The following is a 133,290-nucleotide window of genomic DNA, read 5'->3' on the forward strand; positions in this document are numbered from 1 at the left end:
CATGTTTTCCTCACTTGTTTAACCTGTCATCTTCCAGAGCTTATCACAATCGATAGTAGACCTGTGTGCTGAGGCCTCGTAGCTCATTTTTCAGAAACTACGTTCGTTAATTTGCATCAGTGAACTTGTATTTGATTGGACAGCGACATTTACAGCTAGAGAACTTTCCACAAAAACAAGGGAAGAAAGTCGTGTTAGTGCTTTAGGAGTAGATTGACAGATTTATCATCACAAATTCTCAATTTAAAACCCAAGCCTGACAACTGTGAACTGAAAGCAGTTTTTGCACCTCATTACAAGATTTGTTGGAGAGAAAGGTCACAACAGTGTTTTAAAAAATATTGCATGAAACAACCACTGCACTTGGAACAGGCTCTTAAAAGTATAACTAATATTGTTTACTGTTTTGAAAAAATAATAAAGATTAATGTGCCTGGGTTATTTATCAGTCCAAAAATAGTAAGTTGTCTCAGATCATGATACAAATCTGCAGAGCAGGCTGACATGAAATCTTCTCCCTTAATTGTTCTAGTGGCACCACATTCATGCAGAATGAACATGGTGGAGTAGGGCCAGGCCAGGCCAGACTGACGCCCCTCTCTTCAACTCTTTCTTTTCTCTCTCACTCAAAATGTCATTTTTCTTTGTAATGAAAAACCTTTCATGTTCAAAAAGCAACTTATTCTACTATACCATCAAAGCTATCTTGTGTGAAAACAGCAAGCATCAGATGAGTGTTATAATAGAGATGAAAGAATAAATACAAAGCAAAAAATTGCAAATGTTGGAAGCACAAATAGGTCAGTCAGCATCCATGGAGAGAACGACCCCGGGATTGCTTCTAACCCCTCCTCTTTTTCCTTTCTTACTTCTATCTCACCCTACACACTCTTCATGACAAACTGCTGCTGCATTCAGCAGTCACTCATCTCCCTTTGCTCGCCCTTCATATTAACAGCTAACCCTGTCCCTCTTTCATTTCAGGTCCCAACAGGAGAATAATCGATCAGCATTTTCATGGATCCACAATGCTTTCAGGATAAAGGAGCCAGGCTTGTTTATATTATGGAGTACAGCCAACAGAGGGAGACCCATGGGTTTGTAGTAAGCTGCACTTATGAGTTGTAAAAGCTTTGGTCAAACAAAACCCACACAACTCCAGTTTATATTGGCAGTATAAAACCACTGTTGAGGTAATACTAGGCAAACCTACAGAGTATACAATAAGAACATTTTCCCTCGGTCCTTGGCAGTATGATGTGCCCTCTAGACTCCAAGTACAAACAGTTTGTTCAACCAGTGTTAATTACCCACAGCAATGTTGATGGTTTAGAAATCAGCAGATCAAAGCCAGTACACATGCTGGCTTGATCCAAGAATCCATGTGAGATATTATTAGGGCAAGCAAGGATCAATAAGCCTAAAAGTTCTAAACAACAGCTTTGTGTTCTCTCTGTGCTTATGTTTTATGTTTACTTCTAATTTTTCATTGAAAATATGTGTACAGTAATTAGAAGATGGTGGGCTAGATTTTCCTCTCTGGAACTGCAGCTGCAGACAGTTTGCATCCATTCATCTAGTGCCAAACTGACATCAATGAATTTCCCAGGGTATTCTATTTGTTCATGGGATGTGGGCATCGCTGGCAAGGTCAGCATTTATTGCCCATCCCTAGTTGCCCTTGAGAAAGTGGTGGTGAGCTGCCTTCTTGAACTGCTGCAGTCCTTGTGGTGAAGGTACTCCCACAGTGCTGTTAGTAAGGGAGTTCCAGGATTTTGACCCAGTGATGAGGAAGGGACGGCGATATAATTCCAAGTCAGGATGGTGCGTGACTTGGAGAGGAACTTGGAGGTGGCGGTGTTCCTATGCGCTTGCTGCCCTTGTTCTTCTAGGTGGTAGAGGTCACGGGTTTGGGAGGTGCTGCCGAAGAAGCCTTGGTGAGTTGTTGCAGTGCATCTTGTAGATGTTACACACTGCAGCCACGGTATGCCAGTGGTGGAGGGAGTGAATGTTTAAGGTGATGGATGGGGTGCCAATCAAGTGGGCTGCTTTGTCTTGTATAGTGTTGAGCTTTTTGAGTGTTGTTGGAGCTGCACTTAACCAGGCAAGTGGAGAGTTTTCCCTCACACTCCTGACATGTGTCTTGTAGATGGTGGAAAGACTCTGGGGAGTCAGGAGGTAAGACACTCGCTGCAGAATACCTAGTCTGTGACTTGCTCTTATAGCCACAGTATTTATGTGGCTGGTCCAGTTAAGTTTCTAGTCAATGGTGACCCCAAGGATGTTGATGGTGGGGGTTTCGGTGATGGTAATGAAGTTGGATGTCAAGGGACAGTGGTGAGACGGTGATCAGTCTTATTTAAATAATTTTAGCAGGTTTCCTGCCAGAATCAGGGTGCCCACATCAGGAAAAGGTGGAAAATTGCTGCTGCCAGCCTTGGGTTTCATTGTGGATAGCTTCCTCTGGAGTAGCTGAAGGCAAGGTTTTGTTCAAAAAAACAAAATCCATATCCTGGGCTTAGTGGGTGCAGGGTTATATTATATTGTGTGACATTTCACCATTAATATATCATTTGAATACATCCACCCATACTTAGTCAGACATATTCACCAGCCACTCTAACTTTCAGCGTAATATCCTGATACCCAGGCACAAAATCTATGTTGGTGCTTCTTACACCTCAAAGAAGCAGGGAAGCTGGCCCCCCACAGAAGCTCATTCCAGTTGGAGGATTACCTTTCATGCTTTGATGGTCCCAAATTTACAAGACTAAGCTGGTGTCACAGTGTTTCACTATGGGGAAGCATAGCTTGCAAAACTGAGCACATAGACTATCCTGCCCAATTCTCAGCGCACTCCATTTTGCTGCAAAGAACATTGCTAGGTTTTTAGAGGCTGCACTGGTAACCAGCACAAGCCTTATTAAGCCGATCAAAAGTTTTTAAATTAGTCACACATTGCAATAAGCACCTTTCTTGCCCCCTTCTTTTCTATGTGGTGCTAGCCCATGCTTTATCTGCCGTTTAGTTGGTACATTATTTTTTTTTGCTGTATTGCATTGTACAGCTTTTATTTCTTACAATATTCTTGCTTTCAGCTGCTATTTCACTTTCAGCAACAGAAGTGGGAAAGGTGGGAATTCCTTTGGGAGTTCCAATGGCAATCCTAGATTTGGAGAAGAACACCGCTTGAGGGATCAAGAAAGATAGGTTAAGTATGCACTTATCCTTACTCCAGAACCGCCAATTACTGTCCCAGACAGTCCTTACAGAACATGCCAGAGGAGGCCTGTCTTTGATGCCTCTGCTTCATAAAGGATGCTGCACATAGCAATGTGGAGGTTGAGCTACAGACAACTTATACCATAGTGATGGTCACTAGTCCATTAAACTTTTATGCCATTGGATCCTTCCAAGCCACCACCAACGACACATGACAAATCAGTCAGTTGGCAGTCCACAGATGCATAAAGCAAGTGACAGAGGTCTTGTTTGCAAGAGACAACACACTCATCACTTTCAATGTGGAAAGGAAAAGCCAGCTTGACAAAGTGAACGTTGCCTGGTTGACAGGGTTCATAAGGGTGTAGAGCATCATAAATGGCACTCACATGGCCATCTGGTCAGCAGCTCCCTGCTCCTCCTCTGCCAGCATCTGGTATCAATTGAAAATGAAGGCATACAATGTTGCCAAGATTGGTGGGAGGCCAGAGGATTGGGAAATTTTTAAAAACCAACAAAGGATAACTAAAAAAAAATAAAGAAAGAGAAGATGAATTATGAGAGTAAACTGGCAAGAAATATTAAAACAGAAAGTAAGAGCTTCGACAGGTATATAAAAGGGAAGAGAGTAGCTAAAGTAAACATTGGTCCCTTAGAGGATGAGAATGGGGAATTAATAATGGGGAACGGGGAAATGGCAAATATTGAACAAATATTTTTATCTGTCTTCACGGTAGAAGACACTAACAACATCCCAATAATGGACAATCAAGGGACCACATGGAGGGGGAACTAAAGACAATCACTATCACGAAGGAAAAAGTACTTGGTAAAATAATGGGACTAAAAGACGACAAGTCCCCTGGACCAGATGGCCTGCATCCCAGGGTCATAAAAGAAGTGGCTGCAGAGATAGTGGATGCATTGGTTGCAATATACCAAAATTCCCTGGACTCTGGAGAGGTCCCAGCGGATTGGAAAACTGCAAATGTAACACCCCTATTTAAGAAAGGAGGGAGACAGAAAGCAGGAAACTATAGACCAGTTAGCCTAACATCTGTCGTTGGGAAAATGCTGGATTCCTTTATTAAGGAAGCAGTAGCAGGGCATTTGGAAAATCATAATGCAGTCAAGCAGAGTCAGCATGGTTTTATGAAAGGGAAATCACGTTTAAAAAATTTACTGGAGTTCTTTGAGGATGTAACGAGCAGGGTGGATAAGTGTGAGCTAGTGAATGTGGTGTATTTGGATTTCCAGAAGGCATTCGATAAGGTGCCACATAAAAGGTTACTGCATAAGATAAGAGCTCACAGAGTTGGGGGTAATATATTAGCATGGATAGAGAATTGGCTAACTAACAGAAAGCAGAGAGTCGGGATAAATGGATCACTTTCCGGTTGGCAAACGGTAACTAGTGGGGTGCTACAGGGATCGGTGCTGGGGCCTCAACTATTTATAATCTACATTAATGACTTGGATGAAGGGACCGAGTGTAATGTAGCCAAGTTTGCGGATGATACAAAGATGGGTGGGAAAGCAAGTTGTGCAGAGGACTCAAAGAATCTGCAAAGGGATATAGACAGGCTAAGTGAGTGGGCAAACATTTGGCAGATGGAGTATAATGTGGGAAAGTGCGAGGTTATCCACTTTGGCAGGAAAATTAAAAAAGCAAATTATTATTTAAATGGAGAGAGATTACAAAATGCTATAGTTCAGAGGGACCTGGGGGTCCTTGTGCATGAATCACAAAAAGTTGGCATGCAGGTGCAGCAAGTAATCAAAAAGGCAAATGGAATGTTGGTCTTTATTGCAAGGGGGTTGGAGTATAAAAGCAGGGGAGTCCTGCTACAACTGTACAGAGCAGTGGTGAGATCACACCTTGAGTACTGCGTACAGTTTTGGTCTCCTTATTTAAGGAAGGATATACTTGCATTGGAGGTAGTTCAGAGATGATTCACACGGTTGATTCCTGAGATGAGGGTGTTGACTTATGAAGAAAGTTTGAACAGGTTAGGCCTATACTCATTGGAATTTAGAAGAATGAGAGGTGATCTTATTGAAACATATAAGATACTGAGGGGGCTCGACAAGGTAGATGCAGAGAGGATGTTTCCCCTCGTGGGGAAATCTAGAATTCGGGAGCGTAGTTTCAGAATAAAGGGTCGCCCTTTTAGAACTGAGATGAGGAGGAATTTCTTCTCTCAGAGGGTCGTAAATCTGTGGAATTCTCTGCCCCAGAGAGCCGTGGAGGCTGGGTCATTAAATACATTTAAGGTGGAGATAGACAGATTTCTTACAAGATAAGGGAGTGAAGGGTTATGGGGAGCGGGCAGGGAAGTGGCTTTGAGCCCAAGATCAGCCATGATCTTATTGAATGGCGGAGCAGGCTTGAGGGGCCAAGTGGCCTATTCCTGCTCCTATTTCTAATGTTCTTATGTTCTTATCACTTGTTCTTTACAAAGGATTACATAGGATATACAGCACAGAAACAGGCCATTCGGCCCAACCAGTCCATGCCGGTGTTTATCCTCCACTCGAGCCTCCTCCCGTCTTTCCTCATCTAACCCTATCAGCATAACCCTCTATTCCCTTCTCCCTCATATGCTTATCTAACCACCCCTTAAATGCATCTATACTATTCCCTTCACCATTCTCTGGGTAAAGAATTTTCTGCTGAATTCCCTATTTGATTTTTTGGTGACTATCTTATATTGATGGCTTCTAATTTTGCTCATCCCCACAAGTGAAAACATTCTCTCTGTATCTACTCTATCAAAACCTTTCATGATTTTAAAGACCTCTATTAGGTCACCCCTCAACCTTCTCTTTTCAAGAGAAAAGATACCCAGCCTGTTCATCCTTTCCTGATAGGTGTACCCTCGCATTTCTGGTATCATCCTTGTAAATCTTCTCTGCACCCTCTCCAATGCCTCTATATCCTTTTTATAATATGGTGACCAGAATTGCACACAGTACTCCAATTGTGGTCTAACCAAGGTTCGATAAATGTTTAACATAACTACACTACTTTTCAATTCTATCCCCTAGAAATAAACCCGAGTGCTTGGTTTGCTTTTTTTATGGCCTTGTTAACCTGTGTCGATACTTTTCGTGATTTGTGTATTTGTTCTCCTGGATCCCTTTGTTCCTCTACCCCATTTAGATTCTTATTTTCCAAGAAATATGTGACCTCGCTATTTTTCTTACCAAAATGTAATACCTCACATTTATGTGTTGAATTTCATTTGCCAATTATATACCCATTCTGCAAGTTTATTAATGTCTTCTTGTAATTTGTTGCAGTCCTCCTCAGTGTTGACTATCCCCCCCCCAATTTGGTGTCATCTGCAAATTTAGAAATTGTGTTTTTGATTCCAAAGTCTAAATCATTAAATTGTGAACAACAGTGGTCCCAGCACTGATCCTTGTGGAACACCACTTTCCACCTTCTGCCACTCTGAATAGCTACCCTTCATCCCTACTCTCTGCTTTCTGTCATGAAGCCAGCTAGCTATCCATTCTGCTACTTATCACCTGATACTGCATTCCCCGACCTTATTCATTCGTCTATTATGTGGTACCTTAACGAAGGCCTATTGAAAATATAGATAAATTACATCTACTGCATTACCCTTGTCTACTCTCTCTGTTACCTCTTCAAAAAATTCAATTAGGTTGGTCAAGCAAGACTTTTCCTTTTGAAATCCATGCTGACTTTATTATTATATTTTTTGTTTCTAGATGTTCTTCTATTTTCTCCTTTTGTAGGGATTCCATTATTTTTCCTACCACCGATGTTAAGCTGACTGGCCTATAGTTCCCTGGACATATTTTATCTCCCTTCTTAAATATAGGTATTACGTTAGCTATCTGCCAGTCCTCTGGCATTACACCTTTTTCTAACGAATTACTAAATATGTATAGTAATGCCTCTGCTATTTCTTCTTTAGAATCTTTTAAAATGCGCAAATGTAATCCGTCCAGACCAGGGGTTTTATCCTCTTTGAGTTTCATTAGTTTATTTAGTATATCTCCTTGTTTTATTTTAAATGCAGTTAACTCATTACTAATCTCATCATCCGATGTTATCTCCACCTGTTCTATCTCCCTAGTAAATACTGAAGCAAAGTAATTATTTAATATCTCTGCCATCTCTCTATTGCTGCCTGTGGTATTATCCTCTCCACCCCTTAGTGACCCTATTCCCATCCTGACCTTCCTTTTTTTATTTATGTGCCTGTAAAATATTTTACTATTGCGTTTTATGTTCCTTGGTAATTTAATTTCATTGTTCCTCTTTGCCTTCCTAATTGTTTTTTTGACTTCTCTCCTAATCCCTTCATATTCTCCCTTATCATGCTCTCCCCTGCTGTCCATGTACTTAATGTATGCCTCTTTCCATACCCTCAATTTTTCCCTTATGGCTTTATTCATCCACAGTGTCTCATCAGTGTTTAGCTTGTTCTTGTTTAGTAGTGGACTATATTTTTCCTGGACTCTGTTGAACATACATTTTAAATATTTCCCATTGCTGTTCTACATCATTGTTTGCCAATACTGTTGACCATTTCATTTTCCCAAGTTCTATTCTCAGCCCCTCAAAATCAGCTTTTCTCCAAATCTATTACCATGGTCTTTGTCATATCTAGTCCTTCTCAATTATTATCTTAAAACGTATTATATTATGGTCACTATTGCCTAGATGTTCCCCTACTTTTACTTCTCTTATCTGCTCTGGTTCATTCCCCATTACTAGATCCAATAGCGAATCCTCCCTTGGTGGGCTTTTTACATATTGGGTTAGAAACAAGTCCAGCACACATTGTAGGAACTCCATTAGCTTATCCTTTTTACCTACCTCTTCTGTCCAATTAATATCTGTGTAGTTGAAATCCCCCATGATTATTATTCTATGTTTTTTACTCATTTCCCTAATTTGACTGCATATTTCTTCCTACACCTTCCTTCCACTATTAGGTGGTCTGTTGACTACCCCATTAATGTGATTAATCCTTTATTATCTTTTATCTCTAGCCACATGGATTCTATTTCTGTCTAGCTGATAGCTGTGTCACTTATTTCCACTGCCATTATGTTATCCTTAATAAGTACAGCTACTCCACCTCCCCTTTTCCCCTCTCTCACTTTTCTAAATATGTTATACCCTGCAATGTTTAATTCCCAGTCCTGATTTTTCTGTAGCCATGACTCAGTAATCCCTACTCTGTCTCGTTCCTCGAAATGCATGATTGCCTCCAGCTCCCCTGTTTTATTATGGACACTGTGTGCATTGCTGTACAGACAGATTAACTCATTTTTAATAGCAGTTCCTCTCACTTTATTTTTAACTATCCTTTTAAACTCCTGTTCTATAACTCTATTTATTCCCTGGCCATCAATGTCCTCCCTTACTTTACTCTTTCCTATGCTCTCCTTTCCTGTTTTATTTATATTTAGGCTGATTTCATTTCTTGTAGATCCCTCCCCCTGTCTTACTAGTTTAAAGTCATTGCCAACTCCCTATTTACCCTTTCCGCTAGGACACGGGTCCCATCCCAGTTCAGGTGGAGTCAATCCCATTGGTACAGCTCCTTCCTGTCCCAGTACTGGTACCAGTGTCCCATGAAAAGGAACCCCTCCTTCCCACACCAGCCCTTTAGCCACATGTTAATTCTCCTGATCTGTCTGTTTCTATGCCAATTTGCACGTGGCTCAGGCAATAATCCAGAGATTATTACCCTCAGGGTCCTGCTTTTTAATTTCACTCCTAACTCCTGATACTCCTTCAGCAGGACCTCCTTCCTGTTCCTACCTAAGTCATTTGTTCCGACATGGACCACAGCAACTGGGTTTACCCCCTCCCTTTCCAAATTCCTCTCCAGCTGTCTCGAGATGTCCCTTACCCTGGCACAGGGAAGGCAACACACCCTTCGGGGTTCTTGGCTGCAGAGGAGGCTATCTATCCCCCTAATTATAGAATCCCCTATCACTACCACATTTCTATTCTGCTCTTCCCCCCCTTGGACAGACTTCTGAGCCATGGTGCCTTGGTTTGCATTATGGCTGTCCTCCCCGCAGTCTTTCTTCTTGGCCTCACAGGTAGCGAGTACATCATACTTGTTGGACCTCAGCTTTGCACTTTATCTCAACTGGTGTTACCTCATCACGCTAACAAACTGCATCCTTCAGGATGTGCCTAACTGAGCTGGTGCTTGCAAACTTCGGTGAGAGGGATGCAAGGTGCTGTGTGGTGCTGTCTTGACCACTGACAGCTGACAGGTTGCTTTTCCAGGTCTGCAATGATTGAAAGGGACAAATGTTAGAATGCTGGCTTCCCAACACACCTTCAAACAGAGCATTGCTGCATTGTCTGTCAAAAACCTGTATGTTTGAGGGACAGGTGCTTAATCTACCTATCGCTCATCCTCCCCAAATACCAACACGATGTCAAAACAGCTACTGACCAGGCCCAGCAGTGTGGTGTGTGTTTGTATAGATTACTAATTGTTGTGAGAATAGCAGATAATGTGTAGGTCTTTCACAGACATTCACAACAGTATTTCACTGACTGAGTTTCTTTCTGCCTATGGGAATAAATGGACTCACTAATTTTTATGAAGCTGTATCATTTTAGATCCTACCATCTAATCAAAAGGCAAAAAAGGATCTTGGTCTGACCTATGTCTCTCAGTGAATCATCTTTGAAAGAGCAATCCAATTAGTCCCACTCCCCTGCTCTTTACCCATAGCCCTGCAAATTTCTCCTTTTCAAGTAGATATTCAAATCCATTTTGAAAGTTACAACTAAATCTGCTTCCATCACCCTTTCAGGCAATGCATTCCAGATCACAACAACCTGTTGCATAAACAATTTTCTCCTCATCTGCCCCCTGGCTTTTTTGCCAATTACCTTAAATCTGTGTCCTCTGGTTATCGACCGTCCTGCCACTGGAAACAGTTTCTCCCTATCTACTCTATCAAAATACCTCATAATTTTGAACACCTCTGTTAAATCTCCCCTTCATCTCCTTATTCTAAGGAGAAAAATCCCAGCTTCTCTACTCTACCTACCTGAGCTCCCTCATCCCTGGTATGCCTGTTTTTTATCAGCTGTAACAGTTGCGTGGGCAGTTGTTGGGCAAATAGCCCAGCTCTGCACAAGCAATACTGAGTTTCCATGCGGTTCGGATGATCTGTTAAGGCGTAGCTTGACAGATCGCATGGTCCGGATTTCGTGCATGCGCAAGCACTTGTGAAAATCCGGAACTTCCAGGGCCTTTCAAATGGATTATGACGGCGTACTCTGAGAGTACACCATTACGGAGGCCGCAATTTCAGCCCCAGTATTCAGTGTTTCTTCCAACCAGACATGTTTTAATCCAATTCAACATGTTACCATCAATCCCATGAACCTGAACCTTATTTAGTCTTTCATGTGAGATACGCCAATCCCCTTCACCATACCAGGAGCAGCCAGTGCAAAGCAAGGTAATCGATATTCAAGCTCTCAATTAGGTGCCATCTCCTTGTGATCCCACTATAAGACAACGCCAACCCGTCAGATGGCTGTGTAGATGCACATTAATCATCAGTCATTAAGACTCATGGCAAACCCCAAATCATGCCAACCATAGACAATGACTTCCTTCTAATCCCACGACAAAAAGATGTTGCCTGCTCAGCCAAACATTGGGGTAACCAATGATAACCCTTGCAACTACCAATGGTACACTGCCCCAAGGATTAAGGTCCACCACTACCCAGACCAGGACAATTATGAACATTTGCAGGTATGCAGGAGGGCGAAGGAAGAATGGGTTCATGAAGGACGGGGAGAGTGACCAGAAAACTGAAAACAATATAGCCAAACAAGGCACTCAAATCAAGTAACAACCAGTCTATGTAATGAGTCATGCAATTATAATGAGGGAATATCATCCAAAAGATGCAGAACATAAGGATTTAACACAGGGTCAATACTAACTGTAAAATACTAACTAAATTCTGACCTTCAGATTGGGCACGATGGGCCAGATGTTCCTCTTTTATGTTTGGGCATTTAATAATAGCCTGGGCGGAGCATGTACCCAGAATTTCCTTGGAGCTGCTCCTGTTCTGCTGCTGTAACTATACCGGATATACAGTGGAAACCCTATTTACGCCCGTAAATGGGGATTCCGCCGCACTTCTGGCAAAGTTATGGCGGCCGAGTGGGAGCAGTTCCGAGGGATTTCCGGGCCATAGAGAAAACTCAGGCGGGGAGGATCACATGCCCTAAGGGAGCTGCCCAGTGTTTCTACCTGGGTGTATAATAGCAATGTGTGTGAGTGTGTAACAGAATCTTTTAGGGGGAGCCCTGGCAAGAAAATCGGATTCAATCATCTGGATAGAGCTATGTACTGCAAACTTGGGTAAATCAGTTCAGCTGCTCGGAGTTGTAGGTTATAATCCTATAAATTACTGTTGGTGATATTAATAGATGAATACTTACTGCATTCATGTGACAGTCCTTGTCAACTATTTTAGTGGAGAAATAAACTTAACACCTGCATTAAAATAATAACAGAAAGAGGAATGTCATCTGAATGCGTTTAGCGTTCATTTGTTAATATCAGCAGTATTTATAGACTATACAATACTTATTTGAGGCTGTTTAAAAACACCGGATAGAATTTTCACGGGGGTTCCCCGATCTCTGGCCGTCACTTTGGCATTTACGCCATTTCTCCGGAGCTGCCACTGATCCTCTGTCATAGTAACGGTGGGAAATCAAAAGGACCCACTCAGAAATACTAGGCAACTAATACAATTGACTTATGGAAGTGTAGGTGTGCCAAATGTCAGAAAGAACAAAATCACTCCAACAAGAAATGTGATGTGGTCAGATTCTGATTTATGGGAAATATGATAGGCCAATTTACCTTGACTTTTAACATGGCAGAAATTTTTCCATCATCAGTGCTAAGAAAGCAGTATTAGAATTCATTTTCTCAGCTTTGAACATAATCTGTAGCACATGTGCTGGAGGAATGATATGTGCACTCATCCTCTCTTCCAGTGCTGACTTGCTCCATCCTGTGAGGATGTCTGTGCCAGATTGTCTGAAATGTTGTGACTTTTTATCTTCACCCTTGTCAGGGCATTACTGAGTGATGGGACATGTTGTGAATGGCCTATTCTGTATGAGAAGAACTTGGTGTCAATATCATCCAGAATTTAATGGCTGGCAACCATTCCCTGGGGGATGTGGGATACTGAGATCTGCACAACCCCCGCCCATGCCAGCTGCCCTCTTATGCAGATATCAACTCCAGGGCTATTTATGCTTTGTCAAAAATAGATAACATTTTTTCAACGTGCCTAGTGCCAACTGTCTCCTGAAGGAGTGTAGTTTAACCTTTTGTTACCTTATCAGGAAAAAAGTGTACCCAGAGCCCACTCTATTGAGGTGAATCTTTCATCTTTTAATTCAAAATATTTCATTTTCAGTAGATTGAAAACATATCCAGAGACACAAACATTTTTTTACTATCTGGATATTTAGTTAGAAAAACAGGTTGTCATGTGGTTCATTTGCCTTAAAGAAATGCTGCTGACAGCATGGGTGGCAGCATTGTATGTTCAATGAGGTGGTCCCAAAACACTTACAACCGCCTAAACAGATGGTTTCTCTGGTGCCTTCAGCAGCAGCACAGGCTCCAGTGGTGACTTCCTCCATTTATTCTTGCTGTAGACAGTTTCTCAACACTCAGCCCATCGGTACAGGCTAGTATCGTGGTTCTGTGATCACTAGCCTGTGCAGTGGGACGTTAACCCGAGGCCCCGTCTGCTCTCTCAGGTGGACGTAAATGATACCATGGCACTATTTCGAAGAAGAGCAGGGGAGTTCTCCTTGGTGCCCTGGCCAAAACTTATCTCTCAACCATCATCACTAAAAAGTAAATTATCTGGTCATTATCACATTGCTGTTTGTGGGACCTTGCTCTGCGCAAATTGGCTGCCGCCTTTCCTACATTACAACAGTGATTACACTTAATTGGCTGTAAAGCACTTTGGGAAGTCCTGAGAAAGTGAAAGGCGCTATATGAATACAAGTCTTTCTTTCAGTCATAGGGAACAGAAATTAAGTTGTGAATCTGTTGCTGTCAAATCTGCCCCCAATGTAAGTGGCGCCAAAGCAAACAGGATAGCTTCTACTTGAAGTAGTTGTGTTATATAAATCATTCTCCCCAATTCCCCCCACCCCCCGCAAAAACGAAATCTGTAGTTGATTGATGAAAACCTGTCAGTAATCTGCACTGTACAATGTAACGGAGAGACATTGCAAACAGTATTCTGCACTGTACAATGTAATGGAGAGACCTCCTTTTTTGGTAACATTCTTGATATCAGCAATATTTTTCAGAATGTCCTTACTTTCCTTCTGGTTGGGAACATTGCATTGATTCTCTTGGTCACCTCCTTCCAGGCACAAAGTCAGAAGGCCTCGACAGTGGTATAACCTGTCAACCCAAAGATGACCTGCTCATGAGCCAGCACAGCATTCACCAGTACAGAGCAATCAGTAAACAAAGGGCTTGTCTTTTTATAGTGCCCTTTCACATCCTCAGAATGTCCCAATGTACCCAACAACTTTTGAATTGCAGTCATTGTTGTTTTGTAAGTAAATCCAACAGCCAAATCCCACAAACTGTAAATGAGTTAAACCACTAGATGAAGGCCCCTTAAATCAATTCATCCTGATATAAGTGCCAAGATGTGCCCACGCTAAACCTCTGCAACTGGCCCTGCTAAGGTTTCAATAATTAATATTGGGACGCAGGTGCTCCTGCCCGAAGGGTGTATCTTGAGTGTCCACACACCAAAGAAGCTGAAAATTGTGGCCAAAGAGTGTCAGTTTGCAGAAGGGTTTTAACCGCCACCCTCCCCACCCCCTTCCCCACGAAGCAGAAGACTACTATCCACAGCAGATCTCTTGCTAAGGGACTGCTTTGAAATATTTTTTTCTTCAGGGAAACCCAGCTTTCACGCCTCCCCCCGCCCCCGGCCTGGTGAGTCCCACTTCCACTGGTTGTCAGTGAGATACACTTGGGTCTCATCAGACGTACCTCCGCTGATCTTAAGCTAGCTACTTTTGAGGACCAGAAATGCAGGAATTCCCAATGTGTAAGGCGTTCCCACCCTCCAGCCCCAGCCTTGTTTTGGTTAGGCAAATGCTCTACCCTGAAAACCCCAATTGGATACCCCAATGTTAGGCCGGGTCCTGGCGTATCCATGTCCTGTGCTCATCTGCAGCCCTTCCGGTGAATTCCCATCAAAGATATTTCAGGAGTATACCAAACTGGACGTGGGTTTGCGAGACTAAATCTGTTTTGGTGGTGTTGGCTAAGGGAGAAATGTTGGCTTTTGGGAGCACTCCCTGCTCTTCTTCAAATAGTACCATGGCATCTTTCATGTCCATATGAACAGGCAAATAGATGGACCCTTGGTTTAAAGTTTCATCCATAAAATGGCACTGAAATGTCAGCTTAGATTATATGTTCAAGTCATGCAGTGAGGCTTAAACCCACAACCTTCTGACTCGAAGCGAGTACCAAGATAGCACTCACACTTTTCTTTGGTGTCAAACTTCCATAATAGTTCCCAAACCTCCTCTTCACAGTTGATTTACCATAACAGCAGCTTTTATGTAAATTATTAGAGCTCTTAAAGTGCCATAATAGGTGTCAAATAGCTTGCCTCGTCACTAATGACTTTCATCTTTAGTGTTGCTTAACCTCAGAAGATTGTTAATATTTTTAGCAAAGTTCAACTAAGGAAACATGCCTGTATACTATCGCCTCTGTTAGACATCTTTTTACAATCTATTAACTTCAAGTCCAGTCCTTAGTCAATAATTCAGAAGATATATTTCACATCAGTGCTGATTGAGGTCGTGCCAGTTTTGACTCCAACACATGAGTCAAGGATCAGCAAGGAAGAGCCAGCACCCTTCGAAGAACCAAGATCTGGATTTCTTCAAGTTGGGAGCTGCCAGAATGCGCAGAGATTTTTGGCCCCATAAAAAGCTGTGCCACAATTTTTGACTGGAATACTTTTAAAGACCCTAAATTAAGTTATAATGTTCTTTTTCTAACTTCATGTAAGTTCCAAGACAGGATAGGGTGGAAATTACACCCCAAAAAATAATTTTGCACCCTCAAACCTTAAATTGCCCCAGGAGCTACCATTCACTGATCTTGCAAGAGCTGCTGCATAAAATGTTTCTCTTCTGTGTGCTTGCCTCTCAAGTTTACACTTACTACAATAGACAAGCATTTTATTTAATAGCCACTGTAACCCCAACAGTTGACTGTGAAATAACAACATCCATTTTCAAATTATCTACTCAAGGTGGATGAGAAAATTCTCTCTCTAATTCTATGCTGGAACCTTACTAAACATAAAGCCAGAGCTTAGGAGGCGTCTTATTCTTATAGAAGCAGATTTTAAATCTCTCCTATTTGTATATTATATCCATTCAGAACACATTGGCTGGAAATTTCCTTGCAGCTGGTCCTGTTAAGGCACTCAACTTTGCCAGAAGTGCAGTGGAAATCCAGAAATTCAATGAACTGAATATATAAAAAGCTATGCCAGCATCCTCACATAGGGAGCCACGGTGGAGCTGCACAGAATCTTAGGCGTGGGGAGCCTGGGCCTGGGATTTTCAAGCAGTAAGGGGGAGATGGGCAGGGGAGATGCACCATAGTGGCATGGGTACCTGATGACCCCATGCAAATTAGATGCCCTCCCCACAAATTCTGGCAGGCACGATGCCAACACAACTGTCAGGACCACAGCCCACAGATTTTCAGGGCCAATGTAATTTGTTAAATAAGTTTTGTTGCATCTTTATTATAGGGGCTCAAAGGAGCCAAACCAGTAACAAAAAATGGGTGATTCAACTTCTGCTTACCTTTGAATCTTACAGCACAGAAGGAGGCCATTCAGCTCATCACGCCTGTGCCGACTCTTTGAAAGAGCTAGCCCTGCAAATTTTTCCTTTTCAGGTATATATCAATTCCCTTTTGAAAGTTACTATTGAATCTGCTTCCACCAACCTTTCAGGCAGTGCATTCCAAATCATAACAACTCACTGCGTCATTTTTTTTTGCCTATATCCCCTCTGGTTCTTTTGCCAATGATCTTAAATCTATGTTCTCTGGTCACCGACCCACTCGCCAGTAGAAACAGTTTCTCTTTATTTACTCTAATGAAACTCCTCATAATTTTGAATACCTCTATTAAATCTCCCGTTAACCTTCTCTTCTCTAAGGAGAATAAATGCCAGCTTCTGATGAACAATAATAAACAGTGCCACTGTAGACTATTTTGGATCAAAAAGGTCCTTGTTTGGTGGGTTCTATTTATTCTGAGTTCTCTGAGATATGGAGTTCCTGGCATTAACTGCTGGTAGACTCCAAAATCAAGTTTGCAGATGAACTAGCTTGGCTGCCGTCAGCTGCCTTCCTCCTACATCGGTGTCTGCTCTCCAAGCAGATACCTTATAAATGGCTCTTTATTGTATAGTTCTAAGAATAAAAAGTGACAGAATTTTAAAGAATGGAAAGTCCTAAATGTTAGCAATAATTAATTAACCCCTTGCTAAATACAACCTGGGGGCCGCTGCACAATTTAGAACTCGAGGCATTGTTGTGAATGATATTTTTTGCGAGGAGACAAACCCTCCTCCCCACCGGTTTCTTCTGATGTCTTTAAACAGCACATCAACTGTGATATACTCCTCAGGCTGTAATCAACTCTGGTCTGAAGTGGCTGCTGATAGATATGGAAGAACAACCCAGTGATCACTTTCCCACTGATCTTGCCTCCTACTGGTGATGAAGCAGTTGGCTATTGACATTGGGATTCAGTAGTCTTCGGGATTGCAGCCCTCGAAGCCATGTTCTTCCACTTTTAATCACAAGATAATTATTGATGTCCCCTCATTCTTGATTCCCCCACCAGAGGAAATAGTTTCTCTGTATCTACCCCTATCAAATTCTTTAACATTTTGAACACCTCGATTAGATCACCCCTCAATCTTCTTTACTCAAGCCAATTCCATTCCACCGCCCCTCCTAATTTGGTATCATCTGCAAATTTGACCACTTTGATTATAGTTTCTGAATTCAGGCCATTTATATAAATTTGAAACAGTAGTGGTCCCAGAGCTGAGCCCTGAGGCTACCCACTCAGTACTTGCCCCCAAATTAATATAACTCCTCGAACAAGTACTCATTATTTCCTAACCTTCAACTAGTTTCTTATCTATGCCCAGGGTTTACCCTGAAACTCCACAGCTTTGAGTTTAATTAATAGCCTTTCATTTGGAACTATTGGAAGCCAAGATACACCACATCATAGGGCTCACCACAGTCCACTTGGGTTGTCCCTTCTTCAAAGAAGTCGAGGATGTTGGTCAGACAGCATCTTCCTCTGCTGAATCCATACTGACTGCCACTTACTAGATTGTTATTGTACAGATGGTCCTCAAATTTACTGATAATTCCATTATTTACATTTATTTTGGATGCCGAGGTTAGGAAATGCTCTATATAAATGCAAGTCTTTCTTTCCTTGATAGAAATAAAGGTTCTAAATTGGGGGAAGGCCAATTTTAATAGGATAAGGCAGGATCTGGCCAAAATGGACTGGGATCAACTACTTGTAGGAAAATCCACATCGGAGCAATGGGAGGCTTTCAGAAGGGAGATTGAGATCATACAATGGCAACATGTTCCCGTAAAGGTCAAGGGTGGTTCCAAAAACCACAGGGAACCTTGGATGTCAGGGGATATACGAGAATGGATTAGGAAAAAAAAGAGGGCTTTTGGCAGATACAAAAGGCTAAAGACGGAGGAAGCCCTAGAGGAGTACAAAAAGTGCAGGGGGATACTTAAAAAAGAAATTAGGAGATCAAGGAGGGGCCATGAAATAACACTGGCGAGCAAAATAAAGGAAAATCCTAAGATGTTTTATAAGTATATTAAGGGTAAGAGGATAACTAGGGAAAAAATAGGGCCCATTAGGGACAAAAGTGGCAATCTGTGTGTGGAGCCGGAAGATGTAGGAGGGGTTCTAAATGAATTTTTTGCATCTGTTTTCACTATGGAGAAGGACGATGTAGACATAGAAATAGGGCGGGGGGACTGTGATATGCTCGAACATATTAACATCGATAGGGAGGAGGTATTGGCGGTTTTAGCTGGCCTAAAAATGGATAAATCCCCAGGCCCGGATGTAATGTATCCCAGGCTGCTGTGTGAGGCAAAGGAAGAGATTGCGGGGGCTCTAACACATATATTCAGGACCTCTCTGGCCACAGGGGATGTGCCAGAGGACTGGAGAACCGCTAATGTAGTACCATTATTCAAGAAGGGAAGTAGGGAAAAACCAGGAAACTACAGGCCAGTGAGCCTAACATCAGTGGTAGGTAAATTATTGGAAAAAATTCTGAGGGACAAAATTTGTCTCCACTTGGAGAGGCAAGGATTAATCAGGAATAGTCAACATGGCTTTGTCAAGGGAAGATCATGTCTGACTAATTTGATTGAATTTTTTGAGGGGGTGACTAGGTGTGTGGATGAGGGTAACGCAGTGGATGTGGTATACATGGATTTCAGTAAGGCCTTCGATAAAGTCCCGCACAGGAGACTGGTCAAGAAGGTAAGAGCCCATGGAATCCAGGGTGCCTTGGCACATTGGATACAAAACTGGCTTAGTGGCAGAAGGCAGAGGGTGATGGTCGAAGGTTGTTTTTGTGACTGGAAGCCTGTGGCCAGTGGGGTACCACAGGGATCGGTGCTGGGTCCCTTGCTGTTTGTGGTCTACATTAATGACTTGGATAAGAACATAAGAACATAAGAAATAGGAGCAAGAGTAGGCCAATCGGCCCCTCGAGCCTGCTCCACCATTCAATAAGATCATGGCTGATCTGATCCTAACCTCAAATCTTCTATCACTCTGCATCCACCCGAACCCATGTGATCTCCCGGGAGAGGCGAAAAACCAGATAAAGACCCAATGGCCAATTTGGGAGAAAAAAATCTGGGAAATTCCTCTCCGACCCATCTAGGCGATCGAAATTCTTCCAGGAGATCACTCTGTCCCTATATTTTCTACAGTACTTACCTTCTGTAAAGGCGATCTCCACCCCAGCCAGGAACAGGAATAAAACCATCTCCTGAAATCTAACAGAATTAGAACACAGTAGGAGCAGAACAAGGCTACACGGCCCCTGGGCCCGCTCCACTACCCACAGGGCCATGACCATTCCGAACCCAGACTCATGTCCAATTTCCTGCCCGCTCCCCGTAACCCTTTATTCCCTTTACTTCTAGGAAACTATCTATTTTTGTTTTAAATTTATTTAATGATGTAGCTTCCACAGCTTTCTGGGGCAGCAAATTCCACAAACCTACCACCCTCTGAGTGAAGAAGTTTCTCCTCATCTCAGTTTTGAATGAGCAGCCCCTTATTTTAAGATTATGCCCCCTAGTTCTAGTTTCACCCATCATTGGGAACATCCTCACCGCATCCACCCGATCAAGCCCCTTCACAATCTTATATGTTTCAATAAGATCGCCTCTCATTCTTCTGAACTCCAATGAGTAGAGTCCCAATCTACTCAACCTCTCCTCATATGACCACCCCCTCATCCCCGGGATTAACCGAGTGAACCTTCTTTGTACTGACTCGAGAGCAAGTATGTCTTTTCTTAAGTATGGACACCAAAACTGTATGCAGTATTCCAGGTGCGGCCTCACCAATACCTTGTACAACTGCAGTAATACCTCCCTGTTTTTATATTCCAACCCCCTAGCAATAAAAGCCAACATTCCATTGGCCTTCTTAATCACTTGCTGTACCTGCATACTAACTTTTTGAGTTTCGTGCACCAGGACCCCCAGATCCCTTTGTACTACAGTACTTTCCAGTTTCTTGCCATTAAGATAATAACTTGCTCTATGATTTTTCCTGCCAAAGTGCATAACCTCACACTTTCCAGTATTGTATTCCATCTGCCAAATCTCTGCCCATTTACTTAGCCTGTCTATGTCCCTTTGCAGGTTTTTTATGTCCTCCTCACTCACTACTTTCCCTCCCATCTTTGTATCATCTGCAAACTTTGATATGTTACACTCGGTCCCCTCCTCTAAATCGTTAATATAGATTGTAAAGAGTTGGGGACCCAGCACTGACCCCTGCGGAACACCACTAGTTACTGGTTGCCAATCTGAGAACGAACCATTTATCCCAACTCTCTGCTTTCTGTTAGAGAGCCAATCCTCCACCCACGCCAGAATATTACCCCCAATCCCGTGATTTTTTATCTTGAGCAATAATCTTTTGTGTGGCACCTTGTCAAATGCCTTTTGGAAGTCTAAATACACTACGTCCACTGGTTCCCCTTTATCCACCCTGTATGTTACTTCCTCAAAAAACTCAAGCAAATTTGTTAAACATGACTTCCCCTTCATGAAACCATGCTGAGTTTGCCCTATTAAATTATGTTTATCCAAATGTCCCGTTACTGTCTCCTTAATAATGGACTCTAACATTTTACCAACCACAGATGTTAGGCTAACAGGTCTATAGTTTCCAGCCTTCTGCCTACTACCCTTTTTAAATAAGGGTGTTACATTAGCAGTTTTCCAATCTGCCGGGACCTTTGCTGAGTCCAGTGAGTTTTGGAAAATTATTACCAATGCATCCACAATCCCTACCGCTACTTCCCTCAAGACCCTGGGATGCAAGCCATCAGGTCCAGGGGATTTATCCGCCTTGAGTCCCATTATTTTACCAAGTACCACTTCCTTAGTGATTTTAATCGTATTTAGTTCCTCCCCCCCTAGAGCCCCCTGTTTGTCCAGTGTTGGGATATTCTTAGTGTCCTCTACTGTAAAGACTGATACAAAATAATTGTTCAGTGTTTTTGCCATCTCCATGTTTCCCACCATTAATTTCCCGGTCTCATCCTCTAAGGGACCAACATTTACTTTAGCCACCCTTTTTCTTTTTATATAACTATAGAAACTTTTACTGTCTGTTTTTATATTTTTTGCTAATTTACTTTCATAATCTATCTTCCCTTTCTTAATCAATCTTTTTGTTATTTTTTGCTGTCTTTTAAAGACTTCCCAATCTTCCATCCTCCCACTAGATTTGGCTACCTTATATGCCCTTGTTTTTAGTCGGATACTATCCTTAATTACTTTACTTAGCCACGGATGGCTATCTTTTCTTTTACACCCTTTTTTCCTCAGTGGAATATATTTTTTTTGGAAGTTGTAAAATAACTCCTTAAATGTACACCACTGGTCATGTACCGTCTTACCCTTTAATCTATTTTCCCAGTCCACTCTAATTAATTCCGCTCTCATACCTTCATAGTCTCCTTTATTCAAGCTCAGCACGCTTGTTTGAGATCCAACCTTCTCACCCTCTAATTGAATATGGAACTCAACCATGTTATGGTCACTCATTCCAAGGGGATCCTTTACTAGGACATTTTTAATTAATCCTGTCTCATTACACAGGACCAAATCTAAGGTTGCTTGCCCCCTGGTCGGTTCAGTTACATACTGCTCAAGAAACCCATCCCTAATACACTCAATGAACTCTTCCTCAAGGCTGCTCTGCCCAATTTGATTTGTCCAGTTAATATGATAATTAAAATCCCCCATAATTATAGCTGTTCCCTTATTACAAGCCTCAACTATTTCCTGATTAATACTCCGTCCAACAGAGTTGCAACTGTTCGGAGGCCTATAGACTACACCCACTAGTGTTTTTTTCCCCTTATTATTCCTTACCTCCACCCAAACTGTTTCACTATCCTGCTCCTTTGACCCAATATCATTTCTCTGTATTATAGTGATTCCTTCCTTTATTAACATAGCCACCCCACCTCCTCTCCCTTCCTGCCTGTCCTTCCTGATTGTTAAATAACCTGGTATGTTTAATTCCCAGTCATGGTCACCCTGCAGCCATGTTTCTGTAATGGCCACAAGATCATACCCATATGTCATTATTTGTGCCGTTAACTCATTCATTTTGTTACGAATGCTACGTGCATTCAGATAAAGAACTTTCAAATATGTTTTGTAACACTTAGTTCCTGTTTTTTCCCTTTTTAGTACTTTACTTTTTACTCCATACCTTCTGTCCCTTCCTGACACATTCTGTTTTTTAATTCCCCCACTGCTACCTAAGTCTATGACCTTCTCTTTTGTCATTTCTATTATTTGCTCTCTAGAAACCTCCCCCCCACTAATTAGTTTAAAGCCCTCTCTACAGCCCTAGTTATATGATTCGCCAGGACTCTAGTCCCAGCACTGGCCAAGTGGAGTCCGTCCCAACAGAACAGCTCCCTCCTGTCCCAGTACTGGTGCCAGTGTCCCAAGAAGCAAAACCCATTTCTCCCACACCAGTCTTTGAGCCACGCATTTAACTCTTTAATTTTATTTATCCTAGCCAAATTCGCTCGTGGCTCAGGTAATAACCCAGAGATTATTACCCTTGAGGTTCTGTTTTTTAATTTGACCCCTAGCTGCTCATACTCCTTTAACAGAACCGTCTTCCTTGTCCTATCTACGTCGTTTGTACCAACATGGACCACGACAACTGGATCCTCCCCCTCCCACTGCAAGTTTCTTTCCAGCCCAGAAGAGATGTCCTTAACCCTGGCACCAGGCAGGCAACACAGCCTTCGGGACTCCCGCTCTTGACTGCAGAGAACCCTATCTATCCCCCTAATGATACTATCCCCTACCACTACAACATTTCTTTTTACTCCCTCCACTTGAATGGCCCCCTGTACCACGGTGCTGTGGCCAGGTTGCTCATCCTCCCTGCAGTCCCCGCTCCCGCCCTCACAGGGAGTAAGAACCTCGATCCTGCTGGACAAGAACAAGGGCTGCGTCTCCTTCAACACTACATCCTGGATCCCTGTACCTTCCTCACTCGTAGTCACACCGTCCTGTCCCTGACCACGGACTACATCTGCAGTAATTAATTTCATAGGTGTGACCATCTCCTGAAACATAGAGTCCAGGAACTTCTCCCCCTCCCTGATGTGTCGCAGTGTCTGAAGCTCGGTCTCAAGCTCCATAACATGGAACTTGAGTTCCTCTAGCAGCAAACACTTGTCGCAGATGTAATCACCGTTAGCCTCAATGGGGTTCACCGGCTCCCACATCTCACAACAGTAACACATCACCTGCTCCATTCTATATAATTAATTAAATTTCTTATTATTAGTTATGAAGACCCTGCCCGGATATATATGATAATATCACACCACTATTCAATAGGACTTACCAACTTAAAGGTATGAAAGAGAAGAGAAGGAAGAAAACCAACCAACCAGCTGATCACCAACCTCCTCCTTGAATACTGTCTGTGGAGCCTGTTTGGTTGACTCGTCTCGCTGCTCCGCCTCCGCAGTGCTGTCTAAGCCTGGGAGTGGGGAATAAAACAGAGCAAAAAACACACCCTCACCTCCCACTTATCCGAACTCTCCCACTTAGCAAAACTCCAACAGCACTCAATGCACAAAGCACTCCGTGCACCGCACTAGCCCCTCCCCTTTTATACCTGGATTCTACTTCCTGTTTAAACTGCCCAAGAGTTTAAAAAACCCTTAAAAAATTAAACTTACTTCAAATAATTGACTTCTTAACACACTAAAATTCACAAAATACACTTAAATGATTTGAATGTAAAAGGTATGATCAGTAAGTTCGCAGATGATACAAAAATTGGTAGGGTGGTAAATAGCGAGGAGGGTAGCCTCAGTCTGCAGGACGATATGGATGGGTTGGTCAGATGGGCGGAACAGTGGCAAATGGAATTTAACCCGGAAAAGTGCGAGGTGATGCACTTTGGGGGGACTAACAAGGCAAGGGAATACACAATGAATGGTAAGACCCTAGGCAAGACGGAGGGTCAGAGGGATCTGGGTGTGCAAGTACACAGATCCCTGAAGGCGGCGGAACAGGTGGATAAGGTGGTAAAAAAGGCATATGGGATACTTGCCTTCATTAGCCGAGGCATAGAATATAAGAGCAAGGAGGTTATGATGGAGCTGTATAAAACACTGGTTAGGCCACAGCTGGAATACTGTGTGCAGTTCTGGTCGCCACACTACAGGAAGGATGTGAACGCTTTGGAGAGGGTGCAGAGGAGATTCACCAGGATGTTACCAGGGCTGGAGCGCTTCAGCTAGGAAGAGAGACTGGGCAGATTGGGTTTGTTTTCCTTGGAGCAGAGGAGGCTGAGGGGGGACATGATTGAGGTGTACAAAATTATGAGGGGCATAGATAGGATGGATGCTGAGGAGCTTTTTCCCTTAGTAGAGGGGTCAATAACTAGGGGGCATAGATTCAAGGTAAAGGGCGGGAGGTTTAGAGGGGATTTGAGAAAGAACTTTTTCACCCAGAGGGTGGTTGGAGTCTGGAACTCACTGCCTGAAAGGGTTGTGGAGGCAGGAACCCTCACAACATTTAAGAAGCATTTGGATGAGCACTTGAAATGCCATAGCATACAAGGCTACGGACCAAATGCTGGAATATGGGATTAGATTAGACAGGGCTTGATGGCCGGCGCGGACACGATGGGCTGAAGGGCCTCTATCCGTGCTGTATAACTCTATGACTCTATGAGAAGTGAGTCATGACTGGTTGAGACAAAAGGTGACCAATTATGTCCGAAGAATGGGCATGGGAACATGATCTTAAACTTTAAATGTGATCCTATAGCTACATGGTACATACCCACATAGGCCACAAGGACCAAAGGCTTGGACTCCCTTATTATAATGAAATATAAGAGGGCCAATACCATGGTGAAGCACTTGGGGCCAGAAAGGTAAGGCACAGCATACTTGGCACCGAACTTCAGATTCTACTGGAGAAGAATCTTTTTAATTTTGGGACTATGCTGTGTGCGCACTGGGCCTCATTACTGATTACACAATTGTACAAATTAATGAAACTTGTAGAATTCCACCACTTATGTATAGATCACAAGATAATGATGAATGAAAAAGGCCATTCAGCCCATCTTAATTCATCAATTCAGATGACCGTACAGTCCCATTTTATCTTCTAATTATTTCTTAAATGATTCCAGATATTTTTACCATTACTGCTCTGTCTGTAAATACATTTAGTTTGTTGCTCATTCTTTGTATGAAGAAATTCTTCCTAGTTATGAGTCTTAAATTTACCGTTAACTAGTTTGAACCTGTGTCCGCTTATCTTATTCTCACAATTTTATTCATAAAGTGGCAGGATTACCTGTGTTTTGACTCAATATTGACCTTTTAATACATCCCACTCTGTGACGTGCTTTACAAACAAACTGGATTCCTTTGTGTATTCCTCTCAAAGAAATTGTTTACAAATGTACTTAATAATGCATATAAAAGGACATTTATTGTTTTAGCTGTTTATGCATATTCTATTTGGCCAGTTAATACAAAAATACAGTTCATACTAATCACTTCTGTCTCTCAAATTAAATCTTTTAAGAATGCTATTACAGCTAAATAAAATGGGTCTTCATCTATTTATTAGCTGAAAAGTCTCTTGCGGTTCAAAATATATTTGAACGGTTCAGTTCTGAGAATTTTCATTTTCTTTAGAAATCTTCTTCATGACTCCACTGAAGTACTTGTCACGGAATGAATTGTGGCCTGTGTATGGATTATACTTAGCATCAATAAGGTGGGCATATCGATCCTTATCCTAAGGAATGAAGGAGAGGAGATTAGTTTGAAAGACATTACTCATTACTGTAGTACAACCCTAACTATAACAGAATTCCAAATAACTGGGCCTCCAAAATACATCTTCCCCAAGGAGAGTTTTTTTTGAAGTGATGTTATTATGTAGCATGTGTGCTGCTAGCCATGAAGTAGAAATAAGCATTTGGATATACCCAGACTCACTCCTATCGCATCCCCTGCCCCTTCATCTCACTGAGCTTATGATAAACTATTCAGTCCCCTTTCTATCACCCGCTCACTCCTAACACTACACCTCTTCTCCTTGGAACTACCTGCTGTTTTCCTGTATTCTCCCCATCTCCTCTCTCTGCTGTCTCCTCACCCTTAATCTGCTGTCCACTCCTCTCCATTGACACTTGCTCCTGTCCAAGGGCAAGTGACGAGTGGGCAGAGGCCTCTTCCCACTCAACCAATTTTCCTCCTCACCTCCCTTCCAATCTGTTTCCTTCAAAGACACACGCTTGTTTTCAAAATTCAACTATAAAAAAGTTCCATTTAGAATCAGGAAAGAAGCTGCCTACCCTTCACTTTAATTGTATGTTTCCATCTATCTCTCTTCCCCTTTATCTCAGAGGTATTAAAAATTAGAATCCCGGTCTCACAGGGGTAAATAATTACCATTAACTGTCAACAAAACAAAGGCGAGATAATTAGCTGGCTTCAAAATTCAACTAAACTATTTTTTGTAAATTGAAGTAATATTAAATGAAAAAATACTCACTCTCCCCCACCACCCCCTGACCTTAATCTCTCTCACCCCCTCTATCTCTGATCAGTCTCTCACCTTGCACTCTCTCATTAAAGCACATGGGATTGGGGGTAATATACTGGCATGGATTGAAAATTGGTTAACAAACAGGAAACAGAGAGTAGGAATAAATGGGTCTTTTTCAGGGTAGCAGGCGGTGACTAGTGAGGTACCGCAGGGATCAGTGCTTGGGGCCCAGCTATTCACAATATATGTCAATGATTTGGATGAGGGAACCAAATGTAATATTTACAAGTTTGCTGACAACACGAAACTAGGTGGGATTGTGAGTTGTGAGGAGGATGCAAAGAGGCTTCAAGGCGATTTAGACAAGTTGAGTGAGTGGGCAAATACATAGCAGATGCGGTATAACGTGGATAAATGTGACTTTGGTAGGAAAAACAGAAAGGTAGAGTATTATTTAAATGGTGATAGATTGGGAAATGTTGATGTACAAAGGCATCTGGGTGTCCTTGTACACCAGTCACTGAAAGCAGACATGCAGGTGCAGCAAGCAGTTAGGAAGGCAAATGGTATGTTGGCCTTCATTGCAAGAGGATTTTGAGTACAGGAGCAAGGATGTCTTACTGCAGTTGTACAGGGCCTTGATGAGACCACACCTGGAGTACTGTGTGCAGTTTTGGTCTCCTTACCTAAGAAATGAGTTGCCATAGAGGGAGTGCAGCGAAGGTTCAGCAGACTGATTTCTGGGATGGCAAAACTGGCGTATGAGGAGAAATTGGGTGGACTAGGCCTGTATTCACTAGAGTTTAGAAGGAGAGGGGATCTCATTGAAACGTATAAAATTCTGACAGGGCTAGACAGACTGGATGCAGGGAGGATGTTTCCCCTGGCTGGCGGGTCTAGAACGAGGGGTCACAGTCTCAGAATATGGGGTAGGACATTTAGGACTGAGATGAGGAGAATTTTCTTCACTCAGAGGGTGGTGAACCTGTGGAATTCTCTACCACAGAATGCTGTGGAGGCCAAGTCACTGAATATATTTAAGAAGTAGATAGATTTCTAGACACAAAAGGCATCAAGGGGTATGGGGAGAGAGTGGGAATATGGTATTGAGGTAGAGGATCAGCCATGATCATATTGAATAGCGGAGCAGGTTTGAAGGGCCGAATGTACTACTCGTGCTCCTATTTTTCTGTTTCTCTCTCTCGCCACATCTCTCTCCAATCCCAGTCTGTCTCTGACCCTAATCTCTCTCTCTATCTCACCCCAGTCTTTCTCACAAGTACACAAACACACATTCCCTCTCTATTTTTAAAAACACTCAATATAAATTTTACATTGGTAAAGCTTTTGAAATTTGTCCTCTCATTTTTCAAAATGATTTGGAAAAAATGCTAAGCAATAAATGCTAAAAGTTAAAGAAAATTAACAGCTAACAGAACAGTGCTGATACATCCTTGGAAATTGGTTACACTACACGTTCCAAATCGAATTCTGAGTCACAGCTCCGGGCAAAACTTTCAAGTCAAAGCCCAAGCTTTTGGGAGAGGTTGAGATCTTCAGGTGAAAACTTAGTGAAGGCATTAAATGATACACAAAAAGATATTCAATTGATAAATTTATACTATTGCAAAATATATAATACATTATAAATGTGTACATAGGAATTTATAATGGAAAAAACTTGATTCCCAAAGTGTATTAAAAACATGACAACAGGTAATTATGTGATAGTTAGGAAGTCCATGCATATGTAAAGATTTTTAATGCATTATAAATATAAATGGATCACTGGTTTGTTTGTGAGTATGCCAATTAATAGTATTGACTGATTATTTTTCAACTATAGAAAGGTGAGCACGTTCTCTCCTGTAGGAAATTGGAAGAAGCTACTAAAGCTAGAGCTTTAAGGAAAACAAGTTGGACCAGTGCCAATCCATAGTAAGCCAGGTTTTGGACACTTCCTTACTCTCTCTCAATGTAATGGAAGAAGCCAGTTTTCTTCAATGCAAGATACATTTCATTTCTTCCTCTTCCTTATCTGTTGTACTTATATATATTTTTTTACATTCTTCCCTTTATTTTTCCACTTCTCCTGAAGGTGCCGACTCATGATGTACAGTTCCATAAGTACTAACAGCCTTCCAATACCATACCCAAGTGGCCACTCTTCACATGCGAGCAGAGACAGGGAGTGTTGGTGGACTGTTCATGGGAAGTATCAAGTCACACTTTTCAGCAAGAATGACTGGACAATGATCAGGAACAGGAATCCTATATGATTTTTCCTTCTCCCTTAGCATTCTTTGCTGATATCATTATGTAATAGTGCCAGTGTACCCCAGCTGAGGTTAACTAACTTACCACACCCAGGGTTTGAACCGGACCTTTCTTGGAGCAATCCTCTCTTTTCCTTTTGCCATTTCCCGCATTTCTTAATTTAATGGTCTGTTTTTCTTTGCCTCTTAGTATTTTTTACATCTAAGCTTACCATAAGCTCAGTGAGATGTCAATGGTGGTTAAGGAAGCATCCAAAATATGAGAGAATAAAAGCTAAGATAACTAAGCGGAAGTCCAGGAGGGGTCCTGGACAGAGCAGAAAAAATGTGGAGTGACACAGCTGAACTAAGAGAATTTACACTGGAAATAGTGCTTTTTTTTTTTAAAAAAACCTTTGTATTAGATTGAACACAGCACCGTTCCAGTATGAAGTGTGTAGTCTTAGAGATGAAAGCTTGCCTCTTTTTTAAAGAGCATATTTTTAATTCAATCTCCTTCATAGAGTTAGCTCTGGAAAAAACATGCAATTGTTGTTTTTCCAAATACAGAAGATGTCTGATATAAAATTATATTTAATGTAACTAATAAGTGTCATTGTCTCTCCAATGCAGCAATTAAAAAAGAAACAGTCACTGCATTTATTTCCTGTTTAATGTGTACGAGACTCATTCTAATTAAACACAAACTAATTTATCAAGAAAGGTTACGCTTGGATCAGGAAACTGCAGCTAAAAGCAGCCAATTTCCAAATCCTTGTACAGCAACCCATTTAACTTTTTATCCAGCAATTCAATCGAAACAAAAACAGTCACACCCTGAACAAGATCTTTTTCTAGAGTCAGCAGGACATTTTACGTGGCCTTTACCAACTGCCTTATCATGCGAATCATTGAAACCAGATAGCTGGAGATATTTTGTGCTTGGATCAGCATTTCTGTTTCAATGTTGCAGTTGGATTAAGAGTTACTAAACAATAGAAGCGAATGCCAAGTGGTTTGGTATAATGGAATCTTATGCTTGGATCAGAAATGCATTTATTTGGACCCATGTGTAACCTCTAGATTTGATTTATCCTTCTCAGATGTTAGAGGGTTAAACAGTGTCGTCTTTGACCTCCAGTGGTTTGTGCTACTATTATTACATTAAAACTTACAGGCCCTCTTCAAATGATAACATAATCATTGGTTGAGGTCCCTTACAGCCGTGTTAACCACAAGTCATTTACAGCCCTTTAAACACCAGCTGTTCAAAAAGAGAAATGTTGTTATCGGTGAACTTTTAGAAGCAAACAGCAGTTGAAAGCACAAAACAACAAAATAAAATTGCTCCCCTGTGCTTCTCACCTCAGCTTCTGGAGCTTCAAACTAACCCTTGACAATTGGCTTCTAAAAAACTATTGACCTAAAAAGTTGCTCTGGCAATTGCAATATCTAATCTGTTATTAGCTATGCTATTACCATATTATAAACAGGAAAAAGAAAGTATCAGGTAGTGTTGCATTTGCTTACACTTTTTAAAGATTCATATCCTACATTTACTCAGATGGGCCTCAGTTCAGCTTCAGGGTAATTGCCCATGTCTGGTTTTTGTTTAAAAAGCCTGTCTTGCTTATCACAGCTTTTCACTGCTCTACATCTGCTGCTGTACAGTAGCTATAGAAACCACTTGTGCAAAATCATACAGCTATAAACATTGTGAAGGACAACTAGTTCTGGCATAAAACTGCTGACACGAAACTGGGAAACCTATAAGAGGGGAATGTCATTGGGAAATTAATCCAAAATAAATTATTTTACTCTGCAAACCAACATTTAAATGATAATATATTTTAAGAGTTAATGCAAGACAATTATAACAATTATTAATATTAAGAATTAAACTCCCCAACAGGCCAGCTTTATGACAGGAACTGTTAAATAAAAATTAAGACAATTCAAACTGAAAGGCCTACCCTATGATAACAAAACTCTCAGACTTCAAACTAGGTGCTTTCTTCCTTGCATATATGATCTACAAAAATTATTCCATTTCAGTGTCCTCTTCAGGAACGTGCAGAACCAAAGAACATTTCTTACAATACACTAAAAAAAACTGCAATCTTGTTTAACTTTTGTCTTGGTGCCAAAATTGTAATGCAGCCATCAAATTTATGTAGGCAGAATATTTGAAACATAATTACAAGGATGATTCAATACACAATATTAACGAGAGCTGGGGAGTTTAATTAAAAAATAATTTTCCACTAAATAAATTGCCAGACCGTTATTTAAAAACACAGATTATCCTTTTTTAATGTACTAGAGAATAGAAACTTATTTCACTTTTGCATCCAATGTCAGTATCAGTATGGATTAGGTACAGATGCTTCTCTGCTATGCCCTAAAAATATGTATTATCATATATCGGGAAAAAAACTTCTCATTGCACTCCAGTGATTGGCACTTTCATACCAGGGTCTTTGTGGCTTCTCTGAAGACGTCTGTCAACTTATGGATGGCATTGTGCTGTGGAATTACTGTTGGTAGGAACTTGGTTGACACTGTTGGAGCTCATTTCTCTTACAACCAGCAGAGAGAGCATGGATTCAAATTAACTAGGCTCCTGCAACAGTACTTCAGTATGATTCACAAACCTCCACAGAGGGGGGTCTGTTTAACTCTTCAGAAGTATGTGGAGCTGTACAAAAAGGAGGAATTATAGGGCTGATTGTATGATCATGGAATCACCCCAAAGATCTCCTGAAGATAGCTGCATGCTGTCAGTCAGCTGTTCTCATTTTTTAAAATTCATTCTCAGGATGTGGGAATGACTGGCATTCATTTATTTAGGTGGTGGTGGGCCATCCTCTGCATATGTTATTCTTTGCAGTAGTTTGATACAAAAGAATGGCTTGCGAGGCCATTTCAGAGGGCAGTTAAGAGTTGGTGTGGGACTGGAGTCACAGATATGCCAGACCAAGCAAGGACAGCAGGTTTCCTTGCATGAAGGACATTAGTGGATCAGTTAGTTTTTTACGACAATAATGGTCACTTTTACTGATACCAATTTTTTATTTCCAGATTTTTAAACTGAATTTAAACTTTCAACAACAACAACTTGTATTTCTATAGCGCCTTTAACGTAGTAAAACGTCCCAAGGTGCTGCACAGGAGTATTTTAAGACAAAAAATTTGACACCGATCCACATAAGGATAAATTAGGGCAGGTGACCAAAAGCTTGGTCAAAGAGGTAGGTTTTAAGGAGCGTCGTAAAGGAGGAAAGAGAGGTGGAGAGGTTTAGGGAGGGAATTCCAGAGCTTAGGGCCTAGGCAACAGAAGACACGACCACCAAAGGTTGAGCGATTATAATCAGGGATGCTCAAGAGGGCAGAATTAGAGGAATGCAGATATCTCCGGGGACGGGGAGGGGGGGGGGGGGAGCTGAAGGAGATTACAGAGATAGGAAGGGGCGAGGCCATGGATGGATTTGAAAACATGGGTGAGAATTTTGAAATCAAGGCGCTGCTTAACCGGAAGCCAATGTAGGTCAGTGAGCACAGGGGTGACGGGCGAACGGGACTTGGTGCGGGTTAGGACACGGGCAGCTGAGTTTTGGATGACCTCAAGTTTACGTAGGGTGGAATGTGGGAGGCCAGCCAGGAGTGCTTTGGAATAGTCAAGTCTAGAGGTAACAAAGGCATGGATGGGGGTTTCAGCAGCGGCTGAGCTGAGACAAGGGCGGACATGGGCGATGTTACAGAGGTGGAAGTAGGCGGTCTTAGTTGTGCTGCGGATATGTGATCGGAAGCTCATTTCGGGGTCAAATATGACACCAAGGTTGCAAACAATGTGGTTTAGCCTCAGACAGATGTGAGAGAGAGGGATGAAGTCAGTGGCTAGGGAACAAAATTTGTAGCGGGGACCAAAAACAATGGCTTCGGTCTTCCCAATATTTAATTGGAGAAAATTTCTGCTCATCCAGAACTGGATGTCAGACAAGCAGTCTGACAATTTAGACACCGTGGAGGGGTCGAGAGAAGAGGTAGTGCTGGGTGTCGTCAGCGTACATGTGGAAACTGATGCTGTGTTTTCGGATGATGTCACCAAGGAGCAACATGTACTTGAGAAATAGGAGGGGGCCAAGGACAGATCCTTGGGGGACACCAGAGGTAACGATACGGGAGCAGGAAGAGAAGTCATTACAGGTGATTCTCTGGTTACGATTAGATAGATAACAATGGAACCAGGCGGGTGCAGTCCCACCCAGCTGGACAACGGTGGAGAGGTGTTGGAGAAGGATGGAGTGGTCAACCGTGTCAAAGGCTGCAGACAAGTCAAGAAGGACGAGGAGGGATAGTTTGCCTTTGTCACAGTCACAAAGGATGTCATTTGTGACTTTGATGAGAGCTGTTTCGGTACTGTGGCAAGGGCGGAATCCTGATTGGAGGGATTCAAACATGGAATTGCGGGAAAGATGGGCACGGATTTGGGAGGCGACAACGCGTTCAAGGACTTTGGAAAGGATAGGGAGGTTGGAGATGGGGCAGTAGTTTGCAAGGACGGAGGGATCAAGGTTTGTTTTTTTTGAGAGGGGTGATGACGGCAGATTTGAGGGAGAGGGGGACAGTACCTGAGGAGAGAGAACCGTTAACAATGTCAGCTAACATGGGAGCCAGAAAAGGGAGTTGGGTGGTCAGCAGTTTGGTAGGAATAGGGTTAAGGGAGCAGGAGGTGGGTCTCATAGACAAGATGAGCGCAGAGAGATCATGAGGGGAGATCGGAGAGAAACTGGAGAAAGATGTGACTTCAGGGCTAGGGCAGGGGGGAACCTTAGAGGAAGTTTGGCACAGTGGGCTAGGGGAAGGAAGGGAAGTGGCAGAGGCAGCTGAACGGATGGTCTCAATCTTAGAGACAAAGAAGTCCATGAGCTCCTCACACTTGTTATCGGAGGTGAGGGTGCAGGAGACAGGGGAGAGGGGTTTAAGAAGACGGTTAGCAGTAGAGAATAGGAGCCGAGGTTTATCTTTGCATTACAGAATGATTCTGAAATAGTGAGCAATTTTGGCAGACAAGAGCAGGGCCCGACAGTGCTTTATGTGGTCCAGCCAGATCTGGTGGTGAATGGCTAAACCAGTTGTCCGCCATATCCATTCAAGTCTGCGTCCCTTGGACTTAAGGGAGCGAAGATGAGAGCCGTACCAGGGGGTAAACTATCTATGATGGGATTTGAACTCATGTTCTCCAGATTATTAGGCCAGGCCTCTAATATCACCACTACATCATTGCACCCATCTCATCCAACCAGAAATCTTACAAACAAAAATATTTTTGAATAATGATTGTGGATTGTTCCAGAAATATTTTTGTTCCTGCCCAGATTATATTTTCTTGAAAGTCAGTGTGCTGCAGGTGTCTTTTTTGGTTGGATTATAAAGATCCTGCTTACATTTTTTTTCACTGTTGGACTCCATAACAAGATGACTCCACATGTTTTGTACACGTTGCCTGTTTCTTTAAACTAGAAAACAGCTTATCCTAGTCAGACATAACCCATTATCTACTTTCATATCACCACTGACCTCTGCTGCGAGCCTCTAACTACCAGTTTATGTACCAGCAGCTGCTGCGTGCCAGTGGCGATAGTTTCCTTTCTTCCCTGGGCTACTTTTATCTTATCTGTACTTTAAAACAGTGTCACATCTACCTTTATCAAGTAAATATTTTTAAATGATACTGTACTATTTACATGCATCTCAGTTAGTAATTTAGCACAGTCATTCTCACAGATATTCCAGTTCCCACTATGTATGTGCTACAAACTCCGCTTTGATGTTACCGTCAGACAAAACAGTCCTTAAAGCTACCGCCTGTATCCATGAAAGCTGCATAATGGTTCATAATGAAAATTGCAACATCAATATTACAGGAAGTATCAATGTTTATATATAGCGTAGTCAGTGGGATGAACCCAGTCTAATTCTGTATGTAACTGTACATTCTTAATGTTAGATTATCGGCTGTTAACATGGGCTTCCTCATTATCTGAATGCAGTTTTGCACTTCCCACACTAGCTATTCTTGTAGTCTCTCAGATGGAGGTTGCCAATTAGTGTCAGATTTTGTGCTACGGATCCATGGCTATTAGGAACTGGGTTGAGACGACTCAAACCGTTTTAATTTAGGATCTTTACAGCAAGCAAATAGAGGAGATTCTCACCCAAAAGCCTGCCCTGGTTTTGTACCCTCGTCCTGCAGGTGATAGAAAACCACAGTATCCTATTGCTCTACTTCTGGGCCGAATGGCCTCGCTCATCTATACGTATCATTTTGACTCAGTATGGTGCGGGTTGAACAAATGAATGAGGAAATATGATGATTTTCTTATCAAGATGTGCCCTATCCTACAGAAATAAAATATAGATTTCTATAGGCATAGCGACAGTCTACTCCAGATAATTCACTTTTTAAGCACAAAGTTATTAAATCCATTAAGCAATGTATTTAACCAAGCAAAGTGGGAATATGGTGGTAAAAAAAAATCAGATAATTCATAATAAGGGACTTTGAATTAAGAGTAGAATTTGCATACAAGTATTTTTGAGATACCATATTTAAAATATATCGTTATCTATGTTCAAATGAATTAAATCAAAACTGTGCAAATACTGGCGGCTAGAGCTCGAATTTAAATATTGGGCCAGAATTTGTTGTCAAAATAACAGTGAGGCTAATGGCGCTCACTGTTATTCATGCGCAAACGCTACAGCAACGTCAGGCAAGGGGCAGATGTGCAGTTAAATGCAAATATCCAAAAGTTGCTGACTGAGTTGGCTGCTATGCCTTTAGCTTCCCGAAAACGGCATTTCGCTGCCTGTCTCACCATTGACATGCATCGAATGTCATTTTTAAAAATGTAAATTTTTTTTAAAAATAACTTTTTCTATTACTTTTCCTTTCTGTCTCTTTTTTTCTCTCTTAATCCGATCTTTCCTTCCCTCTCCAGTTCTATATCTATACTGATTTGACATTGAATTCACCCACTCTAATTTACACTTCCCTCTCCATCATTCCTCTGTTTATTTCTCAATCCTTCAATCTGATTAAGGAGATAACCTGTTGGTTGTCCTGTTCAGTCAGGTCCCAGATGCCCTGTTTTCCTTGCTGCAACATTATCAGCTCGCACTTCCAGCAAAATGCAACGCAAAATTTTTTAACACACACAGACAAGTTTAATTAACGACAGACACAACGAGATGCCCTGCTACAGCAAAATCTGGGCCATTAAGACTGATCAGAAGTAAAGCTCTGTGGACATCTTACCATCCAGTTAGTCTAGTTCTCGTGTAAAAACACCAGCTTTGTTGAAGAATAGGTAATCTACTCAGACAGCTGCAGATAGGACATAAAACATCACATCTGAAGGAACCAGAAGAGATTACTTATGGTATAACTGAAAGTTAGGCTGGGATTTTCCAGTTTCCCACCTGTAAGGGGACCCGGTAGATGGCGGGAAACACCACAGCGTGCACGTGACGTAATGGGCGGATTCCCTGCCTGGAAGTCAGACTGATTGACAGGTTGGCTTCCAGTTGGGCGAAGAACACTGACCAGGACACTGCAGGACCAGGTAGGTGCTGGGTCCAGGTGAGGTGGGGTTCCAAGCCTGGGAGGGGGTGAGAGGGGGGGGGGGGGTGTTAAGCCCAGGGGGTCCCATCCCCCACCCAGGGGGGGTATCCGATCCCGGGGGGTGGGGGTGGGGGTGGGGGGGGGGGGGAAGAAGAGAGAGAGAGAGAAGGTCCAATCCCTGACCCCGGGGCTGAGTCGCGATCCCGGGGGGGGTCCCATCCCCCGGCGTGGATTTGTGATTCCCCCAGGGAATAGGACCCCCAGGATCGCGACTCAGCCCCAGGGTCAGGGATCGGACCACCCCCCTTCCCCCCGGCGGGCTGCTGGTGGGTGAGCTTGGGAGGCCAGGAGGAAGCACTCCTGCTCCTCCCAGGCCACAAGGATTGCTCCGAGGCTGTGTTAGCCTTGTTGCAGCCACCGGGAATCCCAAGCCCCGGGATTTCCAGCCGCTTGAAGTTAAACCTGAACAGCAGGTTAAAGCAGAGGCTTCAAGCCTCATTATAATATTAAAAATGCCTACCTGCCTCCTGGCAGCGGGATGTCTGGCCACCCACCGTTCCGCCCGAGTAAAAGGTGAAAGTAGGCGGGTTGGGGTCCAGTTTAAAATTTTTCCAACTTTCACTTCTCCCCCGCCTCCAACCCACTCGTTTTTTCCTGTGAAAATTCCCTCCTTAGTTTTTAATTGTTATAGTAGTTGAGAAAATAAAATCTTTCAACCATACAGCAACTATTGAATGGAACCAAGACTCACGAGAAAGGATATCCTTTTGGTGAAAATCAGATCACACATTTATAAAGGTGACTTGTGTTCAAAGAGAAAAATGTTTAAAGAATATTTAATAGCAGCCATGGATGAGAAAAGACCATTTTGCTCATCAAAGCACATCCTTCTAAACTCTAACTTCAACTAGCATCCAAATGCTTTTTGAATGACCTTAATATTTTCTCCCTAGTACCCTGTTGGGTGGATTATTCAGATACATATTGCATTCTACAAGTAAAGAAATAAAGAAGTACTTAGTTCTGTCCAGTGACAGTTTTAAGTTTATTTCCCAGGTTCTAATTTACTGATTTAATTTGAATAACTAAACCTTCTCTATACCATTTATTATTTTACATGCTTCAATGGCCCCCCTTGCCCTGTATTTTTTCGTGAGTATAAAGTTTAAGCTTCTTATATCTGTCTTTATTATTCATTCCCTTTACAATTGTGATCAGTCTTGTTACTTGTTTCTGTATCCTTTCAATTGTCTATATCTCTTTTTGTAGCATAGGGATCACAACTGAACAAGCACTCTAATGACCGGTGCAGTGCAAAGCCTTAGCATAACCTCTGTAGACTTCCACTTTCTATTAGCTTTACCACATTGTCTAGAAAGTGCCAAGACTACCATTATTCCCAGGTCTCAAAGTTTACCTGTGTTCATTTATTTCCATTCATTGTATGCTTATGAGGCATATCTTTTGAATAATCTATGCTATTTTTCAGTGTTAATTTTTATAAGCTATTTGTCCACCCAATTGCATAACCAATCAAAATCTTGCTGAATCTTCTGTCTCAATTATTGCCCTCGTTTTAGTATCATTAGCAAATTTGACATCTTTACATTTGCTTTCAGTATCCAGTTCATTTATGTAGCTTAGAAACAATAGGGGTCCATTCACTCATTTAAAAGCTCCATCCAATCAGACATTACACCAATCATGGATACTCTTCATTTTCTGTTTTTTAACCTGCCCATGTTCGATCCTGGATTCGTGTGGCTGATAGTTTAATTAGGAGTCTTTCATATGAACTTTTGACAAAATGATTCCTGAAAGTCTTGTGATCACACTGTGAAACTATATTGTACGGGGCTCCACTATCTACTTGTTACATCCTCAAAAAGTCAGCGCGTTTTGTCAGACAGGATTTTCCTCTTCTCAATCCATTTTTCAGCAACTTTCATTTACATGTTGCTCTTCACAATTGAAAAACATTCCAGTCCTTAAAGATCTGAGAATAAATGCTTAAGACACAAGTAAAATGTCAGCTTTGCTCAGATAGCTTGCCCATCTGGACTGGTTGGGGAGGTCCCGACACAAGCCCTTTGCCAGGTTTTTGAGGTGGCCCTGCATCTAAGCATCCCATGCCCGTAACTACAGGAATGAGGCAAGTTGCCAGGAATACCTCTTTCTGCCTCCTAATCATGACAGCAAAGTGCCTGCGCTAATTCATTTTGAAAAAAATCCAATTAAGTTTAATTTTGAAACCAAACAAAGCCTCTTTGAGGAATACAGACAGTAGGATAAGAAGGATGAGGGGAGAATGGAAGCAGGGTGAGGGGTCTTTGGCCTTTTGCCACCCATCCTTGGGGGAGAGAGTGGGCTGTTAATGAGGGCTACAGGTGAAAATGAGTGGCAGCAGAGCAAAGAGGAGGAAGATACAGGCATTGAGCATGAAGGAAAAGGCCGGGTAGCAAGTAGGGAATAGCAAAGGGATTGGTAGGAATTGGAATGCAGAGGCATGGGACATAAAGGGAGGCAAGGGAAAGGATGAGTGTTGTGGGGAGAAGCTATGGAGGGAGACACTAATGGCAGCAAGCCAGTTACCTCGTAAACCCAGTCTGTAGCCCTCAAGAGGCTCCATTTCCCCACCACACCACACCATCCATCACTTCCCAAATTCTTTAGTCTGAACTTACTCTGTTTCCATTAACCAACTACTGATCCATCCTCACTATATCTGTTGGCAGACATCAAACAGGCAGGCTAGCGTTTTAGCAAACTTCATTTCACTGACATGTTATGCCTCATTAATTGTTACCACACAGGTTGTTTTGCACTTTGCCCTATTCATTTGACTGGTTCCTGGGAGCTCGCAGCCAGGACGTTTTTATTTAAATTGATTACGTTGGGATGACTGAGTGTAATGTAACATTAGGGTTCTCCCCAGTGTAATCAATTAGTCAAGCAACATTGGGCCATCATTTGCAGCCCCTACATGCGCATACGAGGTGTGTGCGCACCCGTTTGGAAGCCGCGCAAGTTCCGGGTTTAAGCATGCGAGAAAACCCGGAACTTGCGATCTGTCAAGAATCTTCTTGACAGATCCAACGCATCCCCGGAAAAGGGGCCTCCTCGAGTGGAGAGTAGGGCTATTTGTCTAACTTCTGCCCAGCGAACGCCCGTGAAATTCTTATGCCTGGTAAAAGCAGGTGTAAGGCCTGCTTTTACTAGCATTAGAGTTCTAAAAAAACAAAAATAAATTATCAATAATTTATATGTTAAAAAACCTGTGAAATAAGGTAAGTTTATTTTTAGCCCCTTTAAAACATAAATTTGTTTTTCAAAAAAATACATTGTTTTAAATATTTAATTAAATTTAAATATGTAATGATTTTTTTTATTTATTTGAAATGTAGATGTATTTTTGGGGTATCCCCATTCATGCGTATGGGATTTCCGTACATATGGAATCCCCATAAGAAAGAATGGGGATTCTCTATTTTCATTGGTTGGGCTGGCCCACGTGATCCATGGGGCGCTTGCGAACCGCATGCGCCCCTGGGATACCTGGGCCTCTACCCGCGGGTACCCGGAAAGGCCCAGGACCACGAGTCTCCGTACCTCCTGGACCTTCAGGTACGCGGGCATTTTATTTGCGGATCGGAGGCATTTCCCCGCAAGAAGCCTCCGATCACAAATTCAGGGCCAATATGTTACGTCACAACCCTACCCACAGTTGCAATATCTTTGAAATCCTGAGACCACTTAACTTTTATATAATATAATATAAATTCATTCTTGGGATATGGGCATCACTAGCAAGGTCAGTATTTATTGGCCATTGCTAGTTGCCCTCGAGAAGGTGGCGGTGGCCACCTTCTTGAACCGCTGCAGTGGTGAAGGTGTCTCCAGAATGTTGTTAGGGATTTCTAGAATTTTAACTCAGTGACGATGAACCAAATCAGCAAACGTGGAGATGATATATGGTGCATAATATTGTTATGGTCAGGATCCATTCAAATAGACTTGGATGAGATGCAGCTGTAAGCCATGGTTGATAAGGAGAATGAAGGTGAGTAGCAGCCCCCAGCCAGGAGGACAGGTGCATGACTGTCTCATTGATCAGTTCCATCACTGATACTTAGAACACTAATTTGCTATTGAATAAATTTACAATTATAGAATGTCCACTTGTTTTATCTGTTCAGTTCTGGTCAAGAACTAACATGCTTCATCTCCTTCACCTTTGGAAAAAAAACAAAGATTCTCTTTCTACACAATAAAAGAAAAACAGGGTAAAGTGAAATCAATTTATTAAGCCGTTCAGGGCTAATGTGTTCAATATATTTGCCATTTGTGTGTTGTGAACTTCTCTATGGATGTGTCCCATTACAAAGTGTTCCCCTGAGAGACCAGCACTTGTGGCTGGCTGCATGGGTGGGAGGGAAGGGGGTGGGGGGTGGTGAAAGGAAGAAAGACAGGAAAAAAAAGACAGACTTGCATTTATATAGTGCCTTTCACAACCACCGAACGCCCCAAAGTGCTTTATAGCCAATGAAGTACTTTTTGAAGTGTAGTCACTGTTGTAATATAAGATTCAAAGCCCAGAACTGCATCTTCAACTAACCCTGACATACCTTCATCACTGCCAGTGCTCTCTTTTATTAAAGGCTCTGTTAGTTCATTGCTTCCAGACACAGCACCTACTGTCACTTGTCTGGGGCTACGTAATAGCAGAGTACTACCACCAACGTGTGTGCCAACGCGCTGCTCCTGTACTATGCCACTGCTGGAGAGAATTTTGTCAAAATGCAAAACTGATCGGTCTGAGCACTAGACAGTAGTTCATTCATGGTTACCTGTAAAACTTCTCTCTAAGCAAGTTAAAGCCAGCCATGTATCTTGAGAGTTTGGACCCCAAAACCTCTACAGCAGTAGTGGGAACATTCATAAAGGGTATTCCCTCTGTGCTTATGTCTTACAGTCTCTATTGCCACATGATCAATTGAAGACTTCAGTAAAGAGAACATAGCCTTGGGATATGAGAGCCAAGTAAGCGATAGAGCTACAACACTGAATTTGCCTTTTCGATAAACATAGAACTCTTTCTGTGTTTTAAAAACTAAAAAGCCAGATGGCCAAAGCTTCAGAGTCCAGGGCAATAAATCAGGCCAAATGGGTTTCCTAGGTTTACAACCATACTGTTATAAACAGAAAGGGCCAGAGAGAGTGGGGAACCATAAAAGTCTCTTTTATCTGTGTTTACAATGAGAGAAATGCTTGTTTTTCCACTGGAAAAACAAATGGTCAAAAGCTTGAAGCTTCATCTTGAGCACAAATGTTTACGACACTGGTGTAAAACAGGAAGAATTTATCCTGGGATAATTTCCTTTTAAGGAAAACATTTCCTGATAATGCCTTTCTAACCAAAGGGCCACTTGTTTGAATCTTTGCAATGACCTTAGTTGAGAATTTACTGAAAAATGCATATCTTGCAATAAATATACAACAGGCTAAAGATGCTTTATAAGTTAAGATTAAAAACAAAGTCCAAATATTGGTGCTGTGATACAAAACACCCACAATCATTTACCTTAACTTGATGTTGAGGGGAAAAAGAGGGAGTTTTACCCTAGTTTTTTTTAGTAAAAAGCAAGAGGCAAGAAAATGAGACTTGACAAAGTAAGGCAGCTCAAAAAGCCTAAGTCATTGAGACTACATGAAGTGCAGGAACAGAAAAGATATTATTTGAGGAAAAGAAGCTACTGCCAGATAGCCACAGATCTGATGAAAGCAGATGAGTAAATTTGCTCAGAACGTGTAATTGTTTGAGATTGTTACAGTGACTGATTCAGATCAATTTGAATACAGATCAATTCAGATCAGTGGAGGAAGATGGGACTCACTAAATAATAAAATCAACAAGCTGTTTTGGTGAGTTATTCAGTAAAACTTGTAAGAAACAAGAAAACCTAGCATAATGGTATAAGCAAATAAGGTGTTAACCGGAAGAAAGGGAAAGAGGTTTGCTGACAGACTAATGACAAAGGCTGCAAGACAACTTGCTGAAGGCATAACCTGAAGGCCAAGACCTGCACACCACATCACAATAAAAGACAGAATCAGGGAAAACACTATTTCCACTAAATCAAGATGATCTTATTCTATGTTAAATCAATCAGAAAGTGTACAATTGCTACCTGCTATGCTAATATACAAACTTCTGATAAATTTATATAACATGTACTGTAATACTGGAGCCCCAACTTCATGGATGTGATCTCAGTTAAAGCTGCAGTAAATGTCACTGGCTTGAGACCCTCCGGCTTAGCGTCCTTGAGTTGGAGCGCCAGTTAGAGACACTCCGACACAAGGGAGGGGAGGAATTTCTGGATAGTTTTCTCCATCATACGGTCACAGCTCAGAGGAAAGCACAGATGCAGGAAGGGGAGAGTATGACTGCCAGTCAGAAGGGTAGAGGGAACTGAGGGGAGATAGGAGGAGGAGGTCCCGCAGACACTGGTCCTGTCCAACAGGTACAAAATACTTGCTACCTGTGAGGATAAGGATGCAGGCTGGGCAGCCAGAATGCAAACCATGGCACCGTGGAGCCGGTGGCAGTTCGGGGGAGGGAGAACAGTGTAGAAAGGTTGTAGTCATAGGGGATTTAATAATTTGGGGAATAGCTATCATCCTCTGCAGTCACGACCAAGAGTCCAGATGGGTATGTTGCCTACCTGGTGCAAAGGTAAAGGATATCTCAGTGCAACTGGAGAGGAACTTGGAAAGGGAGGGGGAAGATCCAGTTGTCAAGTTGGGATCAGAAAAGGGAGGAGATCCTGTTAAAGGGAACATCAGAAGTTAAGAACCAAATTAAAAAACAGGACCACACAGGTGGTAATCTCGGGATTCATCAATTAGTGTAGAGCTAATTGGCATAGAGAGACAGGCAGATCAGGAAGGTGAATGCGTGGCTGAAAGACTGGTGTGGGAAGGAGGGGTTCCATTTCATAGGACACTGACACCAATACTGGGACAGAAAGGAGCTGTATCGCTGGGATGGGCTCCACCTGAACTGGAATATACACCTATTAGCGTGATCGATCCCTTCTTATCTTTTATTTCAATCCATGTGGATTCTGTTTCTAACCTTCTGTTAGCTATGTGCCTTTTTCTGTCATTGTTATCTCCAACTAATACAGCTACCCCACCCCACCTTCCTTCCCTATCCTTTCTGATTACGTTATAACATATATGTAAGCAAATATGTAAAATGAGTAAAGGACAAAGAATAATAATCCTAGCGGAAAGGATACATAGGGTTGTCGATAGGATTTCAACCTAGTAAGACGGGAGAGGGATATGGTGAAAATAACATAAGTCTGAAGATAAAGGAAATAGGAGACGAAGGTAAGGAACAAGGTAACAAATGGTCAGGAAGAACTGTTAAAAATAAAGTAAAAGGAACAACTATTAAAGAAAAATATAATAAAGAGTTAGCACAGATGTTCCTGGGACTAGGGACAGGGTCACTGGCAAGGCTTGGAAGCTAAGCAGAGCCAGGCCTGGTTAGTACCTGGAGGAGTGATCATCAGGGAAGACCAGGTGCAGAAGGTCACGGAAGGAGCCCCGAGGAGGGGCGGTTGGTGAGAAGGTCACGGAAGGAGCCCCGGGAGGGGCGGCTGGTGAGCAGGCCCGGGCATTGGGCTGAAGATTGTCGGACAGGAGGAATGGTGGAAATGGAATGGCGGCGCGCACAGACGCAGCGGCTTTGCTTCTCCCAGGACGGTGCTATTTACGTTTAATGTTAATGTTATTTGTACTGGACTCATGGGAGCTTGCAAGATCACATTTCGTTGTTCATGTACTTGTGCATTGTACAATGACAATAAAGTTGAATTATTATCATTTCATAAACGAAGATCATGCTTGACCAATCTTATTGAATTCTTTGAATAAGTAACAGAAAGGGTAGATAAGGGTAATGCAGTAGATGCAATATATTTGGATTTCCAAAAGGCCTTCAATAAGGTACCACATGACTACGGTCAGAACATGTGGAGTCAGGGACAAGTAGCTAAGTGGATAGCAACCTGGCTACAAAACAAAACAGAAAACAGAGAGTAGGATTTAAAGGTAGTTACTCAGACTGGCAAAAGGTGGGAAGTGGTGTTCCAGAAGGATCAGTGCTGGGACCACTGCTGTTCACCATTTACATAAAAAAGTTGGACTCGGGAATTGGAAGTACAATTTCAAAATTTGCGGATGACACCAAATTGGGAGGTGTAGTTAATACAGAGGAAGACTGCGGCAAAACACAGGAGGAAGAAAGGAATAGAGGGAAATGTTGATGGGGTTAGATAAAGAAGGGTGGGAGGAGGCTCGTGTGGAGCATAAACATGGCCCTGCTGGGCCGAATGGCCTGTTTCAGTGCTGTAAATACTATGGCCCGGAATTTGCAGGGCCGATGACGGCGTACGTACGCTGTCGTAAGCCTTGTAAAAGGCTCCACAAGTTCCGGGTTTCCGCATGTGCGAAAACCCAGAACTTGCGATTTGTTAAGGTTCGCCTTGACAGATCATATGAACCGACCTAAAAATCACTTTTGCTGGTGCAGTGCCCAACTACTGCCCACAGAACCCTGAGCATAGGGCCTGCTTTCACCAGCATAAGGGTTAATATAAATGCCATCCTTACCTGGTCTGGCCTATATGAGAGTTGACTCTTAACTGCCCTCTGAAATGGCCAAGCAAGCCACTCAGTTGTACACAACCGCTACGAAAAACAATGAGAAGAAAACCAGACGGACCACCCGGCATTGACCTCGGTACCGGTTTCGGACACAACGGCACACCCTCACAAAGTCTTCCTCACTGGGGACTGTGGTAAACCACTTTTACCGTTCACTATCGTTACACTATAGTTATCACTGTTAGATCGTTTCCCTATAGTTATCACTGTTCACATTGTTGTATCACTGTACGAGGTCGCCTCTTGTCACGCTGCTATACCTGGGCTGACCACTGCCGACTCCGCCCATGGCTCCACCTACCTGCCCAGGTATAAAGGTGGTCGACTGGCTGGTATTCCTCCTTCTTGGATCCGATCACCCACGAGGGTGGGCTCTGTTATTTAGTCAATAAAAACCTACAGTTACTTTCTTAACTCGTCGCTTTTCATTGGACGAATTGATAGGTATATCAATTTTATTGACTAAATTTTAAAATGTCGTCACTTGAGCAGCCAAACAACCAGTCAACGGAGCAGCCAAACGACCAGCCAGACGCCCAGCTACAACAGCCACAGCAGCCGGCTTGGCTGCGAGCCCTCAAACCACCGTACCTGGATCTAAACCGACAAGCAACAAACGCAGCCCTCGACTTCAAACACTGGCTGTGCTGCTTCGAATCCTACCTGGAAGAATCCGGCGTCCCTCAGAGATCCAAACTAAGAGTTCTGACCGCCCAAGCGAGCCCTAAAGTATACGCACTCATCCAGGACATTACTACTTACGAGGCCGCTATCAACCTACTGAAACAGCAGTACCGGAGCCCGGTAAATTCCATGTATGCCAGACACCTCCTAAGATCCCGCCCGCAACAGCCAGGAGAATCTGTAGCTGAATTTTTACGGGCGCTACGAACACTCGGCAGGGACTGTGACTTTAAAGCAGTATCGGCTGCAGAAAACACTGAAGATAACATCCGCGATGCCTTCGTGAAAGGCCTTCGGTCCGACTACTCACGGCAGAGACTGCTGGAATCAAAGGACCTCGACCTGAACACAGCTGCAGCCTTGGCCTACTCCCTAGAAGTGACCCAGCGGGACCTCGAGGTGTATTCCAGGTACAGTTCGCGACTCTGGGACTCGGGCCCAACCCCGACCGCAATACCCCTCGTAGCGCCGCCCCCGGGACCTACCTCAGCGTCGGCGTCCCGGACCCGATCGGGACCGCCACCCCCGGTACCGGCTGCGACTTTGGACCCCCGCGACCGGGCCGCCGGCTGCTTCTTCTGTGGGCAGGCGAAACACCCGAGGTCGCGCTGCCCAGCCAAAAACGCGACGTGCTCCAGCTGCCTGAAGAAAGGCCACTTCGCGAAGGCCTGCAGAGGGAGAGCAGCAGAGGCCAGCAGTGCCTCATGCGAACTGTGGGGGCGGCCATCTTTTATCAAGGCCACAGATGCCAGCATCCCCTCGTGTGAGCAATGGGGGCGGCCATCTTTGATCCAGGCAACCGCCGCCAGCAGTGCCTCATGTGGGTTGTGGGGGCAGCCATCTTCTCCGCCATTTTGCCCCACCTCGTGGGCGCCTCCATTTTACCCACCACGCTCGACCGCCACCTTACCTCCAGACCTGACGACCGCTTCACCTACAGACTACAGCGACCCGCTCAGACACACACTAGCCTCCGTCACACTGGACCAAGCTCGCCCGCATCATCTGTCCAAGTCAATGATGGACATCAAAGTAGACGGCCACGCCACGACCTGCCTGTTCGACAGCGGAAGCACGGAGAGCTTCATACATCCAGACACGGTGAGCCACTACTCCCTCACTGTCCAGCCAACGCGCAACCGGATCTCGATGGCATCGAGGTCCCACGCCACAGACATCAGCAGCTACTGTGTTGTGACCCTGTCGGTTAAGGGCACGGAGTATAAAAACTTTAAACTCCTCGTCCTGCCCCAGCTATGCGCTGCCGTCCTACTAGGGCTGGATTTTCAATCCCACCTCCAAAGCGTCACTCTAGCATACGGTGGACCCCTCCCCCCGCTCACAGTCGACAACCAGCAGCCTTTAAATCGCCCACCGCGTAACACCTGCGGCCTATCCACCCTCAAGGTCCCGCCACCTTCCCTGTTCGCTAACCTCACCCCCGACTGCAAACCCGTCGCTACCAAGAGCAGGCGGTACAGCGCCGGGGACAGAGCTTTCATTAGCTCTGAGGTGCAGCGTCTCCTGAAGGAGGGCATCATCGAGGGGAGCAGCAGCCCCTGGCGTGCCCAGGTTGTAGTCGTTAAGACCGGCAATAAAAACCGCCTGGTCATCGACTACAGCCAAACCATAAACCGGTACACCCAGCTGGACGCATACCCCCTTCCCCGCATATCTGATATGGTCAATCAGATTGCTCAATACCGGGTATTCTCTACCATCGACCTTAAGTCGGCCTACCACCAACTCCCTATCCGCCCCGAGGACCGCCAGTATACCGCCTTCGAGGTGAATGGCCGCCTCTACCACTTCCTTAGGGTCCCCTTCGGCGTCACCAACGGGGTTTCGGTCTTCCAAAGGGAGATGGACCGGATGGTTGACCAGAACGGGCTGCAAGCCACGTTCCCCTATCTAGATAACGTCACCATCTGCGGCCGCGACCGGCAAGACCATGACGCTAATCTGGAAAGATTCCTCCGTACGGCCCAACGGCTGAACCTCACCTACAATAAGGAGAAATGTGTGTTTAACACCTCGCGCCTTGCCATCCTCGGCTGCGTAGTAGAGAACGGAATCATCGGCCCCGATCCCGAAAGAATGCGTCCCCTCATGGAGCTACCCCTTCCCCACTGTCCAAAGGCGCTGAAGAGAACCCTGGGGCTCTTCACCTACTATGCCCAATGGGTGCCGAATTATGCGGACAAAGCCAGACCCCTCATGAAGTCCACCTCCTTCCCCCTTACGGAAGAAGCGCGCGCGGCCTTCTCCCTCATCAGGGGAGACATTGCTAAGGCCACTATGCACGCAGTGGATGAGTCCATCCCCTTCCAAGTGGAGAGCGATCCATCCGACTTCGCCCTAGCCGCTACCCTCAACCAGGAGGGGAGACCGGTGGCCTTCTTCTCAAGGACCCTACAGGGCCCCGAGATCCGACACTCTTCGGTCGAGAAGGAGGCCCAGGCGATTGTGGAGGCGGTACGCCGCTGGAGGCATTACCTCGCAGGCAAGCGATTTACCCTCCTCACCGACCAGCGTTCGGTCGCTTTTATGTTTAGTAACAAGCTGAGGGGTAAAATCAAGAACGACAAGATCTTGAGGTGGAGAATCGAGCTATCCACCTACGATTATGATATCTTGTACCGGCCTGGTAAGCTGAACGAACCCCCTGACGCTCTATCGCGAATTACATGCGCCAACGCGCAAATTGATAGACTTCAGACCCTCCACAACGACCTCTGCCACCCCGGGGTCACCAGGCTTTACCACTTCATTAAGGCCCGCAACCTGACCTACTCCATCGAGGAGGTCAGGACCATGACCAGGAACTGCCAGACCTGTGCCGAGTGCAAACCGCACTTCTTTAGGCTGGACAGAGCAAGCCTGATCAAGGCCACCCGCCCATTCGAGCGCTTAAGCATCGATTTTAAGGGGCCCCTCCCGTCCTCTGACCGTAATGTGTACTTCCTCAACATTGTTGATGAGTACTCCCGTTTCCCCTTTGCCTTCCCCTGCCCAGACATGACCAGCACCACGGTCGTTAAATGCCTGAACGACCTCTTTGCCTTGTTCGGGTTCCCAAACTATATACATAGTGACCGGGGCGCCTCCTTCATGAGCGAGGAACTCCGTCAGTTCCTACTAGCGAGAGGCATCGCCACTAGCAGGACCACCAGCTACAACCCCCGAGGGAACGGCCAGGTGGAAAGAGAGAACGCGACGGTATGGAAGGCCGTCCTCTTAGCCTTAAAGTCTAAGGGCCTCCCAACCTCTCGCTGGCAGGAGGTCCTCCCGGCGGCGCTGCATTCCACCCGGTCACTACTTTGCACTGCCACTAACGCCACCCCCCATGAACGAATGTTTGTTTTCCCCAGGAAGTCGACTACGGGAACCACGCTACCAACCTGGCTGACCTCTCCAGGGCCTGTCTTGCTGCGAAAGCACGTGAGGGCCCATAAAACGGACCCCCTGGTCGAGAGGGTGAACCTCCTGCACGCCAACCCCCAGTACGCCTACGTGGCATACCCAGACGGGCGGGAGGACACAGTCTCCTTACGAGACCTCGCACCCTCGGGCACTCCGGAGACACCACCTTCACCCCCCCCCCCCCCCCACCACCCCCCCCAATTCCAGACCAGGTAGACGGTACGCCGGAACCCCAAGAGCCTTCGCCTACCTCGCAGACGCCAGCATTAACACCGGAGAACGCAACACCGCCGCTGCGACGATCAGACAGGCTTACGAGGCCTCCGGACAGACTGACATACCAGAACTGGTAGTACACTTCACCCCGCCGGACTCAAATCTAAACAAGGGGTGAATGTGGTAAACCACTTTTACCGTTCACTATCGTTACACTATAGTTATCACTGTTAGATCGTTTCCCTATAGTTATCACTGTTCACATTGTTGTATCACTGTACGAGGTCGCCTCTTGTCACGCTGCTATACCTGGGCTGACCACTGCCGACTCCGCCCATGGCTCCACCTACCTGCCCAGGTATAAAGGTGGTCGACTGGCTGGTATTCCTCCTTCTTGGATCCGATCACCCACGAGGGTGGGCTCTGTTATTTAGTCAATAAAAACCTATAGTTACTTTCTTAACTCGTTGCTTTTCATTGGACGAATTGATAGGTATATCAGGGACTTGTGTGAAAATTGGGAGCGCTGTCCCACAGACTAGTCAAGCAAAGCCGGACATAGTCATACTCTCAGAATCATACCTTTCAGTCAATGTACCAGATTCCTCCATCACCATCCCTGGGTATGTCCTGTCCCACCGGCAGGACAGACCCACCAGGGGTGGCTGCACAGTGGTATACAATCAGGAAGGAGTGGCCCTGGGAGTCCTCAACATTGACTCCGGACCCCATGAAGTCTCAGGTCAAGCACAGACAAGGAAACCTCCTGCTGATTATCACCTACTGCCCTCCCTCAGCTGATGAATCAATGCTCCTCCATGTTGAACACCACTTGGAAGAATCACTGAGGGTAGCAAGGCCACAGAATGTACTCTGGGTGGGGGACTGATATACCTATCAATTCATCCAATGAAAAGCGACGAGTTAAGATAGTAACTATAGGTTTTTATTGGCTAAATAACAGACCCCACCCTCGTGGGTGATCGGGTCCAACAAGGAGGAATACCAGCCAGTCGACCACCTTTATACCTGGGCAAGCAGGCAGAGCCATGGGCGGAGTCAGCTGTGGTCAGCCCAGGTATAACAGCGTGACAAGAGGTGACCTTGTGTAGTGATACAACAGTGTAAACAGTGATAACCATAGTGTAACGATATAAACAGTGATAACCATAGTGTAACGATAGTGAACGATAAAAGTGGTTTACCACAGGGACTTCAATGTCCATCACCAAGAGTGGCTCAGTAGCACCACTACTGACCGAGCTGGCCGAGTCCTGAAGGACATAGCTGCCAGTCTGGGCCTGCAACAGGTGGTGAGAGAACCAACATGAGGGAAAAACTTATTTGGCCTCGTCCTCACCAATCTACCTGTCGCAGATGCATCTGTCCATGACAGCATTGGTAGCAGTGACCACAGCACAGTTCTTGTGGAGACAAAATCTTGTCTTCACACTGGGGACACCATGTTGTGTGGCACTACCACCATGCTAAATGGGATAGATTCAGAACAGATCTACCAGCTCAAAACTGGGCATCCATGAGGCGCTGTGGGCCATCAACAGCAGAATTGTATTCCACCTCAACCTGTAATCTCATGGCCTGGCATATCCCTCACTCTACCATTACCATCAAGCCAGGGAACCAACCCTGGTTCAATGAGGAGTGCAGAAGAGCATTCCAGGAACAGCACCAGGCATACCTAAAAATGAGGTGCCAACCTGGGGAAGCTGCAACACAGGACTACATGCATGCTAAACAGCAGAAGCAGTATACTATAAACAGAGCTAAGCGATCCCACAATCAATGGATCAGATCAAAGCTCTGCAGTCCTGTCACATCCAGTCGTGAATCGAGGGGGATAATTAAACAACTAATGGGAGGAGGAGGCTCCATGAATAACCCCATCCTCAATGATGGCGGAGCCCAGCACAAGTGCAAAAGACAAGACTAAAGCATTTGCAACCATCTTCAGCTAGACGTGTCGAGTGGATGATCCATATCGGCCTCCTCCTGAGGTCCCCACCGTCACAGAAGCCAGTCTTCAGCCAATTCGATTCACTCCATGTGATATCAAGAAACGGCTGAGTGCACTGGATACAACAAAGGCTATGGGGACGGACAACATCCTGGCTGAAGTGCTGAAGACTTGTGATCCAGACCTAGCCACGCCTCTAGCCAAGCTGTTCCAGTACAGCTACAACACTGGCATCTACCTGACAATGTGTAAAACTGCCCAGGTATGTCCTGTCCACAAAACCAAGAGAAATCCAATCCAGCCAATTACAGCCCTGTATGTCTACTCTCAATCATCAGCAAAGTGATGGAAGGTGTCGTTGACAGTGTTTCAAGCGGCACTTACTCACCAATACTCAGTTGGGGTTCCGCCAGGACCACTCGGCTCCAGACCTCATTATAGCCTTGGTCCAAGCATGGACAAGAGAGCTGAATTCCAGAGGTGAGGCGAGAGGGACTGCCCTTGACATCAAGGCAGCATTTGACCAAGTGTGGCTTCAAGGAGCCCTAGTAAAACTGAAGTCAATGGGAATCGGGGAAAACTCTCCGCTGGCTGGTGTCATACCTAGCACAAAGGAGGATAGTTGTGGTTGTTGGAGGTCAATCATCTCAGCCCTAGAACATCGCTGCAGGAGTTCCACAGGGCAGTGTCCTGGGCTCAACCATCTTCATCAATAACCTTCCCTCCATCATAAGGTCAGAAGTGAGGATGTTCGCTGATGATTGCACAGTGTTCAGTTCCATTCATAACTCCTCAGATAATGAAGTAGTCCATGCCCGGATGCAGTAAGACCTGGATGACAGTCAGGCTTGGGCTGATAAGGGGCAAGCAACATTTGCGCCAGACAAGTGCCAGGCAATGACTATCTCCAGCAAGCAAGAGTCTAACCACCGCCCCTTGACATTCAACAGCATTACCATCACCGAATCCTCCACTATCAACATCCTGGTGGTCACCATTGACCAGAAAACTCAACTGGACCACCCACATAAATACTGTGGCTACAAGAACAGGTCAGAGGCCAGGTATTCCGCGGCGAGTGTCTCACCTCCTGAATCCCCAAAGCCTTTCCACCATCTACAAAGGCACAAGTTAGGAGTGCAGTTCCAACAACACTCAAGAAGCTCATCACCATCCAGGACAAAGCAGACCGCTTTATTGGCACGCCATCCACTACCGGCGCAATGTATCTGCAGTGTGTACCATCTGCAGGATGCAATGCAGCAACTCGCCAAGGCTTCTTCGGCAGCACCTCCCAATCCTGCGACCTCTACCACCTAGAAGGACACGGGCAACAGGCGCATGTGAACACCATCACCTGCAAGTTCCCCTCCAAGTTACACACCATCCTGACTTGGAAATATATTGCCGTTCCTTCATCGTCACTAGGTCAAAACCCTGGAACCCCCTCCATAACAGCACTGTGGGAGTACCTTCACCACACAGACTGCAGCGATTCAAGGCGGCGGCTCACCACCACCTTCTTAAGGGCAATTAGGGATGGCCAATAAATGCTGATTTTGCCAGCGACACCCACATCCCAGGAACGAATAATAAAAACATTTTTTTAAACCACCTTCATAATGAAGAACTAATGATTTCATATCTGGATTTCATATATGAGTTTTAGTATGTAAAGTCTTGCTCTGTGCAATGCCAAATAAAGAAATCCAACAGCAATTCTGCACAATTTAAAAAAATGTGTCCACTTCATGTATTAAGTTAATAAATATCTGCAGTTTTTTTCAAAACATTTATCAAACTACTACTAGATAAGGGCACAAAAAAAATCACCCATTATATCTTCCTAGATTCACTATAACTGGAAACTGAGAGTCATGGGTTTAATCCATGATCTGGGTGCAGTAGGAGCACTATGATTGTAGTCGGTGTTAATGGGCTAGGGAAGGAAAGGGATGGTTTTGGGAAAATTAGGCAGGGTCCTGCTCAAGATTACTACCAAGTGACCACTACTGAAAAGTGCACATGCAAGGAGGCAATCAGACTCAGCTGTGATGCCATTCAGTCAAAAAGCATTTCAGCATTCACTGTCTAGATTCATAGATTAAGAATGCCAACTTGTGTTGCACTAGTGGACAACCAGCATTCATGGATGCATACTGCAACATGTCACTGCTTCTAGGATATTTATATATACAAGGAAACTCATTTTTTATCCGGCACCGACGGGACCGGTTGATCAAAAAGTCCGGATTACAGAGAGGTATACTTACTAAGGTACAAGAGCCCTGTACACGGCCACAGATCCAGGCGTCCCTGTTGCATGGCAACAGGTGCAGGAACCCCAGTTACACGGCCACTAATATGAAGTAAAACTTACCTGAACCTACTCCTGAATTTTCATTCACTTTGCCTCCAATTTCCACCCTTCCCTCGCCTTCACATGGTCCATCTCTGACTCTTCCCTTCCTCGACTTCTCCGTCTCCATCTCTGGGGATAGGTTATCGACCAATATTCACTACAAGCCCACTGACTCCCACAGCTACCTGGACTACACTTCCTCCCACCCCGCCTCCTGTAAGGACTCTATTCCATTCTCCCAGTTTCTCCATCTCCGCCGTATCTGCTCCGACGATGCCACCTTCCACACCAGTGCTTCCGACATGTCTTCCTTTTTCCTCAACCGAGGATTCCCCTCTACTGTGGTTGACACGACCCTCGGCCGTGTCAGTTCTATCTCCCGCACTTCTGCCCTCACCCCTGCCCCTCCCTCCCGGAACAATAGGGTTCCCCTTGTCCTCACCTTTCACCCCACCAGCCTCCACATTCAACGGATCATCCTCCGCCATTTCCGCTACCTCCAAAGTGATCCCACCACCAAACGCATCTTCCCCTCCCCTCCCCTTTCAGCATTCCGTAGGGACTGCTCCCTCCGAGACACCCTAGTCCACTCCTCTATCACCCCCAACAGCCCTTCCCCTTCGCCTGGCACCTTCCCGTGCAAACGCAGGAGATGTAACACCTGCCCCTATACCTCCCCCCTTCCCACTGTCCAGGGCCCCAAACACCCCTTCCAGGTGAAACAGCGATTTACTTGTACTTCTTGCAATCTAGTATACTGTATTCGCTGCTCACGATGCGGTCTCCTCTACATTGGGGAGACCAAACGCAGATTGGGTGACCGCTTTGTGGAACACCTCCGTTCAGTCCGTAAGGGTGACCCCGAGCTTCTGGTCACCTGTCATTTTAATTCACTGTTCCATTCCCACTCGGACCTCACCGTCCTTGCCTCTTGCATTGTTCCATGGAAGCTCAACGTAAACTCGAGGAACAGCACCTCATCTTCCGATTAGACACTCTGCAGCCTTCCGGACTAAATATCGAGTTCAACAATTTCAGATCATAACCTCGGCTCCTATTACATTTTTACTTATATTTTTTTCCACCCCTTTGTTTTGGGTTTTCCCTCCCCCCCCCCCCCTTTCCTTTTTTTTTTCTCTCTCCCACATGGCAGCTGTCTCTCTTTCTGCCAGTACACTTCACACCTAATCTGAGCCGTCTTTTGTCTCCAGTTGTCCTATTACCATCTCGTCTGGTTTTGAATACCTCTTAATGTCTCTTTACTACTTTTGTTCTATCGCAGCCCTGTCTTCGATCTATTTCATTTCCTTTCCAGTTTTGAAAAAGGGTTCACCCGAAACGTCGACTCTATTTTCTCTCCACGGATGTTGCCTGGCCTGCTGAGTTTTTCCAGCATTTTCTGTTGTTATTTCGGATTTCCAGCATCTGCAGTATTTTGCTATCCTACTCCTGAATTTTTCCGGTTAAGAGGGATTTCCGGTTATTTAGGTGCTGGTAAAAAGAGAGTTTCCTGTACATATACACACACACACACAAACAGTCAATCTTCCATCACATTGCACATGGTAAATCAGAGAATGTGGTCAATCTCTTAACTGTCTCTAGTGTCATGTGAACTGTGAGAACTGCTGTTGAGAGAATTTTTACCCCAGAGTCTAATTATCAATCAGAAGGCCATAAGTGGGAGTTCAGTTTTTTTTTTATTTCTGCAATCAGAAAACTGGAGTGCATCTTTAAAGCAGCAGATTTTTTCACGATCGCTAGCAAGACTACTCACAGAGTGTGTCATGACTTCCTATTTGTAAAGCCTACCTTACCTGTGTTAAGATAAGAAAGAAGCAGTCTTCAAATGCATTCTGGGAGTTGCAATCCACCAGAGTGACTTGAACAAAGTGTCGTTCTGGAAGTCCTCGGCTTAATTGAGCCTTTTCATTCAAGGATCTGAGGAATGCAGACAAGCCTGGGTAGAGGAAACGTCATGGGCATTTTTAACATATAACAGTTGATTTTATGAGTAAGTTTAGCAGATTTTTTTTAGAAATATACTTTTTTAATGTGTTTTTTTTAAATAAATAAAAACTGAAAATGCTGGAAATACTCAGCGGGTCAGACAGCATCTGTAGACAGAGAAACAGAGTTAACGTTTCAGGTCAATGACCCTTCGTCAGAACTCGTTAACTGTTTCTCTCTCTATAGATGCTGCCTGACCTGCTGAGTATTTCCAGCATTTTTTGTTTTTATTTCAGATTTCCAGCATCCACAGTATTTTGCTTTTGTGTTATTTTATAAATGTTAGTTGTACTGCCATATATTCAGCTGTCAGAAATAAAAGTGGCAGTTGCAGAAAATGAATTCAGTGATGTGATTGGTTGAAAGTGGAGCCTTTTGAGTCGGATTCTGTAGGGTCTTTGCTGATCTGTATTTTAAGCAAATAAGGAAATTTTCGATTTACCGGCACCTAAATAACCGGAAATCTCAGTTAACCGGCAAAATTCAGGAGTAGGTTTTACTTCATATTGTACTTGCGTTCCTCCATCTGTTGCTGTGCAAGGGTGTGGCTGCAGCTGTTGCTAAGCTACAGAGACACTTGCAACTTGTGGCCATTGTTCTGAACTTGTTGCTAAGCAACAGGGTTTGTTGCTTTATACGGAGCTGTCAGCTCTCCGTATCTTTTACTATAGCGTTCGGTTATCCGGAAATTTTGATGAACCGGCACCACGTTGGTCCCGTCCATGCCGGATAAAAAAAAGTTTCCTGTACTTACAAGTTGCTTATTTGAGTCAATAAGGAAAATGTAACACTTAATTTTCTCGGTTACTACTGGCAGATTCAGTATGCTACCCACACAAGACTGATGCACAGATAGATAAATAAATACATTTATAGATTGATAAATTAAAAAGCAGACCAGTCACAGATTTCAAATAAAATCGAAGTATTTGTCTCGATTATATAATGGAAGGGTCGTCTCACCCTTTCCTCTTCCCTAATCTGTATAGGTTTTAAGTTTGACATCCAGAATTCTTGACAATAATTGAACTGAGAATAATTGTAGTCTTGAACTACATCTTATCCAGAGACTTCTGATGGAGAACAGATCGCGAGACATAATTCCCCAAGAAAATGCTGACAAGTACAAGTGATTTTAGGAGCAATCTTTTCAACTTTTTAGGCTATTTCTGATTTCTTCTGGACCACACAGCTGCCCATCAGACAGACAATTATCACCTACATACAAGGACAATATAAAAGTCAGTTAAAAGAAATAACACAAAAAATTACTTTTCTAGGAATTGCAGATAGCTTAATGTCTGAAGGTCACTATCTTTCACTGTTAAATTTACTTGAATTACAGGAACATAGGAACAGGAGTAGGCCATTCAGCCCCTCAAGCCTGTTCTACCATTCAATTAGATCATGGCTGATCTGTACCTCAATGTTATTTATCTGCCTTTGATCCATATCCCTTTGTACCCGTACCCAACAAAAAACCTATCGATCTCAGTCTTCAAAATTTAATTGACCCAGCATCCACAGCCTTTTGGGGGAGAAAATTCCAGGTTTCCATTACCATTTGTGTGAAAAAGTGCTTCCCGATTTCACTCCTAAATGGCCTAGTTTTAAGACTGTGCCCCTTGTTCTGGGTTCCCCTACCAGTGGAAATAGCTTTAAACACCTCAATTAGATCACCCCTCAACCTTTTAAACTCAAGTGAACATGAGCCAAATTTATGCAACTTGTCCTCATAATTTAACCTCTTTTTTAAGCCCCGGTATCATTCCGCTGAATCTGCCCTGCACCCCTACTCCAGATAGGGTCTGGCCAAGCCTCTGTACAACTGAAGCATAATTTTTTTCCCCTTTGTATTCTAGTCCCCTTGAGATGAAAGGCCAATATTCCATGGTCTTTTTGATTGCTTTTTGTATGTGTGCACTTGTAGTGATTTGTGCACCAGGATACCAGGACACTCATCCCTTTGCTCCTCCACAGTTTCTAGTTTCTTGCCATCAAGAAAATATTCCGATTTATCTTTCTTAGATCCAAAAGGAGATGAACTCTCACTTTCCTAGTGCTAGAAATTTGTTATAGCCAAGAAATGGGCAGTGTTTAGACTAAAAACGGTTAAGTAGTACCACCTGAAAATCATTTAGGATACAGCAAAATTCATCGTCACTCCTCATTAAAATGATTGCAGTCATGATTCTCGTCTAAAAAGTCAAGCTCATTGGCGTTACACTGAAAAGCTGGGCTAATATCAGAGGCAGTCTAATTGCAAGTAATGATTGCCACAGGCTTTTTTCACTACTTGAAGGGGAGGTGCATTGATGCTGCAGCACCTTATTCTCAACATTGTTGGGTGTGCAGCTGTCCCCAACAACCATAAGGAGGACAAGGAGAAGGAGCACAAATTTACAAATCCTGATGGTAGATCGCCACCCCAGGGAGAGAGCCCTGAGGTTTTCGGATGAAGCTTTGGAGGCATTGGTTTTTGTGGTGAGAGAAGGCGGGCGGTCCTGTACCTGGCAACTGGCCGGAGGCCCTCACCACAACTTTGCCGCACTATGTGGAGGGAGGTGGCACACCACATCACGGGCAGCACTGTGGTCCCCAGGTTCCCACACCCAGTGGTTTAACGACCTCACATGGGTGGTCAGGGTGAGTGAAGGCTTCAACAAATGCTACATACCACCATCTGTACCACAAGCTTCTCACACTGCCCAAAGCACCACACCCCCACCAACAATCTCTACCTATCAACACTCGCACCCACATCTCTCACCTTGCCCACAATGACAGCTATTCAACTATGGCAGGCACATCACTCAATCACATTGCACCATACTCACTCACACACTCCTTTCTTTTACAGGCCAAGGTGGCTCACAGCCGGCGTGAACAGGAGCGGACAGGCGGGGGCCAAGCCCAGATTGAAGAGCTGAGCCAGTTGGAGATGAGAGTGCTGGAGATCATTGGGTGCCATGTCATCAGCACCATGGCCACCGGCGACGTTGACCCCCTTGGGGACAATAACGGTATGTTCATCCTTACTCCTTCTTCTCACATCCCACATCCCCCTCAGTCCACAATCTTTTCTCACTTTCAAGCTACTCATGCTGTATGCATGCATTTCTGCCTTCCTGCACCCCTTCCCTTAACCTGACTCTTGTGCCTTTCTGCTTTCAGATAATCAGCAAGCACTCAAGCAGCCTGTCCCGGAGGGTACCATAGAGAGCGAGGCGGAAGAAGAAGAAGACAGTGCTGCACTGCATGTGTCACTCGCAGACACCAGCTCAGATACTGGCACTTCACATTCTTTAGAGGCTAGTGCAGTAGCGGTATCTGCACAGGGTGAGGCATGGGGCACGAGTGGACTGTAGCAAGGCCAAGGGGAAAGGGTAGCTTGGGGGTCAGCGTCCCGGAAGGCAAGTTCTGCTGTACAGGCCTCAGATGAGGACCGCGATAGGTGATGGGCATACACACGGAAATGATAGGTGCAATGGCAAGGCTGCCAGAGAGCCTCTCGGCAATGGCAAACAGCATGGAAGAGTCCACCTCCAACATTGCACGGGGCTCTGCGCAGAGCACGGAGCCCATAATTTTCGGTATGGAAATAATGGTACACTCCCAGAGAGACCGTGGCAACCCAGATGAGCGATGTCGCTGCTTCCATTGCAGCGCAGGTGGAAATAACCCAACATCTTAGTGCTGGAGCGGAAGCTCAGACTGCTCTCATGCAGTCCCTGCTTGGTGGCATCCAAGATCTGACTGCTCTCATGCAGTCTCTGCATGATGCCACCCAAGCTCTGACTGCTGCCATCATCATCAACCGGGGCTCTCATGGTGTTGCAGCAGGCGAGCAATCTGTGCTCCAACAGATTGCTAGCAATGCTGAGGCGCCACCCCGGGGGAGTAGCAGTGTGTCTGTGGAGCAGGAACCTTCTGTCCTCTCTCAGGATGACAGCATTCCTACTCCCACCACTGCCACTCCGCCATTGCCCTTGCAGCTGCCGGTCAACCAACCAGCCAGCCAGCCCAGACTGCTGCCGCACATGCCGAGGTGGCTCAGTCTACAGCCGGGCCTTCTAGGTCCACAGCTGCTCGAGGTCATCCTGCAAGGCCATCTGAAGTCTCCCCCATGGAAACTCAGCAGCTTTCCACCAGCTGTGCTGCAGCCACTGAAGGCGCACTGCATAGGAGCACTAGGGTAGGAAAAGGCACACGAACGACAGGCTCTATAGGATTGTACAAGTGTGATTAGTTATTAGAATTCATGTGATATATGTGATAGATTTATAGATAAATTTATTAATTATGTTTGAAATCTTTTGTGGTGTCTCACATTTCATCTTTGCGACCAGGAGGACACTGGCATGAGACAGGGATGGTATGATGGGGATGTGTTAGTCCATAAATTTATTGAATTCAGTTTCACAACTTGCCCAGGTGAGATTTGAACTCCCAGCCATAACAACATAACTACCATGCCCATCAGAAATTACAGAATGAGTTGAACAAAATATGGAAGTGGGCAGAACCTTAGCAGTTCAAATTTAATGCAGTCAATTTTAAAGTACTGCACATTGGAAGGAAATATGGGTAATGCACATAATCCATGGTGTTCAAATAATAAAGGATTAGACTTAATGCTCAACATGTTTAACAGTTCAGAGCATCAATCAATAAAGCCATATTAAACTACATAGCCAAAATAATAAAAAGGAAATCTTGACCAAACAGTCTCGTGCTCTGGTCAGACCACACCTTCCAGTTCTAGTCAACAAGACACAAGGGAGACATTCAAGCATTGGAGGTGGTGTATAGAAGAAACACAAGACTAATCCCTGTTGTCAGGAGTTTGAGTTGTGAGGAAAGACTAAAGTATATCAGCCATTTAAGCCTAGAAAGTAGGTGTCCGAGAGGTGATCCCATAGAGATAGAGAAGATAGTCAATGGAATGGAAAAGATAAATCGAGAAAAATACTTCAAATTAAATTGCAAGACTAGGACAAGGAGCTGCAACTTCAACATAATAAAAGGCAGATTTAGGACTGACTTAGAATCATAGGATTTTCCAGCACAGAAGGAGGCCTGTGCCGGCTCTTTGAAAGAGCTGTCCAATTTAGTCCCACACCCCAGCTTTTTTCCCCATAACCCTGAAAATTAGTCATCTTCAAGTACATGCCCAATTGCCTTTTAATAGTTCCTATGGAATCTGCTTCCACCACCTTGTCAGGTAATGCATTCTGGATCTTGGCAACCGTGTGTGTGAAATAATTATTCCTCATTTCCGCTTTAGTTCTTTTGCCAAATATTTAAATCTAGGATCTCTGGTTACCGACCCGCTTGCTCTATCAAAGCTCCTCATAATTTTTAATACCTCCATTAGGTCTCCCCTTAACCTTCTCAAGTATGGCAAGTATCCCATATGCTTTATTAACTGCCTTATCAACTTGCCCTGCCACCTTCAGAGATTTGTGAAGATGCACCCCCAGGTCCCTCTGCTCTTACACCCTCCTCAAAATATTGTTTCGCATGTTGTTCCTCCCAAAGTGCATCGCTTCACACTTGTTGTTGTTATCCGCTTTAAATTACATCTGCTGTGCGTCAGACATGAGGAAGCTCTACACATAGAGTGATCAATATTTGGAATGGACTCCCAGATAGAGTAATGAAGGCAAGAACCCTGGAATCATTTAATCATCTGGATGTTGCAATGCCAGATTTTAAGGTCATTCTGAATAGATGAGCTAAGATGTAATTATCTTGTAGTCCTGAGAAAAGAGGTACAATCAGACTTATCATTTTGTTGACTCCCAGACAGGTCAGGTTGTGTTTTTTGGGCGTGTATTTTGTTTACATTTCTCCGCATAGTACTTCTGGTTCTTAATGGATTGTCGCTGAATACAAATTCAATGTTAATACTTCGCTAATTTTGATATTCCTAATATATTTAGGGCTAGAAATTCAGTTGCGTGTGCGACCAGTTACCGCCCAAAGAGGGCTTCTGCGCCAGTAGAGGAGTTTGCGCTGATATTCAGCGCTGCGGTAATGGCGGCGGTAGCCGGTAGCGCTGCGCCGGCACCGATGACGTCATCGGTGTGCGCAGTGCCCCGGTTCCGCCCCGACCCCCATATTTAGTTGCGGCCGCCTCTTCCGCAGCGGCCGCAAACAACGTTGTGAAGACCGAGCCGTGCTGCAGCCTTAGTGGCGCTAGTTAAGGCGGAGGTGTGGCCGGACGCTTTTTCGGCGGCCGCCTGGCCGCACCTCCTTCCCCGGCCTCCTCCACCCCCCCCCCCCCCCGCGGCATTGCCGGCTGCTTTCCGCGAGCCCGGCACTCCTCCGTGGTGCCTGGCTCATTTGCCGGCACTATCAAGCGGCGAGCTCCCCGTTGCAGGCACCTCCCCCTTAAGAGGAGGAGGCCTGCAGTACCGCAGCCTGCCGCTCCGCAGGGGGTGGCGCAGCGGCACCTACAGCGCTGAAATTCAGTTTCAGTGCCCCAAGCGGGGGCGGGCACACCCTGGAATAGCGCCCAGTTCCGACTTGGGGCGCTAAAACTGAATATCTGACGGGCGCAACTGGCTCCGCGCTAACTTTTGGGCGCTAGCCAGCTGGCGGGGCCTTACTGAATTTCTAGGCCTTAATGTCTATGTGTCATGTATACTTCATTTGCAGGAAGGCTTACACTCTTCTTTCTGCAAGATTTCAGTGCCCTGAATGTCAACTAACAGATTTTGTTTAATCTTATTTTATGACTTCTGAAAGAATACATTTTTTTCCAGATGTGGTGTCCAGTGCTCTCCTGATGTACGTATATAATTCAACATTTATGCTGAAGCGTCAAATCTACACTGCTTACGTTGGCTTTACTGATCCAATAAACTGATCAATTCAGTAAAATTAGTGAGATAAGGAATATAACTGGTCTGATGGGACACAAAATTCATGTCAAATCCAGTGCATCCACACCGGACAGTGCATGTTTGTAGGTACAGGAAACTTTTTGAGCAGACTTTTCACAACCTAGAAGAGAGTGATTTGCAAACCTATAATCTATTCTTCAAGTTCAGGTAACAATCATAAACCACACAGACAATTTAGAAAATTATCTAAACCGTGATTATTATTGTCTGATAAACACATTTCACTATGCTGTTTCAATGGACATCTTTTCTATGTGTTAGGTCAACTAAAACGTGTTTGCAGCCCATCCAATATTCTACAGTATAGTAATGGCCAGCACATATTACTGTTGAAACACATGAGAATTCATACAAAAAGCTCAAGAACACAGTGTGCTGGAATCATCTGTTACATGTGAAACAGCATTGAAGTGTAATTTATTTTTTTATATAAAGACAGACACATTTTTAACAACCATTACCCATGAAGCAGAGTAAGGCTGCCAATGTTCAGCTTCTATGAAGTGCTCTCATCAGAGACTGGTATAGCTTATATAGGATTCGGAGTGTCAATTGGTATGGAAGCACAGATAGCACATTAGAAGCAGTGACTGGAATCTTGCCAACTTGCCTGTTGAGATCAGTTCAGGTGCCCATTGTATTAGTAAATCACTATCACTAAGCACCAGTTTGATTACTTCACCTTAATTGCAAGTGTGAACTTGAGGAAAAATGACACTCCTCTCAAACCAGCCAATAGTTACTATTTATATATTTAACCAAACATAAACCAGGTATTTCAAAGTCCATTTTTCAGGCGATGACAAAAAGGTTGCAAATAGGGGCCGAATTGCTGCTCCCATGCGGTGATGGTGCAAGCATACATCAGGCACAAAGGGGTGGAAATTAGAGAGCCAAGAGGCCTTGCATGACAAAAACAATTGCCAATGTGCTGCCCAGGGTTTTCTGCCCGGGCAGCGCTGGAGGAGGAGGATCCACTGCACAATGTCATTAAAAAGTTTTAAAAATATGCAAATTGGGGACATATTTCCCAGCCCCGACTTTTTTACTGATGTGGGCTCAGAGTGGAGAGTCATGGAGCTGCACCTTAAAAGCAAAAGCACAGACGCAATCAACAGGCGCACAAGTAGCATTGCACATTAAATTTAGACATCATTTTTTAAACTTCTCTCTTTACCACCGACCAGTCAGAATAGTTAATATATGCGACAGCCCTTGCTGGTAGAATGGGCACTGCTTTTAAATTCCTCCTTTCCATCAGGGAGCTAGAGCACAACATGGATTTCCAGAAGAGTCCTCAGAGGGAGGCTTTCATGTACCTAAAGCAAGTGGCTCAGGCCCAGTATCATGTTTGGGATTTTTGACTATTTGAACTAGGACGATTTTCCGGTCATTTATCTTAAAATGTTGCTACTGAATTACTTTAATCCACAGAAAAGCTTTGGGCTGGAAATGCGAGTTAAAACCAGTTGAAGCATCTGACTAGACGGCACCCAGTTTGGCCCGGGGGGGGGGGGATTTCTAGCAGCCCACACTTGGGAGGGCAAGAGTCAGTTTTATTGGCCACTCAACAGACCAATTCACATACGCTGAACGCTGCGGTGGGTCAGAGGTCAAACCTTTCGTTTCCTGTCCAACTAATGGGCAGACTGTCTGCAGAAACTTGATTTAAGTGTCAGCTGTGGCTCAGTAGGTAACACTCTTGCCTCTGAGTCAGTAGGTTCAAGCCCCACTCCAGAGACTTGGGCACAAAAATCTAAGCTGACAATCCAGTGCAGTGCTGAGGGACTGCTGCACTGTCGGAGGTGCCGTCTTTCAGATGGGACATTAAACCGAAGCCCCGTCTGCTCTCTCAGGTGGACGAAAAAGATCCCATGGCACTATTTCGATGAAGAGCAGGGGCATTATCCCTGTTGTCCTGTCCAATATTTATCCCTCTATCAACATAACAAAAACAGATTATTTGGTCATTATCACATTGCTGTTTGTGGGAGCTGTTTGTGGCAAATTGGCTGCCGCATTTCCTACATTACAAGAGTGATTACACTTCAAAAAGTACTTCATTGGCTGTAAAGTGCTTTGGGACATCCAGTGGTTGTGAAAGGTGCTATATAAATGCAAGTCTTTCTTTCTTTAAAGCAATCACAAAAGGAGAAAACTCTTCTGCCTGAGATTATAGCCAGTCAATTCAATGGATCACTGAACTGCAAAAGTGAAGCTAGGCCTATATCAGGGCTATTTGTGTAAGATATTGGGCCGTATTTTGCGACCCCTACAGGTACATACGAGGTGTGTACGCGCCCGTCGGGGCTGCGCAAGTTCCAGGTTTAGGTATGTGAAGCGCATGCGCTAAAACCCGGAACTTGCGATCGGTCAAGACTCCACATGCCCGGGAGAAGGGCCTCCACGGGTGGAGAGTTGCGCTATTTGTCCAACTTCCGCCCACTGAATGCCTGTGAAATTCTTACACTTGGTAAAAGCAGGTTTTAGCAGCATGAGAGTTTTAAAAAATAGAAAAATAAAATTCTCATTTATACATTAACAACCCTGTCCAATAATGTAAGTTTATTTTTAGCCCCGTTAAAACATAAATTTTTTCAAAAAAGTAAATTTTTGTTTAAAATATTTAATGAAATGGCATTTTAATTAGTTTTAAATATATATATTTTTTAAATTTTATTGCACGTGTTCATGTATTTTTTAAGTGATCCCCATTCATACTTATGGGGATCCTGTACGTACAGAACTCCCATAAATATGAATGGGGATTCCTTCTTTTATTGGTTGGGCTGGCCCACGTGATCCCAGGGGCGCTTGCGAACCGTATGCGCCCCTGGGATACGTGGGCCTCTACCCACGGGTACCCGGAGAGGTCCAGGAGCGCAAGTCTCCATGCCTCCTGGACCACCAGGTAAATTTGTAGATTTTTTAACAGGTCGGCGGGAAGCCTCTGACCACAAATTTTGGGCCATTGTTTTTGATGTTGAGGAGCAGTAGGGATTAAAGTGAATTTTACTGAAAGCAGTATTCTTTCATATATTACATTTAAAATAGACCAGTCTGTTGGTTTACAATTGGCCTCATCTCACTGCACTGCTGTTCAGTTTGCCTTCCAGAAGATAGAAGGAACACACACAGGGGCACATGCAAGATTATAGTATCCACTTCACACAAGGGGTTTCACTGTTATTACATCCACAATACCCTATTGTGTGATTAGCTATTGGGCAGTAAAGGTAAACTTCCGATTGTAAGGGACGCAGGGTCTGTTGACGAGAGAGACCAGTGATGCTGACCCCGAGAAAGAGTTCCTGGTGTAGACCTAAAATTTGTAACATTCACCATTACCCACATAGGTGTGTCAAACAGACCCCACCAAACCTCCTTAGGCATGTCAATGGAGATATCTTTGGTACCTACACTTGACCAGAGATGCCTTTCTGCAGTTTGAGTTTGTGCTCTCAAGGTGACATCTGGTTGTACCAGCAGAAAAGTCATCTCTCGAGGTTGGAAGTTGAAGGAGCACATGCAAAATGACAGATGCAAAACTTGCATTTCAACCTGGGTGTCATGAAGTGACCATGCATCATACAGCTGGATTGTTCTAAAATGAATTGAAGTGTTTTGGCCTTGAAAAGTGTGTGGCAAGGTTTGCAAATTCACACTGTATCTTGAAGATGTGTCATCCTGATGTATAGGTTTGCATGAGATGAAAAGAACCAGCTGTAAGTTTGTGTGAGGCCTTGGCATGGGTGAAGAGTACATGTGGAACAGGCAAACATGTTGAAAAAGGTGACTTTTGGGTCATCCACAAGATACATGGCACTTTTGGGTAGGGCTTCCTTGCCAGATTCCTTTAAGTGTGCCAGCTTCTGCATCTGTTCCCAGGTCCTGCACATAGTGTGCAATGCACAGCCTCCTCAGCACCCACTTCCAGGAATAGTGCACTGCTGTTCTCTGGGGGAGCATGCCCTGAATGTCAAATTGCACAACCCTTCTCACATCGACCTAATGCAATGGCACCTCCATTTAGCCACTAATCAAACAGGGGCTCAGGTACTGTAACCCTCCTTCACTTGCCCACAGAAGCTGTTTTAGGCTTTCAAGTTGAGTTTTCTTTCACTTGATTTCTGCCTGATACTTCTCCCTCTCCCTTGGCCAAGGCCAACGAGTATCTGAAATTCATTTTGGATGTTGATGAAGGCCAAAATAAATATTTGTTCACATATGCAGGCACTTCCCTTTTAATGTGCAGATCTCTTAATTTGGACCTGCTGGTCAGAATTTCCACTTGTCCCATTGGGTTTCCTCTCTGCTTTGGCAGCTATGCAGAATTATTCACATGAGCTAGAGTGGAAATATCAAGACAGTCAGTGGCACTGTTCCACTGACACGCTTTGCAGCATGAAAACCTCAACTGGGTCGATAGAATATTAGCCCCACAAAGTTTTTACCATTCAGTCTTAACAAATGCAATTTTTACGATGTGAATTACTGCCCTACCTCTGCTTGCTTTTAAAACAAAAAAGTGAGGCATCTTGTCAGCAAATAATTTGAAAGAAAATCAATTCAAATGGTCAATAGATTTTTTTCTACCATGTAGAACATAAACAAGTCTGTCAAAAACAATAGCAGCATTACTTTTACTGTCACTGCCATTTGTGCCTACATTTATTTCAGTTATGATGATGTTTACATCAGTTTGAAATAAGTAACTGAAAATTAGATTTAGTTTTTGTCCAGCAATCATTTAACTTTATTAAACTATTCAGAATACAAAATAGTACAGGTTTGTACTACAGTCGCCACCACTTACACCGTCCCGCTTATCCCGATATCGGGCAGATGGCACTGACCATTTGCCACTGCCAAAGGCGGCAATTACAAAGGCAGCGTTTAACCCGTATTAAGCGCACTGACTATTTTGGGCAGCTGCTCACACCTTGTTAAAATACAATTACCCCATCATTATGTCCTAACCACACACCTTTGCCTTGCCCCACAGCCCCCGGCATCTAGAACTCCTGTCACTGCTGCAAGCCCTTCTTGCCAGCTTACTGAGTAGGACACCTTCCAGCTCTGTTTTTAAGTGAACAGGACAGTCTGAACATCTCTTAAACGGATCCAGGTCTGTAATCTCCAACCTAAGTTGCTGAGGAACAGCTGAGCGGGAGATTTCAAAGTCCTCACCAGTATCTTAAAATCCCTCCATGATCAATTTCCCAAGTCTCTTGTAATTTAGGCACTGAGTAACCACACTGTACATGTACAGAGACCGGGAGTGGGGAGATGGAGGATGAAGATTTCCTCCGTGCTTTTTAAAAATTTAAATGATATTTAAATATTTAAAAAAATAAAATTAAATAACACTTACCACGTTATACCAGCCATCGTGCAGATCACAATCACACGAACCTGCCCGCTATACGCAGTGGGGACTGTATTACTCAATCTTAAATGCAAAATAGTGTTTACTTTGTGCTAATGTTTATTCTTAAATCCCAAATAATATACATTTTTGAGATAACTTGCAACACTTGCTTAACCTGCTTCTTTCAGATGTCCTATGCACCATTCCCCAGGGGCAATAAAAGATAAGTAACAAACTCCCAAATTTGGATGGTGGGGGGAGGGAACAGATTTTTTTGTTTTAAAAAGGTAATTTAGCATATGATGCATTCACAGAAACAAATACTTAAATGAAGCAAAGTTTCAGCAACCGTATTAATTCTAAATGCGATGCAAATTAAGTTTTTGTTTTTAAATTCAAAATTACACTTCTAACATATAAAATGCATGTAGCCTTCAAATGCTGTGGTGTCATTACATACACAGTGTATTTAGTGTCATTAAAGACAGTAGCCCAGAACTTGCTCGTCGCGTTGTGAGATTCTATTGTAAAAGCAGCATACCAAGTTTTGTGGGTGGATTCCAGTGGGCGGGGATAGCTGTTTCCGTCAGGTTTCCTCCCCATAATGGCTGCACTGTAGTTCCCAATCTGATCAGAGGCCTTCACTGATGCTGCTGGGAGCTCATTACCATATATTAAAATCAGCAGCGATGGCACTGGAGTCCCCAAGTTTTGTGATTTGTGCTTCCCTTGCACCAAGAGTTACTTAGAACAAAATAAAGGATATTGGTACCGGAGAAAGTATTTTACTTTGGAACCTCGAGGCTAAATAAACTTACAAGAGAATAGCTAGAGTTACAGAAGAGCTTTTAAAGCTTTTTTCTTTTGCCTTGCACCTGGATTGAGTTGGACTTGGCTTCTGATAGCTGGAGACCACTGGGAAATGTTTGCCCTAATCCACAGCAAGAGGTTCTGAGCACCACCTATTGAATTCCCTATGAGCATTTCCTTGTATGTAATTTTAATAGAGGCTGACGAGGAACAGAGCAGCAAGGAGAAAACGGAAGTGAGGCAATGTTTGACAACACTGTGCGCTACAAAATATTAGCACCCTCGTTCAAAGAATTTACAGGCCACAGAGATCCTATGAAGACCTTAGTGAGAAGCTCTGTATGAGAAAAGTGTAGAGTGAGCTGCATCAAAGAAGCAACAAAGGAGCTGTGCCAACTACTATATGAAGACCCATTGTCAAGATCATTTGTCTAGAATGCTGTGAAAGTTATCACCACACTCAATTTTTATGCCACACGTTCATCTCAAGCAGCCACAGTGGAATCTGTGCAGTATCACCCTAGCGGCTGTATGGTCATGCATTTGTCAACTCAACACTTTTCTGGGAGTGAAATGGAGCCAGTTCTCCAAAGCCACATTTGGCTGGCCTCAAAATGATTTTTTTGGGGGGTGGAGATCAAGACCCCCCCACCCCCGCAAAAAAAAAATCCCATTGGCTCCACCACTATCAAGCTGCTGCTTTGCTATCATACCAAGCTGCATGGATTCTCCAGCTCTCCTAAAGGTATACAATAGATGATACACATTGCAAACTCCAACCGTTAACCCTTTCAACTTTAACAGCACCACTTGCTGAAAGTCCAGATTCTCAGTAACCAGATGCAAAGAATTCTTCGTACCAGATCATGTACCCTGCATAGTTGTAGCTTGCTATGTTCTGCACAACTTTGCTACCCAAAAAGTTCTGGACACGGCGATCCCTGGGGAGGGGACCCGAGCTGCTTTGGAGGCAGAACATGGAGTGGAACATCAGAAGGACCACCCCTGAGTGATGATTGCAGAACTCAATATATCAATGAAGTGTTCTCATCGGTTTAACACAACCATTGTTACCACTGCCATAACTCCTTCTCTTCTACCTTCAAATCAATGAAAAATCCTTCAATCCACTACCCATCCTAGATCACATCAGACTTCTTTGTCCTTCATGAACATTCAAGGCATAATCATCTAATTGAATAAATCAACACAAAGTGCGCCCTTTCTTGCATGACTACCATCTCTGAATAACATCTACCATGACCCCTCCTCTAGTGGGCACCCAAGTTGCACCCATACTTGGGCGAGTACCAGCCAAAAATATTTAAATGAGATGGCATCATCCTGACCCTGCATACTCCAGCACGGTCAGGAGCAGAGTTTAGTGGTTAAAACAACACTGACAGTGACTGTAGGGTAGATTGGCTTTACAAAGATGTCTATCATGATTCATGCTGTATATCTATTAAAACGGCATCTGCAGGATACAGTTACATTTTTAATAAAGAAATCTTATTTTTGAATTGCAAAGCAAAAACGAAGCCCGGGGCAACCTGCTTCATTGAGTTGACACGAGCATCTCATAAAATACAGCTTCAATTACATTTGACTGAGACTTCATCCAAGTGGGTGAAACGCCCACTTTTTTGTGGGTGGAAGGGATGTCTCTTATACCTCCTAGTGCGCTTCACATTATTTGTAGTCTGAACAAACAGCAGCACTAGCACTATTCATGGGTAACAATGAAGTGGAGCTGGAAGATGAGTCTGGGAGACAGGGGGAGGGGAAGAGAAAAACAAGTACAGGTAGTACAGAAATGTTGCAGATATGAGCACAAACCTTCAGCTACCAAGTCAGAGCAAAGGATTGCTAGGAACTACAGACATGCAGCTGAACTGCAGTTGTATCTACGATGGAAATAAGAGCACATTGATTGAGAAAAGCCCATTTGACCCATCAAACCATTCCTTCCACAGACCATGTACACTCTGCTCTATCACGAGCTCCAGTCATCCCATTTAGTCTCCTGAGGAGAAGTCCTAAGGTTTCTCTCTGCTCACTCAAAATTAAGTCAAACAAAATTCCAGAATATCTGAATAAAAACAAAAACCTGCAAATGCTGGAAAACTGAAGCTAAGGGCCGACTATCTGTACTCTCCATACATACTGACTTGACCAGCTACGTGTTTCCAGTATTTTTTGTTTTGATCTGGAATAGCTGACTTTATATCCTACATTATTTATCCAGCATCGATGGTATTCCTTGGCATGGCATTTCCAGCATTTTACCATCTGTGTGTGCACTTATCCTTGCAACTTTCCATCCTGTTCCCAACTAAATATTCTTCTAGCTCTTTTGAAAAGGTACTAATTAACACAGAATTAAATACTTTAGTTTAAAGGACAATCCACATAGCAACTATGTTGGAGAAAAATATTTCTCTGATTTCAAGTCTTCCTGACGTTTGTTGATTTTATACTTAAGTCTCTAGACGGCACTCATCGTGCAAGACAAATAATCGGTATGCATCTACATTAGCATGCTTCTTAATACTGAGCATAAAATGTAAATAAAATCATAATTGTACAACTCTGCCCATATTACCTGATGATGAATACAGATAAGGAAGTCCATTTAGCACACCCTGCCCATCAAACTCTTCCTTCACCATCAAAAAGGAAGCACTCCTGACCCCTTTCCTGGTAAAGGCAAAAGGTAAAAAACAAACAGAAGTACTACTTGCATACCTCAAATTCTTTCACCTTTTCCATTGTAATTAACTGTCGTGACGTATGGGTTGTGAGAGACTGTTCACAGTTACTAATAAGTTTTAGGCAAGGATGCTGGGGGATAACATCTTCAGAGTATCTGAGAGAAGAAAAAGGAGAAAAATAAGTGATACATTAGAAGGAATGGCTGCTTTCCAAACAGAAATGTTTGAAGGCTCTAGTCAGAAATCATCCCGTGACTCTTGCCCTAATCTTAACTAGTCACTTGTATTTGGACACATTAGTTGGAAAATAATTTAAATGTAGGACAGATCAAACCTTGGAGCATCCCAGTGGCACAAAGAGTGGAATAATTTCTACAAGAAGGCCATAATTTTACCCTGCCCTTTCTGCTACAATAATCCAGCTTCCCTCATTATGTCACTAATGTACAGGAATCCCGCCCCAACCGCGGTTTTGCCATACGCGGATTTCAAGTATACACAGTTTCCTCTCTGCGACAACTTTTGCCAACCTCGGCAGTGAATTTTGCGTATACGCGGTTTTAAATTTAGGATTAAGGTAAATAACATGATTTTATTGCATTTATAATCTTTTTTATTGTGTTATTTGAACATTTATATACTGTATTTGCCAACCGCGGTTTTACTAACCACGGGGGTTTTCAGGGACGTATCCCCCGCGGTTGGGGGGGGGGGGGGGGATTACTATAATAAAAGTACAATATGAGAAACCTCACTCCATCTCATTTCCCATGTTTCTGCTACAGTCAATTGCAGAATCTCATATGCTGTTGTACAGCCACACGGTGTATATGGTTAGACTGCATGTTCAGAGATGAAATGTATATAAGATGGGGAAAAAGGTTTTTAAAAATTCTACATTTGTTCCTATTAGTCAATATATGGTGTGTTGTAAACAGCAAAGATAGCAATACAATACAAACAGCAAAGCTAGCAAGACAAGTAAATGAAAACTTGAGTGAACAAAGAATAATTTAATTAATATTAAACACTTTTTTTGCGGGGGAAAAAATTCACCACGTTTTAGCTGATAATGTGCAAAAGTTCACAATCTATACATGTGAAGGGCTTAAGGTAAAATTCCATTGTAATTTGAATCCATCTTCCATCAGAAACATTGACGCCACTAGAGTGGGGTGGGGTGATAATTAATGTAGGTGGATTGGATCATAAATCTGTGCCATTTACTTTAGCATTTTTTTGAAAATATTTAAGAAATATTGTAAAAAGAAATCAGACTAATGCTACGATTTGTCTCACGGTCCATAGGCTGGGGGGTAAATAATATGCCATTGTTTCCATTCATCATCACTATCTTGTGACTCCTGCTGGAAAGAAGATGTCATGTGCCAACAGGATTAGGCTTGCTGCAATATCCCATACGGCCGACAGCCAGCCAACATTCACGTTTGAAGAGTGGTCACTTGAACAAAGTAACAAAGGGTGGCTGGTGCCTGTGAAACCCTACCCCGGCACAAGTCACCACCTTCAGGAGAGATGGGGATCATACTGGAGGGATAGAAGAGGCAGTGGCTATGTCAAAGGATGCTACAGTTAAGGCATTACCTTATCTGCACTAGGTAATCATTATAAGTAACCCATTCCTTCATCGTCGCTGGGTCAAATTCCTTGAACTTCCTCCCTAACACTTTGGGAGTGCCTTCACCGCACGGACTGCAGCGGTTCAAGGCAGCGGCTCACCATCACCTGCTCAAGGGCAACGAGGGATGGGCAATAAATGCTGGCCTTGCCAGCGACGCCCACATCCCAGGAATGAATAAAAAAATATATTGAGCATTATATAGAGGATTGACTGTACAAGAACTGCATCATTAGGGGAGTTTGAGAAAAAATTATATTAGGTAGTTCTGACTAGTTATCTGCGGGAGGACTGAGTAGAGACTGGCCTTTCACTTCAGAGAGCTGGTTTTGAATCCAGCTCAAACTGATGGGATGAAAGTCAATTCCGTCTGCTGGCTGCAAGCAAGAGACTGAATTGGTCTGTGATAAAATACTTATCCTTAATATTACTTGCACATATAATTGCTGCTCTCTTTAAATGATAAAGTAATGAACAATGTAGTAGTACATCAGCGAGCATTACAGTGAAGTGTAATTAAATCCCTTAAAACCAAGTAGCTAAGCACATAGCCCCGCTTTGTCATTTACATTCAGAATATATAAATACTGCCCTACCTCCTATTCATTTTGAAGTTTCTCCCTCCTCTATACCCTCTCCCAGCTCAGCTTTTCTAAGAGAGCTAATTTCCGTGTCATTGATCCCCTCTCCACCCACTCATCACCTAACTTCCCATACCCCCCACCCCAACCCATAGGCTCCCAAGATAGTCAAATTTACCCTCTCAGGCACCATCCTCTCACTTTCAAAACCATCACCCCCTCAGAAAACCCACCCTTTGACTGATCCATCCTCTCACTATCGCCCAGCTACAACTTTTCTTTTCCGCTTGCCAATCACCCGTCCTCACTGACCTACATTGACTCTCTGTCCCCAAATGCATTACATTTACAATCTTTGAGTCTTAAATGCCTCCAGTCTCCTCTAGCCCAAAATCACCCAGAACATTCTATACATCCACTCCGCCCCTTGGCCACTGGTAGCAGAGCTTTTGGCCATCTTAGCCCTGCTCTCTGTAACTCCCTCCCTAAATCCTTCCATCTTTACACTTCTCTCCTAAACTTTAAAAACCTTCTTAAAACCCATCTGTTCAGCCAAGTGTTCAGTAGCCTTCTACTAATCTCTCCCTTTGTGGCTGTTTATGTTTTTCTTCATCGATTTTGTTTATGTAGCACCTTGGGACATCTTTTAATGTTAAAGGTGCCACATAAACAAAAGTTGTTCTTGGGGAAGGGAGGGCCAGTAGCACTCAATTGCACTCCTTGGTAAATTCTACACAGGGCACTGGAGTGGTGCTGCAAGGAAATATTCAATTGTTCTGTGCAAATACATAAATACTGTAATGCCATGGAACATTTGTCTACGTTAAAGGTGCGACAAATTTTTGTCATTGAAAAGTTTCTAAATCTCCAAACAAATTTCATAAGAATCACAAACTTTCAACCATTTTGAATTTTGTGTTCCTTTGAAGAGTCACACCTTTTTCTGCTTGGTAAAACACTAAACTAGAATAACCCAACTTAAAGAAAACACTTTCTCAATTTCCTTTCATTATGGGGATGTACTGTCAAATTTGTTTTGCTTTAGAGTTTCCTTTCAACTGTCTGGGTGTGACCGTGGGCTGCTGACAGATTGAATCCTGCCGTTTCCAGTACAGCCAAGGGGTAATGTAATGTGAAGTTACTTGTATTTTGCTTAGCTTTTAGAGCTATCACATTATAGTAACATTGGTGGAATTAAACTTGAACAGTATTCAAATATTCATCACTACCACAATGATAAAATGTCAAAGCCGTTACAATATGTAGAATCAATTCAGACTGGAAAAGAAATTCAGTATAAAAAATGTTAAATGACACAAGCTGTAATGTGTCACAGGCTCAAAAATCTTTTCCTTGGACCCCCCCCCCCTCAAAGCATTTAAAAGTAACATTTTGGAAGCAATTAATAAATCACAAGTATACTCATAACCATCAATCTGATATTAAAGTTTAGCTGAATAAATATCCTTGGGGTGAAGCAGCTGGTCTGAAATATCTTGTCTGAATACCAGCCAAGTCTGAAAGTCGATATCTGCTATGCCACCTCGCCCCTCCCCTCCCCATATTAATTTGTCAGGTCCAGTACTAGGAGGCAACACAGTGCTCCAATTTGAGATGGGCAAGAAGAAATAGAAAACGATCAACAGGTCAGTGACCTAACTCACCCAACAAAGTGCAATACGTTACCAGACATAAAGCTGAATTGATGGTAACTAGTGAGAATTCTGCAAATTAACATGGCCTGTCATCCTTGATAAAGGAGAACAGCACAGAGCCACTACAGCAAATGAGAAGGAATAAAGGAAAGACTAGATAAGGTCCTCCACTACTCTGACTTATCTATATGTATATATATGTATGTGGGTAACTACCACTGGAAATTACACACTGCAATCCCCAGTAACCAAGGCAGAAAGGGACCATGGCAATCCTATGATTGACATGATAAATTTCCTTGTGCTACAATGAAGCAGCTGATCAGTTATGATTTATAAAATACACATTAATTCTGAATCTACAGAACAGATGATTTCCTCTGTGTACTATCTGAAGTGAAAGCATAAATACAATATTTATAAATCAGTTTATGATTTCAGTACATGTAGTGCACAAAGGACATCTTCCCTCCCTAGATCTTTGGCATGAACACTTCAGGTCTCATGGCTGTGAGACTGAATCTTCTTAGCCTGCATGAGGCCAAACAGGCAGCGTTGCAAGATCTGTAGCATTTGATCTAATATAGGCCTTGGAAATATTTGTATAAAAGTTTATAGGGATTTCAGTTGTACGATTCAATCTAGTATTTTCTGATTTGACTGAATTCTTGGTTTGCAGCACCCCCTGCTGGAACTATTTAACAAGTACACATTTTTTCAGAAAGATGAACTGAAAAGTTCTACGCAATTATTGTCCTAGAAGCCTGTCAGTACAGATGAAGGCAAATCTGGAAAACAATACACCTGGCCCAAGAGCATAATTCTAACATACTATTCCCATTATGTAACATTTAAAAAATGGAAATAAACCCTAAATGAGATTCAATGGAGTGGAGACCTAGAGAAACCTAAGGATGCAAATACACAAATTGCTACAGACAGGATTACCAGTCAAAGAAGCCATAAAAAAGGGTAAATGAGATCCTGGATTTTATACATAGGAGCACTAAACACAAAAACAAGGAGGCGGCAGTGAATCGTTACATAACTTTATTCAGGACACAGTCAGTGTTGTGCGCCATTTTGGGCACCCCATTGCAAAAGAATATCAGAGCCCTGGAAGAAGTGTAACATTGATTTGCTAATTCATATCTGGGATGAGAGGATATATTTATGATGAAACATCCATAAAATACTAGAGTATTATTCACGGGAGCAGAGAAGGTTAATGCATAGGGGGGACTTACAGAAGTAAAGAAAGGGTCTGTGAGGATAAACAGTGAAAGATTATTTCCGCTAGTCAATTAATCAGTAACAAGGAGACACAAACTCAGGATTAGTACTTTTAGCGCTAGGATTGGCCAGCCTTTCACTAGCACCCCCTGAAGCAACCTCTCCAAAAGTAGTAGCAGCAGCAGAATGTATACCAGGCAGCCATTTGGCAGCTGGGGTAGAATAAAAGAATCAGAGTTCAGTGGGGATATATGATTCAATGGGCAACCGACCAGCGGAGCGTGCCAAACAGGCTCCCTGGATTGAGGCCTCAAAATCGGGCCGGGATGGCCATCAGCAGGCAAGTTGCAGTGGGGTTGGGGGGGGGTGGGAGGGAGGCAGGGCTGGGCCTCTTCGGTTCCATCACCTGTGACGCACTGCACAGGCTCCAACCAGTTCAGACCTTAAATGGTAATCTGGGTCCTACTTACGTCAGAGGACCACGATCTCCATATTAAAAAAAAAGGCCGGTCCCTGAAACACCTGGCGGTAGGCCCCTCTCAAAATAGAGCAGACCGCATAGCTGTTGTTAACGGGGCGATAAGGCTACCAATGCATTTTGAGTCCTTTGCCATTAACACCAGATGAAGGCAGTCTAAATCAGTCCCAATTTATTTTGGATCGATTCAAGTGTGTGCTCAAACACTGCCTCCTGTTAGTGTGCCACTTAGTGGTACTAACACCATAGTTCCAGATGGCACTACAGCAGGATTTCATTGAAAAAAATTAAAAAGACAATGATGACCATTCATTACTAATTTTTGCAGGTACGGCAGACATGAGATGAAAAAAGCTAATGTTAAGCTGTGTATTATACATATAAACCTTGATCCAAACACACAACTTTTTTTACTTGTGGTTAAAGAGAGAAACTGTGAAAAAAAATGCTCGAGTCACACAAGATCTTATTTACATGCTGCTTTTTTTCTTTTTAAATCTGTAAAACTGCCAAGTAGATTATTGTCATTTCTGTGAACACAAACTATTGTTAGAATCTTTTTGCATTTGTGGGCTACAAAACTTTAAAATGTTGTGTGGTGCTTTGATCGCATTACTTCAGCCAGATAGTTCTGCTCTTGCATGCTGTAGCCCTGTGTCACACCACTCTCAGGTACACTATGACCTGAAGTTTATTATTTACAGCTTCACTGCAAACAAATATCCCCAAAATAGATGAAGAACAATCATTTTTATGCAATATTTCTAACTTGATAATCAGCAACATCTCAATAATACTGTGGGATTTAAGACTGATGGAAATTATACTCCAATTTCAACATGTGCAACATCAGAAAGTAATCTCAAACAATCTTGACTTACAAAAAAAACCCAGTCATTTTTTTTTGAAAGCCAACATACGAGTGTAATAAAAGATGATACATCTCAGGACCATCACATGACATAAATATCACCACTCTTAAATACCTCCACTCGGCAGTTATCCAGTCAGCTGCACTAGAAGAGATATTTATCATGTCACATGGCTGGCTCTGAAGGATCTTCCATTTGTAACATTTGATCTAATGAAACATACTGTCTTTAAGCAGTAATCATCTGCAGACTCAAGAGTAATTAACTGAAAGCTCAGTTAAGTTTCAATCTATGACTGAAAGCATATCCTCTCTTTAGTACATTTGATGCATGCTCGTTTCCAAAAGGAAAAATCTATTTCAATGAGTTTTTTTGTAATGCAAAAAATGATGGTGCTTTACACATTGCACTACATGGACCAGAAACACAAGAACCTGATAAGATCGAGAAGGTATGAGTAATGTTCTCATATTACAGTAATATTTGACTGTTAATCTTACTTGTGAAAGCTTCCTGTTAATATGTTTCTTGTTGGGGTATTATGAACATATCAGAAGCAGGTGGGAGACCACTGCCGTGAACAGTTTCACATGAAAACCCCAGCTGAACATTGAATAGCATCCAATTAGTCCAAGCATGAACAACACACTGTAAATAATCAGAAGAGGAAATTCTAAAGTGCTCCAAAACCATGCAAAATTTTATCTAATGGAGCCACTCAAACTTTATGAAAGAAGTGTCCTCTATACCTCATAACAAACTTTACTTCATGAAGGCAGAATAGTAGTTTTAAAATATGAAATAACAGTTAATTAAAAATCAAATATATGTACAAGACCAGATTTATATTTTCAGGTTATTGGAAAGTTCAGGAGTAAAAGGGTATATTTTTCAAAAAGTGCAAAAAGAAATTAATACTTACTCAAGTTTATAAACAGGCAGCCAGTAAACCAGACGACCGTTCATGACCAGGTTCTCTGCAGCAAAGTTCAGCAGGTCGATGAAAATGTCACTCAGGTGATAACTCATGGAGACTGGAACATGACTTTCAATGCTGAAAGACAACAAAAACAAATCCAATCATTCTTCAGAAGTCAGATAAGCTTTCTTTTCTATGATAAGCATATATCCTAATTTGATTCTTTTGATTTACTTCTTGAATACCTCAATTTTTTCCCAGCTTTTAAGAGAGAGACACATGGAGCCAGATTTAGCTCTTCAAATGTAAAATATGAGAAATGCAAATTTTTCACCACAACAACAAAATTGACAGAATGCACGGCTTCAAAGTGTGCAATTCCTAAAAATACGATTTTGTTTGCAGTAAAGAAAAATAGAAGCCAATCATGATGCAACTGCGAAAATTATCCTTTAATGCTACACAAACATCTAATGAGCCACTTAACCAGTATAAATGTCAACGGTGAAAGAAAGCAGTCTTAGTGAAGAGGCAGGGGAGGAAGCAAAACCCAGGGTCAAGATTGACACCAAGGTTCCATACATCTGAGGTTAACCTGAGGTGACAGCCTGGGAGGTTGACAGAGTCGTAGCTGGACACATGTAGGTATTTGTAGGAGCCAGAATGGGTGGCTTCAGTTTTACAGACATCTAGCTGATGGAGATTTGGACATTGCTGCACACCCACTGCCTGATGTGATTCGTGTCTCTTCTAAACCCTCGGCACTTTTGGGGCATCCTCTTCTCTTCCTGTTCCATTGCAATATACCTGCTAATGGCCACTTCACCCAGGCTTGCTGAAAAAACTCTTCTCTACTGTTACGTCCGTGAATAATTGAGACACGGACAGCAGGAGTGAACAAAATAAGTCTTCACTGGTGGAAGTCAATAGTGAAACTAAAAACACAGAGGCTCACTAGCGCCTTTTATACAGGGGTGGTCACTGCCGGTATTGCAGTCTGAGACCAGTTATTCTCTTAAAGGTACATACATAACAATTCCTCCCCTTTTAGATAAACAGTACATAACATTCATTTAACAACTAAATGATAACTAATTACAATCACGATTACGGTTGCTAGATACATTGGTTAAGTTTAAGCAATTATAAGTTCAGTTTTTGAGGAGGCTTCCTGATTCTGTCTGGATAACGCCTCTTTGGGGTCTCAGGTTCTTCTGGCAATGTTGAGTCGAGATCAATGTCGTTGTTTGGTTCATCTGCTTCCAATATCACCGATTCTGCGGTAGCTGCAATTGGTACGTCGATTTCACTGCCAGGTGTATCAGATCGTGGTGTGGAGTTGACGTTTTCCAGTGACTCTAGAATCTGGTCAGCATGGCGTCTTACAATGCTCTCTCCAACGTCCATGGTATACATGAGAGGTCCTTGCCGTGTACAAATCGTTCCTGGCTGCCATTTCTCAGTGCGGTAGTCCCGGGCCAAAACTGATTGACCTATCTTAAAACTCCTGGTCGGCCTTTCATTCATATTCTGAAACTGCCTGTTCTCCACATCTCTTCGGACGTTTGGCTTAACCAAATCCAAGCGGCATCGTAGTCTTCGATTGAAGAACATCATGGCTGGGGTTTGGTTGGTAACCGCATGTGTCGCATTCCGGTAGGCAAACAAGAAGTTGTCCACCTTGTGTTGTAGGGGTATATCTTCATTACACATTGCCTTGATAGCCTTCTTGAATGTTTGGACAAACCTCTCGGCCAATCCATTAGTGGCTGGATGATATGGGGCAGATGTGTAATGCTCAACACCATTGTTCTTTAAGAACCTCCGGAACTCTTCAGACACAAACTGTGGTCCATTGTCAGAGCAAATCTGTTCAGGCAGCCCATTCCTGGTGAATATGGTTCGTAAAACTGTGATAGTTTTTTCCGTGGTGGTTGAGGACATTTGTATTACCTCTGGCCACTTTGAATGTGCATCCACCGCAATTAAAAACATCGAGTCCATGAAGGGACCAGCAAAATCAATGTGCACCCTTTGCCATGGAGATGAGGGCCACTCCCACGGATGCAGAGGAGCTTGTGGTGGGGCGTTTTGGACCTTCTGGCATCCTGCACAGCTCTTGGTCATCTCTTCGATTTCTCTATCGATTCCCGGCCACCACACAAACGCTCTGGCTAAGTTCTTCATTTTTACCCCACCCAGATGACCCTCATGAAGCTCATTGAGCACTCTATCCGTCAACTTAGGTGAAATTACTACTCTTGATCCACACATCAAGGTTCCTCTGCACACTGACAGCTGTTCTCTTCTCGGCGAGAATGCTGGCAGCAGTGGTTCGCCATGTGCTGGCAATCCCTTCACCGTTAAATCATAGACCCGTGATAGTATCGGGTCATTCCGTGTTTCCTTTTCTATGTTTGCATTCGTCACAGGGAGACATTCGACTATGGTTGAGTGGAATAACTCCATTGGATCCACTGCAAGGTCTTCTTCTTCCACCGTCGGCAACGGTAGGCGTGACAATCCATCAGCATTTCCATGCTGTTTAGTTCCTTTGTACTCGATGTCATATTGGTGTGCCCCTAGGAAAAGGGACCATCTCTGCAGCCGTTGCGCTGTCATTATCGGTACGCCCTTCTGAGGGTTGAAAATGGAGACAAGAGGTTGATGATCGGTTAGTAGAGTAATTTTTTGACCGTGCAGGTAGTGATTGAACTTCTTCACCCCCCACATTAGGCTGAGGGCCTCTCTGTCAATCTGAGCATAGTTACGCTCGGCAGAAGTTAACAAGCGTGACGCAAAAGCTATTGGCCTCTCTAAACCATCAAGGAATTTATGTGACAGTACCGCCCCAATGCCGTAGGGAGACGCATCACACGCCAGTCTGATCGGCAGTGCTGGGTGGTAGTGAGCCAATACTTCCCTTGAAGTGATTAAGTCCTTACTCTTCTGAAAAGCACGCTTACAATCATCGCTCCATTTCCATGCTACCCCCGTTCGCAGCAGGGCGTTCAGTGGGTGCAGAATTGTCGACAAATTCGGCAAAAACTTATGATAGTAATTCACCAATCCGAGGAATGACCTCAGTTGCGACACATTTTCAGGCGCTGGGGCCTTAACAACCGCTTCAATTTTGTCAGGGGACTTATGTAACCCCTCTTCATCAATCACGTGGCCACAATACGATATCTGTTTCTTAAAAAATTCGCACTTGGGGCGGTTGGCTCGCAGCCCATGTTCCCGTAGTCTAGTGAGCACCTGTTCTAGGTTGTTAAGGTGTTCACTGTCATCTTCACCTGTTACAAGGATGTCGTCCAAGTAACACCGAGTCCCTGGAATCCCTTGCAGGACTTGTTCCATCATTCTTTGCCATATCGCCGGAGCCGATGCTACTCCGAATACCAATCGATGATATTGGTAAAGACCTTTGTGAGTGTTTATCGTGAGATACTTCCTAGAGGACTCTTCAACCTCCATCTGCAAATATGCTTGTGCTAGGTCAATTTTTGTAAAACGCTTCCCTCCAGACAGTGAGGCGAAGATGTCTTCTATCCTTGGAAGAGGATATTGTACTGTGTGAAGGACTGGGTTCACCGTCACCTTGAAATCCCCACAGATGCGAATCTTCCTTGGCTCCCCGGACTTATTGCTTAACGTTTTCTTCATGACAGGAACGATGGGTGTCGCCCACTCGCTCCAGTCGACCTTAGACAACACGCCCGCCTTCTCCAGATTCTCCAGCTCTGCCTCGACGGCTGGGCGAATTGCATATGGTACCGGTCTTGCTTTGAAAAACTTGGGAACTGCATTCTCTTCTATTTTTATCGAGGCGGTTACGCCTTTAAGCGTGCCCAGTTCTTGTTGAAATACCTCTTTGGCATTAGCTAAGATTGTTGACAATCGTCCAGGAGTGCGTCTTCATCTTTTTTACCGTCCACCGTCATTGCATGAATGGAATGCCAATCTAAGTTTATCTTCCTGATCCATTCCCGTCCCAATAACGGTGGTCCACCATTTGGCAGTATGTAGAGATACAATTTCCGTATTTTCTTGCCATTGTTCCTTAGTAGCCTTTTTGTTGTCGCTGGTCTTCTTCCCAGACCTGCAAACTCGTGCAATGTGTCCCATCTTCCCGCATTGCCTGCATATTTTGTCTTTGGACCAGCAGTCCTTCTGGTCATGGTTAGTTCTGCCGCAGCGATAACATTTTGCAAATCCCCGTGTCATTTCGTGGGTGCCGTATTCCTGTGGTTTTTGTTGAATTTCTGCAGCTCCCCTGGCTGCTGCTTCATACGATACTGCCACGCTGAAAGCCTTATCTAGCGTCAGCTCTTTCTCTGAGAGTAACTTCTTCTGTGTTCCTTCACTCAGGAGTCCACAGACAAATTTGTCCCGTAGGGTGTCTGCCAGTCCTGCTCCGAACTGGCAGTGCTTTGATAGCTTGCGTAGTTCCGTAAGATACTCAGCATTGCTCTCATCCTTGTGCTGAGTTCTCCTGTGGAATTTAAATCTTTCTGCTATCAACAGCGGTGCAGGGTTTAAATGTTCCTGTAGGACAGCAACAATTTCGTTAAAACTCTTCGCCTTCGCTTTGGCTGGAGTAATCAGGTCCCGCAATAGGCCGTACGTTCTAGCGCCCATTAAGTTTAGCAATATCGATGCCCTTTTCCCCTCCGCTATTTCGTTTGCCTCGAAATATACCTCGACTCTTTCCACATACGTGGTCCAGTCCTCTATTGTATTATCAAAAGCAGTGATACAGCCAGTCTTCGGCATCTTGCAAATCTAAAATGGCGCCTCCCGCGCTTTGCCTTCTTCCCCGATTTAACAAAATGGCACCTCCCGCGCTTTGCCTTCTTCCCCGCTGTTGTTAGCGCTGCTTTCCACGGTTTCTTGCGCGTTTAATATTGATTTTTTTTCTTTTATTATTTTCCCGTCGTGGAGCGGACCCTCTGGGACACTTCCCTCCCTCTTCTTAGGTCCGAACGCTGCCTGGCTTCGAAGCACCGGCCGCGCCGTGTGCTCCACCCTCTCTCTCTCTCTTTGCTTCCCGACTCGCTGCCCGGCCCCGTTGAAAAGCCACCCGATCGAGCTCTAGCCCGCCGCAGCCCAGGAAGGATCAGTGCACTACCTGCCACCAGCCCGATTAGCTGGGAAACCACAGACCGAGGAACCAAGCCTGGCTCTGGACAGTCTCTCCTGCAAGTTTTCAATCCGACGATTTGGAGGGCAGTTGCCCACGGTCGACGCCCGTTTCTCGAGTTTCTTTGGATTTTATTTATTTATTTATTTATTTCTTCTGGCTTCGACCTTCAATAACGTCGTCTGAGGTGCTGCCGAGTTGCAGGTAAGTTCGTTTCTTACTCGTCGCCAGTGTTACGTCCGTGAATAATTGAGACACGGACAGCAGGAGTGAACAAAATAAGTCTTTACTGGTGGAAGTCAATAGCGAAACTAAAAACACAGAGGCTCACTAGCGCCTTTTATACAGGGGTGGTCACTGCCGGTATTGCAGTCTGAGACCAGTTATTCTCTTAAAGGTGCATACACAACATCTACTGTTCACGGTTATTTTTAAATTACTGTGGTAATTTCAAAAATGTCCCCTTCATTACACTCGCATCAGGTCTAACCTGTAGTAAAATACTCACTTTTGAATTTAACTGTACAGATGCAGAATGCTGCCCAGGTTCATCTTTAGGTGACCTTAACAACCAAAAAAAAGAGACTTTTCTCACTTTTCCATAATGTGTGTAGAATCCACTTTCAAAGGGGTTAGAATCTTTAAATCAATGCTAAATAGAGGCCAGTAGTCAGTTAGCAGTTCTACCAACATTCAACCACATCTATTTTTCTCCTAAATTTAGTGAAGACATGAATGTTGGCCCGTTTTGGTCTACAAAACTAATGCTTAGACTGCTAAATAAACAACTCATTTATATGAGCACAATAATATTATTACTAATATTTAACAGGTTAACATTGTAATTCATTTTTGAAGTTCATGGACAAAGAACAAATGACTAAAGAGTGCTGTAGAGTCTGGATAATATCAAGTTACAAACTTAAGCACATTAAAAGTAATTTAAAATCAGTTTTTTTTTTAAATTATAGACACATTTTGCTTATTTATAAAGATTCTGGAGCTTTACCCATTAGAGTTTTAACAGAGTTCACATCTTCTGTTACTGCCACCAATGTGGCCTCTGAAATTAACCATGTGCCTCCCCACTGTACAATATGAAGAATGAATATTTTATAACATTATTCTAGAGATAAAATACCCGTGCACATATTAAAGTATTTGTGGAATGTAAAGAGGCATAGAATAATGATTTGTAGAATAACCTGAAAGGAAATTATGAATACAATGAAATAACAGAAACTCAAACAGGATGTTCAAATTAAGATCATCTGGCAATAATTTCCACTTTTTTTTTAGGGGGGGGGGGGGTTGAATTGATTGATCAAAGTGAGGAATGTTAGTCCTGAGGAATAGAAAATTAATGGTTTCTATTAGTAAGAGAATCATTCACAAGATAAGTACCAATGAGGATGTTCATTCAGTCCCTCTTAAGTCAATTCATTCAGAAACATCCTACACGCTCCCAATGAGGCATCCATTGTTTCTTAATTAATTCCAGAGTTCTCACCTCCACTACCCAGAAATCTGTATTGATCACTCTCTGTGAAGAGACCTTCCTGACATCAATGCTAAATTATCCCTTTTCCTAGTGTTCACTGTTTACTCTTGTAATTCAGTTTGAAATAATTTTCTGGATTTGCTCTTTCCATAAAGATTGATTGTTTTACATACCTCTTTAATATCTCCTTTCAGTCCCCTCCTTTTGAGGCTGAAAAGTCCAAGTTTCTCCAGTCTTTCTTCATAACCAAGACCTCTGACACTAGGAGTCAGCCTCCTGGCTCTTCTCTGTACTGCCTCCAGCACCTGAATGTCTCTTGTGTTGCAGTGACCAGAACGGGACACAGTACTCAAGCTGTGGTTTGACTAGTGCTCTATAGAATTTCTACTGCTTTAGTTATATAGCTCAGCATTCTATTTGCTTTGCTGATGGTTGTTCTCCAGTAGTCAGACACATTGATCAAGTCTAAGACCCCTAGATCACTTTCCACCATTTGTGGAGTACATTTCTTCAAAGTGAATGGAATAATAAAAAAAACCTCCATAAAATTACAGATTAGTAATCACCCTCTTCCTAGACTTATTTTGTCCACTAGAAAGGATATGAGATTGTATTTAGCTCAGAGACGATGTTAATGCTGTAACCAGAGATAATTGGTGCCACCTGGTGGTTGAACTTGACATCTTGAAAAATAAAACGAACTGCAAAGAGGGAATTTTAACCCCTCGCCAGGAAGCAGTAGGCTGTGGCCCGGGAAGCACCATTTTTACCTCCAGGCCTCATTGAACACCCAGCCATCCAGCTGCTCATCCAAAACCAGCATCCAGAGGCAGCTCACTGGTTTCTGGCCTATAAAAATCAGGTGGCCCATCAGTCAGGTAAGTCCCGAGGGGTGCTTGGGAGGGTTTCGTGGGTGGGAAGGGAGGGATGGGAAGCCTGTGCCAGGAGCGGTCCAAACTTCCTTTGTGGTGCCTGGAGTAGCACTCCTGCTCCTTCTGGCCCCATAAAGATAAATTTTAAACTTGCCTTATAGGGCCCTCTGCAGCAGACACCCTGTTCTGTAGGCAGTTAAAATAGCATCAGAGTCCTACCTATCTGCAAGGACCCCGATTTACATATATTTATAAGGCTCCTGCCCAAGTCAGAAGGACGCCTCAACTGTGCAAGAAAACAGCAATGGTAAAATAGCCAAGGGGCTGGAAATGAGCAGCAAGAGTACCGATGGGATTTTAACTCCCATTCTGCCCAGTTTCTGCTGGGTAGGGGACGTTCAAATTCCCCCTCAAGTGTCTCTTTTACGATTCAGAATATATTCAACTTACTGCGTATTTAAAAGTGAAAGACTATCTGGGGCGAGAGCTTTCTGTTCAGAGTACTCATGCCCCCTGCCTCACCTTTCCCAATCTCTTATCTGGGAAGAAAATGGCAACATATATATGTTGCCTACCAAAAAAGAATACCCTTGCAGCAATCTCAGAAGACCCACCATTTTGAACCTCCTTCCCTTTTTAGCTACTTCACACATTAAGTGATGAGAGGCCGCATCCAACCTGGAGCATGTTCAATCACTGCCCTTTGAACCGGCCTAGGAGCTTTCCCCAAAAAAGCACACTACTACTGAGCGCTGCTACATACACAACCATGACAGCACTTTCTGGAGCCGATTCACTCAAGATCAGCTCCTAGACCACTCTTAAGTATCAGCATCCAGTAAAGTGAAGGGAGTCATTTGAGGACATACATCACAGAGTAGCTGATGAAGGAAGGAAACCAAACGGATAAGTCTCCATGAGGCTGCAACAACAATATTTTATGATGAGCGCTTTTTCCACACAAGGCATTTATAGCTTTGTAAAGTAAATTCAAAACTGCAAATATTTGATCCTATAATAGTTGCTTAAAAGTGTTAATATGTTAGTATTTACTGTATTTAAAAGGTGTTTTTAATTGTTCAAATCAAATTAATACTTACTATTCTTCCGTGGGTTTTAAAATTTCTTTCTGTGATCCTGTTTTTCTTGTGGATTCCCTTATACCATATGGAGCTACAAAAAACACAGTATTTGCCAAGTTGTCAAAAAGGATCTTTAAATTCATACGTTCAACAAGTAAGGCAATTAACATTGCTCTCTTTTACATTCAATTTTTGGGTCATTTTGCATAATAAAATTTAACTATGCAGTGGTTTCTGCGCACAGGTGATTATTTTTAAAAGCTCATCAGTAATAGACTAAAATCTTAAACACAACATAAATACACTTTAAACAGCAAATTAGTCAGTAAAAGGAGATTTTACAAGCTCACACAGGAGAAAACACACTCCAACTTTTCAAAAGATTATATGCAGCCCTTACTTTCTTTTGGTTTTTACCCATATACTATAAATCATTCACCAACTGAGAGGGAGAGCAAGCAGGCCTACACTCTTTTCAGAGACCAACTGGCTTGTATGAAGAATTATAGTGGAATGCACTTGCAATAATCATGTACATTACAACAGTGACTACACTTCAAATGTGCTCCACTGGCTGTGAAGTGCATTGGGAAGACCACAGGTGGTGATGAGCGCTATACAAATGCAAATCTTTGTTCAAATTTTATTTGCCAAAACCCATTTACACATTTCCCATCGGATGCGCTGATCAATGCAAATCAGTTGCACTGATCAGATGCGGGCTGGGTCCTCATATAGAATGTGCTCCATTCATTGTTCTCAACTCAGCCCAAAATCTCTCCTCCCTGTTGCACACTACTCATTGCTCTCACCCCAAAACCAGATCAGAAGTTGCCAATCCTACAATGCCCTGCAGGGAAGCTCCAAGCCCAAATCCAACACTGACTCAAGCACGGTCCAACCTGCTGGTGAGCAACGTTGTTGCTGACCTGCAAATTAAATTGCTGATCAGTAAACAATGTAAAATATTGGGGGGGGGGGAATTGGGTCCCGCCCCCTTTGGGGCGCTACCTTCACCGGGTCGCTACTTTTAGTGCCCCGAAAAAATTAGCGCCCCCGTGCCCAAAATTTACCGGTAGCGCCCAAAGAGGGAGGCGGGGCGCTATCGGTGAATTTTGGGCTACTGGAAGCGTCCCGCCTCCCTCTTGGGGCGCTGCGAGTGAATATCGCAGCACCACGCACATCGCACCGCGGTACTGCAGGCCTTCCTCCCCTTATGAAAGGGGAGGGGTCTAACGCAGCGCGACCTGGGGCCCAGCTGGGCCACCAGGGATCGGAGTGCCGGCAAAAGAGCCGGACATTCAAGAGAAGTGCCGGGCTCACAGAGCGCAGCCGACACTCTGCTGGGGGGGGGGGGGGGGGGGGGGCTGCAGAGGAGGCCAGGGGCGGCAGAGAGGGCAGGTGCTGGCAGGCGGCCAGCAACAAAAATGGCCGCCCGGCACCTCGCCTATAATTTGCACTGCCCTGGCCGCAGGTAGGCCCCCCCCTGACTCCGTCGGACATAGTGTCCAGGGCGCTAACGGGAGGCACAAGTCAACCGAATTTTTAGGCCTAGAACTTTAGCAGAAGATGCATACTTACGATCTGTGACGATTGCATCAAACAACTTTGCTTTCCTCCATATTCTTTTTGACGCATCGGATACAAGTACATCAACGTAGAATTCCTCCAAGCCATACTGGCGAAGGTTAGCCCGGATGTTCTCATCTGGTCCTCGCCATTTCTGGTTCTTCCTACTGGCCTTACCTGCAGAATTACAGAATGGCCCGTATTAATCACTCCGTAGTAATAAAACTGATCTTTAATCCAGACCACACTAAATCTGCTGTATAACTAACAGATGTGAAATTGCTTTTATCTTATTCTTTTCAGGCTCTATTTTTTTAAACTTCTTTATTCCATTTTACTCACTTGTCTGTATCTTTGTTTAATTTTTTTTATGCTTCGACTTCCACTTTTGTATTTTATGTTCTTTTCATTTGTTTTCTCTCTATTTAGTTCCACCGCTTGCTTTTCCTGCCTTTATTCTTACAAGGCCTTCCTCCCCCCAGTCATCACCTAGAACACCTACTTCCAGCTGCGTAACATTAACCCCCACCCCCACGAGATCCATATTTTTGTCACCTCCAGCCTTGCTTATTCCAACATTCTCCTTTCTGGCTTCTCATCCTCCATAAACTCCAACTTGTCCAAAACATAGCTGCCTATATCCTGTCTCACCCAAGTCCCACTGACCCCATTACCCCCAAATTCACTGACCTACACTGGCTCCCTATTAAACTTCAGCTCCTCTTTTTATTCCTAAATGGCACTGCCCCATGCTACCACTGCCCCATGCTACCTTTGCAACCTCTACAGAATTAAATTCCTCCCCCACCCCCTTTGGTCCTCTGACTACGGCAGTTTGCTTTCAGCTGCCTTTGTCCCATACTCTAGAACTGCCTACCTAAAACCCCTTCATCTCTCCACTTTTCTCCCCTTCCTGTAAAAAGACTGTATTTATATACTGTAGTACCTTTCAAGTCCTCAGGATGTCCCAAAATGCCTTACAGCCAATGAATTACTTATTAAGTGTAGTCATTGTTGTAATGTAGGCAAATTTGCACACAGCAAGGTCACACAAGCAGAAATCAGGTGAATGACCAGTTAATCTGTTTTGGTGGTGGTGGTTGAGGGATAAATGTAGGACAAGACACTAGGAGATCTTCCCTGCTCTTCTGTGAATTGTGCCATGCTGAGCATGCAGCTGGAGCCCTGGTTAACATCTCAACCAAAAGACAGCACCTCTAACAATGCAGCACTCCCTCAGTACTGCACCAAAGAACACACAATCTAGGCTGAAACAAGTCCTGGAGTGGGGTTTGGACCCACAACCTACTAACTCAGAGGCAAGAATGGTACTACTGAGCCAAGTCTTCTCAAAACCTTCTCAACCTGGCTTTCAATCACCCACCCGAATCTCTCCCTGCATGGCTTGGTGCCCATTGTCCTATCCATTTTCTTTTGTGAACTACCATGGGACTTTAATTTAAACGTTAAAAGTGCTATATAAATGAAAGTTGTTGTTGCTTTACTGAGAACATGAATATCTGACTCAAAAATTAACCTATTCAAGTGAAGTCAAAGGGGAAAAGAGTTAATCAGTGATTTTTAAAAAAATGAACACCAATTTCCCAGATGCAGCAGAAGAGGTAAACCTACTCCTATTTCTTTTAACAAAGAAAACACAGTTTGCATAATTATGTGCACGAGTACTACAAATTCATGCATTCCTTTATTGAAATGCAAACTTTATGAAAGGGCTTGGTCCTGGTCATATATGGTTACTTACCACGCCCATGAATAATGTTGTAGTCAATGTCTGTCCCACATACATATGCTCCAAAATGGGCACAAGCTACAAGAAGACTACCTAGGGAAAACAAGATGCCACTGTATAACATGAGCTACTGTATCAGAACATCATATTGTCAAATATACAACATAATACTGAAAGGGAGTTACAGCCTCATAGGATTCCTGGCCCTAAAACTCTGCAGGGGTTCTTGCCATCTCCCACTGGAACTTTAATAGGAGACTGGAAGATCCCCCCCCCCCACTGCCACCACCACCAGAAAAACAGCATAAACAGCTGAAAATGGCCATTTACGCTGTCTGGCAGTTCTACCAGTCTGAAAACGGATCTGTATGACTTTGTATCACCCCCTGAGCAGACAGATCTTTGGCAGTAGCTTGACTCAAACCTAACTGGACTGTAGTGACCCAATCTTTTGTGGTGGAGCACAGGTTTGTTGATATGTGCAGTGCCCCGTCTTAGCAATGAGATCCACTTGAAGAAAAGAACTTTCCCACAAGTATGAAAATCAATAAAATGGCTCAGATTTTGCGATAGGAATATTGGTGAGGCTATCAGCGCTCACCGTTATTAAGGAGTAAATCGGACAGCAACTTGCGGTGTTCTCACGTGCGCAGTAAAATGCGTAAATCAGGAAGTTGCTGTCCGATTTGCCCTGCTCCGCCACAAGCTTCACTATACTGGTACCTCGCAGGGTGTTTCGGCATTCAAACACATAAAGGGTGTGAAGTTGCGGTACTTAGCCACTAGATACCCACTAAACATGCCACAAAAAGTTAGGGCTTGTCCATTCAAGTTTAAGTGAATTTTTAATGGCATGATAAGTCTTAATTAATGCCAAACCACCTTTCTGACACTGAAAATTAACTTTTACAAGTGTGGAGGCTCATTCCTTCAGATTTTAATTATTGTTGGAGATTTTTTTTTTTTTAGTTAAATTTTCTTTCTGTCTCTTTTATCTCTTTCTCTCTCTCTTAATCCCATCTTTCTTTCCCTCTCTTCATTTTGCTTTTTGGTACACGATTTAGCATTGAATTAAATATTCTAACTTACACTTCCTGGTTTAGACTCTGCGTGACTCAGTAAGGATTCTTCAACCCGATTAGTTGAGGAAACACACCGTTACCTGCCCCATTCACACAGGTCCCAGAACCCCTGTAGAGGGTGCCACGTTGCTTTGACTGTCTGATAACTGTAAATCGCAATGTAAAAGCCCACAGAAATTCTGTGGGCAAGTGTAAGCGTAATGAACGGCAAGCGCCGTTCGTTCGCCGCTGACTGCAAAATCCAGCCCATTAGGTCAGCAACCATTGCTAATGTCCAGTTACGTTGGCAAAGGCTTAGGAACAGGTCATCAACCCACCTGCTCAGTTAAGGAATGCCGTTTGGCTTACAGTGAGGGTATAAATAAAATAACATCTGGACTAAATATTCTTTACATCTTTCTAAATACACAATCATATCAATTATAAAACAAAGATAAAGTTCAAACCACAACATCCACAAAACATGTCTTAATCACATTATCCAAATAAAGAAAAAAATAATTAGGCTGCAGAAAACCTGCTAGGTCTTCAAAGAATTAATACAAAATGCATTGTTTTAGAAAGTAACAGATAGGAACTGAAAACTAAACTAAATTGCATCTGTGCATTTTCTGTACAATTTGCCTTTGGAGTTTTTAAAACAGCGATGTAAAAAGAAACTAAATTCTTAGCATGCAAAAAGTGCAAAAAAGTGTGCACTCAGTGTCTGCTTCATCAGTCTCCGCTTTACCTGTTCCCACAAATGGATCAAATACCAAGTCGTTAGCTCCTGCTTTAGCGTGATTTGCCATTAGAAAGGAGAGACAGGCATCCATGCTGGTATTACCAATGAAGTGTCGCTTCTTTACACTGTACAAGTTGATTAGCTCCCTTCGACCATCAGCAAGCTAAAACAGAAGCGGACAGTGGCAGCAGATTAAGGATTTACTTCTGTAATCCTCCAAATTATTTTTTACAGGTACACTATTTCCAGTCTTTCTAATCAATACTGATCAAAACAAAATTAACACATATTAGAGTAATAATAATAATAATGAGATATATACCAAGACTTCTAGCTTCAACGAAATTGATGAATTTACCAGATCTCTATAGAATGTATTAATATATATTCATTGTTTATCGCTTAAAGAAAGTGTTTTTCCCCCCAACACAGGAACAACTCTTTAAACCTCCTAATTCCGCCCACCTCCCTTGAATGCACTGGCTCTCAGAGGGTACAATGCCACAGATAACGACGACTCTCTGGTACCTTGATTAAGTGTCCACTCTTCAGGTGTGTACCGAGACAGCAAGGCACTGAAAGCGCGTGCTCCCGTTCTGCTGACATAATGGGATGGAGCAGGGTCTCAGGTGCACCACACAGTTATGGTCCTAACCCCGTCGCAATTCCAAGGGTCAGGCTATTTACATGAAGTAGGCGAGCACCTGCCAGTACTGCCAGTATAGGTGCAGCTGGGTGCCCACTCGGTGGGGATGAGAAGGTGGAACTACTGTTGTTGGCCAGCCACTGAAGCAAGTGCCAGCAGGTGAGCAGAGAATGGAAAAGTGCAGCACAATGGGCCCCTTTCCTGGAAGGTCGGCTTTGCGACTGACTGCTGTAAGGAAAGCAAGGCCTTTGGTGGGCCCCACTTCTGCTGGCTTAAAGTACTGTATGCCTGCTTCATGCAAGCGTACAGTGCGTTGAAGAACCAGAGTCGGGATGGGAAGGAATTCCAGCAGGCATCATCATCCTGCTAGTCCCATCAAGGAGCAGATGGAAATTGTTAAGTCCGTGAATGATTGAGACACGGACTAGCAGGAGAGAAACAAACAGAACTTTACTGGTGAAAGGCATAAACGAATCTAACAAAACAGAGGCTCTCTAGTGCCTTTTATACAGGGGTGGTCACTGCCGGTATTGCAGTCTGAGACCAGTTATTCTCTTAAAGGTACATACACAACAATTCCTCCCCTTTTAGATAAACAGTACATAACATTCATTTAACACTAATGATAACGAATTACAATCACAATTACTGTTGCTAGATACATTGGTTAAGTTTAAGCAATTATAAGTTCAGTCTTTGACGAGGCTTCCTGATTCTGTCTGGATAACGCCTCTTTGGAGTATCAGGTTCTTCTGGCAATGTTGAGTCGAAATCAATGTTGTTGTTTGGTTCATCTGCTTCCAATATTACCGGTTCTGCGGTAGCTGCAATTGGAACGTCGATTTCATTACCAGGTGTATCAGATCGTGGTGTGGAGTTGACGTTTTCCAGTGACTCTAGAATCTGGTCAGCATGGCGTCTTACAATGCTCTCTCCAACGTCCACGGTATACATGAGAGGTCCTTGTCGTGTACAAATCGTTCCTGGCTGCCATTTCTCAGTGCGGTAGTCCCGGGCCAAAACTGGTTGACCTATCTTAAAACTCCTGGTCGGCCTTTCATTCATATTCTGAAACTGCCTGTTCTCCACATCTCTTCGGACGTTTGGCTTAACCAAATCCAAGCGGCATCGTAGTCTTCGATTGAAGAACTTCATGGCTGGAGTTTGGTTGGTAACCGCATGCGTCGCATTCCGGTAGGCAAACAAGAAGTTGTCCACCTTGTGTTGTAGGGGTATATCTTCATTACACATTGCCTTGATAGCCTTCTTGAATGTTTGGACAAACCTCTCAGCCAATCCATTAGTGGCTGGATGATATGGGGCAGATGTGTAATGCTTAACACCATTGTTCTTTAAGAACCTCCGGAACTCTTCAGATACAAACTGTGGTCCATTGTCAGAGCAAATCTGTTCAGGCAGCCCATTCCTGGCGAATATGGTTCGTAAAACTGCGATAGTTTTTTCCGTGGTGGTTGAGGACATTTTTATTACCTCTGGCCACTTTGAATGTGCATCCACCGCAATTAAAAACATCGAGTCCATGAAGGGACCAGCAAAATCAATGTGCACCCTTTGCCATGGGGATGAGGACCACTCCCATGGATGCAGAGGAGCTTGTGGTGGGGCGTTTTGGACCTTCTGGCATCCTGCACAGCTCTTGGTCATCTCTTTGATTTCTCTATCGATTCCTGGCCACCACACAAATGCTCTGGCTAAGCTCTTCATTTTTACCCCACCCAATGACCCTCATTGAGCACTCTATCCGTCAACTTAGGTGGAATTACTACTCTGGATCCACACATCAAGGTTCCTCTGCACACTGACAGCTGTTCTCTTCTTGACGAAAATGCTGGCAGCAGTGGTTCGCCATGTGCTGGCCATCCCTTCACCGTTAAATCATAGACCCGTGATAGTGTCGGGTCATTCCGTGTTTCCTTTTCTATGTTTGCATTCGTCACAGGGAGACATTCGACTATGGTCGAGTGGAATAACTCCATTGGATCCACTGCAAGGTCTTCTTCTTCCACCGTCGGCAACGGTAGACGTGACAATCCATCAGCATTTCCATGCCGATTAGTTCCCCTGTACTCGATGTCATATTGGTGTGCCCCTAGGAAAAGGGACCATCTCTGCAGCCGTTGTGCTGTCATTATCGGTACGCCCTTTTGAGGGTTCAAAATGGAGACAAGAGGTTGATGATTGGTTAGTAGAGTAAATTTTTGACCGTGCAGATAGTGATTGAACTTCTTCACCCCCCACACTAGGCTGAGGGACTCTCTGTCAATCTGGGCGTAGTTACGCTCGGCAGAAGTTAACGAGCGTGACGCAAAAGCTATCGGCCTCTCCAAACCATTAAGGAATTTATGTGACAGTACCGCCCCAATGCCGTAGGGAGACGCATCACACGCCAGCCTGATTGGCAGTGCTGGGTTGTAGTGAGCCAATACTTCCTTCGAAGTGATTAAGTACTTACTCTTCTGAAAAGCACATTTACAATCATCGCTCCATTTCCATGCTACCCCCGTTCGTAGCAGGGCGTTCAGTGGATGCGTAATTGTCGACAAATTCGGCAAAAACTTATGATAGTAATTCACCAACCCGAGGAATGACCTCAGTTGCGACACATTTTCAGGCGCTGGGGCCTTAACAACCGCTTCAATTGTGTCAGGGGACTTATGTAACCCCTCTTCATCAATCACGTGGCCACAATACGATATCTGTTTCTTAAAAAATTCGCACTTGGGGCGGTTGGCTCGCAGCCCATGTTCCCGTAGTCTAGTGAGCACCTGTTCTAGGTTGTTAAGGTGTTCACTGTCATCTTCACCTGTTACAAGGATGTCGTCCAAGTAACACTGAGTCCCCGGAATCCCTTGCAGGACTTGTTCCATTGCTCTTTGCCATATCGCCAGAGCCGATGCTACTCCGAATACCAATCGATGATATTGGTAAAGACCTTTGTGAGTGTTTATCGTGAGATACTTCCTAGAGGACTCTTCAACCTCCATCTGCAAATATGCTTGTGCTAGGTCAATTTTTGTAAAACGCTTCCCTCCAGACAGTGAGGCGAAGATGTCTTCTATCCTTGGAAGAGGATATTGTACTGTGTGAAGGACAGGGTTCACCGTCACCTTGAAATCCCCACAGATGCGAATCTTCCTTGGCTCTCCGGACTTATTGCTTAACGTTTTTTTCATGACAGGAACGATGGGTGTCGCCCACTCGCTCCAGTCGACCTTAGACAACACGCCCGCCTTCTCCAGATTCTCCAGCTCTGCCTCGACGGCTGGGCGAATTGCATATGGTACCGGTCTTGCTTTGAAAAACTTGGGAACTGCATTCTCTTCTATTTTTATCGAGGCGGTTACGCCTTTAAGCGTGCCCAGTTCTTGTTGAAATACCTCTTTGGCATTAGCTAAGATTGTTGACAATCGTCCAGGAGTGACGTCTTCATCTTTTTTACCGTCCACCGTCATTGCATGAATGGAATGCCAATCTAAGTTTATCTTCCTGATCCATTCCCGTCCCAATAACGGTGGTCCACCATTTGACAGTATGTAGAGATACAATTTCCGTATTTTCTTGCCATTGTTCCTTAGTAGCCTTTTTGTTGTCGCTGGTCTTCTTCCCAGACCTGCAAACTCGTGCAATGTGTCCCATCTTCCCGCATTGCCTGCATATTTTGTCTTTGGACCAGCAGTCCTTCTGGTCATGGTTAGTTCTGCCGCAGCGATAACATTTTGCAAATCCCCGTGTCATTTCGTGGGTGCCGTATTCCTGTGGTTTTTGTTGAATTTCTGCAGCTCCCCTGGCTGCTGCTTCATACGATACTGCCACGCTGAAAGCCTTATCTAGCGTCAGCTCTTTCTCTGAGAGTAACTTCTTCTGTGTTCCTTCACTCAGGAGTCCACAGACAAATTTGTCCCGTAGGGTATCTGCCAGTCCTGCTCCGAACTGGCAGTGCTTTGATAGCTTGCGTAGTTCCGTAAGATACTCAGCATTGCTCTCATCTTTGTGCTGAGTTCTCCTGTGGAATTTAAATCTTTCTGCTATCAACAGCGGTGCAGAGTTTAAGTGCTCCTGTAGAACAGCAACAATTTCGTTAAAACTCTTCGCCTTCGGTTTGGCTGGAGTAATCAGGTCCCGCAATAGGCCGTACGTTCTAGCGCCCATTAAGTTTAACAATACCGATGCCTTTTTCCCCTCCGCTATATCGTTTGCCTCGAAATATACCTCTACTCTTTCCACATACGTGGTCCAGTCCTCTATTGTATTATCAAAAGCAGTGATACAGCCAGTCTTCGGCATCTTGCAAATCTAAAATGGCGCCTCCCGCGCTTTGCCTTCTTCCCCGCTGTTGTTAGCGCTGCTTTCCACGGTTTCCTGCGCGTTAAATATTAATTTGTTTTCTTTTATTATCTTCCCGTCGTGGAGCGGACCCTCTGGAACACTTCCCTCCCTCTTCTGAGGTCCGAACGCTGCCCAGCTTCGAAACACCGGCCGCGCCCTGTATGCTCCACCCTCTCTCTCTCTTCTTGCTTCCCGACTCGCTGCCCGGCCCCGTTGCAGCCCAGGAAGGATCAGAGCACTACCTGCCACCAGCCCGATTAGCTGGGAAACCACGGACCGAGGAACCCAGCCTGGCTCTGGAAAGTCGCTCCTGCAAAGCCTTGAACCCGATGATTGACGGTCGACGCCCGTTCCTCGAGTTTCAATGGACTCTTTTTTTTTCTTCCACCCTTCAACGTCGTCGGAGCTGCTGCTGAGTTGCAGGTAAGTTCTTTCTACCTCATCGCCAGTGTTAAGTCCGTGAATGATTGAGACACGGACTAGCAGGAGAGAAACAAACAGAACTTTACTGGTGAAAGGCATAAACGAATCTAACAAAACAGAGGCTCTCTAGCGCCTTTTATACAGGGGTGGTCACTGCCGGTATTGCAGTCTGAGACCAGTTATTCTCTTAAAGGTACATACACAACAGAAATAGCGCCCAACTCCTTTGGCGAAAGAAATCCCCAGTTCAGGACTCACGGGGTGGAGACCGGCATAACCGGGTCCTGTCCTAACCTCCACCCACCCCAATAACAGCCTAGATGCCCCAAAAACAATGCAGGTTTTTGCCCCACCCCCCCACCATGCATTTCTACCACAAGTCACAGTTGGAATCCTAGCTGGATCCCACTCAGACCAGGCACTGAAGCCAATTAAAGCATCCTACTGCCAGTTTGGTTGAGTTCAACTATCTCAGTACAGACCAGGGTTAAAAGTTTGACATTTTCTGTTTGTACGACTCTGTACAACATCAGACAGTGCATTTACCCACTGATGGAAGAGTGTAAGAAAAAGTTTAATTATAAACGAACACTCAATTTCCCTTAAGGTATGGACTCTAAAAATCTCACCCATCTTCCAAAGTAAATACAAAAGGGCTTCTCTGGAGCATTATTCGGGTCTGTACCATAGTCTTCAAGTAACCAGAATACATGCTCTGGATTCTTTAGATTGACTGTTCCTTGAAAGGGCAGAAATCCTAAGTTCTGTATAACACATAAAACAAAAGTTAAAACAAAAATCACATGCAACACCCAAGACAATTCACCGATCAGAACAAATATTTTATTAACATTTTGAAAGCTTCAATAATTAGATCAATATGCTTTCAATATATTATTAAAGTATATTAGTGTTGTGACAATTTTACTTTCCAAGGCCTTTTATAATTATGTCTTATGCAAGAATGACCCAGGCTTTATTCAAACTTTCTAATAACCGTAAGATCATTTGGATTGACAAAAAAACATTTAAAGTCCATCTTTATAAATATAAGAAATAAATGAAACATAAGCATTTGTTTTTCACAACTTCTGCAGTGAAATTCAGGGATATAGGTTCGTTTTTATGCTGGGTTTGGGGGAATTATACACTGGACATTTTCTCTGGTGTAACATGTACAGAACACGTCAGATTGTCTCTCCCGTCCTCCAGACACACTTTTTTTTTATTGTTCTTGGGATGTGGGAGGTATTGACACTGCACATCCAGAGTTGCCGAGAGCCTTATGAGTCAAAGATGTAGTATGGGACTGGAGTCACATGTAGGCCAGACTGGGTAGAGGTGGCAGGTCCTTCGCTGACTAACATTAGTGACCCGGTTGGGTTTCTCCGACAAACTGGCAATTTGCATTTTTCTGATGAAGAATCATCATTTATCTGTTGAGCCCAGATTCTGAATTCAATTTCACAAGTTACCATCAACCTCTGGATTACTATTCCAGTACAATAACCACTAGGCTATCCTAACCTTACACATGTATCAAAGGATTCCTTACCACTTTTTCTTGAGCTAATGTACCTTTTCTAACCAGCAGGCACCCTCCCCCCATCATTCTCCCTGACCTTCAGGCAGGTTTCCACTCTCTCCTTTCCTAACACACATGCAACTTCCACATTCCTGCTCTGTCTGCTAGGAGTTTTTATTTGACATCTTCTCAGGATCTGGGCAATACTGCCAAGGCTGCATTAATGCCCATCCCTAGTTGCCATTACTCAGGATCTAATTTTCCATGTGCGTGATGATAGTGAGCGTCAGCAGCTGATCTATTGCAAAGAGCATCAAAACAGAGCCTAATCCTATGTCCACATTTTCCGCAGGAGTCACTAGATAGTACTTGGAACAGAAACTCTAGCCTAGATGTGCTGAGACCATCTAGTCCAATAGAGACTGGGGATAAAACCCAGGACCTTCCTGTTTTGTGTGGCTTAGTTCCACACTTAGCATTACAGTTACCAACTGAGGCATCAAGGAAGCTCTTTTCCAATCACAATATTCTCAGAACTCTAGGCTAATCAATCACAGTATGAAAGTACACATAGACTAAACCAGAGACAGTAAAATAAAGCAATATCGTATCATACATACATCTATCTTTTGAATCCTCTCGTTATGTGGCAATGTTTTATTGAATGCATAAACGTTTATCTGATATGTTGAACCACACTGAAGGAAGGGGATCTAAAATAGGAAAATAAATATGGTTAATTAAACTCAGTCCAATAGTTTTAGCTACATATACACAAGACAATGTAGATAGTTCCTGTGCATACACACCATTCTGTCTGCAGGATAATTTCTCAGTGAGTTATGCAACTCTTCATGTGTTCTTCCTTGACCCCACAATTCAAATATTGATCTGCAAAGTAAAGCATGGTTGTTGTGTCCAAAATAACTACTTCAAACATGGATATTGTTGCTATATGGTATAACAACACGAGAACAGCTTGTACAGTAAAACTTCCATTAGTCTGCTGTAAACTATCATGCTGTAAAAGAGTTTTCCTTAAAGATATAGGGGCCAATATTCCTGACCCTTGCACCCAGGGAATGCCCATGACCCAGGCACAAAGGTCAGGAAAAAGGGGTGGCAACCAATTTAGCTTGGTCAATGCCACTTTACACTACCCCAGAATTTCCAGGGCTTCCCCAGGGAGGTGGGGGCAGAGCTGGGCCTATACTTGCAAAGGATAAAGGGCCATCGCATACATGTAAATGAGGCAGGAGGGGACATTCCCAGCTTCCCGTCTCATTTTCTTTTTTATCAGCCTGATGGGAATGCAAAGAAACTAGGCACTGGGACATGTGAACGCACAAAGCAATAAAAACAGTATTGGAGAATTAGAGGGATTACTATCGATGATGGGATATGTTATAGTAGTTAGAACAGTGATGTGGCTTAAGTTTAGACAGGGCTGGGAACTTAAATTCAGGAGAGATAGGGAGGGATGTAAAGGGTGGGGTGGTTGTTTAAGTGAAGAATTTTATTACATCACTAGAGCATAATGATGTTCCAGGCAATTGGATTGACAGATTCTATATGGATAGAGTTAAGAAATACGAAGGAAACTGGTGCAATTTTGGTGTGTATTACAGGTCATCCAGCAGTAGAGATGAGACAGAAGTAAAGATCTCCAGACAGTTCAGAGAAAAATGTAGGAACAACAACATAATATTGGGCGATTTTAACCATCCCAATATAGGTAGTAATACATGTAGTCAAAATGGGAACTGCTTTAAAAAGTGCATCCAGGAATGTATGTTTCTAGTCCAACAAGGAAAGAAGCATTGCTTAATTTAGTTCTTAGAAATGAAATATGGTGAATAACTCATCTGAGAACAATGGGGAAATAGTTTGGTTCAGTGCAAGAAAAGGATAATGAGTTAAAGATAAGGGTGCTGGATTGGTAAAGAGCAGAAGTCAATGAGATAAAAAAGGATCTGATCCAAATTAAATGGGCAGAAAATTTAGAAAACAGGTTAATAGATCAGTGGGAAATCTTCCAATTGGAGATGGGTAGAGTACAAAATAAATATATCCCTATACAGGACAGGAGAGTAGCCGATGTAACGCCTTTGTTCAAAAGAGAGAGGACAAACCAGGTAACTATAGACCAGTTAGTCTAATGTCGGCTGTGGGAAATTCTTAGAATCCATAATTTGAGATAAAATTAGTAAGCATTGTTGTGTTTGATAAATTTAATACAGCTTTTGATGAAGTGACTGATTGAACAGATAAAGTGAATGCAGTAGATAGATTTTTGGAAGGATGATAAAAGTTAAGAGAATGGACGAGGGGAGAAGGAAGACAAACAAAAAACTATTTTCATCATTTACTTCAGAAAAACAAAGCAACTAAAGCTGTCAGCTGGACTCAGACTTTGCAATAACTAAAGAATTTCTGCAAGTATAATATTTTCTTGATGCATTCAACTGAATGCTGGTGCCATGCCTTTTACAATAGCAGTCACATTTATATTCCACTAAAACCCATACTATTGACCCTGGCTCCTGACACACGAGTCTCCTGTAGAGCGCTACAATTCATTTTTAAACCAGGTTCGCCCAGCAGCCAGCGTTAATGAATCCCAGAGTTTATTCTTGGGTTGTAGCCAGTTACAGAAGACCCACAAATCAGGAGCTGGCACCACTAGCATAGGCCATGGTGCAATATAAAAGCAACTAGAAAGGCAACCGTTATTCTTCAACACCTGTGCATCAACTACAATTACATGAAACACCTACTTTGCACACACCGTCCGCCTCATGATTCTTTTTGCCATCTCCTCGGAGGGAATGTGTAGAATCCAGAAGGGAGACTGAAAAGGAAAATATAATTATACATTAAATCACCTACAGTGCTGACCTTAGAAAGTCTGTTAATGAAGCTTTTAAAAAAGACCAGCATGTTAGTGAATGTGAATCAAAATTAAAAGACTTTGGCATTAAATGGAAATTCACTTCTAGGAAATTTTCAGAGGTCATTTAACATTATGAGAATCCGAACCTTTATGTCCATCATGAAACATAGAAAAATAGGAGTAGTAGGCCATTCGGCCCTTCGAGCCTGCTCCGCCATTCAGTATGATCATGGTTGATCCTTTATCTCAATACCATATTCCTGCTCTCTCCCCATACCCCTTGATGCCTTTTGTGTCTAGAAATCTATCTATCTCCTTCTTAAATATATTCAGTGACTTGGCCGCCACAGCCTACTGTGGTAGAGAATTCCACAGGTTCACCACCCTCTGAGTGAAAGAATTTCTCCTCATCTCAGTCCTAAGTGTCTTACCCCGTATCCTGAGACCGTGACCCCTCATTCTAGACCCACCAGCCAGGGGAAACATCCTCCCTGCATCCAGTCTGTCTAGCCGTGTCAGAATTTTATACGTTTCAATGAGATCCCCTCATATTCTTCTAAACTCTAGTGAATACAGGCCTAGTCGACCCAATATCTCCTCATACGACAGTCCTGCCATCCCAAGAATCAGTCTGGTGAACCTTCGCTGCACTCTCTCTATGGCAAGTATATCCTTTCTTAGGTAAGGAGACCAAAACTGCACACAGTACTCCAGGTGTGGTCTCACCAAGGCCCTGTACAACTGAAGTAAGACATCCTTGCTCCTGTATTCAAATCCTCTTACAATGAAGGCCAACATACCAGTTACCTTCCAAACTACTTGCTGCACCTGCATGTTTGCTTTCAGTGACTGGTGTACAAGGACACCCAGGTCCCTTTGTACATCAGCATTTCCAAATTTAGCACCATTTAAATTATACTCTACGGCCTAGAAATTGGGTTTTGGCGCAGCGACGGCTTTAGCACCGGAAGTTAGTGCCGGAGCTAAGTCGCGCTGGGCGGGCCAAAAATTCACTACTTCTGCGCCCAAACGGCTGCCGGCGCTGCTGAAAGCTGTTAGCGCCTGAAAACTGGCGCTATGCGCTGAATTTCGGCGCTATTCCGGCGCTGCGGCGCCCGCTGCGGTGCGGCAGGTTCAGGAAGTGCAGGCCTCCTCCTTCCCTTAAGGAGGAGCTGCCTGCACCCGGCCGCGGCCCGCGATAATCTTTTTAAAAATGAGCCCGGCACCTCAGACAAGTGCCGGGCTTGCTTCTGTTCCGGGGGGGGGGGGGGGGGGGGGGGGAAGTCCGGGGAGGGAGCTGTGGCCAGGCGGGCGGCGGGGAAAGCGGCCGGCCGCCGCGGGGCCTTTAATGCGCCGGCGCCACGTTCTGTAAGGCACCTCTGCCAGAACGTTGCTTGCGGCTGCCACGGGCGAGGCGGCCGCAACTCAATTTCCGAGTTCGGGCGGGTTACCATGGCAACCGGGACGCTGCGCACACCGATGACGTCATCGGTGCCGGCGCAGCGCTACCGGCCTAACGCCGATTTAGGGCCCCTGTCAATTTCAAAACTGGCCATAACTTCGCCGCTAGGCCCTCTAGCGCCTCAAAAGCGGCGCTAAGGCCAGTGAATTTCTAGGCCTACCTTTCTGCTTTTCCTACCGAAGTGGATAACTTCACATTTATCCACATTATACTGCATCTGCCATGTATTTGCCCACTCACTCAACTTGTCTAAATCGCCTTGAAGCCTCTTTGCATCCTCCTCACAACTCTCAATCCCACCTAGTTTTGTGTCGTCAGCAAACGTGGAAATATTACATTTGGTTCCCTCATCCAATTCATTGATATACTGTGAATAGCTGGGGCCCAAGCACTGATCCCTGCGGTACCCCACTAGTCACCGCTTGCCACCCCGAAAAAGACCCATTTATTCCTACTCTGTTTCCTGTCTGTTAATCAATTTTCAATCCATGCCAGTATATTACCCCCAATCCCATGTGCTTTAATTTTGCACACTAACCTCTTATGTGGGACTTTATCAAAGGCCTTCTGAAAATCCAAATACACCACATCCACTGGTTCTCCCTTATCTATTCTACCAGTTACATCCTCAAAAAGCTCCAGTAGGTTTGTCAAACACGATTTCCCTTTCATAATCCCGTTGATATTTTCTAAGTGTCCTGTTATCACATCCTTTATAATAGCGCTCTACTCGGAGCTCCGGCACGGCAAGAGAGCCCCACGTGGGCAGTGAAAACGCTTCAAGGACACTCTCAAAGCCTCCTTGAAAAAGTGTAACATCCCCACTGACACCTGGGAATCCCTGGCCCAAGAACACACAAAGTGGAGGAGAAGCATCCGGAAAGGTGCTGAACACCTCGAGTCTCTCCGCCGGGAGCAAGCGGAAGCCAAGCGCAGGCAGCGCAAGGAGCACACATCAACCCAAGCACCCCACCCACCCACCCCTTCAACCACCATCTGCCCCACCTGTGACAGAGGCTGTAGGTCCCGTATTGGACTAATCAGTCACCTGCGAACTCATTTCTAATGTGGAAGCAAGTCATCCTCGGTTCCGAGGGACTGCCTAAGAAGAAGAAGTATAATAGACTCTAGCATTTTCCCTACTACTGATGTTAGGCTAACTGGTCTGTAGTTCCCGGTTTTCTCTCTCCCTCCTTTTTTAAATAAATAGTGGGGTTACATTTGCCACCCTCCAATCTGCAGGAACTGTTCCAAAATTCTATAGATTATGGAAGATGACAACCAATGCATCTACTATTTCCATGGCTATCTCTTTTAGTACTCTGGGATGCAGATTATCAGGCCCTGGGGATTTATCAGTTTTCAGTCCCATTAATTTCTCCAGCACTATTTTTTTACTAATATTAATTTCCTTTAATTCCTCCTTCTCACTAGACCCTTGGTTCCCTAGCATTTCAGGGCAGTTATTTCTGTCCTCTTCCGTGAAGACAGAACCAAAGTATTTGTTTAATTGCTCTGCCATTTCCCTGTTCCCCATTTTAAATTCTCCCGTTTCTGACTGTAAGGGACCTACATTTGTCTTCACTAATCTTTTTCTTTTTACATACCTGTAGAAGCTTTTACAATCCGCTTTTATGTTCCTTGCAAGTTTACTCTCACACTCTATTTTTCCCCTCTTAATCAATCAATCTCTTGACTCCAACAAATATGTGCTTTGAAACTTCAAACATTTCCTAAAGTAAAGCTTTACACATCTACATGATTTTCTTGGCAAAGGGAATGAAAACTGCTTCAGGAATTAGAACTGGCAATAAAACTCCAAATCAGATAAATGGGAAGAGAAGCCTCATTAAACACACAAACCCACACAATATAGAAATGACTTGTAACAGCCCTAAATTCAAATACCATCACAAACTGTTAGGCCTAGAAATTCGGTTGGTAGTGCCAGCGATTAGCGCCTAAAGAGCCTGAGAATTGGGGCGTTACCCAATGTTCGGGCGGGCGCAGTGAATATGGCGCCACCTCCCATATTGAGTATTCTTTTAGCGCCGGCGCTAACTCTTTGCGCGCGCCCACGGGCGCAGGCAGATCATGACATCATTTCAGTGTGCAACGCCTTTTTAGCGCCCCGGACCGGATATTCGGTGGCGCCCGGAACCTTTGCGCCTAGCGCTGTTAGTGACAGTTCGATGGAACGCTACCAGGTCCTTCTCGTAGTCGGGGGGCGCTATTTAAAGGGGACAGCTCTAGTATAAAAGCTGCAGCCACTTGGCCTGTTCATTGTGATCGTTGCTGGAGAGGGTTGGTGAGCTACTGTGGAGCAGATTTTTTGGAATTTAGTCTTAGAATACTTGGGACCTTCAAACCTGTCCAGAGCAGTTGGAGCACTACACCTAACAGCATTTTGACCGACTGGCATCGGAATGGGAGCTGCTTTGGATGGCAACGTCCTCATGGCCGGACACTGTGAAGGGGCAGAGAGACGGCGGGAGAGGGGGCCGGGATTGGCCAGAAGGAGGAGGGGCAATGGAGGTCGGCCAATCTGAGGGTACGCTGCGAGGGTATTCAGGCAGCGGGTCTCATACCTTGCAATGTCGGAGGAGCAGTGTGTGCGCGAAGGCTCCGATTCGGGAAGGAGGTTGTAACTGAGCTGTGCCACCTGCTTGCTCAGGATCTGCAGCCGCGTCTACGGTGCAGGACCTCTCTGTCGGTGTCCGTTAGTGACTGTTGCCCTCAATTTCTATGCCACCGGATCCTTTCAGGCAGCCACTGGGGACATTGCGAATATCTCTCAGTTTGCAGTCCATTGTTGCATCCGGCAAGTTACAGCTGCCCTTTATAGATGAAGGCGTCAATTCATCAACTTCCCTCTGAGCCTGGAGAAGCAGGCGGAGCGCGCGCAGGGCTTCGCTGCTATTGCGGACTGCCCCGCTATTGCGGACTTCCCCATGGTGCAGGGGGCGATTGATTGCACACACGCGGCTTTGCGGGCGCCATTGCTCAATCCTGAGGACTTCCGCAACCGCAAGGGGTTCCACTCCCTCAACGTGCAGCTGGTCTGTGACCACCGCCAAATGATCATGGCAGTCAACGCCCAATTCCCAGGGAGCAGCCACGATGCCTTCATCCTGCGGCAGACCTCAGTTTGTGACCTTTTTGAGGGGCCAGCTCGCCCACGAGGCTGGCTTCTTGGGGACAAGGGCTATCCTCTCTGCCCATGGCTCATGACACCACTCCGTTTGGCCGCCACCCCAGCAGAAGAGCTGTACAACAGCAGCCATCAGGCGACCAGGAACATTGTAGGGTGTGCTCAAACAGCGTTTCCGCTGTCTGGACCATTCGGGGTGAGCCCTGCAGTACTCGCCGGAGCAAGTGGGTCACATCGTCGTCGTCTGCTGCATGCTCCACAACTTGGCGATTCGACGCACCCAGCCAGTGCCAGCTGTCCCTCAAGGTCCAGCAGAGCAGGCGGACGAGGAGGAGGAGGAGGAGGAAGAAGATGGGAGGGCTCCTGAAAGTGGAAGGGCCATCCGTCAGAGGCTCATCAGGACTCGGTTCCAGGCCCCTCTGGCAGAATGATGGGTCTCATTCGTCCTGCGCACTTCGGATCTTTGAAAGGCCATCATGACTGTAAATAGTTATGTGTACCATTGCAAATTAAAACTTTTCTTTATTGTCACAAAAGTCCTTCCTTCCAGCATAACAACGTCATGTCAACAGAAACCATAATTAACAAAATAAGTTAACTCTTCGGCAAAGCCGCAAAACTAAACAAACCATTTCCAACAATCACAACAGGTGAGGGAGTCCTTGAATTTGGCCAAAGAAACGTCTCTGCACCTCCCTCTACTGCTGGCCCCTTGATGGAGAACGACTTCTCTTTCGCAGTCCGCCCCTTCCCTCCCTGCTGCTCCTACGTAATTGAACCCCAGTGGCGGGGTCAAGGCTGGGGGACGCCTGCTGACTGTGTGGAAGCGCAGAAGCCCCTGAGGGATGGCCTGGCCGACCTCTGGTCTTGGAGGGTGCGGACGCAGGCTGCTTGATCTGAGCATGGCTGGAAGCAGTGTGCCCTGCAGGTGGTGGCAGCTGCACTGCAGACGTACCAGCGGTGGCATGAGCAATGGTCACCTGCCGAGAGAGGACACCTGCACCATGGTCGGACGACACACTGGCTCTCTGAGGGGACCAGTTCGGCTCAACCGCCACAATCGCCTGCTCCACTGATTCCTGGCCTTGTATGGTACTGGAAGGGCCCGGGGTGATCCTAGCTGATGCAGATAGGGTGGCTGCAGTGAGAGTTCGCGTTGCCTCAATCTGGGTGTGGACGAGGCCAGCAAGTGACTGCGTGGCAGCAGTGAGGACCTGTGTGGCAGGTGCCAGTGCTTCGGAGAAGCCCTGGACAGTTCTTTCCATTGCTTCGGATAAGGCCGGAGCAGTCCGTTCTACTGCCTTGGACAAGCCCTGGACAGACCTTTCCAGGGATTGTCTGAGGCTCTGAACAGTCCTTTCCATTGCAGCCTCGAAGCCCTGGACAGTCCTCTCCATAGCAGCCTCGAAGCCCTGGACAGTCCTCTCCATTGCTGCCCCGAAGCCCTGGACAGTCCTCTCCATTGCTGCTCCAAAGTCCAACACACTCATTGCCAGTGTTTCTATCGACTGAGGCACCTCCCCACTGCAGCCATCAGCTCAGTGTGCCTGAGCCGGGCCTGGGTGCTCATTTCAGCAAGGCTACGCACCTCCTCTGCACTCTGTGCAGCAGTCATCACTCCCTGCCTTGCCCTCCGGGGAGCCGGTGGCCGAACTTGCCTACCCCCCCCCCCCGCGCTGCTGCATGCCGCTTGTTCCGGCAACTGGCTCATCAGCAGAGCACCCCCCCCCTCCCCTCCAGGGAACTACTATCCCCAGTCTGCAGATGTGTACGCTCCCCTGAAGTTGGAACGGATGCTCCGGCTTCCCCCTGATCCTCGCCTCCGGAGGCACTGGCACTGGCAGCTTCAGGGCGCAGATCCCGAGTTGGTGATGCAGCATCTGAAAGCAGGGAGGTGGAAGAGTGGCTTTAGCAAAAGGTCAGGTTGGCGGCAAGGCATGCCAGATTGCGGCAAGGCTCTGACATGGCTGCACACTGAGAAAGCATGCTGGCGTGGGGACCAAGTGGAAGGAGACAGCTGAAAAAGGTGAGAGCCTTACCCTCGCTGTTGAGAAGGGGGTCAGCAGCTGCAGTGGTAACAGGACCACTCAGACGTCCTCCAAGAATCTGGTGTACTCTCTCCTCGAGATCCGTGAGAGTGACCACTTGTGGAGGCCCGCCACCGGTTCGACGCTGGTCCTTTCGGATCGTCGCCAGCTTGGACTGCAGGGGAAAGAAGGGGAAGCTCTGTTACATGATGCCTTGAGAGATCATCTCATGCCCCCCATGGTGCAAGAGCCCTTACATGATGCCTTGAGAGATCATCTCATGCCCCCCATGGTGCAAGAGCCCTTACATGATGCCCTGAGAGGTCATCTCATGCCCCCCATGGTGCAAGAGCCCTTACATGATGCCTTGAGTCAAATGTGCATGTGTGTGCCCAGAAAGGGCCATGGGTGCTTGCTGACAGATGGCCATTGGGGCATCATGGCAACAGGGTGCGCGAAGTCAGGTGCAGATGGAGGGAATCAGAAGTTTGCATAAACACTCACCCTAACGACCCGAGTGAGGTCGTTGAATTTCTTCAAGCACTGAACAGGGCTCCTGGTCGCCATGCTGCTGGAGTTGACCCTCTGACAAACATCCCTCCAAGCTCGGCGTAATCCTTTTGATTCGGCCTCCTGCCATTGTCAGGATACAGAACATCTCGACGGCGCTCCACTGCGGACACCAACTCCTCCAGAGCCTCAGTGCTGAAGCGCTCTGCTCTCTGTCTCACCTTCTCCACCCTGACCAAGTTTTTTGCGCCAGAAAAGAGCGCCGATTCTGAGGCCTACAGGGCGTTGAGTGTGGAAGCTGAGGCTGACTGACCCACCCCTTTAAGAGCCGGCCGGCGCCTGGAAGTCTCGTGGTTATCGGTAATTGAGATCACCTGCGCTGCGCCCGTCCGCGCCGATATTGGGTAGCGCCGGAAGTTTTGCGCCTTAGGAGGCCCGTGCAACGTCTGAATTCGCACCTCAATCCCCTTTGGAGGCGATGCAACCCAATATCGCGCCAGGCGGCGATAAGTTTCGTCTGGCTATAAACTTTGCGCAGCGCCAGTTCTAACGCCTCAAGCGGGGTGATACCCAATTTCTAGGCCTTAGTGTTTTATGAATCATGAAATAAATGCAATAATAGATTATGGTAATAGATACACAGGCAGAAACAGCTCATCCCTTTTGTTACATATTCCCTTTAACAGGCCTTATACTCCCTGCAATTTTGTGAGCCAACACTCAAAGGTAGGAATTGCAGATCCCGGTCAGAACTCTGGGACACCTCGCCCTCTTCATTTCTAAACACACTAAGGAGGCAAGGGTTTGTGATCTCTGTATTTTTTCCATTATCAATCCTGTTGTGGCATGGGATTTGATGTCAGGAGCATTTTTATCCCCTGCAAGCATAACATTCATAATGCACCTTTAACATGTCCCAAGGTGCCTCACAGGCATACAGAAAAAATGGACACTGAGGCATAGGAGATTTTAGATGGGGTGACCGAAAGCTTGGTCAAAGAGGTGGGTTTTAAGGAGAGTTTTAAAAGCAGCAGAGGGAGGTGGCGAAGCGGAGGGATTTAGGGAGGGAATTGCAGAGCAGTCGACAATGGTGGGACGAAGGAGGCGGGGACACAGAAAAATAGCTGTGACACTGTGAGCCCTCAACATTGAGTCAAACAAGGCCAAGGAAAGCTGCCATGTCACCGCATCCACCCCCACCCAGCAAATCAGTTTTTCTCCATGTCGAACACCACTTGTAAGAAGTGAAGAACGTACTCCAGATAAAGACTTCAAGGTCCACCATGAAGGGTCACAAGACTTGAAGCATTAACTTTTGTTCCTTCTTCAACAGACACTGCCTAATCTGCCGAGTGTTTCCTGCATTTTCTGCTTTTATTTCAGGTTTTCAGCATCTGCGGTATTTTGCTTTTTGGCTTAAAGGAAGTTTCTCATTTCGTAGGTATGAAGCTGAGTGGGATCAATGTTTATTTGTTCGGTGGTAAAAAAGGTAAAAACTTACCTGGGAGAACACGATTAACACCACAAGGACAGAAAAATTAGGGCTTGTATTTTAGCCTGGAATGCACGGTGTAGAACAATATGACCTGACTGTGGAAAATGCTGGTCATCACCAGCCATTAAAAATTACTCATACCCTTCTGTTGCTATCAAAAGGTTCTTTCTTGAATATTGATGTACAAACATTTACTTGCACAGCCAGCCATCACAAGCATACATGGCTCAAACAGAAAAATCCCACAAACAGATCAGTATATTGTGGCGAAACCACCAGAGGATTACGGACAATTGTATATAATTCCTTTTACAGCAATGTAGTACAGCTGGGTGGGGGCTGCACCTTTAATGTATCTGTTAACTGTACTAGGGCTTCTTTCCTGTACTCCGCGTGATGACTTCATACCATCCGTCGCGTGATCTCTCAACGGCGGGAAGAACGTGATGACGTCATAACGTCAGAGCTCGGAAACTTCTAGCAGTTTCCAGAGGCTTTCAAGCAGACCAGACCTATTTGCATTGTATCCTACAGTTTCCTGTACAGCTTCGTTTGTTCATTAAATTTTATTGTTTTTGATTTTCTGAGTCGATCTCAATTCTTCGGCTAGGAGCCCCAGTTCCTACATTGGTGACCCCGATTTCTTCGAACAATTTTCGTTGAAGTTACATCATGGGCACGAACGCCGTCACCCTCAAACTGCCGCAATTTTGGGAGCAACAACCAGCCGCGTGGTCTTTCCAGGCGGAAGCCCAATTTGCAATCCGGGGAGTAGCAGCGGATTCGACCCGTTATTATTACATGGTCTCTGCCCTCGACAGCGCCACGGCCTCGCGGGTCGTCAGCCTCCGCGAGAGTCCACCGAACGATGGCAAGTACAAAGCTTTAAAAGCACGTTTACTGCAGATTTTCGGTCTGTCCAAGTCGGAGCCGCGCTCGCAGACTTATCTCCATGCCTGGCCTCGGGGACTCAAAACCCTCAGAGCTCATGAGCCAAATGCTCACGCTTTTGGGCTCGGAAGCGCAATGTTTTCTGTTCCGCGAGCTGTTTCTCGGTCAACTACCAGAGCCAGTACAGACAGCCTTGGCAAATTCCGCGATCACGGATTGTGCTGAACTCGCCGCGGAAGTGGATAAAATATTCACCGTCTCACAACAATCTTGTGCAGCCACGAGGCGCCCATCCCCCACAAGAGCGAATCCGACTCCTCCTCCTGCAGGCTGGTGTGCATACCACGCTCGTTTCAGCACGAAGGCCAGAAATTGCCGTCCGCCCTGCAGTTTCTCACCCAAAAAAAAAACTACCTCAAACCAGCGGTTTCTGAGAAGATCAATAAGGCCTAAGGGACGCGCCAGAGTTGCGATGGCCGTCGGGTCCGCAGGGAAACTCCTATGCATTACAGACTCCCTGTCAGGGTGAGGTTTTCTCTGTGATACTGGCTCCAAGTGCAGTATCCTACCAGCGTCGAAGCTAGATCTTCAATCCGGCGGTCAAGGTCCCCCTCCTCGAGGCAGCCAATGGTGCGGCCATTCGCACGTTCGGAAAGCGTAGGGTCCAGTTGAGTTTTGGCGGCCAACGTTTTGTTTGGGAGTTCATCATGGCGAAAGTCTCACAGGCCATCCTGGGGGCAGATTTCTTCTGCGCAAACGGGTTTCTCGTCGACGTCCGGCACCGCCGGCTAATCGGTGCCTCCACCTGCCACCGAAGCACCGCGATGTCTTGGTCAGTTGCCTGTGCAGTCCCATCTCCAAATGAGTTCTCTCGTCTTCTCAGTGAGTTCCCTGAGCTCACCAGGCCCACATTTTCTTCTTCAGTCGCGAGGCACGGTGTGACGCACCACATTACCACGACAGGATCCCCCGTTTATGAGAGAGCTCGAAGGCTGGAACCCGGTAAACTCGCGGCCGTCAAGGCGGAGTCCCATACAATGGAACGCCTGGGTATTATTCAACGTTCGAATAGTCCTTGGTCCTCGCCATTACACATTGTTCCTAAGCCGGGCGGCGAATGGCGACCATGCGGCGACTACAGACGCCTGAAATGAGGCTACCACACCGGATCGATACCCAATTCCTCACATTCAGGATTTTTCAGCCCATCTGGCAGGGAATTCCATCTTTTCCAAAGTAGACCTCGTCCGAGGCTATCATCAAGTGCCCGTGCATCCTCAGGACGTCCCCAGAACTGCCGTCATCACACCTTTCGGGCTCTTTGAGTTCCTTCGTATGCCGTTTGGGCTGAAGAATGCAGCACAAGCCTTCCAACGTCTCATGGATTCCGTGTTGCGCGATCTGCCGTTCATCTTCGTCTACCTAGACGACATCCTTATTGCCAGTAACAGCACGAAAGAACACATTACGCACTTGCGTACCCTTTTTTCTCGTCTCAGCCAACATGGCCTTATTATCAACCCGGCCAAGTGCCAGTTTGGGTTGCACAGCATTGATTTCCTGGGACACAGAATCACCTCAGAAGGCGCCGTCCCGCTGGCCACGAAGGTGGAAGCAGTCACCTCGTTCCCTCTTCCTCAGACCGTCAGGGCCCTCCAGGAATTTCTGGGAATGATCAATTTTTATCATCGGTTCGTCCCCAAGGCGGCATTGTTGATGCAACCTTTGTACGAGGCCCTCAGAGGTAAATCGGGCAAAGACCCGATCGATTGGACACCCCAGATGGACCAGGCTTTCCTCGACACTAAGAACGCTTTGGCTGCTGCGACCATGTTGGCACATCCCCTTCCAGGCGCAACCATTGCCCTTACCACCGACGCATCTGATTATGCCATCGGGGCAGTACAGGAGCAGTGGGTCGACGGCACATGGCAACCACTGGCTTTCTTCAGCCATCAATTGCGGAAGAACGAACGCAAGTATAGTACTTTTGATAGGGAGTTGTTGGCATTGTTTCTGGCCATCTGCCATTTTCGCTTCCTACTGGAAGGACGCCCATTCACGGCTTTTGTAGACCACAAGCCACTTACTTTTGCGATGGCCAAGACAGCGGAACCATGGTCGGCACGGCAACAACGCCATCTTAAACGTCAATTTACAGCCGACATACAACATGTCTCGGGCAAAGACAACCTGGTGGCGGATTGTCTCTCCCACGCCCAGCTCCACACAGTACACCTGGGAGTCGACTATGTTGGTTTGGCAAAAGAACAGAAGGCAGACCCTGAAGTGCAGGCATACCGGACCGCACCTTCCAGCTTACAAGTGGCTGATGTCAGTTTCCAGGCTGCAGGGACCACACTCCTGTGTGACATCTTGATGGGCGTCCCACGTCCAATCGTTCCAGTCGAATGGCGCAGGAGAATTTTCGACGCTATCCTCGGGTTGTCACACCCTGGCATGAGAGCGTCACAACGTCTCATGGCAAATAAATTCGTCTGGAAGGGCATGCATCTCGACGTCCGTGACTGGACCAATACCTGTTTGAGTTGCCAGAAGTCCAAGATACAACGCCATGTTAAGGCCCCAGTCACCACTTTTCCGGTTCCGGAGCGTCGATTCGACCATGTGCACGTGGACCTGGTTGGTCCTCTCCCTTCCTCTCGTGGGTACACTCACCTCCTCACCGTGGTAGACCGCACCACCAGGTGGCCAGAGGCAATTCCTTTGGTTGCCACCACAGCGGCAGACATCTCCAGAGCCTTCATCTCGTCGTGGGTAGCTCGGTTCGGGGTACCGGCTGACATCTCCTCCGACCGGGGGCCTCAATTTACCTCTGAGCTTTGGAACGCCGTAGCTCAAGGTTTGGTCACCAAGCTTCATCGTACCACCGCCTACCATCCACAGGCGAACGGTCTGTGTGAAAGATTCCACAGGTCCCTTAAAGCCGCACTGCGTGCTAGTCTCCGTGGGCCTAGTTGGGTGGACAGGCTCCCTTGGGTGCTGCTAGGTCTTCGCACGGCGCCTAAGGACGACCTGCATTCTTCTTCAGCAGAGCTGGTTTACAGCCAACCACTCAGAGTGCCTGGCAATTTTCTTCCTCCTCACACGGAACCCTGGTCCCCAGCTCAGCAGCTCGTCAGCCACCAGGAAGCGGCTAGGAATTTCATCCCAGTGCCTACGTCACATCATGACCTGCAGCGCTCCCACGTCCCGGTGGATCTTAAGAGCGCAGAATACGTGTTCATTCGGCAGGATGCTCGCAAAAACCCGCTCAAACCGCCTTACACAGGTCCGTTCCGCGTCATCTCGTCAGGTGACAAGCCCTTCACAGTCGACGTCGGCGGCAAGCCTGACCACATCGCCATCAACCGGTTGAAACCAGCGCACCTGGATCTGAGTGAACCAGTCGTCACCACTCAGCCGCCTCATCGTGGTCGTCCACCGTCGACTGCCGGTCCAGTACAGCCACAGTCATCCGCCGAGTCACCAGTGCCTGCCTCACCGGGTCGACCACAGCCGGCCTCTTCTTCTCCTCCGCCTGCGGCGTCATCCCAACCACAGCCAACGGCCAGTTCGTCTTCTAGCGCTCCGTTCCAGCTGCCGGGGTATCGCAGTCGGTCGGACAGACTCGTCAGACCCCCTTCTCGCCTTACCTTCTCTGTTAAAAGCAATTCTGGGGGGGGGGGGGGGCGCATGTGGCGGAACCACCAGAGGATTACGGACAATTGTATATAATTCCTTTTACAGCAGTGTAGTACAGCTGGGGGCTGCACCTTTAATGTATCTGTTAACTGTACTAGGGCTTCCTTCCTGTACTCCGCGTGATGCGTCCGTCACGTGATCTCTCAATGGCGGGAAGAACGTGATGACGTCAGAGCTCGGAACCTTCTAGCAGTAGAGCTCGGAACCTGCTAGCAGTTGAGCTAGGAACCTGCTGGCAGTTGAGCTCGGAACCTGCTGGCAGTTTCCAGAGAGGCTTTCAAGCAGACCAGACCGATTTGCATTGTATCCTACAGTTTCCTGTACAGCTTCGTTTGTTCATTAAATTTTATTGTTTTTGATTTTCTGAGTCGATCTCAATTCTTCGGCTAGGAACCCCAGTTCCTACAATATATATATTACTGAAAATAACAAGATACCAAGGAGTGGATCAAGGACTGTAATGAACTTGAGATTTCACATAATTATAAACAAATCCAATATTCTGCAGCTGTAGCACGTGATTAAATTAGTATTTGATGGTACAAACTGAGGACATACTGTACCCTACCTTTTCATCAAAGTTTTCTTCACAGCTTAACTGTCCATCACAAAGAGAAAACAGGGATTTAAGCTCCTGTAACAAAAGAAAAGATATTTGGTTTACACAGCACACATATAAAATCTGAGAAACAGCCGAATCAAAAACCCTTTTGAATCAAAACATGCACTCAGTTAACAAGCACTTCCTTGGTCACAGTACAGGTCTTTCTGATCTGGGCTGCAATATCCCTCCTATATCTTTTGTTCATGGCATTTTAGCTGTGCTTAATAATAGCTACATAACTGCACTAAGGAATAACAAGATATTAAACAGGATTGAAGACTTGTAAAATCCTTTATACCTCTGGTGATAAAATAATCTTGAAAATCACTCTGGGCAAGTGGGAATAGTCAAATGAATTATCAACTAGCAGTCAGATAGCATTAAAATGATGACACTTGCTTCAAACCTTTATGTCAATAACTTTGAATTGCAAAGAATGCAGACAGTCTGTCCGCCATTCAGAGACTGGTGCAGTCAGGTTGTCTCATGCTTAGAAGGATCACTGAATGACACGAAGGGTGAATCAGCAATGCTGGTGGGAAACTTCACCAGTGTTGATATTCAACTTGACAATGGATTGTATTCCTTTCACTGGACCAGAATGCATCACCAGACAGACACTATCCATTTTGCACCAGAAGGATACTTCTCATGCCAGATAATGCAACACACACCGAAAAGGGTGGTACTGAAGAATTACACACTGTGAAATGAACAACCCAAATTAAGCTCACTTAGAACCTTTAACACACATTAGAGCAATCATTCATCTGGGACTGTAGAACAACAGTGCTCTAACCTACCAAATCATCATCTCATGAAACACAGATGATGGTACCATCAGCAAAGTTTACCGCATTACAAAAATTACTCATTAATTATGGGCTAGAACAGAAAATAAAACAAGGTTATCACACTCCCAAAGGATTCATCCAATCATCACTAGTACTAGTTAACTAATACTGTGGGGGAGGGTTTAAACTAATTTGGCAGAGGGTTCACCAGGATGAAATGTTAGAGAAGAAAAACAAGATGCACAGAGGACTGGGAGAGGCAAATAGCACCAGAGTAAAGAATAGTTCAGAAATAGGAGGGATCAGTCAGGGGGCAAATTTGAAGCAGGCTAAAAAGTGGGACTATGATATAGTGGTAATAACAGAGACCTGGCTCAAAGAAGGGGAGGATTGGGAACTTAATATTTCTGGCTACAAGGTATTCAGGAAAGATAGGGGAGGAAAAAAAGGAGGGGGTGGCAGTATTAATCAAAGAAACTATTATAGCACTGGAGAGGGATGATGTAGTTGAGGGGGGTAAAGACAAGAGTCTATTTGGTTAGAATTAACAATAGAGGAACTATTACGCTACTGGGTGTATACTATAGACCACCAAATAGTGGGAAGCAAATTACAGAAAAATGCAAGAACTATAGATTAGTGCTAACGGGGGACTTCAATTATCTTAATATAGACTGGGATAGTAACAGTGTAAAGGGAAAAGAGGGGGAGGAATTCCTGAAATGTGTACAAGAGGATTTTTTTGATCAGAGTGTTCCCAGCCCAACGAGGAAGCAAGCAGTGCTGGATCTAGTTCTGGGGAATAAAGTGGGCCAAGCGGAGCAAGTTTCAATGGGAGCGCATTTGGGGAACAGTGATCAAAATATCATCAGGTTTAGAATAGTTATGGAAAAGGATAAGTTACAATCAAGTTTAACTGCTTGAGTAAAAATACTTAACTGGAGGATGGCTAATTTCAGTGAGTTGAAAAGGAATCTGGCCCAGGCGGATTGGAATCAAAAATTGGTAGGAAAAACAGTAATTAAACAACAGGAGATTGGAAAAACTGGGATTGTTCTCCTTTGAGCAGAGAAGGTTAATAGGCATATTCAAAATTATGAGGGGTTTTGATACAGCAAGTAGGGAGAAACTGTTTTCTCTGGCAAGTGGGTTGGTAACCGGAGATTTAAATAGATTTAAAATAATTGGCCAAAGAGCTAGAGGGGAAATGAGGAATAATTATTTCACACAGGGTTATGATGATCTGGAACACACTGCCTGAAATGGTGGTGGAAACAGATTCCAGAGGAACTTTCAAAAGACAATTGGATATGTACTTGAAGAGAACTAATTTGCAGGGTTATGGGGAAAAAGCTGGGGTGTGGGACTGAATTGCACAGCTCGATCAAAGAGCCAGCACAGGTATGACGGTCCAAATGGCCTCCTTCTGTGCTGTAAGATCCTATGTGGCCTGACCGAGGCCCTACACAAAGAGTGCTTCTTGTTTTATGCTTAATTGTCCTGGAAGTACATTCCAACATCCTATTTGTTTTCATGATAGCCTCGCAGCAATGGTTATGGATCTTCAATGCCTCATACACGATACCCTCAGGTACACCTCCCACTCAGCAGCCTTGAGCACCAATGCTGAATGGTGCACATGTTTGGAGGTCACCCTACCCAAGTGCATCATATACATTTAACTATATTAGTAGATCTCCCTGTGAATTGGTCTCCAGACATAGACCCATTCCACCATTTCATTCAGATTCACCACAAATCTATTTTTACATCCAAGGTCCTTAAAACGTGACATAGCCTGGTGTCATTCACAAACTTGTGGAAAGTTCCCGCGATGCCTTCATCCAGATTGTTGATAAAAATGGTGAAGTGCGACAGCCCTAGCATCGATCCAAGTAGCTGGAGAATGTGATGCCGGACTGCCAATGGATGGAGGGGACTAAGCAAGATTTTTTTTTTTTTTTTTTATATAAATTTGCTGCACCTTTTTTTCAGGGGTCCAGACCACTTCACTGGCCTGGACCTTCCCTCGTCCCATATTGTAGGGCCCACTTCCGCCCCTATGCTTCATTTCACTCATCATACCAGCAAAAGGTTCTACACCAAATCCTGACAGAGCCAGGAAAGCAGGAACTCCTGGTGCAGGGAACCTGGCTCTGTCCCCCTGACATTTGCCTTGCAGGGGGAGGGTGGAGATTCCACCCTTTAAAAGGCACGACAAGAAAATACCAGAAATGGCAGAGACTGGCACAACCCTGCAGATCATCAGTGCCAAACACATTTTACAACATGACTATCGCTGCCTGAGCATGGGGATCGTCTGGAGCGTTTGCTGTAAGCTGTCAGAGCTAACTCTTTTTATTGCACTGGTGGATGGCAATTGCCATCACCGATTTAGAATGAAGCATGTGCCCCCTTCTTAAAGGGGCACAACCAATAAAGACTAACAACCAAAATTAAAAGGAAATTTAACAAATTAAATTAGAATTCTATTTCCTGGGGCGATGAAGCACTGCAGTCCCTCTGGTCAAGCGGTCAGAGCTCACACTTTAATAACAACACAAAATGCTGGAAAAACTCAGCAGGCCAGGCAACATCCGTGGAGAGAAATTAGAGTGACGTTTTGGGTCTAACCCTTTTTCAAACTGGAAAGGAAATAAAATAGATCGAAGGCAGGGCTGCGATAGAACAAAAGAAGTAAAAGAGACATTAAGAGGTATTCAAAACCAGACGAGATGGTAATAGGACAGTGGAGACAAAAGACGCAAGATTAGGTGTGAAGTGTACTGGCAGGATGGGAGACAGCTGCCGTGTGGGAGAGAGAAAAAAATGGAGGGAAGATCCAAAACAAAGGGGTGGGGAAAAAAAAGTAAAAATGTAATAGGGGCCGAGGTCACGATCTGAAATTGTTGAACTCAATATTGAGTCCGGAAGGCTGCAAAGTGCCTAATCGGAAGATGAGGTGCTGTTCCTCGAGTTTACGTTGAGCTTCCGTGGAACAATGCAAGAGGCCAAGGACGGTGAGCTCACACTTTATCTGCACTGCCACTGGGACCAGTCACCGAGAGACTGCGGGCCCCTGGAATTCTCTGAGTGAAGGAGGCGGGAGAACAATCCGTCATTTCTAAACAGGCTGAACTCTTATCCCTATCCAGGATGCGCCGCTCGCACTTGTTTCCACGTAAACAGCAGCGAATTACTGCGGGTGCTGGAAATTCGCAATAAATCCAGAAGATGCTGCAAACTCGCGGCCTGGACCAGTGCGGGGCTCAGTCTCTGCTCTGGTTACAATCCCACACCGAGCCGCACTCGGAGCCACACTCACCGGGAGCCGGAACTCCAGGTTTTCTTGGGCTAAAAGAAGTAAAAACCTGCGACCCACGTTCGCCTGGGACAGCGCCATCTTCCCATCCGTCAGCACAACAATCCCCGCCCCCGGTCCTCGCCGCCGCCTCATCCCCGGACATCGGTTCCGGCTCTGACTTACTCTCCACAGTCAAAGAGCACACAACCTTTTACATTATTACCCCTGGTTTTATGTTCTTATCAACAAATACTTGCTTTTTACTACTTCCAAATTGTATTATTTTAATCTATTCGTTCAGTACTGTTAGCATATATGCTTTTATTTATTGCCTGGGAAATATTTTTTGTTTTAAAATTGTTTTCTTCAACATTTCGAAGTAACCGTCTTGATTTATACAAAAGACCCTCCAAATCTTTCCATATTCATGGAATAGAAATTAGTTAAAACAAAGCTTACGATTACAATTAAATTCTGTATACCGAACAGTAATTACAGTATAGAAACATAGGAAACTGAAAAAGAATCTTTCTGCTTCAGGTTTACATTCCCTTGAAATTGCCTCCTATGTCTCAGCAGCAGAAGACTGCGAGTCAGTCAACTAGCTGAAAGTAACCCTAGCAGAGGTTAGAAATCAGATCATCTGCCAATCCTCTCCATCAGAGATTGCTGCCCGGCAAAGCAAAATAGACATATATAGTTTTCCCCTCAGCTCCTCTCCCGAACATTAAGCTCAATTGGTTGCATCATTTCTTGCAGTTTTCATGGAAAGTGTTTGCTGCAGGAACCTTATTTTCTGTACTCACTGCCTCCTATCCCTTAGCCTACCCAAGTTACCACCATCCCTTTAATACCATGGGGTAGATTTTCCCGAACCTGTCGGGAAGGCGGGACTTCAACTTTCGGTTTTAGTCCCGCCTACATCAACGCCCGGCCAATCCGCGCGATTTTCCCTTGATTGACCTTGTTAAGCCCGCCCAGCAGGCTCAGCAGGCCAATTAAGGGCCACCTGGCAACAGGTAACATCACAGACTGAAACTTCATCTGTCAAGATTTCTTGACAGATGAAATATCAGTGTTTCACAACTGTTTGAAGCTGTGAAACACTGACAGTTTGAGTTCTAACATGAATCCTTCTGCACAGACTCAGTTCGAACTCTCAGCAGAACTCAAAGCTGAAGGCTGTCACTTTTCACAGATCGCAGCCGTTCAGCTTTAAGTTCCGGCTGAGTGATGGGCTCCCGACGGCTACAGGAAGAAAGGCTGTTAAGGTAAGTAAAAGTTCTTTACACACTTTAGACACACCAAACACACTTACCTTTGCACTCATGCACCCATCACTCACCTGAGCACCGACATCGCGACCCCTCCAACTCCTTCAACCCGACGGCCCGCCCGCTCAACCTGGTGTGGTTTGGAGCCGTCAGGAATCCCACACGAAACCCCTCAAAATAGGGATTAGGCTAAAAACTGCCTGTTAACAGGCAGTTAATTGGCACTAATCCCTTCCCGCCTGGTTTCGGCGGGTCCCAGTGCGGGGCAGTTACCCGCCGCCCCTGAAAGTTGCGTGGGGCGTGGTTTTGGGCGGGATGGTGTCGGGACCCCCAAATTCAGGATTCCCCCCCCCCCCCCCACACGCCTGAAACCCCGCCCAATGGCTCGGGGAAAATCGGGGCCCATGTGTGTCTATTTTACGAATAAGTCTGTTATGTGGTACTTTATCAAATGCCTTTTGAAAGTACATATATACAACATACTTCATCAATCCTCTCTGTTACCTCATCAAAGAACTCAATCAGGTTAGTCAGACACGATTCACCTTTAACAAATCCGTGCTGGCTGTCTCTTATTAAACCATGCTTCTCTAAGAGAGAATTAATTCTGTCCTTGACAATGGTCTCTAGTAGTTTTTCCACCACTGGCATTAGACTGAATGGCCTGCAGTTATCAGGTTTATCCCTTTTTTGAACAGGGGTGTAACATTTGCAATCCTCTGGCACCACTCCCATATCCAAGGAGGATTGAAAGATTGTGTTCAGAGCTTCTATCTCCCCCCTAGCTTCCCTCAGCAACCTAAGATGCATCCCATCTGGGCCAGATGAATTGTTAACTTTGAGTGATGCCAAACTATTTAGGGCCTCCTTTCTATCTATTTTTATCCTATCCAATATCTCTACTCCCCCTGCTGTACTGCAACATTAACTTCATCTTACAATAGCAAAATACTGCTGTTGTGGAGTATTTTAGACCAAGGTTTTCAGATCGATAGTCAAGTTGTCTTTATTACATCGATCGATGGGGAGACAATCTCTCCTGGCGTGCCAGGAGACTTCTCCAAATTGTTACAGCAAACATTACATTTTTATACATTAAAATACACATGGCAGGCTCATGCACAATTCATTCCTGTAACCTGATTGGATCTTGGCCTGCATGCACCTTCACGGATTGGTTACATGTCCTAAGGTAAACATGTGTAAGCTGTCTCCTCAATCATTCATTAAAACTGCTGAACGCTGATTAAAAGATAACTTGGAATGCGACCCAGATAATAAAGCTCTTAAGGGCAGTTGAAATGCTAAACATCCTGTCTCCACTTAATTGTTTTTAGTCTTCAAAGGTCAGCTATCTTGACTGCATATTTATGGATGTGGCCTTTCATGTCTGCCACTGCCACTTGCACATCACTATGTGAGCTGTCAGCGTGCTTTCCCCACTTCACTGCGGATGCTGGAAATCTGAAATAACAACAGAAAATGCTGGAAACACTCAGCAGGCCAGGCAGCATCCGTGGAGAGAGAAACAGAGTTAATGGCTGGAATTTTGCCGGTCCTCAGAGTGCGGGATTGGGGGCGGGACCACTGTCAAAATCGCAAAAATTGACAGCGGGCAGGAAACCCACTGTCAACACGCCTCCAATCAATCTTCCCAAGTGTCGGGTCCCCGATTTGCGCATGGACCCGACACCTAGCGGCGGGAAGAGGATTATAGCCACTTACCTGGCTATTAACAGGTACTTGATACTTATTAACAGGCTCTTTTTCAATTTTGCCGCTTCTGACTCGGGTTCCCTGACGTTCGGACACCACACCAGGTAAGTGTGGTGTGTTGTGAGTCTGTTTCTGCATTGATAACAGCTGCGGAAGTGGTGTGAAGGATCCAATAGTGCACTGGTGAGTTTCAGAGGTAAGGAAATGTTGGGAAAATCATTTTGAATGCACTTACACTTTTCTGTAGGTAACAGGTTTTGAATTGGCTGTCTAGTCCCACCTCATTGGGAGAACTTCTCTCGCCAGTGACAGATCGCTTCTGTAACCTCACCTGCAGCTGCCATCTGTTCTAGCCTAAGGAGGGAGTCACTGGAGAGCCTGGGTGCAAGAGCTCACCTGTGAATGGTTATTGTCAGTGTTTGCAGCACCTCAATGCTGTCAAATACTGAGGAATGAGCTGTCAAAGAAAAATTGTACATGGTCCTTTTAGGAAAACCGGCAGATGACGCGTCATCAAATGACGTCATCTGACAGCTTCCTCTTAATTGGCCGGCAAGCCCGCAGGGTGGGCTTAACAAGGCCAATCGATGTAAAATCACGTCCATTGGCCGGATGCAGTTGGGAGTGGGACTGGAACCCGGAAACCAGCTGACCCGCTCCCAAGCCGCAGCCATTTGCAAAATCGCGGCCGGGTCGTTCTACAGAAACGGTGGCATTTGGAATTGCAAGATGTCTTGAAATGTATTTCATTTTACATAATCAAAACTTATTGTACAATATTAATTAACCTCTTAACTTTATCAATCCACAAAAATAAAAGCTTAATGTATTTTAATTATTTTTATACATTCACTCAAAGAATGCTTGTGCCATCTTTTTGTCATTGGTGTTACTTATACCTTAAACAAAATTAAAGGCTTATCAGAATGCGATTTCTCAATTCAATCTGCACATATACTGAAAGACAGAGTAGGTTGATAATAATTTAAAGAAAAAGTTTTGATTATTTATTTATTTATTATAATCAGATATGTGTAAAGTTACATTGTGTGACATTTTTTCATCTGCGCCATCATGTTTTTGCTATAATATCAACAATAACTGAAGGACAGTCATCTAAATTGAATGATACTATCCTTAAACTGCTAACTTATGAATAAAGCAACAATCAACAAACACAAAATTATTATAAAGTCGAAAATGACACCTTTGATATCATATCACTGAAAAAAAACATGCAGTAACACCAGTGACACAATACAACACCAATGACTTGACCCCAGACTATTTTAAACAACTCAATGAATTTATTACATTTCATCTAACTAACATAAGAACATAAGAAATAGGAGCAGGAGTAGGCCAATCGGCCCCTCGAGCCTGCTCCACCATTCAATAAGATCATGGCTGATCTGAGCCTAACCTCAAATCTTCTATCACTCTCCATCCCACCCGAACCCATGTGATCTCCCGGGAGAGGTGAAAAACCAGATAAAAAACCCAATGGCCAATTTGGGAGAAAAAATCTGGGAAATTCCTCTCCGACCCATCTAGGCGATCGAAACTCTTCCAGGAGATCACTCTGTCTCTATATTTTCTACAGTACTTACCTTCTGTAAAAGCGATCTCCACCCCAGCCAGGAACAGGAATAAAACCATCTCCTGAAATCTATACATGGCCCCTGGGCCCACTCCACTACCCACAGGGCCATGACCATTCCGAACCTAGACTCATGTCCAATTTCCTGCCCGCTCCCCGTAACCCTTAATTCCCTTTACTTCTAGGAAACTATCTATTTCTGTTTTAAATTTATTTAATGATGTAGCTTCCACAGCTTCCTGGGGCAGCAAATTCCACAAACCTACCACCCTCTGAGTGAAGAAGTTTCTCCTCATCTCAGTTTTGAAAGAGCAGCCCCTTATTTTAAGATTATGCCCCCTAGTTCTAGTTTCACCCATCATTGGGAACATCCTCACCGCATCCACCCGATCAAGCCCCTTCACAATCTTATATGTTTCAATAAGATCGCCTCTCATTCTTCTGAACTCCAATGAGTAGAGTCCCAATCTACTCAACCTCTCCTCATATGACCACCCCCTCATCCCCGGGATTAACCGAGTGAACCTTCTTTGTACTGACTCAAGAGCAAGTATGTCTTTTCTTAAGTATGGACACCAAAACTGTATGCAGTATTCCAGGTGCGGTCTCACCAATACCTTGTATAACTGCAGCAATACCTCCCTGTTTTTACATTCTATCCCCCTAGCAATAAAAGCCAACATTCCATTGGCCTTCTTGATCACTTGCTGCACCTGCATACTAACTTTTTGAGTTTCATGCACCAGGACCCCCAGATCCCTTTGTACTACAGTACTTTCCAGTTTCTTGCCATTAAGATAATAACTTGCTCTATGATTTTTCCTGCCAAAGTGCATAACCTCACACTTTCCAGTATTGTATTCCATCTGCCAAATCTCTGCCCACTTACTTAGCCTGTCTATGTCACTTTGCAGGTTTTTTATGTCCTCCTCACTCACTACTTTCCCTCCATCTTTGTATCATCTGCAAACTTTGATATGTTACACTCGGTCCCCTCCTCCAAATCGTTAATATAGATTGTAAAGAGTTGGGGACCCAGCACTGACCCCTGCGGAACACCACTAGTTACTGATTGCCAGTCTGAGAATGAACCATTTATCCCAACTCTCTGCTTTCTGTTAGAGAGCCAATTCTCCACCCACGCCAGAATATTACCCCCAATCCCGTGATTTTTTATCTTGAGCAATAATCTTTTGTGTGGCACCTTGTCAAATGCCTTTTGGAAGTCTAAATACACTACGTCCACTGGTTCTCCTTTATCCACCCTGTATGTTACTTCCTCAAAGAACTCAAGCAAATTTGTCAAACATGACTTCCCCTTCATGAAACCATGCTGAGTTTGTCCTATTAAATTATGTTTATCCAAATGTCCCGTTACTGTCTCCTTAATAATGGACTCTAACATTTTACCAACCACAGATGTTAGGCTAACAGGTCTATAGTTTCCAGCCTTCTGCCTACTACCCTTTTTAAATAAGGGTGTTACATTAGCAGTTTTCCAATCTGCCGGGACCGTTGCTGAATCCAGGGAGTTTTGGAAAATTATTACCAATGCATCCACAATCCCTACCACCACTTCCCTCAAGACCCTAGGATGTAAGCCATCAGGTCCAGGGGATTTATCCGGCTTAAGTCCCATTATTTTACCAAGTACCACTTCCTTAGTGATTTTAATCGTATTTAGCTCCTCCCCCCCTAGAGCCCCCTGTTTGTCCAGTGTTGGGACATTCTTAGTGTCCTCTACCGTAAAGACTGATACAAAATATTTGTTCAGCGTTATTGCCATCTCCATGTTTCCCACCATTAATTTCCCGGTCTCATCCTCTAAGGGACCAACATTTACTTTAGCCACCCTTTTTCTTTTTATATAACTATAGAAACTTTTGCTATCCGTTTTTATATTTTTTGCTAATTTACTTTCATAATCTATCTTCCCTTTCTTAATCAATCTTTTAGTTATTTTTTGCTGTCTTTTAAAGACTTCCCAATCTTCTATCCTCCCACTAGATTTGGCTACCTTATATGCCCTTGTTCTTAGTCGGATACTATCCTTAATTACTTTACTTAGCCACGGATGGCTATCTTTTCTTTTACACCCTTTTTTCCTCAGTGGAATATATATTTTTTGGAAGTTGTAAAATAACTCCTTAAATGTACACCACTGATCATGTACCGTCTTACCCTTTAATCTATTGTCCCAGTCCACTCTAATCAATTCCGCTCTCAAACCTTCATAGTCTCCTTTATTCAAGCTCAGCACGCTTGTTTGAGATCCAACCTTCTCACCCTCTACTTGAATATGGAATTCAACCATGTTATGGTCACTCATTCCAAGGGGATCCTTTACTAGGACATTTTTAATTAATCCTGTCTCATTACACAGGACCAAATCTAAGGTTGCTTGCCCCCTGGTCGGTTCAGTTACATACTGCTCAAGAAACCCATCCCTAATACACTCAATGAACTCATCCTCAAGGCTGCTCTGCCCAGTTTGATTTGTCCAGTTAATATGATAGTTTAAATCCCCCATAATTATAGCTGTTCCCTTATTACAAGCCTCAACTATTTCCTGATTAATACTCCGTCCAACAGAGTTGCAACTGTTCGGAGGCCTATAGACTACGCCCACTGATGTTTTTTTCCCCTTATTATTCCTTATCTCTACCCAAACTGTTTCACTATCCTGCTCCTTTGACCCAATATCATTTCTCTGTATTATAGTGATTCCTTCCTTTATTAACATAGCCACACCACCACCCCTCCCTTCCTGCCTGTCCTTCCTGATTGTTAAATAACCTGGTATGTTTAATTCCCAGTCATGGTCACCCTGCAGCCATGTTTCTGTAATGGCCACAAGATCATACCCATATGTAGTTATTTGTGCCGTTAACTCATTCATTTTGTTACGAATGCTACGTGCATTCAGATAAAGAACTTTCAAATATGTTTTGTGACACTTAGTTCCTGTTTTATCCCCTTTTACTACTTTACCTTTTACTCCATACCTTCTGTCCCTTCCTGACACATTCTGTTTTTTAATTTCCCCACTGCTACCTAAGTCTATGACCTTCTCCGTTGTCATTTCTGTTATTTGCTCTCTAGAAACCTCCCCCCCACTAATTAGTTTAAAGCCCTCTCTACAGCCCTAGTTATATAGTCATTTTTTTCAGTTAACTCATTTACAGCACCGAGAGATTCATATAATTTGAGTAATAACATAAAAAAACTTAGCCAAAGCACTTTAAGACCAAAGAGGAGCACATTAAGACCAAGACCAAGAATGATTGTGTCTGAACATTGTCATCAACATCGTAGTCAACATCACCATTTTCATAGAAACTCATAAAACATGTAGCCTAGTTCTATCCTGATTGAGCCAGATATAAAACATACTCATTAGAACACAAGTAAACAAAGTAATCTGTCTTTACATCAACTTTAGGCTTCCAGCAACTGGTTTTTGACTTGTGGTCACACATCCAGCTGCAGTACTTAGAAAAAAGGCGTCAGGGTTATGCCAATGATATAGCAACAAAAAATGTCCAGACAAATATGTCCAGATCTTCTGGTCAACCTGAACTGATCGTTTGTTCACAGGAACTGGCTCTGGCATGAAACACATTATCTGGTCGTCCCCATACCAGTTTACGTCATCTCTTGGGCTTGGCCAGAAAAACCTGTTCACGCCATTCCTGTGCATGCACTTGACTTTTATGTTTTGCTCTTCCACCTCCAGTATAATGCCAGGGTATGGCTGGTCATCATACCTCACAATACACCACTGCCCGCTATGGTGAGTCTCAATGACATCAGGTCGGTGTGGTTGTTGTGGAGCAGAGTGGTCACGTTCTGTAGGCGGCACAGCTCCTACAATGATTTCTTGGAGACTGTAACATGGGCAATCCCACATGCCCTCTGCTGCGTGGCAGAAACAACTGATGTCTCTGTATTTGAGGATGCCAGGTGTGATGCTCAAAACTTGATACATTTTCATGGTCCCCTTTATTGCCACAAGAGGCACCTCCAGCATTTTCTGTGCCTTAGTCTCAACATCTTCCTCGCTTACATAGAACAGTTTCACCTGCGTTCCAGAGTCCTTTAACTCCTGGAACAAAGAGAGTGCATCTGGGATATCCCTTCCCTGACGGACCAAGATGTCGGCTGACCTCGTTAATGTACCCCCCACCCCATCCGGAGCACCCTTCCCATGGCTTGCCTCGAAGAAGTTCCAAGTGGTTTTGGGGAAGCTCTTCTGGTGAGGTTCTGAGCAAATCATGTAGAAATTGCCCTGCTGCTTGTATTGGGTGGTAGGGCCATCGCTGAAGAAATGAAGGTTCTGGACTTCAGGGCACTGATTTTTCACCATCTCCAGGATGGGGTCAAGATGAGCCCATGTAGCCACTGGGTCGTGCCTTCTACTTGGGGAGATCGTACTAAAGGGCATGGGGGGCTGGTCCTGCACATAGAGAACACCAGTGTGGAGGGTCACTTGTTGATGTGACCCCCCAAAGTGCACAGACTGGATTTCATTTGCATACTTGCAAGTGTAGTTTTCACTAAAATCTATGTGTATAAGGCAGTCCTTGGAGGTCAGGTTCTCTCTTAGATTTCGGAAAACATTGTACTGCCAACGGATGTTGAAGATGTGTCTGCGGAAGTTAAAGAGCCTATCTTGAAAATGGGTAGCAAGCTCATCCTCTATTATTGGCACATCTTTCTTGACAGTGATTGTTCTTCTCTTCTCAGACTCTTCACCTGGTTTGGAATGGTCAATCTTCTCCAGACGCCACTGGGTTAAAGTTACCAGTGTATTTGATGTTGATTCGGTGAGGGGGATATGTGGTGCGTTCACATTCTTGGCATTCACCATAGGCACATGACTTTGAGTTGTTGCAGACGGTGCGGTCAGCCATTTCATCCAGGTTTTTACACTCTGAGCCCAAGTTTGTACAGTGTATCTGCCATAAACTGAAGATTTTCATGAGTCTTGCACTGACATGTTTCTCTGTCCCGCTCATTTGGTGTCACAACCCAAAAGGGTCTCTGCCTGCAGAAGACATAAGAAATCTGTTCTCCATGCTCAGCAACAAATCTCTTGTGGCGGTTGAGCAGGGAGTCACAGAGTAACCTCCTCTGTTTCTTCACCTTCTGGAGAGTGATTGTGTTTTTCTTTCCTGTGGTCAGTCTGCTGACATCATCTCTTAGGTAGAACTGTCTCACAGTCTTCCTCTTGTTTGTGGTGGTTTCTCGAGAGCTGATCTTTGGTTTTCTCCAAGCTTTGTATGAGAAGCCAATGCTCTTCTGGCACAGCAGCTGGAATTTGTATTTTCTGATCAGCTTTCCCGTCAGTATGTTTTCAAAAACCTGTTTGGATTTTGTTTCTTTGGCTGCATTGTACTTTTCCTTTAAATCTCCCACAAGAGCAAAGTGGAATTTCAGAGCTTTCTTGACTGGAGAGTGGACTGTGTAACCTTGGAGGATCTCTTTTGTCTTCGTTCCTGGGCTTTGGGAATTTGCAACTCTACCCCGCAAACGGAAATAACGTTTCTTGTACATGTTGCATTGTCGTTTGCTTTCCTCAAGCTTATCTTCCAACTTCTGAATTTTCCTCTGGCTCCTTTGTGCATCTCTCCTGCGCGCTCTCCTCCCTTGTCGTAGTTGTCTGTCAAGTATATTGGTGTAATATGTCAGAATAGTAATCCAATCATGTCTTCAATTATATTAAAATCATTCAAATATCTAATTTAATCAATTTCTATGATCAATTTCTCATTTCCCTTCCTATGAAATGACTAACACCAATGTCTTCAGTTCAACCTTGAGATGCTAGGTGAACTCTCTGGAGATGATGGGGGGGTCAAGACTGTCTCTCCTGCTCTCATATCTTGCCTGTGTCTTGCCTGGTTGACTCGCCATGCCTTGCGCTGACCTCTCTTTGCCCTTTCACTGAGATCATTTATTTTCTTTCTTTTTTTTGTTGCTATATCATTGGCATAACCCTGACACCTTTTTTCTAAGTACTCTGCTCTACGTGTAGGGTCTGCATCCCTGCGCTGTCTGTAAAGCCTCTGCTTCTCAGCTGCACTCAATTTCGCCATACCTGACAAAAGAAACAATAACAATAGGAAGTTATGAAAATGAAACAATATGTGCTATTTTGCCCTAATAACTTTTGTTGAAGCTTTTATAAAAGCTCATTTACACAAAAACGTCACCAGTATTACTGATAGTCATTGGTGTTACCAGGAGGAGTAGTAACACCAATGACGGTAACACCAATGACAATTTGCAGAAAAAATGTTTTTTACAAAATGGACGCCACAGTACCTCAGACCACATGTCTTCAATCATATTAAAATTATTCAAATATCTAATTTAATCAATTTCTATGATCAATTTCTCATTTCCCTTCCTATGAAATGACTAACACCAATGACATACTTAAAAGCCTCGCATAAAATTATCAAATAAATCATCAAATTTATAACAAACTAGCAGGGGAGCCCCGCAGTGCGAGGGCAATTTTGGGCTGCGCGGTCTCCTTGCCCCTGTCTGTCCCCCCTCTCGGGCCTGGTCGATGTGTGGGCTGGGAGCCTGGGACTGGATTTGGGTTGTCAGCAGTTTCCAGGGCTTTTTGGGGCCTGGGGGATGTGTGGGCCGGAAGCCTAGGACTGGATTTGGGCTGTCGGCAGTTGGAGAAGCCTAGGCCAGTTTTGCATTGTTTTTTAACCTAAACATTTCTAGCTTTTAATACCTTCAAAGATGAAAGTTAAAGTACTTATAAACATTTTTGGTAAATCTTTTTGAAAAAAAATAAGATACTAACCTCAATGAGCATATTTTTAGCTTGAGGCAATGGGGTTTTTAGCTTGAGGCAATGGCTGCCAGATCCCTGAGATGAAAATGATTAGTCCCGCCCACACACACATCAATTGGTCAACCATCAGGTGACTGAACTGTAGGATTGGTCAATCATGACGGCACAGGATTGGTCGACCTTGACGTCAGTAAATGCTAATGAGTGGATAATGAGTGGAATTTTGAAGGTTTTTTGTATAATGTGCGAACAATTTTTGTCCGACCAAAAAGTAAATACGCTTATGACCGTTCTGGAATCGTAAGCTTTCTTTTGATGTAACGCACATGTAGATACGCTCTATAACTTTAGAGTGTATAGCCGGACAGACAGACGGAAGGACAGACAGACAGATCGATCCTTTTATATATATACTAGCTGCAGTGCCCGGCGGTGCCGAGGCTTTTTCGAGGGCATGTTGTTGTTGGAAGAGAGAGAGAGAGCGACTGGGGGGAAGAGAGAGAGCGACTGGGGGGAAAGAGAGAGAGCGACTGGGGGGAAGAGAGAGAACGACTGGGGGGAAAGAGAGAGAGCGACTGGGGGGAAGAGAGAGAGCGACTGGGGGGAAGAGAGGGAGCGACTGGGGGGAAGAGAGGGAGCGACTGGGGGGAAGGAGAGTGCGAGAGAGAGACTTGGGGGAAGGAGAGAGAGAGACTGGGGGGAAGGAGAGAGCAAGAGACTGGGGGGAAGGAGAGAGCAAGAGACTGGGGGGAAGGAGAGAGGGGGGGAAGGAGAGAAAGAGAGAGAGGGAAGGAGAGAGAGACAGAGAGGGGGAAGGTGAGAGTGAAGGATGGGGCTGGACTCAGAGCCCGGTGGGTGAAGGCGGCCGCCATTTTGTGAGGTCGGCGGGACGGTTGAGACCGCGGGGAAGGGATTGGACTTAGAGCCCAGCCGTGGTGACCGTGGGTTATATTGCGATGACTGTGTTATAGGACAAAGACGCCAGCTACCCTCTGACCGGAGGAATTAGGAGCCACTTTCTTAAGGCTTTTAATCTGCGATTTAATAATTTCAAAACACTGTTACTTGTTCCACATTTAAATTTTATGTAGTTTAAAATACTTCTAACATTGAATATAATTCTGGTTAATATTTG

The 133,290-nt window shown here is 44.4% G+C and overlaps 1 protein-coding gene across 3 annotated transcripts; it reads right to left on the reverse strand.

Annotated features, from left to right (window-relative positions):
* Window positions 1-25,684: 25,684 nt before the first annotated feature.
* Window positions 25,685-120,918, reverse strand: trmt11 (tRNA methyltransferase 11). Of its 3 annotated transcripts, XR_015079549.1 has the most exons (14): window positions 120,770-120,918; window positions 116,615-116,680; window positions 102,690-102,763; window positions 100,722-100,803; window positions 100,533-100,625; window positions 99,017-99,151; window positions 92,978-93,134; window positions 91,178-91,258; window positions 89,428-89,592; window positions 87,865-87,937; window positions 79,252-79,383; window positions 71,906-72,026; window positions 55,873-56,015; window positions 25,922-26,018 (listed from the first exon to the last, which is right to left on the reverse strand). XR_015079549.1 is itself a non-coding variant. In XM_085997194.1 (13 exons), the coding sequence occupies exons 1-13, from the start codon at window positions 120,899-120,901 to the stop codon at window positions 25,887-25,889; spliced, it is 1,443 nt and encodes a 480-aa protein (XP_085853320.1). In that variant the 5' UTR covers window positions 120,902-120,914; the 3' UTR covers window positions 25,685-25,886. The 3 variants fall into 3 exon arrangements, 2 of the variants coding, with proteins under 2 accessions (XP_085853320.1, XP_085853321.1); XM_085997194.1 differs by lacking the exon at window positions 55,873-56,015 and having other exon boundaries at window positions 25,685-26,018; window positions 120,770-120,914; XM_085997195.1 differs by lacking the exons at window positions 55,873-56,015; window positions 120,770-120,918 and adding an exon at window positions 109,458-109,620 and having other exon boundaries at window positions 25,685-26,018.
* Window positions 120,919-133,290: the final 12,372 nt, after the last annotated feature.

Source organism: Somniosus microcephalus, chromosome 9 (assembly GCF_052327205.1).
Source record: "Somniosus microcephalus isolate GS21.2 chromosome 9, FLI_Smic_1.0, whole genome shotgun sequence".
In the NCBI taxonomy this organism is placed as follows: Eukaryota; Metazoa; Chordata; class Chondrichthyes; order Squaliformes; family Somniosidae; genus Somniosus; species Somniosus microcephalus.

Excerpts from the sequence above, each read along its gene's own strand:
- trmt11 (XM_085997194.1), bottom strand. The coding sequence starts at position 120,901 with ATGAGGCGGCGGCGAGGACCGGGGGCGGGGATTGTTGTGCTGACGGAT. Across the intron at positions 91,259-92,977 it reads TGATCCATTTGTGGGAACAG|GTAGTCTTCTTGTAGCTTGT; the intron begins GTAAAGCGGAGA and ends TGTTTTCCCTAG. Across the intron at positions 79,384-87,864 it reads TTAAAACCCACGGAAGAATA|CATTGAAAGTCATGTTCCAG; the intron begins GTAAGTATTAAT and ends GTTGTCTTTCAG.